Source organism: Cryptomeria japonica, chromosome 5, assembly GCF_030272615.1.
Source record: "Cryptomeria japonica chromosome 5, Sugi_1.0, whole genome shotgun sequence".
NCBI classification, from domain to species: domain Eukaryota; kingdom Viridiplantae; phylum Streptophyta; class Pinopsida; order Cupressales; family Cupressaceae; genus Cryptomeria; species Cryptomeria japonica.
In genome coordinates this window covers 126,449,169-126,593,347 of record NC_081409.1, presented here as the reverse complement: position 1 = coordinate 126,593,347, position 144,179 = coordinate 126,449,169, and the positions used below count along the sequence as shown (strand labels likewise).

At 36.3% G+C, this 144,179-nt stretch overlaps 1 protein-coding gene across 1 annotated transcript; it reads right to left on the bottom strand.

Annotated features, from left to right (window-relative positions):
* Positions 1–76,096: 76,096 nt before the first annotated feature.
* On the bottom strand, positions 76,097–135,728 carry LOC131076626 (wall-associated receptor kinase 2-like). Its single transcript, XM_059220391.1, has 4 exons — positions 135,661–135,728; positions 135,347–135,547; positions 77,626–78,512; positions 76,097–77,520 (listed from the first exon to the last, which is right to left on the bottom strand). Exons 1-4 carry the CDS (start codon positions 135,726–135,728, stop codon positions 76,097–76,099), a joined length of 2,580 nt encoding a protein of 859 aa, XP_059076374.1.
* Positions 135,729–144,179: the final 8,451 nt, after the last annotated feature.

The window sequence follows — 144,179 nt, the reverse complement described above, 5'->3', positions numbered from 1 at the left end:
ATCAGAAGAAAGAGGAGTAACATTTTCATCATGAATAACATTTTCATCTATATCATCATCAAGATTTATAAAAATAGGATCTTTAACTCGCACAAGATCAAAACCATCATGCATCTTATGCTTAGGAGATTTTGGCTCAATTTTCGGCTGAGGAGAAAATTTAATAATACTAGCTGAAGGTGTTTTGGGGGATTGCAAAGTTTGAGAAGCAGCTGCACAAGCTCTAGGACGACGCTTTCATCAGCGTTCACGTGCAAAACGATTTCGTCTAGTCTTAGTAGAAAGTGGAGAATATTGAGGAGGAGGAATGTTCTCATCCTTATCACTTGGGTGTTTAGGTTGTGGTCTCTTAGGTTGGATAATAGGAGAAGAGGAAGGTCTCTTCTCTTTATAAGAGGAAGGAGGAGGAATTGCTCCATATAAAGGAGGAATATTTGGTTTAGGAAGGAGACCAAGTCCATCATGACAAGGAGGTATAGGACTACTTTTAGAAATTTTATTAGACATAGACATAGTCACATCCATAGAAATGGGTTGGAAATATTCTTGAGGAAAGACATTAGTTTTATCTTTCAAAGGTAGAACTTCCTTCTCAAGAATGATAGGAATATCAAGTTTGGGTGTTTGAGGTTCACTTAAAGATAGGATCATATCTTTTTTCCACTTTTGATAAGATTTGAAAAGATGATCACTTCGTGGTGGAAGAGATTGGAATTGTTTAGGCCAAAGATAATCAATAGGAATGCTAGAAGTTCTTTCAGCTGGTTTAAAGAGACTATGATTGACAGTAACAACTTCACCATTATGGGGAAATTTCAAACACTTGTGAATAGGAGAAGCAATAGCTTTCATGGAAGATAGCCAAGGATAGCCTAGCTTCACACGAAATTGTTCGGATGATGGAATAATAGCAAAGCTCACATCAAGGGATTTGTTATGGACCTCAATAGGTAATGTAATAGAACCAATTGCAGGAGAAGAAAATGCATCAAATAATTTCACAACCACATTTGTTTTGTCATAGATCACTTGATTCAATTGCAAAGTAAAAAGAAATTCTTCAGTAATGACATTAACCATGCAAGAAGGATCAATAAGCACTCCACGACAAGGTGTATTCTTGACTTTTGCAACTATATATAAAGGACCATCAGGTGCCCTGATAGTTTCACTCGAATCAAATGTGATGGAAGGTTCTTTAGGAATTTTCTGCTGCTCTACAAAGTTAATCACATTCGGAGTCATAGACACAAGACCATCAGGTGAGAAAGAGGAATCATTAGTCTCAATCACTAGACCAACTTTGACTTTAATTTTGAAAGTGTTGGAATTGATGAAATCAGCCAAGATTCTGGATTTTAGCAGAAAAATATAGTAAGATCTAGCTCCCGAAATTTCGAAAAAAATGTCGGGGACAATGGCGCTCGAGGTGCACATAGTCCTTGCAACTTTTTTCAAAACTTTCAGGGATGAGAGATATTATGATTTTGTTGCGGAATCCAAAGTTACAGCCGATTTGGAGGTGTTCTAATCAATGAAATCATTGGTCAAAGGTTGAATCAAGGGGGTTTTAAAAAATTAGGGTTTTGACACTTAACCACTTAATTTTTAGAATTAAAGCACAAATATGAATTGATAATTTGCAATAAAAGGCTAGATCTGAAACAAGCATTAACAATTAAACATTTCACAAGCTCAATTACTAAAAAGAAAATTTTAGGGTTTTTATGCAATTAACCTCTAAAATTTGCAAAAGATCAAACATGGAAATGTAATTAAGGAAGCAAAAAAAAAAAAATTTCAGATCTAACCATGAATAATCAGAATTAGGATGTTCATGTCGGGTTCACCAAAATGTAAAGCCGAAAATCGAACCCTAGGTGTTCCCCCACTCCAAAGAGAGAGAAAGGAGGTCACTAGGATTGACGGTTTTCACTTAGGAGAGACACTGCATTCAAAAGAGGGGTTGAAACTCACAAGATCCAATCCCACACAATGCAAGATTGAATTCTAAATGAGTTTCAAGGGTTGAGACAACAAGGATACCCTCTTTTGTAAAGAATGTAGATAGAAGGATTGAACTAGGAGTGTATGTAAAAGTAGGAAAGATTCGCTTGTAGACAGAGATAGAGACACGGGATGAAGCTGCGGACCTAAAATTAGCAGTAAAATGTCAAGACGATGTTGTCCTGCAAGTTTGAGCAAAATTTGTCAAGACGATGGCGCCCGGAGTGCACACGGTCCTCCGAAAAATCCGCGAAACGAAGGGGGATCTATTCGTCTCTGCACAAGGATTCCAGATCTTCAATTACAACTGCGTACCTACAACCCACACACAGAAAAGAGAGGACGATTGGGGGGTTAGGGATTAGGGGTTTGCCTTCAGGTCAAACCCTGGTTTTTGAATTAACCAAGAAATGAGAATGCTGTAAATGTAAATGTTTGTAATGTAATCAAGTACTAATACCTTGTTGTAAGAATGTTTGTATTCTTACATGCGAAGGTGTAATGATGTTGTATGTTGTAGGTTGTATGTTGTAAGTGATCTCCTCTTCAATGGTTGAATCCTTGTCTTGAATGCAACACCTAGCTTTGAATAGAGACCTAGAATGCTCAATTGCTTGAAGGAATGCTTGAATGCTTGAATGTTTGAATGTTTGAATGTTTGCCTATCGCTTCCGCCTCTTGCACACACATGTTTTTTTCCCCTCTTCCAAATGGGAGAGGAAATTTAGTTTATATACTTGTTAGTTAGGGTTAAGAGACTGATTTTTTTGACCTTAGGCCGACCTAGGAACATTATTTTCCAAATTGCAAACTTGAAGACCCAATGCCCAACAAGAGACCGGGCCCAAAATAGGGCCAGGGACCAAGGCGCTGGGTGCCATGGTCCTGAGGGACCAGGGCGCTAGGCGCCATGGTCCTGAAGGACCAGGGCACTGGGCGCCATGGTCCCACCTCCCGGGACAGCAGGGTGCAAAGAGGATCAAGCCAAGGTGCAGAAAGATGCAGTTTTTGATGTCGTAAACAGGTTTCGGGGTCTCCATTCAGGTTCAACATTGCGCCGCCATCGTGAAGACCCAAATGCAGTCAAAATTGCAAGTGTCACAATTTTACGATGCTACAATAATATTATTTTGTATTCTTACCTCGATTTTTGGAAGGGGATTGGTATAGAATATAGTTTGTAGTCACACAAATCTGTCCAGCTTAATTAAATAAATATTCGCTATTTATTTGATTAAAAATCATTTTACATTTGGAGCACAATACTACAATCTCAATCCTCCATAAGCATCCATAGTGCAAAAAGATGTTGAGAGCTACACTATTTTGGAACTTGGAGAGGAGAGGAACAAGGGAGAAGGAGCTAAGAACATGCTAAGAGGCATTTGGAGATGCCTCATTATCTTTGTTTCATTAGTTAGATATATTAGCATGATTTTAGTGTCTCTTTTGATATGCCTATTTAGATTAGTTTTTGATTGACTAACACTAACGATTTTCTTGTGTCTCGTGTGTTGTTTGTCTTTGACTAACCTTGTCCATTTTGCAGGGCATCATAGTTTATTAGAATATTTTGATTGGCTAGGATTATTTTTAATGAGATTTTATTTATTGGCTTTTTGAACATTTGTCATAGTTAGATTTTGGATTGATTTTTTTGTGACTTTGGAGAATTTTGAATGTTGCTAGAGATTTTGGTTTTGATTTGGAGCTTGGTTGGATTGTTGAAGCTTGTTGCATTTTTGGGAATTGGATTGTTCATCGTCAACTCTCTTTTGACATAACTTCTATTGTCCAAGTCAGTTAATTTTGTCTCTCTGTGCATTTGATTTTATGGAAAAGATATATCTTCTCTGAGCTTGAATTATTTATGCGAGAATGTGAGAAATAATGTAGAAAATGGAATTTTTTATAATTATGCTATATATATTGAGGATTAAATTGTATATGTTTCATTTTTTTATATTTATTTATTTATCTACCTGGTAATTTATTGTGAATCGCTTTGCGATAATTCTATGAATTCTTTGGTTTGTTGTGAATTCTCACCTCGGTCTAGGAAGAGTGAATTTATTTGCCATTATTTTGTGTGTGTTTGGAATGAATTTTTTCTCTATTCATAGCCTTTATTTAGTAACCTAGTTGTTGGTTCTCTGACTTATGTTGTGATTTCTTGCACAGCATTTGGGAATAAATCTTATGTCCTTACTTTGGTTGATCATTAAGATTTTTACTTGTTTCTTTCGATATATTTGTTATTGTGTCTCTCTTGGATTGGTTTTGATTCATAATTTATACCTTAGAGAATCTTCTGAGTCAATTATGAGCCTTTATTTTCATTTTAATGAGTTCTTAGTCCATGTGGTATATGCCCTACAAAATTGGTTGTATGCACTAAAATGCATATTGTGTGTGTTGTTTAATCTAGTATACGTGCCACTCTAAAAGGAAGATGCACTATTATGTTATTTCAATACACCATTATGATCAATAGATGTATTGTTGTGTTATTTGAATGCGCTACTATATTCTGCAAATGCGCTACTATATTCTGCAAATGCGCTATTCTAATTGGTGGATGCACTCAACTGCTTTGTATATGTGTCTTTGATCATTTTGTCAGTCTATGATGTATTTTTGAATTTTGGCTTTTGGGTCAGTGCAAGAAGATGAGTCCACTTTTTGGCCAAAAAGTGGAAGTGTTTTCCCTGATTTTCAGATTTTGTCTCATTTGAACTTAAATTTTGAAACACTTAGAGATTGACTCTTTGAAAAAGTCAGTAATATAAAAGATAGCCCTCTGAGTGTAATTTCCATATATGTAATTTATTTTAATACCCACATAATAAAAAATAACTTTTTGAATGGAGTTCTAAAAACTATGTTTTAAAAATGCCTGTTTCAAGACCATACCATGCATGTGTACGACCCACACTTTTTGACACAATTAAAATTATTTTCTCAAACCGTTTTGGGAAATGGTTTGTAACACACTGAAGATTGATGAGCATATTTTTCTGTATTATTTTTTCTAATATTTTTTTTTTAATTAATTTTTTAATGGCCGCAATTATCTTTTTAAAAATTTGACGTGTACGACCCACATAATTTGATGTAAACTTAACATTTTTTTATTTTTTATTTTTTTTAAATACAAAAGAATTTTGTGTAGATTGATGACATATAATTTTTTTTCCAAAATTCTTTAAAATAAAAAAGTTATTAAATTAACAAAATTAGTTAATATTTCAAATTTATGGACCCGATTTAGTATAAATTAAATGAAAAATAGTTAAAATAATCAATTTTTAAATAAATTTACATATTTAGAATCTAGATAGTATAATCTGAAATGGGTTTTAATTTCATATAAAAATTCTCTGATTAGAGGTGTGTAAACCATTTCTGAAGTTCATATTTGTGCTTTCATTCATGGAGATTTGAATTTGCAGGTCCATGTCTCAGGTGTGGCCATCCCAGGCCTATCCCGGGCCTAATCCCAAGCCAAGTGGCGGGTTGTGGAATCAACTTCCACAAAACGGGCCCCCGTTTTCAAACAAGGGCGGCTTGTGGAAAAAAAAAAGGAAAAATGTGATTTAGAAACGAGGGCCCGTTTTTTAGAAATGGGCCCCCGTTTTTAAAAACGAGCCCCCGTTTCTAAAAAACGGGCCCCTGTTTTGTTTAAAAGCAAGGGCCCGCTTTTAAACAAAATGGGGGCCCATTTTTTTTTTCTTCGGACCCTTGTTACCTTTCAGCTCGGGAGCCCGAAGCATAAATGAGCCCCCATTTTTTGAAAACGGGCCCCCGTTTATAAGAGCGCATTTTCCAACGCATGGACTTCCACGAATTTGTGACTCATTACCTTGCACTTGCCCTTTTACCAAAAGCATTTTGTGATTGTCTTGAGTTTTCTTTGAGATGTTTATGGTTCAATATCATTCATTTTAGTTCTCCAGTAAGATGGTTTGTGCCTTGTCATTGAGGTTTGTGCATATATGTTGATTAGTTCCAGCAAGAAGGAGAATGCCTTGGTGTTGAGGTTGATTTTATATGAGCTCTAGTGTGATGGATGTGCCTCACTATTAAGGATTGTATTTGCATATTGTTGAGTAAGATGGTGCATGTCTTACTCTTGCTTATTGTTATACTTTTCATGGTGCAGGCTCTTGTTTTGGCATGTTGGCATTATAGTTCATTATTATGCTTCAGATTTGCATCTATGATGATGTGATTATGGATTTATTTCATTGGAGCCTTCATGATGTTATTGTGATTTATATTTCAACCGAAGGTCTTGGTCCATGGTTAGGGAGAGTTGGCTCTTGTATTTGTATTACTAGGGTCATGAGAAATAGGCTTCTAAGAGGTTCCTTGTAAGGATGCTTAGGGTCTAGACCTATTATGGGACCACACAGAGGTTTTATGTTTAATTTACAAGTGATAACCAGAACAATTTGATTAGTGGGTTTGGTAATTAGTATTCACATAATCAAGCTAGTGAATAGTTTTTCTTTATGGCCCCACCTCATTTCCCTTGAAGAGAGACTCGGGATGAGCTTGGGAAGACTGTTGTAATGGTAAGCCAAACTCCCTTGATTTCCCATAGGTTGAGATGGCTCCACATGTCTATCAGGGTGTGGCTTGGCTCCCTCTTCATGAGGATAGCATGTGATGACACTCTTTCCCTACATGTGTCCATGATCCTTATACCATGATTGCTTAGTATGCCTCTAGGAGTTTAATATTACATATCAATTTAGCCTTATGTTATGTTTTGGTGTAATCTTATGTGGTTTCTTTTCTATAATTGTGAGTTCTTATCCTTTCGATGTGAGATGTCAGCCTAGGTCTAGAGTGCTAGTTGGAACCTTGTGTCATCTCCTAGCACGGAGGTGGTTCCTTATTGGTTCCACATGACTGGGTGGTTTAACACCTTCTTCCATTGGGATGTTCTTCATTGGAAGCTAGTGTGTGTGGATATGGATTCTTATCTTCTCTTTATGTGGTTGGATTCTTGGAGGTTCTTCTATGTAATTGAGATTGTAATTATGTATCTTATGTCATGAGGAAATATGTAATTGTAAAGAGACTATGTATCATGTTTACATATCTTGTAATCATATGTGATAGGAATTGTAGTAAGTTGTGATCATAATGAAATGTAGTAGATTATAATTGTTGTAATCATTGTAACATTAATGTTGTAATTGGATATTCATTATGTATGTAATTTGGGATTGGAAGGAAACAATTGAATGAATGAGTAATGTTATTAGATTATATTATGTGCATCTATGGATGTAAAGAGAATGTTAAATGAACATGTTAGTGTTATGGTAGATATTCTTAATAGAAATTATGTTATTCCTTATTATTGGTTTCCTCTTGAGTATATGCATGACCGGTTTGTAGGCACATATGGTTAACTTAAAGGAAAAGAATTAGGTTAACTTTATATGATGTTTGCATAGAAAAGATGATATCATGTTAGATGGTTTTGAAAAAAGAAATAGGAATATTTGGTTTGGTGTTTTAAAATGAATTCAAGAGTTAATGGTAATATGTAGGATTTGCATTCATAGTTCATAATACTCATGTTACGAAGAAAGTAATAAATCGAGAAGTGAATGTAATGGATGTTAATGGTATCATGATTATGGATGTGCTTATGTGTTATTGTTAGTTAAGTAATGGCGTTGAGGTACCCTAGGGATGGATAGTTGTTGTATTGTTATTTCCACTTGCATATTATGTTGTTAAGAATATGATTATGTTTAAGATGTTTATGCATTCATGTAATGTTATGACTATAGACACCTAAAATTGTCCTATCTAATTAAATAAATATTTCTTATTCTTCTATTAATTAAATAAATCTTTATTTTTTTAATTAATTTATTAATCCTCTTCTAAGTCTTTTTCTCATTTAAATAAATACTTTTATTTATTTAAATTTTTCTTTTTCCTAAATTAAATAAATATTTTATTTTGATCCCAATTCCTCTATTAATTAAATAAATCTTTATTTATTTACTTAATTCATTAAAGCTTTTTCTACCTATGACACATGTTAATCATCTCTTAATTCTTCTCTTACCTACCCTCTTTATCATTTAATTATTTCCTCTAACTACCCTTTAATCCTAGTAGACTATTTATCTTTACACCTCTTAATCTTATCTCTCCATTTCCTAAAGTGTCTTGTATATAAGAGGATAATCTTCTTCATTATATACCCTAATAAGAATTTTTAATTCATCGATACAATCAAGCATTCTTACAACTAAGCTATCAACCACCTTTTCGTTCTTTGTTGAGCTCTTGTGCACACATAAAATCTGCGAGCAAATATATCAAACAAGATCAATGGAGATAGGAAGAGATGGAGATTGAAACCCTACTAGACATGTGAATGATATATTTGATTTTTTTTTATTGATTTACATGGTCTTAGGTATCTTCATTAGTGTATGGTGGATTTCTTTCATTGTTAGGCTAGGGTTTTGTGGTTGATCCTTATTAGTCTTTCAATATTGTTGTTTTCCATTATCCAATTTTCACCATATACATTTTGGCAGGCCCAATGGTACTCTTGTCCCTTTATTTTGATATTTAGTTTGTAGATTTTATATTTCTCAAAGTTGTAGGTTCGGCGTTGCGACAATTCTACATTTCTCTGCGTCTATGATAGATTCAACCACATTTGCATTTTGTTTCCATGTCTGCAACTGTTATTTTTGTGTTTCTGATTTTATGTTATTTTTTCATATCTGTCACCCTGAAGTTGCATCTGTGTATCTTCTTATCACATCTATATTTTCTTATCACATTTGTGTTGCATAAAGTTGCATTTTTGTATTTGTGGGTTTTTTTCTCAATTTTGTAGTTGCGGGTTTCTGAAATTGCATCTGTGATTTGTCTTGTCATGCCTATGCTCATATCTCACGTCTATGCAGGTTTCTGTCACATTTGTGTTCTGCTATTTGTTTTGCAGGTTTCAGATCTAGGAAATTGTGTATATGTCTTATCATTATGCTTATGTGATCTATTTCTACATCTGGTATAGATGCGTTTATGTTTTTATTTTTCCATTTTTGCTTTTGATTAGGGATTTCATATTTGACTAATCTCTTTTTTATCTGACTAAAAAAGTGGTGCAGTTGTTTAAAAGGGAGAAAACGTCTTGTCAAAGGCCCCTATTTCACAAAGTCTTTTGGATCTAAAATTTACCTAACTTGTGTGCTTGCAAGAGGGGTATTCTTTCAAACTGCTAATAAGTTTGGTGTAGGAACTTTAGCAAATAATCATTTTAAAACTACTTTCTTTGTCTTCTTTAGTTTAGAAAACATTTCCATTGGTGCTCTAAAATTAACAAGTGTCTTTTGTGTTTTGAGTGATAGGCTCTTTTAATGTTTCCTTTTAGAGGGTTTGCCTCTCGAGAAGCCCATAAGGCCAAGTGAGAGGGAATGACCCAAATGGTAACAAGATAAAGTCAATCTCTTCCAAACCACTATAAATAAATGTGTTTGTGATGAAAGTTGCAAGCAACGGGTGTTGATTAGTTCATACTGATGACATGTCTCCCCATAAACCCTATAGAGTGCAACCTATATAGGTTGGGAGCCTTCCCTAATGGAATGTACACCACCGCATGAATGGCCACTCGAACAGATGCCCTTACTATACACCTTTTATGTTAGAAGCCAAAAACCTTCTAGTTGTTGGTGCAGGAGGTCAGACCTCTGAAGCGGCTCACATTCTTATGGTTCTTAGTAGAGATACAAATTTTTCCACAAGGATTTTTTCATGGGGGACTGGTGTTTGGTTTCCTTAGAGGAGTGTCGAGAGTTGAGCCAGTGGGGTCAAGCCTCTAAGTATCCACTCTGAATTATGTAGCTCGGGTAAACCCCCACGTAAGATTTAATAACTATTGTCTTGACCAACCCTAGGATTTGTTCTTGCATGATCAAAACACTCAAACATTTTCAAACAAAATAAAGAAACATTGTGTCTGACATGTTTTCAAGTGTATGCAAAAACATTTCACATCACACTTAACATTTGGGAACATTTTTGGATTCCTTGAACAAGAAACTTTCAAACATTGAGTCTTCATTGTTATTGTGTCCTCTTGCCACAAAAAGAGTCAAAATAATAAGATTTGGTCACATTAAACATCCTCAAAATTGGACGGAATTGAGAAAAGAACCAAAAATTGTGTATGTGACTAATAAAACCATATCTGCATTAGAAAAATATGTTTGTGCAGTTCAGTATCACATCTATGTCCAACAACAGAATCATCAGCAATAACTTGTCACATTTATCAGAAATTTCATCTGTGTCAATTGAAATCATGCTAGTGTTGAGAAACCATGTCTATGCAGAGCAGAACTATGTTCTTGATTTTCAAGATAATATTTTCATTATCACGAGGGAACCACATTTGTTTCCACTGAAATTGCATTTGGGATTAGAAGTCACATCTAGGTTTGTTAAAATTGTGTGTGTTCACAATTGAAAGATTACAAGAAATCTCATGAGAACAATAAGGACTTAATTTTTATATTCAAAGAGCTTCTAAGACTGCTTCCTATAGAGCTTCATTTTTTAGTCAACCTATCTTGGTCACACATTCTCAATCATTTTCCATCACTTCCATTGCTCTCATACATATCTTCAAAATTTGAGTCAAAACTTTACTTTTCTTGTCCTCATAAAACTTTGCAAACCTATTACAACATAACACTAGGCGAGTCCCGCATCAATATATATCATCATAGGGTCTCATTTGGTCTTCGTGAGTCAAGGTCAACTTACCTCATCAAGAGATCCATCACCTCTTTGGAAGCCACACCTTACTCTCAAACATATATGCCTGGAGTCAAGGTCAACTTACCTCATCAAGATATCCATCATCTCTTTGGAAGCCACACCTTACTCTCACACATGCATACTTTGGTCTTACACTCTTGTAAATTGCAATTTTACCCTAGATTCATGTACATTTCATACACCTCTTGGTCTTCTATAGTCTTTTCTTTTTCAACCTACCTTTCATTTTTTGGGTCAAGACTTTAGTCCATGGTTGAAACTCATTCACAAAGGTCTAGAAGGGAAGTCGGAGAAGCTTTAAGGTATTTAAACATGATTACCTATGATTTTGATGGAGACAAATTCCACAATCCATTTGAACACCATAGTAATATACCAGAAAATGACAATAATAATAGTAATGATAGAAATGATAATGGCAATGACAATGCATCTATGGATTCTGTAGAAGTTGAGGAAACTATCATGGATCCCCATTTTAATAGATTAGCTCAAGAAATCATGAAAAGGGATAAACAATATTTCCTACAAGTCATGGCACAAAATGGGACAAGACTACCTCATAATTTTGATATGTCATAAATTTTGGAGGATTATCCAGATCAAACAAATTAAGTTAAAAAAACAAGACAAAGGAGGCCCAATAGTGGTGGTAAGAAAGACCATCTCATGCTTGAGTCACTGTCATCCCTATTTCAAAAACCTGAGATTCCAATCACATACACTCATTCACCTACCTGTTATGATAGAAGCTCTCGTGAACAACCACATAGTCATCCTTTCCCATGGAGAAGAGCTACCACAATACATGACCATGATGATACCCAAGATAAGACTAATGCATACTGTATACAGTGAAAATGGATAACAACAATGTTGAAAGACCAAATGAATTCAACCACAAAACCCTAGCCTAACAACAACAAAGATCCACCATAACATATGAAGATTACCTAAGACAATGTAAATCAAATGAAATCACAAAGATTATACCACCACATGTCCAATAGGGTTTGGATCTCCATTCTTCCTATCTCCGTTGATCTTGCTTGATATATTTGCTCTTAGATTTTATATGTGCACAAGAGCTCAACAAAGAACGGAAATGTGGTTGCAAGTAGGATCGCATGTAAAAGTGCAAAGTGTAGTATAGTCGAGTGCATAATTGAGCTAGGATGCATAGATTGATTAGGGTTGATAATGAAGGAAGTATCCTCTTATATAGAAGACACTATAAGAAATGGAGGGATAAGATTAAGAGGTGTAAAAGATAAATGGTCGGCTATGATTAGAGGGTAGGTAAAGAAAATAAGAAAATAATGAGAGGGTAGGTAGTGTAGGAATTAAGAGATGATTGACATGTGTCATGGGTACACAAGGCTAATGAATTAATTAAATAAATAAAGATTTAATTAATTAATAGAGGAAGTGGGATCAATTAAATAAATAAGATATTTATTTCATTTAAGAAAAGGATAATTTAAATAAATAAATGAATTTATTTAAATGAGAAATAAATATAGAAGAGGATAAATGAATTAATTAAATAAATAAAGATTTATTTAATTAATAGAAGAATTAGGCTAAAATAATTAAACAAATAAAATATTTATTTAATTAGACTAGACAATTTTAGGTGTCTACATTTTGCCCCTCTTTGAGACAATGCAGCTTGTTGCATTGTTTCAAAGAAGATAATATGAACTGATACGAAGTTGCCCCAAGATGGGAATGATATGCCCCCTTGAGAGATTGGATGAAAATGTCTGAAAAGATCGCAAACAATCTCTCGATAAGAAAGAAAGGCTAGAATGGACTGACCGAATAGAGTGAGAGAGTCATGGGATAATGAAGACTGACTCAAAAAATGAGGGCTAAGGTAGTCTATAAAATAAACTACAAGAGGAAAACATCCTCATTGTCATCCACACATCCAAGAGATTAGAGTGCAGAGAGAGAATAGAGCAGCAAAAGTTAGCAGTGATGGCATTGATGCATAGATTTGATCGTGTTCGCTGATTTTAGAGGCCAGCAAATGCAGGGGAGCCAGTAAGTACTGCAAAACCTCCTTGTACTTTGTCACAATAAATTTTGTCATTAATGCATGCTAGGTAGAGCAATAAATATACATTTAGATATGTCAAACAAGGTCAAAAAATGTCGAGGCATGTCTAGGTTAGCTAGGCGCATCTGGGTTGGCTAGGTGCGTTTGCATTGGTGCCAAGTGCGTCTGTGCATAACAGAGGCACGTCTATGTATTTCAGGCACGTTTGTGCAGAGCAGGCACATTTGTGCAGTCTGTAAGTGCGTTTATGTCATGAAGGCACGTTTATGTCTTCAAGGTCAAATCGGTAGTTCTGTGATGAACATACGCTGTCGATTGGATAAGTTGCTAAGAGGATACACTCAAGCAGGTCCTCTAGGGAAGAATAAAATAGCAAATAGGGTCAGGATTGACAATTATGTGATAGAACATACATTGCCAATTAGGAAACTACTTAAGAGGATACACTCAAGAAGAGGCCCTAGGATAAGATAGATCAAGGCACTTTGTGATGAACAGGGAGTACCAAGACAAGTACTTTGTGATGAACAGGGAGTACCAAGACAAGTACTTTGTGATGAACAGGGAGTACTAAAAAAAAGAGCAGCACTTTATGATGAACAGTGAGTGCAAATGTAAGCAGCACTTTGTGATGAATAGGGAGTGCAAATATGAGCAGCACTTTGTGATGAATAGGGAGTACTAATATGAACAACACTTTGTGATGAATAGGGAGTGCAAATATGAGGAGCACTTTGTGATGAACAGGGAGTACTAATATGAACAACACTTTGTGATGAACAAAGAGTGCAAATATGAGCAACACTTTGTGATGAACAGGAGTGCTAAAACGTAGTACTTTGTGATGAACAGGGAGTACCACTAGGATAAATAGCAACACTTTGTGATGAACAGTGAGTATCACTAGGATAGATAGCAACACTTTGTGATGAACAGTGAGTGTCACTTTTACTGACATGATTGATTTGCTTGACTGCATGAGTACTTGCCTATGCTGGAGTCACGAGAGAGATTCTCATCAACTCAGATGTTACGACTGGAGCTGACATTTGAGGATCAAGCTGCCATTGAGGTTATGGGTTTGAGATTTTTTGTGTATGTGTCTGAGTTTCAAGTGAACATGGGGTTTCTAACTGTGCTAGCTGAGAGATGGTACTCAGAGACTTGCACGTTTCATTTGCCAATGGGTGAGATGATAGTTACCTTGGAGGATGTAGACACCATCATGGCTAGTCGGCTTCGAGGGAGGGAGTTCATCATAGCCTTAAAGGGCTCCCTATGTATCATTTTTGTACCATTTTGTTTGATGATGTAGACACCTTCAAGTGATTGTAGCCATATGATTTTGACATCATTGTATCATGACACTTATGATTTTTGATATATATATATGAGATTCATCCTTGCGGTAGCTATATGCATGTGTACCTATGTGATGAGATGTTTCATGATGTATGTTTCTATGTCATGAATATGATATGGATGTAAATATGTATATGATGAAATGAAATATTTTTTATTTTTTATGTTTTAGATGTGTTATGCCAATGCAAATGTGAATGTATGAAATGCAAATAAATATGATAATGAAAATGTAAAATGTGCTAATATGTGTTGTGTGTAGGATGTGATGTGATTGTGATATCTATATGTATGTTGATTAATATGTGGTAATGCAGGTGCAACTACATGAAATGTAAATGTTTTTGGTGTGTCATTATACTCAGTCATGTGATAGCAAGCTACACGGACTCAAGAAGGACTATGGAGGTCAATCAAGAAAGGGGGATGGAAGATAGAAGATGTGAAAGTGAAAGAGCTTCTTGTGTGTTATCATCATTGAGCTTTATTATGGAAAGTAGGTTATGACAATCGAGGCATATGTTCGACCCAGAAATTCATTGTACCTATTTGCATGGAGATAAGACAGTTGCAAACAAGGAATGCCCCAGTTCACACTAGACTCTCAGTGTCCTCATATCCTTGGACAAGTCATAGCATTACTAAGAGACAATCCACAAACAGCAAAAGAAAATAGGTGACGATACCCCATCCTCGCCTTTCTAGTCAAAGACATCATGGAGATAGAATCCCTAGTCAGAGACATCCCGAAAAAGCTAAAAGACATGTCACCAAAAAGATAAAATCAAAAGAAAACCAAGACTCGACACCAACATCCACTATAGTCCTCAAGTTTAGTATCTCTTATCACTTGTATAAGTCGTATTTGATTGTGGTCACAATGTTTACTTTCACAAAAAGGATAGATAGCACTGAACCATATGTTGTTTGAGTCTGTTGAAAGATTTGATTTGTTAAAGCCCATTGTTGCTATTGTGTCTCATCTAAAACTGATTGAATCCATGCAACTAATACTTTATTGCGAAGAAGATGAAACTTTATTGTAGATTGGCAATGCAGATGTTGCTTTATTGTGGATTGTGTGCGGATAGACTAAAGAGAAGTGGAAGAAATTGTGCTCCTCAAAACATGTGATGCTCTTAGTTCCACACCCATTACTAGACGTAGGATTTTCCTTAGCCACAGATAGGAGCTGATTTATTATGGATTGAAACGAGCGAAAAGGAATGTTTATTATGAATGGCTAACCAATCTTGGGTAGATCAATAACAAGCCACAATGGGAATGTGTAAGTTTATTATGAATTGAGAGGTTGTGAGTGTGTGCAAAGTGAAAGGATGAGATGAAATCCTGAAGGAGGGAGGAGCAATGTCTCTACACATGGCGCCGGTGACCCAGTTTTCACCATGGTACTTGCCCAGGGTGCCACCGAAGTGGTTTTAACCGTTGAACGAAATGTTTTTCTGTTACTTTTTTTGATTTTTTTTTTTTTTTGATTTTTTTGATTTTTTTGTGTCACAAGGTGCCTGTTTGCCAGGTTTTCACCAAGTAACAATTTTTTTATTTTATGATTTTTTTTGTATTTTGAATTTTTTGAATTTTTTTTGTATTTTTAAATTAGGATATTCTAAAGAGCTATGTGTAAAACCTGCGAAGGTGCATGTTGTTGATAGGATCCTCCAAAGTTTTGCCATCTGGATTTGAAAGCTGATATGCATCGGATCCATAGACAGTCGTGATGATGTAAGGACCAAGCCAATTTGGTTCGAACTTGCCCTTCTTCTCTCTGTCTTGTTGATTTTTAGGATGTTCTTTGAGAACTAAGTCACCCACCTCGAATGTGCGAGGCTTTACCTTATGATTATAGTTGCAATGTTCCTTGACTGAATTATGTGTATCTCGAGTGACTGTCTTCCTTCATAAAGGAACTGAGATAGAATTACTAGTGTGTGAACTATGTAGGCCCATATGCGTGTCACCTAAAGAAGTTTGGGCATCCCTGATTACAAAGTCCTTCAAGGAAGCTCCATTAAAGGTCCATGATGTATCACCAAAAGGGAAAAGATGTGTGGAACAAGTGGATGAGTGATGAAGGCTTATGATTTTGAAAAGAAGTGAAAATAGGATGACATGATAGAAACTTAGGATCAACAAGTATGCTTTTTGAATTGAAATTGTAGAACTTTTGCCCCCAGTTATTTTGATATTAGGGGAGATCAACTCTTGCTCCATTTTCTTCGTAGAACTTTTATCCTTGACCTTGATTTTTGAAGAGTCCAATAGCTTTTGATTTTGATTTGGACTAAAGGACTTCTCTTTAGTTTTGACTTTTAGTTTTTTCTTTTCAAGGCTTAATTTTTCATCCCCAATTAGTAAGGGATTTTGTAATTCTTGTTGATCCAAGTTTGGGAGAGGAATGGAAATGGAATGAGTGGATGAAATGGTAAAGCTATGTGAGTTCTCAAGAGGGTTGGCGATACACTCAATAGATTCTTCATTGGAACCACTCTTAGGACTATTGATATCAAGAGATGCTTGCACCAGTAGAGGAGATTTGCATTCAGACTTAGTAGCCACAACACTGGGTGGTTCACACCCAATTCCTTGGTCTTGCATACTGCTTATAGACTATTCCTATTGACTGAATACCTTAGGAGATAGTGGGAGTTGATCAACATGAAATATATACTCACCACATCCCAGATCTTTAATCTTGAATTTTTCTTTGAGCTCTGCTTGCTTTGATGTAGAAGGTTTCAAGGATTCTTGATCCACATATGTTGATGAAGGAATAGCTTCTCGATTGACTGGGATTGTTATTTCTGATCGAGGTTGCAGATTGTTGCAATATATGAATGGATTTGGATCAGCTTTGATGGTCACTTCAACTCCATTGTGTGCGAACTTGATACATCGATGATATGTAGATGGTACTGCGCTCATCTCATGAATCCATGGACGTCCTAACAATATGTTGTATGTGAGATCAAGGTCTAGGACTTGATAAACCACATCCTTTGTAACTGGCCCAACTTTGAGAGGTAAGGTGACTGTGCCTTTGGATGAACGCTCTTCATCATCATATGCCCTGATGGTAATTTTGTTTGTAGAATTCATAGCTTTATCATAATATCCCAATTGTTTAATAGTGCTCAATGTACAAATGTTCAGACCTGCTACTCCATCTATCAGGACTCGTTTTATTTGGTGTTTTTGTAGGAAGGCCTCAATGTGTAAAGGTGCATTATGTGGTTGGCTCACAGAGGCATCATCAGCTTCTATAAATATGAGGGAGTGTGGAATGGAAAGGTATCCCACCATGGCTTGAAACTAGTCCATGTTCAGATCAGTGGGGACAGCAGTGTCTCTCAAGATTTTATCAAGAATAGCTTTATGTGCGGGGGATATGCGTAAGAGCTCAAGGATTGAGATAAGCGCAGGTGTCTTCCCTAACTGTTCTTCAAGGTCATACTCAGGTTTGATTGATGAAGAAGCAGTGTTTTTAGCTGGAGCACCCTGCAAAGTAAATTTACCTCGATGAGTTGCAACATGACATTTAGAGGTAGGTTTGAAAAAAGATCCAATTCCTTTCAAGATAATCTTGGGTCTTTAGGTAGAATTTTCAGATGTTTTTTCCTTGATGATAATGGTAGAGACATAATTATCCATTGAAATGTGATTGATAGTTGAATCATAGTTATAGGATGCTCTGGTATAGTTGGTTTGGTCATCTGTGGCTTTAGCTTTTCCCTTGTCATGTTTTGGGAATGGTTTCTTAAACATCTCATGTTCTTGATTGGATGAGTGTCCTTCAATCTCAATGTCACCTCTATCAATGAGATCTTGTATGATGTTCTTCAATCGATGATAATTTCCTGTCTTATGACCCTTGCTCTTATGGAATTCTCAATACTCATCATCATTCCACCAATTTGGTTTGACCTTTGGCTCATATGGAGGAAAATTTGGAATACTGATTACTTTGTTTGCCACTAGCTTCTTGAAAACTGACTCAAGTGGTTCTCCCAATGGAGTGTACTTCCTTCATGACTTTGAAGTTGTTTGAGTATTCACTTGATTGTTTGTAGAGCTTGATCCCAAAAAAATGATTTTGGGTCGCACTGTATTGGCATCAACAACACCATCATTGATTGTGTTCTTGTTTTTATTCCAAAATCTTGGCTTATCTTTTCCTTTAAAGTCATCTTTGTTCTCCTTGAATATCTTAATGACTCCTTATTCAATTAGGACCTTCTCTATTGCTAAGCCTTTTTCAATGACGTCCTTGAAGGTGGATAAACAAGATTTCCTTAGATCATAGCCAATGTCTTTGTTAACATTTTGGGTGAACATTTCTACCATTTGTTTTTGTGGAATTTCACAAGAGCATCTGCTGGCTAGATTCCTCCATCTTTGTAAAAATGATGAAAAAGACTCTCCATATTTTTGCTTGGTGTTGTACAAAGTAGTGACTGATATGTCTGTCTCTATATTGTAGGAGAAATGTTGGATAAATGCCTCTGCTAAGTCACCCCGTGACATAATTCCAGGTGGGAGTTGAGAGAACCATTCCATAGCTTGATCACCTAAGCTTTGTGGGAATAATCTCATCAAATATGTCTCTTCTGCTGCTACCTCAATGCAAGCTATGAAAAATTGTCTTATGTGTGCCTTACGATCCCCTTTTCCTCTATACTTATCAAACTTAGGTGTCACAAAGTGTGTAGGAAAAGGAGGCATTGGAATGCTCTTGTCAAATGGATAAGGACATATGTCTCTCATTGTGTATGTTGGCTTTGGTGTATTTATGTCCTCCATTTTCTTTTGTAAGTCCCTGATTTGTTGCTCCAAATTGTTCTTCTATGGAGACCGACTTCTTCGACCATACCCCATGCCTGAACCACTGAGTGGAGGAGGAGCATGTTGCATATATGGATGATATTGATCATACACATGTTCATATGGAGGAGGTCTATAATGATGTTGCGCATATGTACCACTTGGTATAGAATCATGATGAGGAATGGAATATCTACTTTGTCCATGTATACCATACTCTATAGGAATTTCATGAGTTTTTTCTATTGTGTTGTCCCCAAATTTGATGCGGGGTTTCCTTGCGTCCAAATTTTGAACATGCCTTTGGATATCCAATTGCCTTCGTGGTTGGTCCTTAGCATTGTTATGTGATTGAGTATATTTTTTAGCATAAGACTTCCATAATGGTTTGCGAAGGTGAGTATCATATGCTTGACCATGTGTGTATGGGACCTCTGGTTTTTGAAACAAAGATGATGGTGATTCGGTCACAAGATGTGGTTCTCTATTGCCTCCACTATTATGCCTCCTTTGATCCATGTTGGAGTGAGTTTGTTGCAAAGGTCGATTTTCCATTATTTGAGACATGTCAAAATCATGAGGTATCTTGGCTCCACTTTGTGCCATCATTTGTAAGAAATATTGTCTATCCCTCCTTAGTATTTCCTCAACCAATCGATTGAAATGGGGATCCATAATGGAGTCTTCCACTTCTGCTGAATGTATTGAAATGTTGTCCATATTGTCATTGTGTGTATCATTGTTGTTTATAGTGTCCATGTGCTCAACATTTGGAATGTTTCTAGAGGCATCCATGTCAGGTAATGTAGTATGATCAGAATTGAAAAAGACATCATTGTCATACTCATAGGCACTCATGTTTATGGACTCTTGAGCCTCTTTAGCTTCTCTCCTAGATTTTTGGAAACGGATTTCAACCATGAACTAGGTATTGACCGAGATGTTTGAGACTAGATGAAAATGGAAAGAGTATGGAAGACCAAGAGTTCGATGGAATGTAAATGAATCTGAAGTGTACTTGCAATGTCCAAAGTGTAAGACCAAGTATGTATGTAGTAGACTAGGTGTGGCTTCCAAAGAGATGATAGTTTCTCTTGATGAGGTAAGTTGACCTTGACTCTAAGTAAGACCAAATGAGACCCAAAGGTGATAGACCTTGATGAGGGACCACTTAGCAAAATGTTGTTGTATGTAGTGTGTTGACAAAGTAAGATGAGGACAAGCAAGTGACCTTTTGACTCAAGTTTAGACAAATGTAAATGTAATGTAAGGTGTAAAGCAATGATGGACTTTGTGAGACCCAAAGATAGGTTGAATGTTAGATGAAAACATGAAGATATAGCTTAGGAAGCTCAAGAATTCTGAAACTGATTGCTCTTGTTTGCTGGACTGTAAATTTTTCTAATTTGTGAAGTTGTTGTTGTGACCAAATCTGAATTTTTTGACTGTTTTTCGTGACAAGAGGACACAATGATTATGAAGACTCAATGTTTGCAAGTGTTTAGACTCAAAAATGACTCAAAAAAAAGTGTGTTGTTTGATGTAAAATTTGTTTTGCATACACTTGAAGACACAAAAGACACAATGTTTTAATGTTTGGTCTTGAATGTTTGATAGTTCAAAATAAGACAAGCACAATTCTTATGGTTGGCCAGGACAATAGTTGTTGATCCCACATGGAGTTTCCCTCAAGGCTACGCTATTCAGAGCATATACTTAGATGCTTGAGCCCATTGGCTTCACCCTCAACACTCACTTATTGAGGTAGCCAAGCATCAGTCCCCATGAAAACTCCTCATGGCAAACTTTGTATCTCTACTAAGAACCATATGTGTGTGGGCCACTCCAGAGGTCCGACCTCCGACCCCAACAACTAGAAGGATTTTGGCTTCTAAAACAAAGAGGTGCTAGTAAGGGCATCCACTCATGTGGCCATACATGTGGCACTTTCAGCTCTATAAATACAGAAGGGGGTTATGCCCTACAACTGATCAAATAAATTTGATCAAATGGGTTTATGGGGAGACATAGTGTCGGTATGAACTAATCATCACACGTTATCCATAGTTTTCACCATGAATATAGTTGTTTATAGTGGTTCACAAGAGGTGGGTTTTCCTCACTACCACTTGGGTCATTCTCTCCTCACTAGTAGTCCTAATGACCACACGGGGAGACAGGCCCTCTAAAGATGAAACAAAAAGAGCCTATTGATCAAGACACAAAAGACACTGGTTTAATTTTAGTGCACCAATTGAAGTGTTTGATAATCTATGAAAATAAGGCACACAATAAAGATCAAAAACCCTTGCCAAGGTCCTCCAACAAAGATCTATTAGTAGTTTGGATTGTTTCAAATGATCACCCCTTCCTGTAAGCACACAAGTTAGGTAAATTTTAGATCCAAAAGACTTTGTGAAATAGGGGCCTTCAACAATGCATTTTGTTGACCAATTCAAATATCTGATTCATCAAAAAAAAAAGAACAGTTGTAAAATTTCAAGAGATTTCCAAAAATGTAAGAAAATCCAAAAAATTTGCTAATCTGCTCCAAAAATTAATTGTTTATGAAAAATCATAAAAAATTCATATAAAATGCAAAATCAATCCAAAAATTTTGAAATTTTTACTGGACAGTCCTGATTGTCTTCCAAACCTGCATAAAACAATTTCTGCAACAAATCCAAGCAGTTTGTGAGATATGAGTAAAATCATGCAAAACCCTAATTTTCAAAGATCCAATTTTTGAGGAATTAATTTGCATCAAATTTAAAATAAAAATAAAAATATCCTATGTATAATTCTGAGAGATTTCCAAAAATGTAAGAAAATCCGAAAAAATCGCTAATTTGCTCTCAAAATTAATTTGTTATGAAAACTCATAAAAAATTTATATAAAATGAAACTTTGATCCAAAAAATCTAAAATTTTTACTAAGCACCTCTAATAATTTTCCTGATCCATAAAAACAATTTTATGCCAAAATTCAAAGCCATTTGTGAGATCTGATCAAAACAATGAAAAACCCTAATTTTAAAAGATCCGATTTTTAGGGAAATATTTTGCATCAAAATTAAAATCAAAAAGAACAGATCATGTGTATAAATCAAAGATCTTTTCAAAAATATAAGAAAATCTGAAAAAATTGCTAATTTGCTCTCAAAATTAATTTTTTATAAAAATTCATAAAAAATTCATAGAAAAATAAAGTATGCTCCAATAGATCTGAATTTTTCTTTTAGAGCTCCTAATATTGTCTTCAATCTGCAAAAATAATTTGTTGCAAAGTTTCCATGTCGTTTGTGAGATATGATCAAATCTCTCCAAGATCTTGATTTTGTGTTCAAAACCCTAGCTACACAAGGTTATTCTCCAAATTGTTTTACAAAACAGCAATATAGGGTTAGAAAAATTTGCAAAAAAAAACACAGATCTAACAAAAATCCATGTTCCATGGGGCGTGCCAAAATGTATATGGTGAAAATGGATAACAACAATGTTGAAAGACCAAATGAATTCAACCACAAAACCCTAGCCTAACAACAACAAAGATCCACCATAACATATGAAGATTACCTAAGACAATGTAAATCAAATGAAATCACAAAGATTATACCATCACATGTCCAATAGGGTTTGGATCTCCATTCTTCCTATCTCCATTGATCTTGCTTGATATATTTGCTCTCAGATTTTATATGTGCACAAGAGCTCAACAAAGAACGGAAATGTGGTTGCAAGTAGGATCGCATGTAAAATTGCAAAGCGTAGTGTAGTCGAGTGCGTAATTGAGTTAGGATGCATAGATTGATTAGGGTTGATAATGAAGGAAGTATCCTCTTATATAGAAGACACTATAAGAAATGGAGGGATAAGATTAAGAGGTGTAAAAGATAAATGGTCGGCTATGATTAGAGGGTAGGTAAAGAAAAAAAAAAAGAGGGTAGGTAGTGTAGGAATTAAGAGATGATTGACATGTGTCATGGGTGCACAAGGCTAATGAATTAATTAAATAAATAAAGATTTAATTAATTAATAGAGGAAGTGGGATCAATTAAATAAATAAGATATTTATTTAATTTAAGAAAAGGATAATTTAAATAAATAAATGAATTTATTTAAATGAGAAATAAAGCTACAAGAGGATAAATGAATTAATTAAATAAATAAAGATTTATTTAATTAATAGAAGAATTAGGCTAAAATAATTAAATAAATAAAATATTTATTTAATTATACTGGACAATTTTAGGTGTCTACACATACAATTACACTCAATCTAATATTAAAAATCTTGACATGAGGAGACCTCGTGTTAGATTTGGAGGCAATATCCAATATCATTCTTATGACACTTCCTATCCCCATGGTCATGACAAGTATCTAACCCAAACCTAGTGCTCCTCATTATAACACTATACCAAGTGGTCCATATGCAAGCTATGAATATTTCCCTCCTCCATATGAGCACATATATGATCAATACCATCCATATATGCATTATATCCCTCCTTCTCCACCTGGTGGCTCAGGCATGGGACTAGCTCAAAGAGAAAAGACGTCATCCAATAATGACTCGCAATAACAAATCAAGGATTTACAAAAGCAAATGGTAGACATGACTACACCAAAGCAACAGTATACAATAAAATATATATGTCCTTACCCATTTGATAGAAGCATTCCAATGCCTCCATTTCCTCCACTTTTGTGACACCAAAATTTGATAAGTACAAAGGCAAAGGGGATCCTAAAGCACACATAAGGTAGTTTTTCACATCTTGGATTGAGGTAGAGGGAGAAGAAACATGATGAGATTGTTTCCACAAAGCTTAGGCGAATAAGCAATGGAATGGTCCTCCCAACTTCCACCTGGAATCAAGTCATGGGGCGATTTAACAGAGGCTTTCATACAACATTGAAATATATGTGTCAGTGGCCACCTTATGCAATACTAAGAAGAAACATGGGGAGTCTTTCACTTCATTTTTACAGTGATGGAGAGGTCTTGCTAGTTGATACTCTTGTGATATACCACAAAAGCAAATGGTAAAAATGTTCACACAAAATGTTAACAAGGATATCGGATATGAGCTAAGAAAATCATGTTTGACTACCTTCAAAGAGGTCATTGAGAAAGGAATGGCAATAGAAAAAGCCCTTATTGAACAAGGTATCATCAAGATATTCAAAGAGAATAAAGAAGAATCAAATGGGAAAGATGCTCACTTTTAGAATAAAAATAAGAACACAGTCAATGACGGGGTAGTAGATACAGATGTTGTGAAACCTAAGATAACTTTCCCCAGTGCAAGTTCTTCTAACTCAAACAATCAAGTGAACAATCAAAGGGAATCAAAACTTTGAAGAAAATACACCCCATTGGGAGAGCCAATTGAAACCACATTCATGAAGTTAGTGGAAAACAAGCTCGTAACACTACCAGATAATCCACCATATGAGCAAAAAGTAAAACCAAATTGGTGAAATGGTGATGAATATTATGAATATCACAAGAGTAAAAGGCATTTAACTAGAAATTTTCACAAGTTGAAGAATATCATACAGAATCTCATTGACAAAGGTGACATCAAAGTTGATGGTCACACCTCAAATGAAGAGTATGTGATGTTTAAGGATCCATTTCCTAAACATGACAAGGGAAAAGTGAAAACTATAGACAATCAAGCTAATTACACCAAAACACCCTATGACTGTGATTCTACTATTAATCATATTTCAATGGACAATCATGTTTCTACTATCATTATAAAGGAAAAAACTCCTGAAGGTCCTACCTAGAGGAGTAAAGTTTTTTTGAAAGGAATTGGACCATCTTCCTCATCTTCTAAAGATGAAACCTCTGAATGTAATGTCACAACCCATCGAGGTAAAATCACCTTACAAGGCATTCCATCCAAGCCCATAGCCTGTTCATCCGCAAAGAATAAGTATGACCTTGTAGATCAGTTAGGGAAGACACTCATCCTCATTCTATCCTTGAGCTTTTATGCATATCTCATGCACATAATTCTATCCTTGACAAGACTTTGAGAGAGACCTTTGTACCCATTGATCTTCACATGGACCAGTTTCAAGCCATGGTGGGATACCTTTTTGTTCTACATATCCTTATATTCACAAAAGTTGATGCATTTGTAACCCTACCTCAAAATGCACCTCTACATATTGAAGCCTTTCTCCATAAAAATTGAATAAAATGAGTCTTGATAGATGGAGGAGTGGGTATCAACATTTGTACATTGAACATTATTAAACAATTGGGATATTCTGAAAAGGTAGTAAAATCTACATATGCAATCACCATTAAAGTATATGATGATGAAGAGTTCTCATCCAAGGGCACAATCACCTTACCTCTTAGAGTTGGGCTAGTTACGAAGGATGTGGTGTGTCAAGTCCTTGATTTAGAGCTCACATATAATATAGTCTTGGGATGCCCATGGATTCATTAAATGAGAGTTATTCCATCAATATATCATTAGTGTATCAAGTTTCCACACAATGGAGTTGAAGAGACCATTAATGGTGATTTGAATCCATTCATATATTGCAACAACCTATGGTCAAAGTTAGAAATGATAATACCAATCAACGGAGAGATAATTCCATCATCTACATATGTTGATCTTGAGTCACTAAAACCTTCAACATAAAAACAAGGAGAACTTAAAGGTAAATATCAGGATAAAGGTATGGGTGAGTATACTCTAAATAAAACTATGTACCTAAGACAAGTAATGGATTCTCCAAAAGAATATGGGACAATACATCCTTCTAAAAAGGTATCTATCATTACACTAAAGTGGGATCCTACTATATTTTAAAAGTGGGGTGAGATGGAAGAAGAGGACTTATACAAAATGCTTTACAAATAACTTGAAGAAGACACACAAGATCACATCAAGATACCATGTGAAAAGTATGGCAAAGGATTCAAAATCTTGGGAAAATTTGGGTATGATGGTAAAATCCCTCTTGGCCTAAGAAAAGAAGGTATCACTAACCTTTGCAACTAGAATTAGCATTCAAGAATCAACACTCAATTTGGCTTGGTTTCATACCTTTCAGGTTAATCACTCACAAATCTGAAAAAGTATTGTAAATCATAGACTCTAATAATCAACAAGAAAAACACTATTCCAATGACTCCAATGAGTGGGAATGGGGTTCAAACAAATCATCTAGTGATTATGAGCTCATTGAAACATTCAAAGATCTAGGTGAACTCACAGAGGAAGAGGAATTCTATAGAAAAATCAAGGTTGGTCAAACTACTTCAGAATCTACAGCTCAAAAGGAGGATAATAAAGGGAAAACTCCTAAGGATCCCAAACAGTCTTCGTCTCTAGGTTCTAGGTTTAAATCATGAAGAGTGAGGACTCCCATTGCTGAATGTGCTTCTAGTGATGCCAATTTGGATTAGTTTACAATTGAGATAAATGAGAGAGTGCTACCAATGACCACGACAATTACCTTGATATACCTAAAGATAATTGTGTCTTTACCCTTACTCCCACTAACTTTGAAAATATTGATGGCCTTCCCCTCACTCACCCACAACTTATTGATTGGGACCAGGAAGGACCTTTATAACTAGACACATTTCAAAACGATAAGGCTTTCATATAATACCTAGGCATACGAGATGATCTTCCACATGGGGACCATAAAGTGGGGTACATTATAGAACTCAACAATGTGGCATATTTTGGTGAGGGTGTTGGGCCTTCTCATCATAAAAATATAAAAATAAAAACAAATCATGGGTCTTATGGTGAAAACCTCACTGTGGCACTATCTGACTCTAAAAATGTAAAAAAGAAAGGACATATATGAGGGTGAAAACCTCTCAAAGGCACTCGAATATGGAAGACTTGACATCCTCCCAACATCATATTAGGAGAAATCGTCCATGTTGGTAGAAGAGACTATCAAAACAAATATTAGCACAAAAGATATTTTGTATAACATATTCTTGGCACAACCCCTAACAGAAAAAGAAAGACCTCTTGAAGTTCATAAGTTTCTTCATGAGACAACAAATCAATTTTGCATGGTCATATGTGGACATACCTAGACTGGACCTTGATCTAGTGATACACCATTTAATAGTTACACTAGGAGAAAAGACAATAAAACAAAAATTAAGGAAGATGCATCCACAAGTGGCATTATTATTAAAGGTAGAACTTGAGAAACTATTGGATGTCGGATTCATAAGACCGATTGATTACCTCGAGTGGATCTCTAACTTAGTACCAATCAGCAAGCCATATCACAGCACCAAAATATGTACAGATTTCAGAGACATCAACAAATCTTATCCTAAAGATGACTTTCCATTGTCAAATATAGACTTGATAGTGGATCTTATAGCTAGTCATCCAATGTTATCTTTGATGGATGGATTTTCTAGCTATAACCAAACAAAAATTGCACCCTATGAACCTTTTCTTTTGTGTTTCCATCGGGTATCGGTATAGACTGTCAAACCACATCCCGATTATGTAGGTTACCCTGATGGCTTGTAAATGTTTGCCGATGGTGTTTTATTATGAACATATCGGTGTATGTCTTCCCGATAGACCCATTGGTTATCGGGATAGCTTATTTCCTTCTACTCTGATAACTCATGTCTTCCCAATGGCCTTTCTAATAAGCCTTCTTCAAGGTAAGTTACACCGATGGACAAATAATCCTTTTGCTATAAACATACTTATCTTAATGAAATATCATTTCTTACAGTGTTATATATAGGCAAAAACCTCATAAAAGCTTAACATCTGAAATATCACATAGATATTTCTCTTCCTAATAAAATTTGTCGAGATGAAAACTTAATCATACAATGAGGAAATCATTTTGAAGACATAACAGACAGATTAATATCCATAATTTATTAGGTATATATATATATATATAACATGTATTTAAGAGTAATATACATGAGGCACATGGATGCATTTAAATCATGAAGTATGCACATAAAACATAAAGAATGTATATAGAGCATACACATGAATATACGTGGGGCAAGAAGCATTCATGCAAAACATAGAGTGTACACATAAGGCACAAATACATGTAAAGCATGAAGTGTACGCATGAATTCACTTAAGGCATATAGAATACACATAGCATAAAGTATACATAAATACCATAAGATGTGAAGTGTACACATAAGGCATAAGATAATGGATACATGCAAGCAAAGAATCAATATACATGAATATATGCAAGGAATGAAGTAATGCTCATAAGGAATGAAGGAGATATGTAAAGAACAGACTATACATATAAATACATGCAAGGTATGAATCATACATGCAAACCATGAAGTAATACATAAATTCACATAAGGTACAAGAATATATGAGAAAGGTTCTCATGAAGTGGACATGCTGAAGATACATTGATCATGAAGCATACAAGAGAGAGGTATTCATGGAATATACTACTGAAAACATCTCATTCATGAAGTAACACAAATACACATATTATATAAACCACATATGCCAGACACATGATGGACATAGTGCAAGCACAAGGTATACATGAGGGAAGTGTACATATAAAACACCCATGGAGTAGGAATGCTCAAAACATATTAGACACTTAGCAGTTAAAGGCATACTCATAAGAATGCAATGCTGGCCAAATCAATTCATTTTTTTATTTATTTAAGAAGAGGCCTGAAACATTAGTTCTAACTGAGTAGTTGTTAAAGCAGGTTCATCTAATGGGCTAGCAAAATCATACTCTGAATATTGTCAATTACATTTGACAATATAATTTTCATGCTCTGCATCACAATGCTCCAATGATGACCTTACCTAATTCTTTGTTGCTCCTTGAAGCTTACACAAATGCTACTGAGGATGTCATGGGAGCCATCTTGTTATAAGATGGTAAAATAGTATGTTACTATTCAAAGGTTTGTTTTTCAACAATGAGGGACTATCTAGCTTATGATAGAACTTTATGCATTAGTCTAGGTGATGAGAAAGCATATAAAAAAATAGTATGAGAAAGACTCAAATTATGGGGAATACAAATAGTAAGAAAATACATGATCATCGAGGGAAAATCTAAGATTGGTTGACAAATATAAGATAGCAACCATGCAGATCATACAACAGTGATAAGGAGAATGTCTAAATAATAGTCCATATGAATCACCAAGTAATAGCAGCATATAGTCATAATAATCCTCACACAGAGCAACCATGGAGTCAAGTAATAAAAACTAGAACAATAAATTCCATATAAAAGTGGTTAGACTTAAAATGATAAGGAAAATTTAAAAATGCTAAAGAAAATGTCAAGTAATAAAAAAACTTAAAAGGATGAGGCATATTCATAACTTTTGCAATCCGGCAATGGATATTAACACTAGAAGCAACTCATACTGTTAGTGTACATACAAGACAATATGGGAGTTCATTATACCCAACAACTTGTGGTGTTGTTGTTCATGTTAGCTCTGTTGGACCTTGCAATTAAGATTCAATATACATTATTCAATAAGATTAACTGTGCAACATAATGAAATATTGAAAAGTGTGTTATCTTATTGAGCTTCACTTGGTTTCGAGAATAGTTTAATATTCTCTACTTAACAGGGCCAACCAAATGAAGGTGGAAGCTCATTTGGCCCCTCCCCCCCCTAACATCACTCTAAATTCCCCGTTGACATCTAACATTCATTCATTCATTTATTCATTCATTCATTCTTTCTTTCTTTCTTTCTTTCTTTCTTTCTTTCTTTCTACCATTAATAAAATATAACATTCATTCATTAATATCACATAACGTTCATTAACACATAACATTGATGAACATTAATTAACATGCAACATTCATCAATATCAATTAACATTTCATTCATAACCATTCATTAGCACATAATTACATTCATTAACACATAAGAATCAGTCATTATCAAATAAGGTAGATTACAATCATTTGTTTTTTTGTTTTTTATTTGAAGCTATGAAAATACTAAGTGGAACATCATTTTCTTCATCATTTCCCCCTCTTCAGTTTTTTTGCCCACTGCTCGCGATCTTGATGTATGCCTAGTCCTATATTGAGAACGAGGAAACTGAAGCCAAGGGGGGTCCTCTTCAATAACAAAAAAATGGGTTAAATTCAAAACATTTTTATTATTGTTACAAATATTTCATTAATTTAGAGAACATAATTGTTGCGCTTTTTACTTGATGGGGCCACATCATTTTGTCTAGTCTCAACCTCAACATGTTGAACACTCTTTAGATCCTCTGGAGTTGAAATACTAAAGGTTACATTAATGTTGAACATCAATTGCAATTAAATTTGTTTAAAGGAATAACAATGGTCCTCTATACCTGATTGGGGAACATCACGTTCCTAATGTTGTGTACTTGGATCATGCTCCACTTGGTCACCACCGACTACATGCTCTAAAATATTAATAAAAAATATTACATTAATTACTACTCTAATTAAAAATTAAGATGTTTAATTGTATTAATAATTACATAAATAAATTTGAATAGCCAATGAATACCTCCACTACTAGGATGAACATCCGGACCTTCATGTGCAGGTGGTGTTTCACGATTAGCAGGCTGAATTCCAATGTCATGCACATTGTTATCATTGCTTTCTTATTTAAAACAAATATAGTCACTTTGTGTTGGAACTCAAAATCAATTATATTATTGTAGGTAAAGTATTCAATTTGAAACAATTTTCAATTAGCTTATTTACCTCTGTGACGGATGCACCAAAATCTTGTGTTTGCCCACTCAATTCTCGTAGGCGATCAGCCACGACTGTATAGCCTTGATGGTAGGCAATTCTCTTGTCATATTATGTGGGCGCTCTATTGAATTCATAGCCCTGCATTTTTGCTTGGTATCATGAATTTTGCTTTCATTGTTTGATCAAAAAAAAATCATTTGCAATTTATAAATATTTTGATTTGATATTTCATTTACAGATACAATTCATTCTGCAAGTTTCATATAACCACCAGAGCTGAGTTTGTGTTGCCTGTGCTTTTCTTGTCTTGCCTTGGTTGCCTTTGATGTGTCACTCAGTCTATGAAAAGTTTGAAATATGTTAGAATATATAAATATAAATAATAATTAATTAATACATAATTACATTCTTAATATTATCCCATACCTTCTTTTGGCGCCTGCTGGTGTATTTCCTTTTTTCCTTTCAATTCTCTCCTTGGCATCCAAAATCAAGTCCTTATATTCCCTCTTTGGAATCATGGGGGGATGCTCGTACTTTGCATTCTTCTCTAAATGGGTCATGTATTGGTCCCTCACATACTTTAGATATGTGACAGCTTTTTCAAGGAGCTTGGTTTTGTCAAAGATGTCATTTCCAAACTACTCAACCATACGGTTTGTCAATTAATCTTTTGACCTTTTTTCTTGGTCATTCCACCTTTTAAAGCAAAAAAAAACCTGTTATATTCAGAAATGAACTAAACCTACATTTATTATAGTTCAAGAAATGGATCAAAGGAAAACTATTCTAGCAATGATATGAAATCAAAATAGTGGATTAGGGTTAGTTCACATATGATGTTCCACCTTTTACGTATGGTAGGCCCAAATATCTACAATGCAATGTCATTAATATTTTTAATAAAAAATCTCATTTCCTGCAAAACATTCATGGTATCATTAGTCCAAAATGAGTGATTAGAAAGTAAATTACAATTAGAATATATATAATAATAATTTTAAAGTACCTGGAACCTTTTGTATCTTTAAGAGAATCATTTCTTCATCGCTCACCACCAATGTGGCCTGCAAAATTCTCGTACTAGCGATATGAGAAGATCCAAGAAATGATGGTATGTTATTAGTAGTAGTTGCCTCTGGCGCATCCTCATTTGCATCTGTTGCTGTAGAAAATGAATCCACTATGAAATGCCCCCAAGAAAGATTGCTTGAAGGGAAATAAACACATAATAGAAGATAGAGAAAAAGAGGGATCTACCAACAGTGTGCAGGCCAATATGACGTGCAGTACAGGATGTTTGCATGTTGCGTGTTTCTGACATTATAGTCGGTAATACATGTGGGGCTAACCTCTGATGAGGTGTTGGCAGCATTTGCATAGGAACATTGACAATGCCTAAAAAATAATACATTAAATATATGAAAAATGCAATAATTGTAAACAAGGTTGAACCTTTATTATGAACATTGACAGTATCAAGTATGATGTATTTTGGGTACTCAAAGTGATAAGCCAAGAAAATTGTCATCACCTGAACTACCTGAAACACCCTGATCATGGCCACCAGTTTCATGAGGACGTATAAATTGCTATAAAACCAACACGTACATATTTTAGTTAATGGCATAAAAGAGTATAAAATATAAACCATTATTGAACTTTTGTTATAATTAAAGCTTTCATTACTACTTACTTGCAAGTTTTCTATTGTCCGAATCAATTTTTGCACCCTCTCTCGTATCTCATCAAACTAAGGCTCCATGGATGTCAAAGCAACAATCTCTACTAATTTTTCTAATAAACCTTTTTATCAATTCCATAGGGTTTGTGGAATTTCCAGGGTCATCATCACTTAATCCTATTGAGTCCACATCCCTAGAGAGGTGCTCAGGTTGCAGTTCCCTTTCCCTTTCCCTGAACATTCATCTGTGACAAGAATATCATGAATAATTATAAAATTAGTCTCAAATACTCGAAAAAAGAATATAATAATGTAACAGTTTGCTTCTATCTAATTTTGTACAATTACAATGAGGTTTACCTACTCGTTAGAAGTTTCATGACCTACATCCCTGTCTACGCTATGTGATGGATCCATGTTTCTTTGTGACAAAGAAAAAATATAAAAAATGTTAGCGAAATTAAACCAATAGACTTGGCAAAAAAAACTTCATAATAAAATGGTATATTAGAGATTAATTGGAGGTTGGTTAATTTAAATGCTATATATAGTATGTACCACCCCCATGATAGTAACTTTGTTTGTATCTATATGATTCAAATTGTAATCGATTAGGAGCTCTTCCCCTTCACTTATTGATTTTATCACACATACGAATACATGATTTCCCTCCTGCACCTCAAATATGCGATTGGGTTGTTTATTAGTTGACCCAAGTCATGTACTATTTATAAAACCTGCACTATTCCCTATTGCTTTTGGCCTTCCATCAATGTATACAGTCACTCGTTTACTTTGATCATTATCTTTCTGTTGTACATAATTTGCTGACAGTGCATACCTACGCATACTTTTTTTATATCAAACAATTTGCATCCAATTATTGTAATTGAAACAAGGCCTGACAAACTCCATCAATTCAGCAACTTTGCTATAACAGACATTTATGTCGTCCATGGAAAATAGGCCCAAACCATGTAACGACGACGGTGCTATGCAATATATCCTATCATTAACAAAAAAATTGGTGTTTATTGGAGGAAGTTCCTTGGGTACCCATTGTTTATGTAGATGTTTGTACCTCAAGGGCACCTCAATGTTTCCTTTGGTCTCATCATCATAAGAACATGACCGCCCTTGAGCAAGGAAAACTTTCATGCATTTATTGAATTTTCTTCTAATCTTTTGACCGCTAGATATCCCTATTGTAGACCTACTACATGTCTCACTTTCATTTTCTATTCCTACATTTCCCTCACTCAAGGAAGACACATTTGACAAATACCTATTTGGTGGTACTTGCACTCCATAAAATAAGAGATTTGGTTGGTAATGAGAGAGATATTTTGCAAATGAGGGTAATGTTGATGAAGAAGTTGGCCCTAAAGTTGATGTTGAGATTAAAATTTGAATAAGTCCAACTAGGGCCTCAAGTGTTGATAACAGTATTAGATTTTCTGCTAATGTCGAGGTTTGAAAAACTAAGGAAGTTTTGTTTCCAAGTAATTTTTAAAAAATAAACTTTTTCTATAGGGTGTATTGACTTATACGTATGGATCCATGAGACTATACAGGATCCTCATCAAAGGGGTTCAAGTTCCTGCACATGTAATTTAATTATCTTATGTTAGCTAAAAATTACATAGTACACAACATGAACTTTGTAGACAAAAAGAGTATTAAATAAAATGGAGATGTTGTCATCATAATCATTGTAAATTTTTTAATTCCTTACCTTTACTTTATGTAGACTATGCAGGATCCTCAACTAAAGGGTTGACGATGTCTATAGTCAATGACTTGTTCCCACCAAGGGTGACAGCATCACATAAAATATATACATGAAATCAGCACCATCAATTGAGCATCAAAAGCATTACATTTGTAAGTTGATAAACAATAAATATATATGTATCATAAGCATCATAAGAATCACATGATGTATCATCATATATGTAATTGAGCATCATAATTAGCATCACATATGTGTCATCATAAACATGTAATCCATCACATATGTATTTTAAATCAACATCCATCACATAGCTAGTAAATAATCTAAATTCCATAAATAAACATAGAGTTTAAAAAATTTCACATAAATAGTCACTCTCCCTATCTCCATCTCCTCAGGGTGGCATAGTTCTACTATAAGTAGAGGTCATGGAACATGAATTAAAAATATTAAAAGGTGCATCGTGAATTAATTATGTAACCATATAAGTCAAATAAATTTCTATCAAGAAATCAATATTAAATAGATAATATACTAATCACATACCTCATATATTTCATTCATCATCATGACCATCATCATCATCATCACCATCATCATCATCATCATCATCATCATCACCACCACCACCACCACCACCATCATCATCTTCGTCATCGTCATCACTTATATTAATCTGGTCTCCATGGCTATTTGATTGAATGACATTTTTCATTGCATGATTGGATTCCTGAATGTCACTACAAATTTTGATAATTTTTTCTTTGTTGCGCCTTCCATCCAATATTTTCCATAATGTCTCTATTATATTCTTTCCAATATGCATAGTATCAAACAAATGCACAATTTGTAACTACTCATAGTAGGGCAACCTACTAAATTATCGGGGATAACTTTTTAGTCCCTTAGGAAGGTGGTAGTTTATGCCTTGACAACCTTCACGATCATCAATCACATCATCAGTAAACAAAACACAATAGAAAAGATGTTTTATGACATAAATCATTAGATGGAATGGCATTACCTTGACGATTAATTCTATTATATTCCAACTTCCATAGGTGAGGTGTCATTCTTCGTGGCTTTGATGTATTCTCTTCTTTCCCATTGAAAAGATGTTTTTCAGTATTTCAATACTTATGATTTTTGTGGAGAAAGTTCCTATACTCTTCAAACACCTATTTTTTTTTACTTTTTGAATGAGAAGATTTCATCTTTGGACCACAAACTGGACATGCAAATTTTCTATTTTTTTGAAAACCTACAAGATAATGTATAATTGGATTAAATATGTTAATTTTTTTAATTATAATTATCATGCGCAACTTGAACACTATAACATACCACAAAAATGTGTTAGCCCTGGGGCATCATGTATTGTCAATACAAGAATCGCATGGAATTGAAATTGTCTATATCCTATTGGTCTAGAGACATCATACATAGAGACACCATTCCATAACTCCAGCAACTCGTTGATAAGAGGCTCAATATATACATTCATATCTTTAACTTGGTACTTACCTAATCGAATGAACAAAAACATTGCATAATTATTATGACCATTTTACTGCAATATTTATAATTAAATGTAGATGACTATTAAATGATAAAATACCTAGAACAATCATTGCCACACTAAGTAAACGGATCTCAACTCTCCAAATGGATTGACACCGTCCACTGCCAATGCAAGCCTGGGATTATAAGGTTCTTCTTTAAAGTTTGGCCACTTTTCCTCTATGCCCATAAATGTTGAACCATCCATAGGCATTCGAATAATGTCATCTTGACTTCTATTGTATGCATGGTAATCCATAAATTATGCCAAGCTAGTGCACTTGAATAATCATTGCATACGTGGAATAATGGGAATATAACAAAGAACCTTGCGAGGAACCCTTTTTGTTATTTGATCTGTTTGATATCTACTGATATGACATTGAGGACATTCAGTTCAAAATTCATGTTATTTGTGATATATAATATGATCATTGGGACAAGCATCTGTTGCTTGATACTCCATTCCAATATCTGTCATAATGGCAGATAATTCTCAGTATGAGCGAGGTAGAATATTTGATGGTGGTAACAAAAACTCACCTATCAATCTAAAACAAAAATATATAATTTGTTAATATAAATAATATTAATAATACATGATTCACCATTTATTAACTATAATGACATATATGACATACCTTAACATACGTGAGATTGTTATGTTGGATAAACCATTCATAACCTTCAAGTTCACCAACAACAATACAGTGGATAGAAGAGTTGTATGGGAGCCTTTGTAAAGGGCCTCAGATGCCTTCTCAAGTAGAGGGACATCATGAACAACATCAAGGTCATCTTCATCATTATGATCAGCTACGCCAGTACAAAATGTGTTATGGATCAATGTATTTATACCATCATATTCAATTCTGTTTTGTGGCTCATGATCATCATCTTCCATGGGATCATTATCTTCTGCTTTGATATTCACACCTCCATGTTCCTCCACTTCAAAAACCATATTCTCTGGGTTGTGTTGATCCATATCATGTGCTTCGGGGTGCTCGACCTATATAAAATTGATAAACATAAATAAACCATGATCATGATCTCAACATCAAGTGATTTCTTATCTATATAAATTGTTAAAATGATATAATGAAAAACTTACCAATGGATGATAATGATGTCCACCTTCAATGTGACCATGCAGCTTGCAATATTTCTTAATTGTTTTGATTAGAAGTCTTCTAGTCTTTAACACCTTACAAATTTTGCAAGGACAATAACATTTTCCATCACCTTTTCTTTTCAAGTTAGACCACAATCTATCGATTGTCTCCTTATTTTGTTGTTCGTTGATATTGTCTAACATGATCTTTCTTCACAGGCAAAAAAATTGGGCTATAGAACTAGTTATATAGAAGTTGGAATGTTAGTTATGAAATCACGTTTTAGTATAGTATACTAAATTAATTTACTTGAACATATAAATTATGCAAAATGAACTGAAACCATTTAACTCTTATTTTTCATCTCAAAACATATCTAATGGCTTTGTGGTGATTTAGAGCACGTGATATGCTAATGGCTTTGTGGTATGCAATCCTTGTATCATATCTTAAGTTGACTAATATCTAATTGGGGTAATCCATGAGTGTCTAATTTGAATTCATTACCAATGTTGTGAAGTCATCGACAGTATGGTGATAGTCGTCAAGTGTCTAGTGGATATCTTTGTCCCAACTCACCTACTCAAATAGGTGATTACTCTTCGTAGAGATACAGGAGCCTCACAAGGTTACTAGGTGCTCACATGGCTTGAACACCCCAAAAGAAAACTCATGCTTCTCAACCCACATCCAACCAGTAGAATACATTAGTCTAGGCTTATTCAATTTTCCCAAGGCTAACTTAAGCCCTTCCAACCCCTATATCACACCAAAACTCTCAAACCTTACTCACACAAGTCCAACTCCAATTAGGACTTCTAATGGCTCTTAGACACAACTCCCAATGCCAAATGGGTGCATAAAACTCCAAGGTACTGCATGACAACTTCAAGGGAACTCTTTTTCATAGCCAAACACCCTTCTTTACCCTCCCAGCCACCCTAAAGGTCACAAAGTATCCTACTACTGCAACATTGTCCTATTAAGACAGTCATGTATGCTTGGGACAGTCACACTTTCAAGGGACAAACCACCTTCCCAATACTCCAAATTCTTATCACAAAGATTGTGAACCCCTTCTAATCTATTTCTTGACACCAAACACACACAAACCCCTTGTTTACACCCCTTTCCACTTGGATTATTTCAACCCACTGCTACATTGTTGTAGTCTAAAGCACTATCATTAGGCCAGACATCATCTTCCTTCTTTGGCTTGGGTATTTGGTATTGCCAACCCTTGGGACATATTTGTGATGTCTTCACACACCCTTCTATCCTTCCACTAACTCTTCCAAAGCTCTATTCTTGCATTCACACCACCCAAAACTCATCATTCCATTGTCTTATCAGACTAAGACACAAAAACCAATCTCTTCAACACACTTTGCATTTGTAGATTGCATCATGGAACCATACAAAGCATAAGGTATAAAAACACATATGTACACAAGATTTTCCACCCATTGGTGGGGTTATTTAACTTGGTAATAAAATAAAAATCATTATTGTATAGACACTGGTTACCCCAATTGTAAGTTTGATAAAGATTCCTCAATGGTATATTGTCTTTATACCAGCACATTCCTAGGAATGCTTGGTATGCGAATAATGGGGCCTCTAGGAATATGCCATTAACTACTATATTTACTTTACTTTTTGAAATGAATTTTTTTATAAACTATCAAAAAAAAACCATAATAAATAATTTTATGTCTTTCGTGTCAATAGCTTCATTAAATTTGAAATTAAGGTTTCAACTTTATTCAATAATTATAGATTTCAAGTAATTCACATGCTCATTATCATGTTTAAAAAATAATAGAATAATAAATATTGTGAACTCTATGAAACTGTATACTTTTAAACATCTTTCAAAGATCTTTTTATAACTGCTTTAGTTCATTCCAAAAGGATAGACAAACTAAAAAAATTAAAACATTGCTACATAAGAACTTACTAATGAGTTTAGATGCCAAATAAAATCAAAGACAACATTATTGAAATTTACCTTTTCAGTTCTACCAACTTCTTGAAAAGAGCCCAAAATATTATACAAGAATTTAGCAATAGTATATGCAATATAATCTTTGGTCGGTTTTGTTTTCTACCAATTTGGCTAAGTAGTCAACACGGGTAATAATGAATCTTTCTTTGGATAGCTTTGTTGGAGGGTCAATAAGGCCAAGGAAATCAATCACCCACTTTTCAAAGGGGATCTATTATGTTAGATGGATATTTCATTCTTGATAAATAGCATAGCACATAGAATTGGGTCATACTAATTTCATTGTAGCTAGTGTCTTCTTTGATTTGTCCTTGGGGTATTCATTTTGGATACGCCCTTACTTATTACAGTATGTATACCAAATTTTCTTAGGCTCTTTAGGTTCACCAACCTTGTTTACTTGTGGTACTACTAATTTATGTACTTTTAGTTGTAAATCTTCAAGGATTTTAGCATGCCTATCTTTCTTCAATCTTCTCCATGTTTGAGCTTCAATCTAGTATGCGATGGAAATCGAATAAACATATTTGTTAGGTACTTCCATCCAATCTTGCTCAAATATATCTATGTAATACGTGTATGAACTATTCTATTTTCTATTTTTCACTTAAAGGTTCCTCCAGTTTTCTATATATTTCCTTAAATTTCTTGCTATAGCTTTTAACTGATTAATTGTCTCCTTGTGTTAAGTTTTGCATCCTACTAACACTTTCAGTTGGAATTTATAGGGTTCCAAAGTTTTCTAAAAATTCTCTTGTTTTAGTACATCCCAAGTGACTGAGTGTTGAGAATAGTTCTTCATGTACCACTCCAATTCTTGTCTTCTCAATTACCCGATGAAGTCCAATAGACTATCATTATTTACATATTTGTCCAATCTCTCTCATATATACTCCAAAAGAAATACATGCTCTAAAGATTCAGTAGTATCAAGTCAAGATATGAAAAAGAAGAAATCATTCATGAGGTACAGAGTGTAGAGCTCTTAAGGATAGTAAGAAGTGATAAGGATCGTGCAAATTAGAACATCAAAGCAGGAATAGGTTTTAAAAATGTGAAATTTCACCTCAGTTTGTACTAAGGATCTTGGTAAACCAGTCTTGATAAGAGAGAAGGATGAGTATGAGCAATACAACAAATGAAGGTACATAGTTGGCACTGCAAAAAGATTATGCACATATTGTGGGAAGATATCGAGGAAAATATTCAATCGAGAGGAATCAGACTGGTCTAATCGATTCCAGAATTGTGGCCCAATAATTTCATGATTGATCATTATAAAAAGTCCATTGTGTTTGTAGAGAGGAGGCATGTGATATTCAACTAAGTGTCGCATAAATGGTTCATCATTTCGGTCCGAGTTGCAAGTGTAGAGAGGAAAGTTTTCAAATGCAAAGTAGGAGGTTGTTTCATACCGTTGATAGGGCAAGAGATGCGGTATGGAGACTGGTGACCTCCATCTTGGGTAGTGGTAGACATTGGTGTGATGATTTCATCTACCAAGTCATGCTTTGCCCAATGATCAATTTTTGGATTCAAAGGAGGCATGTATCCAAAAGATATATGGGTTTATTCTCTCTGTGGATGGGCAGGTCGTTGCTAATGAAGTCTTAAACCTAGATTTAAGCAGCTGGGTAAGTTTGTTGGGTCTGTATTTCAACTCGAGTAATTACATCTCATCAGATTCGGAAGAGGACCTGGACGATGAGGAAGAGGAGCACGTCCAAGAAAAGGTGGAGAAGGAAAGAAAGAAAACCTTGATAGAAGATGCATGGGAGGTGTACCAAATTGGGGTCATCAACAGAAATTTAGCCCCCTTCCAAAGGATGCTGGATGCGGAAGATGGTTGGCTCTCGGTGGCTTTTGCGGTGAAAGTAGTAGAAATTAGCAATTATCTGGCTATCATTCTTCAATCCCTTGCAAATTATGGCTATGTTTCAGAGGAATTATGCTAGTATGTGATCTATTAGGTCTAGTATACTGATGATGGGAATGTAAGGAAAGAGGTCCTTTTTAGGATTATTCCTGATATGATGTATGGGAGCTTCAACAAGACTTAAGGGTTTTCTTCAACATTTTATTGTTAAGGTTCAACCTCCATATTTTGTTAGCATGGTCAAAGTTAATCTACCTATCAATAATCATGATCTTCATAGATAATCTAGCTATCGATAGTGTGGCATAAAGTTCCTTTGCAGTTGGTCCAAAATTCATATGCAAAATGAAATCGATAATGTGCAACCTCAAAATGAAAATTCATATGCAAAATTCATATGAAGTAGAGTGCCCTAACCTTTTAGTTGTTAAATTGGGCGAAATGTTGTCAAAGTTGGAATGTGCCGCCGCAGTGAAGCTCAAATGTTGGGTTGGGTGGGAGTGATAGAGCTCTTCTTTTCATAGGCGGGTAGTTTGATTTAGGATATGGTGGAGGAGATCGTATACAAGGAGTGATAGAGCTCTACTTGCATGTGAGGGATTGCAGCTTTGGGTAAAAATGAATTGCAGTGTTTCTTTTTTTTTTAAGTAATACCCATCATCGTCAAAATTTTGACATTATCGGGCATTTTTTTTAAAAAGTAAACCCACACTTTGGTAACTTAATGATGAGAAAATAGTACCAAACCGGTACTGAGAGGGGGGGGTGAATCAGTACAGACAAAAATGCAATCCAAAACTAGTTTGACAACAGATACTTCAAATGACTGGCAAACAATGACACCTGTTTGAAATAAAGTGCAACTGGTAAAGCTAAGAATGTCTAAGACAAGCATTAACTGGTTACTCACTTAGCTTTTCACTCAACTCAAGACTACACTACCATTTCACCCTTATGCATAAACAAGTAATCTATCATCAAATCATAATAACAGCTAGTTCAACATGTTTTATTAACAAGCATAAAACATAGAACCATCATATGCTTGACAGACAATAGCAAAGCATCACAAGATAAAAGCATCACACATGACACACATATTTTTCATGTGGAAACCCAACTAGGAAAAACCACAGTGGGGATAAATACCCACAAGCTATTTTTGAACTCTTTAGAAGTCCGCTCTGTTAGGAGCCTTGTCCGGTTAAAGACATTACAAAAGGTTCTACTAGGAACCAATCCTGTTAGAGATCACTCGGTTAAGGGATGGCTACAATACCCGGTTAAGGGTTAAACCCTATTAAAGGTTACCTTGTTAGAGGATTTCAAGAACTCAATAGCTAAAGGATTCTGAACTCAGTAGCTTTGAGTTACCCTGTTAAAGGATTTTCAGCAAGCTAGTTAAGGCTACCCTATTAAGGGATTTTCCAACTATTGAGGTGGTTAGAGATCAACAGGTATTACAATGATCCGGTAACAGCACTCAATGCCAATGCAGATCCACTTAAGCTCCTCTTCACCTTCTGCACTTACACTCTGTAGGTATCACTTCTCTCCTTTTGGTCTGGCAAGAATCACGTATCCCTTCTCTTCGATACACACACACAACTTTTGCCAACAACCTCAGAAAGAGACACAACATTGACCTTATAGGAAAACAGATAGGTCGGTAGCATAAACCCTAAACCCTAAACCTGTTAGGTTAAGGAATTCAAATGATTCAATCCTAACCGTTGAGCACACTACATTAAATGCAACAAATCTTGATCCAAACTCAAGACATTCTCCATTGTCCATTTCCACCAATTTTATGGCAGTTGATAACCCATCACATGTTATCACCATTTTATAGACTTCACACATTCCCGAGGTAAATAGGAGCAATCTCCCTCATGCAAAATCCTTCATGCACACAGGCTTGCATAGCAACATGATCTGTTCTTCTTTACAATGCTAACTCGTCACACAATATCATCGGTTGAGCCACACAGGCTTGAAGCACATCAACCAAAAACCCTAAAGTTGAGACTACCAACTGCTAGTCATACAATACTTCCATATGTCGGTTCCCATAACTATATGTCGGTTCATCATGAACAAGCACACTGCTTCACTTTGGCACAAATGTCGGTTCACAGTGTTATACCAGTTCTCACATATGCCAGTTCAGACCTCTTCATCATATTGACATCAATGACAACATACAATGTCATTATGTCCTCATACCAATTCACATAATGCCAACAATCTACCCCTTTGGCATTGATGGCAATATACAAAGATATCTCTCCGCTTCACATCTTCTCCCCCAATTGCTGCAGATATCTTCTCCGCTTCACATCTTCTCCCCCAATTGCTGTAGATATCTTCTCCGCTTCACATCTTCTCCACCTTTGACAACAATGCCAAAGTGGAGGCACAAGCTACCCTATTCCATTATGTTGCTCCCCCTGAGGAGTAGCATCCTTCAACACATCAATCCAAAATAAATTTGACTATGCAATACCTGATTGATGTGGAGCATATTCTTTTAGTTCACCTCCTAAAGGGGCAGTACCCCTAATTCACCTCTTAAGTATATGAAAGTAGTCTTTGGGAAGGCTTGGTGAATATGTCTGCTAACTGCTCCTTACTGGAAACATGCTCCAGTGCAATCTCTTTGTTCTGAACATTTTCCCTCAAGAAATGATACTTGAGCTCAAAGTGCTTGGTTCTAGAATGTAAAACCGGATTCTTGAAGATATTAATTGCATTATTGTTGTCACAAAATATACTTACTAGTTCAGATACAGGAACTTTGAAGCCATTCAATACATGCTTCATCCAAATTGTCAGAGTGTTGTTCATGAAAGCTACAACATACTCCGCTTCCATTGTAGACTGAGAGATACAACTCTACTTTTTACTCATCCATGAGACTAGTCTACCACCAAGGAAGAATGCACCACCGGTTGTGCTCTTTGGTCATCTACATTACCAACCCAATCAGCATCTATGAACACTTTCAGGTTAAAATCATTATTGTATGGATACCATAACCCATAGTCAATAGTTCCTTTCAGATACCTGAGAATCCGCTTGACTGCAACCAAGTGGGATTCTCTTGGATTTTTCTGAAATCTTGCAGTAATGCCAACTCCATGTGCAATATCCGGTATTCTATGCACTACATAATGCAACTTACCAATCATTGATCAGTATTCCTTCTCATCAACCAATGCAGAGTCATCCTCTTTGGATAGTTTACAACCGGTCACCATCAGTGTACCAACCGGTTTGCTATCTTCCATGCCAAAGGTCTTCAACACCTCTTTGACATACTTGGACTGAGTGATAAAGATTCCAACCTTCATCTGCTGGATCTACAGTCCAATGAAGAACTTAATCTCCCCTATGAGTGACATCTCAAACTCTTTCTTCATCTCATCTACAAATTCATGACTCATCTTGTCATCTCCACCAAAGATAATGTCATCAACAAATACCTCACAAATCAGGATCTAATCTCCTTAAGACTTCAAGTAGATATTGCTATCTTCACTTGTTCTCTCAAATCCAATCATCATAAAATGGGAATGCAGGCATTCATAACATGCTCTAGGTGCCTGCTTTAGCCCATATAAGGCTTTGTGTAGCCTACATACCATGTCACTATCTTCAGATAGGTCAAACCCATTTGGTTTCTCTATATACACCTCCTCTACAAGTACACCATTTAGGAATGCAGATTTAACATCCATTTGATATACTTTGAAGCCTTTAAAAGCTGCATATGCATGAAGCATACGAACTCCTTCCAATCTGGCTACAGGAGCGAAGGTTTCTCCATAGTGTTCTCCTTCTTCTTGAGCATATCCTTTCCATACCAATCTAGCTTTGTTTCTAATCATTGTGCCATCCTCATTCAGCTTATTTCTAAAGACCCATTTGGTACCAATGACATTTTTATGCTCTCGTCTGGGTACCAAAGACCATGTACCATTTTTCTCTATCTAGTCAAGTTCCTCTTCCATTGCCTTGATCCAGTCTTCATCTTTATGTGCCTCTTTAAATGATTTAGGCTCAAATTCAAAGATCATACAAGAGTTTTCTCTGACCTTTCTTCTTGTAAAGATTCATGCATCCTTATCTCCTATGATCTGATTAGGATCATAATTCAGCTTGACATACCGAGGAATAGTCTTGATGGATTCCTCTTGTTTTTCTTCTTCATCCTCATCTCCATCAGTGTCAGTATCTACATTTGCCAGTGTAGGAACACTGTTACTAGTACTCGGTTGATTGACAACTGGTTCCCAGAAGGTTGTAACTGGTTCATTTACTGCTTTCTCACTGTCAGTTTCCTCAGTTTTCTTAGAGGTTTCATCAACTCTTACATTGATGCTTTCCATAATTCTTTGAGTCCTATTGTTGAAACATTTGAGAGCTTTGCTCTTGGTGGAATAACCAAGGAATATTCTCTCATCACATTTTGCATCAAATTTGCTCTGGTGTTCACTCCTCTTGATGTAACATTTTCTACCAAACACTCTAAAGTAGCTAACCATAGGTGTCTTATCGGTCCAATACTCATAAGGAGTTTTATCCTTACCTTTCTTGATCAATACCTGGTTCATTGTGTAGACTGCAGTGCTCACCGCTTCTCTCCAAATGGTGTGAGCTACCTTTCCTTGAATCAACATGGTTCTAGTTGCTTCAACCACAGTCTGGTTATTCCTTTCTGCTAAGCCATTCTGTTGTGGAGTCCGGGGGGTAGACAATTGCCTCTTGATGCAATGTTCTTCACAGTACTTGTTGAATTCACTAGAAGTGAATTTCCCTCCTTGATTAGTTCTCAGGCACTTGATCCTTTTACCACTTTCCTTCTCCACTAAAGCTCTAAAAGCTTTGAACTTTACAAAGGCTTCAGACTTATCTTTTAAGAATGTTAGTGAACAAATTTTTCCTTCAAAGATAACTATACAAATAAACTCAAAATGCCCAGAATGAAGGACAAAAAGTACTAATAGTTGGATTGATTATCATTGAAGTGATAATCTTCCTCTAAATTGAGAGGTACAGCTCCCTCTTAGAAGATTTACAAGAAATTAAATTGCTGATATGCTTTTAACCAGAAAGCAATAAAGGAAAATAGCATTCATCCATAGCCATGAAAATGAATGCCAAAGACTTACAAAACAGATATAAATGAAGACCATTAAATCAAAGTTTAATTTTCTACACTTATGGATAGCATTTGGACTAAAAACTAATAGAGAAAGTCGTTGCTCCAACATGGCTTACTTTCAAGCACATGGACTTGTAATAAATCCACATACATAATTGATTATAATAGAAAAGACATTAATAAACAAATGCAAAGGCTCAAAGTCCAGCTACAGCCATGAGAAGAATATCAGCAACACAAAGATTGAAGATATCATCTGCATTCTATTCATGTCTAGAAATCAACTCAAAGATTGATATTTTATGTACAAAGCATTGCTTAGAAAATCTTGAACTCCTCCCTTACAAATAAAAATCTAATCTCCCTCCCCCATAGGCTACTGGAAGAAAAGAAAAAGAAGACCAACCCCTCCTCTTTCAATCCTTTCACAATAAATAGTTACATGAAATCTTTATTCAGTTTTTATAATCGAATCTTGAAAAACTTTTTAACTTCTACTTTTCACTTTCCCCATTACTCTTATTTATAGCATCAAATATTTATAAACAGTAGCAATATAATTCTCTAAAGTTTATAAAATATTTGGATAGGTGGCACTTGAATATTTTAAACCAAAATGAAAATATTCATTATGCTGGGCGGCCTGAAAATATTTGTGACAGTCAAAGTCTATCTCGGTATGGGGGTCATAACTTTTGTTTCCACTATTGGATCTTTCTCAATTTTGGATATGTTTTCTGAAACATAGTTTTCTACATTCTTACTGGAGAGATTTCAAAAATAATATATGAGAAAAAAGATATGAGCTACTGTGTGTGGGTCTATATGACTGTCATAAAATCAGACCTGCAAAGCTTGAACCTTGAACTTCATCGAACAGTTTGAACATCACTGAACTGTTTGAAGTAGGTTCAAACAGTTCATAGTTTGGAAAAGAATATATGAAATATCACTTGCGACTGTGAAATAGAGTTGCTGCAAAACACTTAAGTGAATGTTAGCCCAAAAATGTCTTAGACACAACTTAGAACCTGTGGTACCTAAATGAACACTAAGAACTCTGTTCAAGATGGTTCAAGGGGTTCATGAGGTTCATGAGGTTCAACAAACCATTGAAACTTAATGCTAAGGATTTAGAAATGATTTACAGGCAGATTAGGGATTGAACCAACAAATTTTTAATAAGACAAGGACTCAACTAAAAATTTTGCAAGGTGACTCACTCTTGTTATAAGGTACGAATGACAAGGTAACAAAGAATGTGACCCACATCATTCTTGAGTAGTCATCAGTGAGAATCATAAAGTACCTATCACCCTGCACACTTCTAGTTTTCATAGGACCACACAAATCAGTATCCACAAGATCAAGCAAGTTATCAGCAGTGAAAGATTTACCTTTAAAGGTTGAGGAAGACATTTTCCCCAATTGACACTCTCTACACAAGGTATTATCTAGTTTTCTTAACACCGGCAACCCTCTAACTGCCTTGATCTTACTAGCTTTCACAATGTTATCAAAATTTACATGGCAGAGTCTCCTATGCCATATCCAGCTATCATCAAATTTTGCCATAAGACATGTACTTATATTTGCATTCAGATGAAATAGGTTACCTTTGATTTGCATGCTGGTGGCCACCAATTCACCATTCTTTCCTTTGATTCTGCAAATTCCATTCTTGAATTTCAGAGTGAGGCCACTATCATTCAGCTAGGTAACACTCAAAAGGTTGTGTCTGAGACCATCAACCCAATACACATTGTCAGCACTACTCTTTCCATTCAGAGAGATGGACCCTCTGCCTTTGACCATGCATGGTTCATCATTGCCAAAGCGAACCACACCACCATCATACTCCTCTAAGGATAGAAACTTGCTTCGGTCACCAGTCATATGGTGAGAACAGCCACTGTCAATGATCCACTCATTGGAATTATCAAACTGGGAGACAAGAGCCTTCTTGTCTAACACATCTTCCTTGATAGCAACAAACACAATATCTTCATTTTCTTCATCGTCTGATTCTTCATCTATGACACCTTCATCAACTACCACAAAACAGTTTCTCTAGTTTCCTCCTTTGAATTTCTTAAACCTTTCCAGTTTGTCCTTGTTGTCGCCATTAGGACAGTTTACAACAATATGTCCTATCTGGTTGCAAGAAAAGCATTTTAAAGGTAGCTTACCTTTGTATTTGTTGGTTCCTTTAGGAAGTTTTCTGGCAAGGAGAGCTTCAAATGCCATAAAAATCTCCTCATCATCCATTTCTCTGCTCTGTCTTGGTTCACCACTAGTGCTAGCTTCTTTTCCTTTTCTGGATGGTATAGCAGAAGCTTTAAAAGCTGATTCAGTCTTTTGAACACTGCCATCAAAAATATTTAGCTCATAGGCTGTCAACTTTTCTATGATGGAGTCTAAGGATACCCTAGTCTTGTCTATTGATCTCATCTCCTGAATAGCAAAAACCCTTATTGCATAGACCGGCAATAGGGATCTCAGGACTTTGCTTACTATAGTGGCATCTTCTATTTTACCACCTGCAGTCTTGATATCTCCAACAATGGTTTTGATCCTTATTCTATATTGTTGAATGGTCTCACCTTCAACCATTCGCATATCTTTAAACTTCCCTCTAAGGCTTTCTTCCTTAGCCTGTTTTACATGCTCATCACCGCCATAGATATTTTCAAGAGTATCCCATACCTCTTTGGAATTTACCTTATCCTGAACATCAATAAACTCAGTGTTAGATAAACTACTGATTAGGGCTTCCATGACCTGCCCACTCTCCTGCATCTCTCTCTTTTGGTCATCAGTAAGGGTACTGGTAGGAGCAACATAGATAGTCTCAACATAGCTCCAGTGTTGAGCACCCATGCTTCTGATGAATATCTTCATTTTGTCTTTCCATATACTGAAATTTTCTCTATTAAACTTTGGACCTTCCCTCTTCATCATTAGACTGGGATCTTTACCTCAAGCAGTTAAGCTTATAGCACAGAGGACCTGGAGAAGGCTCTGATACCAATTAGTAACCTAATGATGAGTGAATAGTACCAAACCGGTACTGAGAGGGGGGGTGAATCAGTACAGACAAAAATATAGTCCAAAACTGGTTTGACAACAGATACTTCAAATGACTGGCAGACAATGACACCGGTTTGAAACAGAGTGCAACTGATAAAGCTAAGAATGTCTGAGACAAGCATTAACTGATTACTCACTTATCTTTTCACTCAACTCGAGACTACACTAGCATTTCACCCTTATGCGTAAATAGGTAATCTATCATCAGATCATAATAACAGCTAGTTAAACATATTTTATTGATAGGCATAAAACACAAAACCATCATATGCTTGACAGACAATAGCAAAGCATCACAAGATAAAAGCATCATACATGACACGCATATTTTTCACGTGGAAACCCAACTGGGAAAAACCATGGTGGGGATGAATACCCACAAGCTTTTTTTGAACTCTTTAGAAGTCTGCTCTGTTAGGAGCCTTGTCTGGTTAGAGACATTACAAAAGTTTCTGCTAGGAACCGATCCTATTAGAGATCACCCGGTTAAGGGATGGCTACAATACCCGGTTAAGGGTTAAACCCTGTTAAAGCTTACCTTGTTAGAGGATTTCAAGAACTCAATAGCTAAAGGATTCCAAACTCAGCAGCTTTGAGTTACCCTATTAAAGGATTTTTAGCAAGTCAATTAAGGCTACCCTGTTAAGGGATTTTCCAACTATTGAGGTGGTTAGAGATCAATAGGTATTACAATGATCTGGTAACAGCACTCAATGCTAATGCAAATCCACTTAAGCTCCTCTTCACCTTCTACACTTACACTCTGCAGGTATCACTTCTCTCCTATTGGTCTGGCAAGAGTCACATATCCCTTCTCTTGGATACACACACACAACTTTTGCCAACAACCTCAAAAAGAGACACAACATTGACCTTATAGGAAAATAGATAGGTCGGTAGCATAAACCCTTAACCCTAAACCTGTTAGGTTAAGGAATTCAAACGGTTCAATCCTGACCGTTGAGCACACTGCATTAAATGCAGTAGATCTTGATCCAAACTAAAGACATTCTCCATCATCCATTTCCACCGATCTTATGGCAGCTGATAACCCATCACATTATCACCATTTTACAAACTTCACACATTCTCGAGGTAGATAGGAACAATCTCCCTCATGAAAAATCCTTCACGCACACAGGCTTGTGTGGCAACACGATCTGTTCTTCTTTACAATGCTAACTCATCACACAATATCATCAGTTGAGCCACACGGGCTTAAAGCACATCAACTGGAAACCCTAAAGTTGAGACTACCAACCAGTAGCCATACAATACTTCCATATGCCGGTTCCCATAACTATATGTCAATTCATCATGAACAATCACACCGCTTCACTTTGGCACAAATGCTAGTTCACAGTGTTATACTGGTTCTCACATATGCTGGTTCACACCTCTTCATCATATTGACATCAATGACAACATACAATGTCATTATGTCCTCATACTGGTTCACATAATGCCAACACACTTTTCTTTTTTTAAAATAATTCCTTTGGTCGTCAGCATTGTCATCGGTATTTCGACGTAATCGGGCATTTTTTTTTTAAATCACATTTGATCGCAAAAATTCTTGTTCGTCAGAAACCTCCATCAAAACTTGAGCCCAAATGTATTAGTGATTGGTTAGATATATGTCCAAACATCAAACAAGCATAGCAACTCTTGTTTTGAAAAATTATTTATCACTGTTCTACATGTATTTGAATTATGACCAAAGTTGTTGCATATGAAACATTAATCGGTAAAGGTAAGACCATTATTTATATTATTCATCATCTCATTATTCATCCTACTTCTTCATTGATTTTCCATATGACCAAATTTACCATAGACAAAATATTGACCATTGAATTTATAGGCATTAGGTTGCCTTACCAGAGGTTTAGCTTTTTCTACTGCTAATGATTGCTTTGACCAGAACCGGGGGATTCTCCTTTCTTAGATCCTAGTCCTCGCGTGTCTTTTCTATTTCTCTAACTTTACAACATTTCATCTAACCAAACTGAACTAGCTTTGAGTTTTTCTTTCTACTCATTAGCAATAGTCATCTCATCTCTTATATTTATGATCTTCCTTTAAAGTTCTTGCCTATCATTCTTTGTTTGCACCAATTCAAGATTCAATTGATCATTCACATATTTCAATATGCAGCATTCATCAAATATGTCCTTTAATGATTGAGTTAGGATTTCTTCATTCTTCTTCCAGTCTTCAATCTCCTTAGAAAGTTTCATGACAATAGATTGCATCTCATTCTTCAAATTTACATTCTCCTTGGCCAACTTCTTACATTCATCTATCTTATCTTGTAGGGTTTGATTGTCAACACTTTGTTCTTCTTTCTCCTTCATCTTATCCATCAACTCCATTCTCTTTTCTCTATAATTTTTCAATTGATCTTTCAATTTCTCAATGAAGTCTTCAGCTGCATTCAGATTTCTTTTCAAGATACACTTTTCCTTCATCTTTGCATCAAGCTCTTCAAGTGCCACACTAAGTTGTCTCTGCAAACTAGAGTCCATTGATTCAAACTTTTGAATATTCCTCAAGTTCTTAGGCTTCTTTTGATGCACAAGGCTCTGATACCAGTTGTTAGTGTGTAGGGGGAAAAATGAGACTAGGTTAACATGCCCTAATCCTACCTTTTGACACACATTATGGAATACGAAAGAGCCTAGAGGTATCACACAATTGGCTACTTCTTTTTGTGAAAGAGAGAGCCACGGGCTACCTATTAGGATTTCTATTCCTTTGTTGTAATTGAAAGATAAAATGATGCAAGTTCAATTCCTAACCCCAAAGTGCAAGTATGAACTAACAACAAGATTGCAGAATTGAGATTAAACAATGAAAAGCTGAAAACACAAGGACAAGACAAGAATGCAGATACGTACCCGAAGTCAAAATCGGAATGAAAATGTTCGGGATGGGGGCATGGGCACCACTGTCCTGATACTATTCTGGAAACTGCTCCTGAAACTGCTGTTTTGCACTCCAGAAAGCTGTTGAAAATGTTGAAAATTGTTGTCTGTCAGAAGGACCAGGGCGCCCAGCGCCTCTGTCCCAGGGACTAGGGTGCCCAACGCCCCTGTCCTGGTAGGACCAGGGTGCCCCACGCCCTTGTCCTGGTCTTTTGCTTTGCAACTTGGTGTGAAGGTCTGTCTCGGTCTGCTTCCGTCGGATCTGCAACTTGCGGCATCGTCCGAATCCCGAAATCTGCACTTATATCTGAAAAGGTGTGGTGGGCGGCTATATAGGGTTTTGCCTTAGTCAAACCCCCACTTCGGTGATTTCCACCTCCATGAATAGCCAAGTTGTATTGTAATAGTATTGTGTGTGCAGACCTTGTGTGTGTGCAAGATCCTAAAATGCAAGTAAGCAAACTAGAGAAACCTAGAAAGTAAACCCTAATTGCTTGTAAATGATAATGTAAATGCTCCAAATCAAGGTGCAAAGTGATCTAAAGCATGAATAAATGATATATTGAAGCTTATGCAAAGACATGAAAACAACATGAAATCATACCCAACCCCAAGGGAGGGGTACAAGCCAATCTTCAGTCGATGATCCCTTATTGCTCTTCAATGCCTTCAAAGCCCTAAATGGATGAATGAAATTGATGAATGCTTGATGGATGGCTGTTGAGTGTTGTTGAAGTCTTCAAAGATCTGCTCTTTCGCTGCATATGAGGTCCTGAAATCAAAAATCCGGATCCCTTCAAATGAAGAAAGAGAGCTCTTATATATAAAACCCTAGGTCGTAATTTTGACTTTTGGCTGACCTAGAGATTGAATCTCCCACCAATTTCTTGGGGTTAAGCTTTATTTTATGATTGGATTGTGCTCCCAAAATTTTGAGAAAAATGTCCGCGACCGTGTGCACTCCGGGCGCCACGGTCCCGACAACCTTTCACCAAATTTTCAGGGCCGTCGAATATGATGATTTTAGAGAGAATCCCACAGTTATAGGTGACTTCAAGATGTTTTGACCCTTGAAATCAAGCCCCCAAGTTCAAGATAGGACATAATTAGGGTTTTTGATTGAATGATGTATTGGAGGAATAAAATGAAAAGGGCATGCTTTAATGAAAGGGCCCAACTTTATGATGTGGAAAATGATGAAATAGAATCTTAGACCTAATTAGTTTCATTAATTAAGTGCTAAAGGGGAAATGCAATGCAAAATGCAAAATGCGCCAAGGTGGGTGTTAAACTAGGTGTGAAATTGTACCACCCTAGCAAGTGCGTACAATTTACGATGCTACATTTAGCCCCCACTTTAGCAGTCATATGAGTACTACGTGCATATGCAAGCTAAAGTACAGAAAAGTAAACATTATTTGAAAAAGGATATATCCATAAGTTGTCGGACGAAGCCCCCAGCGGTATCTGCAGTACACAGTTAGGAACCGCACCCTACAAAACACACGTTAGATCACAAAATCACCTAATTCTTACTAAGGAAAGTGATGAAATTTGCGAGTAGCTATATGCCCCCCCTATTTTGGCTTGCTTATTAGGGAGGTGAAATAGGATAGCATGTTTACTTACAACAAATTGTGTGAGAGATTTATTGATGAGAGATGTTCACTGAAGAGGCTTCATCAAAGCACATTTTGGAACATCCTGGGAGTAGGGGAATGAAAATATGATTCCTACACAACAAACGGTTCGGAAATCGCATCTCCCAAACTCAAGTTATGATGAAATGAGTAATAGAGGAAAATTAGGGTTTTGAAAATACAGGAATGAAAATATATACCTTGAAAGTGACAATTGCATTTGTCACTTTGTTGATTTCTGAGTACTGTTCATTGCAGCAGAGCCCACATAGCTATCATCATGCCTTCATAATGACCGAAGCATCCCACGAGGATTGGGATCATGCGACAGGCCGTGATCGACGACGAGCCACTGGATGAGGTGAGTTGACTGAACTTTGACTTTGACTTTCTGCATTTCTGTTGACTTTGAGTTTCTGTGATCATTTGCGGGCCCTAGAATCTGACCCTGGGTCCCACCCAGGGCACTATGGTCCCTGTGGGGCGCCATGGTCCTTTCAGGGCACCATGGTCCTTGTGGGGCGCCATGGTCCCTGTGGGGCACCATGGTCCCCTTTAGGGTGCCATAGTCCCTGAAAGGGCGCCATGGTCCTCTCAGGGCACCATGGTCCCTGAAAGGGTGCCATGGTCCTCTCAAGGCACCATGGTCCCAACCAGGACTTGGCAAGGGATCTCAGGGTTAGCATACGATGTTTGACAGTTTGCATGAATGATTTTGATGATTGAGTACTGATCACACTTATGTTTTGCATTGCAGGGTCTCCCATACATGAGAGAGCACACTGCAGGGCAGATTCTTCGCAGTCTACGAGATCAGATTCCTCGACTGACTCAGGCAGAGAGGGATACATTATCGATCATGAGTTTATGGTATGCAATCCTCATGCCGGCCATTCTATTCCATCCTGCGATGCTGATGGCACTTATGGAGCGATGGGATCCTGACACATGTACATTCCATCTCCCAGTAGAAGAGATGACGGTTACACTTGAGAATGTGTACCACATACTTCGCCTACCTATCAGAGGAGCCACTGTGACATAGGTGACCGATCGGTCATCGGAGGACCATCAGAGGGAGCAGGTATACTACATAGGGAGAGTCATGCCAAGTGAGACGAGAGGTCGCATCATGGTCAGCTAGCTCTTACATCCTACAGGAGAGGTGCCCCTTGTGAGACGTCTTATGATTGCCATCATTGTACTAGTCGTCTGCCCTAATGGGCGAGGTACGCACATGCATGGGGGTCTCACATGGTGCATCAGAGCTATGGAGAGACATAGGAGAGTATATGCTTGGGGTCGGAGTATGCTTGCACATCTCTATCACGACCTCGAGGAGTATGTTTTTGGACAGGGTTGCAGCTTGATGACATGCACACTTCTGCAGGTGTGGATATTTGAGCACTTCACATGCACCAGGCCTATCGGCTATCCGATGAGTACGACTAGCGAGGGACCTAGGGTGTTTTCTTATCCACTTACCAGCGAGTGGAGGTTTGGGGATCTGCTATATTGGAGAGTGATATTTGATAGATTGACAGCCGAGGTGACAGTATGGAGACCATATCTGCGGATGCACAGATGGGATGGGATGGAGAGGTAGCTAGCATGCTTACAGAGGAACCGCCTACTGCGAGGAAAATACTCACATATCATAGTCCCATTCTACTTTGACCGAGTACGGAGGCAGTTTGGGCTAGAGCAGTGTGTTCCAGCCGATGTACCCATCTATACTCGACACTCACGAGTCCTTCCCAGACCCAGAGCAGTAGTGAGACCTACGATAGATGACATTGAGACTACAGATATAGAGGGATCCAATCAGGATGTGGTCACTGATTACTTCGCAGAGCCTAGAGCACAGCGCAAGTATCTCTCATGGTTTGTGAGGTCATACCCAGGGCCTATCTTTCCACCAGATTACCCGACAGGCCATCTAGGCCCATGGAGACATGGAGACCGAGATAAGGATCAGGGATCTAGATCGGAGGAGCCAGAGGAGGGAGAGGGTCATGAGGAGGCAGGAGATCCTGATCCACCCATAGGAGATCAGCCTAGTGTCGAGGAGGAGGGGGAGGGAGAGGAGGATGACACAGATAGAGATGAGGAGAACGAGGATGCAGGTGAGGATGCAGACGAGGATGAGGATGAGGATGAGGATGATGAGGAGGATAGAGATGATGAGGAGGAATCAGATGCAGCTCCCCACCATTCAGGAGATGATACCATAGCCTTGGATCCTCCTCTTATTCCCCAAAAGGGGGAACATGAGGCAATACGGAGACCTATTTCTAGTACAAGCCTGCCTACACCCATCGTGCATAGATTATTTGAGCATGGGGAGCCTAGTAGTTCCCAGTCACAGATGCTACCATATCATGATCCCTACTAGCGCAAGGGAGATCCAGGTATAGTAAGTTTATATTGATTGATTAATGTTTTGACGATATAGAATGATACTAATACAAAAATCTATTCTATAGCTAATGTGCAGGAGTGGCGTTCCTTGATTCAACAAGTAGTGACAGATATTTCCATGATGGCACAGATCCCTAGTTCCTCACAGATTGCTTATAGGCCTCAGGGGAACGCGGGTCAGCATGAGGACTTGTTTTCCCCATTTCGAGTACAGGTGGACATATGGAGAGAGAGAGAGAGAGTTCTGTCAGAGAACCTTCAGCAGGCACAGCGTGATCTAGCAACAGCTCAGGCCGAGGCTACTTCATATCGCGTGATCCTTATGGATAGGGATCGTAGGAGTTCCTCTTGGAGTCATTCACGGTCTATATCACGCTATACACCTATGGGTCCACCTTCATGGCCAGATCAGGAGGGAGCATCTAGTCATCACTCTCCAGCCACTAGCCCTAGGGATAGGAGATGATCTCATGATGTAGGATAGGTCACATTTTGGATGTATAGTGACCTACTTTTGTATATGAAAACCTGATCCACATATATATATATACATGCTTCTTTTTGTCTCAAATGTGTTATCTTTAATGCCTAAAACCATGTATATTTTGATTAAAGTTAATACATTTGGTAGATGTACATGTATGTTCTGAATTTAATTTCCATGTGATTGATTTCTCAATGCTCCATGATTAAATTGATACATGTGTGACTTAATTAAAATATTTAATCAAGTACTACATTGATTAATAGAGAAGAAATATATGTTAAGTCTAAGAATCATATAACTAATGTGATTTAATTTTAAACTTAAACACAAAATGATACGATTCTCCTTAACACATAAAGACATTGTATAATATGCTAGCATAATGGAAATGTAAATCTTTTGCAATTTACATAAATGAATTCAAGACAAACTATAAAGTGAAGAAACACGCTTGTCAAGAATGAAGCAATATAGATTAAACACAATATCATTTAATTCTATTTGCTCTAATCAGGATATACTAACATATTACCCAATTTTGAAGAACTAAAAAGAAGATAGATGAAAGATAAAGAATGATGAATTAAGCATAGTATCTACACAAGTGCATAGCATTTATAGGTTCTTTAAGAGGTGTACCATCTACATCTGCTATTTTGTAAGCAACTGATCCAGAATCTTCAATAACGATATATGGTCCAAGCCAATTAGGACTAAATTTTCCCTTTTCTTCAGGTAAGGCATTCACATTTCGTTGATTCTCATAGAGAACTAAGTCACCTACTGAGAAGGAACGTTGAATAACCTTATCATTATAGCTTCGTTGTAGAGTTTTGTGATATGCTTGAATATGCTCAAGAGCATTTATACGCTGTTCATCAAGCATCTCAAGCTATTGAAGTCTTTGTTCTCTATAAGAGTCATCATCTACTATACCTTTGAGAGAAACTCTAAGAGATGGAATCTCTAACTCTAAAGGCATAATAGCATCAGCACCATAAACAAGGTTATAAGGGGTAGTTCCTGTAGCAATTTGTACACTCGTTCGGTAGGCCCAAAGAGCATAGATTAGCTGAGTACTCCAATCCTTACCATGCTTATTCACAGTTTTACGAAGAATTTGTTCAATTATCTTATTGGATGATTCGGCTTGACCATTTGATTGAGGTAGTATGGTGTAGAAAATCGATGTTTGATATGATATTTCTCAAGGAATTTCTTCACGTCCTTGTTCTTAAATGATGTCCCATTATCTGAGATTATAGTGGAAGGTATCTCGAATCGAGAAATAATGTTTTCTAGAAGAAATTGACAAATCACTTCAGCAGTAGTAGAACGAAGGGGAACAGCTTCTACCCACTTTGTAAAGTAATCTGTTGCGGTTATAATGAAGGTGTGTCCTTGAGATGAAGGAGGAGAGATTTTACCGATGAGATCCAACCCCCATGCGGAGAAAGGCCAAGAAGCTACTTGAGAACGAAGTTCTTGGGCAGGAGCATGAATCAGATTATTGTGTTGTTGACATTGATGACATTTCTTAATAAATGAAAAAGAATCCTTCTGCATAGTTTGCCAATAGTATCCCATACGAAGCAATCTTTGACCCAAGGATTTGCCTCCAAAATACCCCCCACAGGCACCTGAATGTGCCTCTTCAAGAGCAACAGGGATTTCTGATTTGTTAAGACAACGAAGGAGAAGACCGTTATAACCCCTTCGGTAAAGAACATTAGAAAGAATGATATATCTAGCAGACAGCTTGTGGATTCTAGCCCTAGTGTTCCTATTGGTGGAATCAGGAAAGGTACCATCGGTCAAATATCTTACGATATGCGAATACCATTCATCTAAGTCTATAAAGTCACAACATGTTACCAAGCTAGAATCATCTACAATAGCTGGAGAAATAAGGTTGTGAATAACAAATTTAAGATCAACCACAGGGTCCTCTAAAGATACAAGAGAAGACACACATGCCATTGCATCCGCATGTCGATTATCTTTTCGAGGAACAGGTTCCATGGTATAAGAATCAAATTTTTGTAACAAAGAGATAGCAAGGTCTTTGTATTGTGATAATTTGTCTTGTTTTGCTTGATACAGTCCTGTTACTTATCTTATAATCAATTGCAAATCTCCATAAATATGTATGTGCTTTATATTCAGAGCTAAGGCTGCTTTTATTCCCGCTATAAGAGCCTCATACTCAGCAATGTTATTAGTACATAGGAAATTTAGACGATAAGATAAGGGAATGGATTTCTTTGTAGGAGAAATTAGAACAACACTTGCCCCCGATCCCATACGACACTTAGAGCCATCAAAATATAACTCCCAAATTTCATCTTTCTCTGTACAAAGAATGAAGTCATCAGGGAAAGACTCGGGGTTAGGGAAGGAAAAAGGCGAAGGGGCCTCAACTAAGTGATCGGTCAATGCTTGCCCTTTAATTGCTTTTTGTGAAACAAATTTAAGGTCAAATTCAGTTAACATCATAACCCACTTAGCTAGGCGTCCTAATAAATCAGTTTTAGAGAAAAGATGCTTCAAAGGATCAAACTTTACCATGATGTGGACTTCTGAATTTAAAAGATAATGTCTTAATTTCTGAGTCGCAAACACCAAGGCCAAGCATTGTCTTTCTATCGCAGAATATCAGGTCTCATAATCAAGTAAGGTATGACTTATATAATAAACCAGACATTCCTTACCATCTTTATCATGTTGTGCCAATAATGCTACGAGAGCATGAGAGGAAGCAGCTGTATAAAGAAGAAAGGGTTTAGAAGGTTCGACAGGCTGAAGGACAGGAGGATTAGTCAAATATACTTTTAAATCCTCAAAGGCTTGCTGACAATCTTCATTCCATTGAAAAGTGATATCCTTTTTGAGAAGTTGAGTAAAAGGAAAGGTACAATCCGCAAGTTGAGATACGAACCTACAAATAGCTTGAATCTTTCCTTGTAAGCTTTTGAGTTGAGACACATTTCTAGGAGGTGGCATGTTGACAATAGCATCTATTTTCTTAGTATCCACCTCAATCCCATGATGCGAAACTATGAATCCTAATAGTTTTCCACTATCTACACCGAAAACACATTTTCGGGGATTCAAGCGCATGTGATATTTATGAATTCTTTCAAAGATTTGATGAAGGATCTTAATATGATCTATACGAAGAGTGGATCTGGCCAAAATATCATCAACATAATCTTCTAAAATCTTATGCATATAATCATGAAAGATAAGGGTCATTGCTCGTTGATAAGTTGCGCTGGCGTTTTTAAGTCCAAAAGGCATCATTACCCAACAAAACGTACCCCAAGGAGTGCTGAAAGCAGTTTTGAATTGATCTTGAGGATTAATGAAAATTTGATTGTATCCTGAAAAACCATCCATGAAGGATAACAAAGCATGTCCTGTTGTAGAATCATCTATCATCTCAATGTTTGGGAGAGGGAAATCATCTTTTAAAGAAGCCTTATTTAAATCTTGAAAGTCGGTACACATTCTTATTTTATTATCCGGTTTAGCCACAGCGACAATATTTGAAATCCACGGGGAATAATCAATAGGGCGGATAAATCCAGCCTCCAATAATTTTTCAATCTCAGCCTTAACAAGCAGAGCTACCTTAGGATTCATTTTTGGAATCTTTTGTTTCAAGGGCTTAGCATCGGGAACTAAGACAATATTATGAGTAACAATCTTAGGATCTATACCGGGCATGTCAGAGTATGTCCAAGCAAAGATCTCAGGGAATTCATGCAATAAATCTACATATCATTTTTGTTCCTCTTCATCCAAACACTTTCCAATTTTAATAACTTTTTCTTCATTGCAATGATTCATCTTAACATCAATGGTGTCACTTATAAGAAGATTACTTTGTTGAGGAGTATCCTTTAACTGAGGGAATTCTTCCACAATCTTATCATTATCAATCTCTTTTCCAAAATAAGCTTCAGTGTTCAAACAATAAGGAAATCCCCTATTGTGATGATAACGAGGAAGAGTGTCATATGCTCCCAAGAACTTAGCTAAAGCATCATCGATAGGGAAGACATCCAAAGCATAGGCACATGAAGGATCCCCATCAATATACTCAGGGTGTCTCATTGGTAGAGATGTAGAAATGGCATTCACACTAATACAGGGCCTCTTAGAAGCTTTAGTGCACTTGTAAGGATTAAAACCAAGTCCAAAGGTCTCGTCACAAAGATTATTCCCTAGAGGAACCTTTATCCCTTGTTCGTGAGTGCCACAACCATTTCCATTATACCCATACTTAGCTAAAATATGAAAACCACGACCATAACAATCAGCCATTTCAGAAAGAGGAGGCGGTTTTTCATAAGACAAAGAATCAAATTCTTCAGAATTAGATGTGTGAGCAGAAGAAGTTTGAGAAGCAGCCACAAAATTGTTATTCATAGGTTCAGGCAAGGTTGATTGATCTTTAATTTCTTCCTTCTTTTTAACTTTAAACTCTCTAGGAGGAACCCTATACTCACCTACAAAGGTGGGATTAAAGTCAAGAGATCCCCAATCATCTTCTGCAAGAATCTTCTCAGGATCAAAAGCCTTTTCATGTGTAGATTCAAGTTGAGAAGAATCTTCTTCAGACTCATCCAAAGAATTTTGATCATCTGAGGGTGATGACTCATCCACAGGTAGAGATTCATCACTAGAAGAGGAAGGTTTAGAAGAATTCCCTTTAGAAGTAGATGTTTGCAAACAAGCTTGAAAATTAGTATCGCCTATCTAGGTATATGTCTTATTGTTATAGATAAATTTAACTTGTCTAAGCAATGTAGAGGGGACAGCTTGCATGTTGTGAATCCAAGGTCTCCCTAATAACAAGTTGTATGTTAGATTTCCCGACATAACATGGATAGGAGTAGGCAAAGTAATAGGTCCCACTGTGATGGGTAAGGTGATAGTACCTAATGAAGACTTAGCCACATTATCAAAGCCTCGAATGGGACGACAATCAGGCTCAATAAGGGATGTATCCACATTCATCTTATGCAATAGATTAATGCTACACACATTAAGGCCAGAGCCATTATCTACTAGTGTTCATCTTATAGCAGTGTCATTTATGATAACCACAATCATCAAGGGATCATATTGATGTTGAATTTCACTAGTAGGCAATTCATCTTGAGTAAACACAATTTGAGCTTTAGGATTCATCACAGAGTTAACCAAAGACACTATATTACTAGCTGTATTAGGTGGAGGAACATTCAAATCTTTCAAGGCATCTTGTAACATTTCGTGATGAGCGGAAGAAGTTTGGATCAAATCCCAAAGGGATATCTTAGCAGGGGTAACTTTAAGTTGTTCTATGAGATCATATTCCTTACCCATAACTTGTGAAATACGTGGAGCTTGCAGAAGAATTGGTTGAGGATTAGGAAGAGAAACCGGAATAACAGGAGGAGGATTGGGCTGCCTATCATTCCTAGCATGATAAGTATGGGCAACCGCATGATAACTCTCTCTAGTTAATTGCTTGGCATAACTATAAGGACTTATAGGTTTTCTTCCTTGCACAGTGATGATAGGTTTATTCAGAGTAAGAAAGGAATCATGACCATACCCTCCTTGGACAGTAAGGAGAGGTGATTTAGGAACTTAAAAGGTGGGAGAAGGATAAGCACCTTGGACTTCAAAGAGAGGCTTATTATGCTCATTCAGGTTTATCATGTTAACTAATTTAGAAGTCTTGTTCTTGTTTAAAGATTTCGATAAATCCACAAAGTCATCAAGAGCATCATCCAACAAAGCATGATCATAGCTATTAAAAGGTTTATCTTTTGATTCAAAAGGAGACATCTCTTCGTAGAGGGGATTATTGAAAACAACCATGTTACGAGATTTAGTGGAAGAGTTGATAGGAATGTACCTTTGAGAGGAATCATTCGACTTATCTTTCTCATCACACCTAAATGGCATAGTAACAAGGTTTATGAGTTTTTGGTAAAATGAAGGTTTGGTATCTCTAGGGTTCAAAAACTCATCCAAAGCTTCATCTAATTCATCTTGGCTATACTCATAATCAACATAATTCCATACATCATCATAAACATGAACATCTTGCAAATAAAAATCTGACATTTTGCATAAAACTTAAACACACAATGCAAAGAAAAACACTCTTTCTTTTCCCTTTTTTTTTTTTTTCGTTTTCTTGTTTTTTTCTCTTTTTTTTTGTTTTTTTCTTAATGAAAAATGAAACTTAAATGAAACACACTAAAGCTAGATCTAGATCTAACAAATGCAATTCAAGAGGAAGCAATGATAGGTTCACATCGGGTTCACCAAAATGTGTAGGGGAAAAAGCGAGACTAGGTTAACATGCCCTAAACCTACCTTTTGACACACATTACGGAATACGAAAGAGCCTAGAGGTATCACACAATTGGCTACTTCTTTTTGTGAAAGAGAGAGCCATGGGCTACCTATTAGGATTTCTATTTCTTTGTTGTAATTGAAAGATAAAATGATGCAAGTTCAATTCCTAAACCCAAAGTGCAAGTATGAACTAACAACAAGATTGCAGAATTGAGATTAAACAATGAAAAGCTGAAAACACAAGGACAAGACAAGAATGCAGATACGTACCCGGAGTCAAAATAGGAATGAAAATGTTCGGGACGGGGGCGCGGGCACCACTGTCCTGATACTATTCCAGAAACTACTCCTAAAACTGTTGTTTTGCACTTCGGAAAGCTGTCGAAAATGTTGAAAATTGCTGTCTGTCAGAAGGACCAGGGCACCCAGCACCTCTATCCTAGGGACCAGGGCACCCAGTACCCCTATCCTGGTAGGACCAGGGCACCCCACGCCCCTGTCCTAGTCTTTGGCTCTACAACTTGGTGTGAAGGTCTGTCTCGGTCTGCTTCCATCGGATCTGCAACTTGCGGCATCGTCCGAATCCTGAAATCTGCACTTATATCTGAAAAGGTGTGGTGGGTGGCTATATAGGGTTTTTCCTTAATCAAACCCCCGCTACGGTGATTTCCACCTCCATGAATAGCCAAGTTGTATTGTAATAGTATTGTGTGTGCAAACCTTGTGTGTGTGCAAGATCCTAAAATGCAAGTAAGCAAACTAGAGCAACCTAGAAAGTAAACCCTAATTGCTTGTAAATGATAATGTAAATGCTCCAAATCAAGGTGCAAAGTGATCTAAAGCATGAATAAATGATATATTGAAGCTTATGCAAAGACATGAAAACAACATGAAATCATACCCAACCCCAAGGGAGGGGTACAAGCCAATCTTCAATCGGTGATCCCTTATTGCTCTTCAATGCCTTCAAAGCCCTAAATGGATGAATGAAATTGATGAATGCTTGATGGATGGATGTTGAGTGTTGTTGAAGTCTTCAAAGATCTTCTCTTTCACTGCATATGAGGTCTTGAAATCAAAAATCCGGATCCCTTCAAATGAAGAAAGAGAGCTCTTATATATAAAACCCTAGGTCATAATTTTGACTTTTGGCCAACCTAGAGATTGAATCTCGTGCCAATTTCTTAGGGTTAAGCTTTATTTTATGATTGGATTGTGCTCCCAAAATTTCGGGAAAAATGTTCGTGACCGTGTGCACTCCAGGCGCCACGGTCCCAATAACTTTTCACCAAATTTTCAGGGCCGTCGGATATGATGATTTTAGAGAGAATCCCACAGTTACAGGTGACTTCAAGATGTTTTGACCCCCGAAATCAAGCCCCCAAGTTCAAGATAGGACTTAATTAGGGTTTTTGATTGAATGACGTATTGGAGGAATAAAATGAAAAGGGCACGCTTTAATGAAAGGGCCCAACTTTATGATGTGAAAAATGATGAAATAGAATCTTATACCTAATTAGTTTCATTAATTAAGTGCTAAAGGGGAAATGCAATGCAAAATGCAAAATGCGCCAAGGCGGGTGCTAAACTAGGTGTGAAATTGTACCACCCTAGCAAGTGCGTACAATTTACGACGCTATAGTTAGAATCAATGAACACTAAGAGAGGGGGTGAATCATTATTTTGGAACTTACAAAAAACTGATTCTTTAACCATCAGATGCAAAAAATAGAAACTATAATGTCGCAACACAAAACAAATAACCTCACAAGCATAACACCAAAATTTCTATGTGGAAACCCGAAAAGGGAAAAACCACAGTTTAATTGAGTACCCATAATATTATTATCTTATGGCCAGTAGTAAAACAATATTACAAAAGTGGAGTGCACTTGCATTGAGGCACAGTCCCTAGAGCTCACTACTCAATTATAAACTAGGACTGCAGCCCCTGAGGACTCATTGTCCTATAAATAAGATATAGAAGCAAACAGAATGTCTAAACCAGAGTATAGCATCTAAAAATGCCAGGAATCAATTCCAGTTAGGATCAAGAATGATCCATTATCACTGCTCTAAAAAACTGCTATGTTCTTCTTTGCTACCATGTACCGGATCATGAAAACTTAAGATGTGCACATGAAATTGTACTCAATCACTTTCAACACACTCTTTCATACTCACACATACCTTCAAAATCATCATTCAAGTCGATCTTATTATCCACAGCACCAAAATAGATCTCCAACTAGTTGACTTCTCAAAACAGTAAAATGTAAAAAGTGTAGGCTCATGTCAGCTCAATCCTTCTATAAATCCTTTCTAGACCTAAAACATATGATCATAAGCTTCCCATAGGTCATCCCAATCACCTTGAACTCATCAACATCTATCGGAATTACCTCAACAAATCCAGACCACACACTACACCATCAAATAAGAGAATAAACCTATTCTTCCTGCAATACCAGATACGGGACCAAGAAACTTGCACTAGAATCGGCATTGGAGGCTATAATTGCATGATACATTTCCTCACACATCTAATCAACTATTCTAGTCACCATAACCAAAACTGCATCACCAAAAATGAACAATTCTTACCGGATCTATACATTGTGTTCCACCGACCAAACTTATGCTTCATGAAAAACCAAACTTACTTAAGACTTTTAGTAATCCCAATCTCCATATATTATATAGGATTACTAGACTGAGTTGCAATCAATGACAACCCCTAACTAGTCTCTATGCATCTAACATCGTCAATCCCCACTGAAGCATCACCAGAATAGTGTCTTTTATCAACAAGACATAAAAGTGTTCCTGTAGCATCGTAAATTGTACGCACTTGCTAGGGTGGTACAATTTCACACCTAGTTTAGCACCCGCCTTGGCGCATTTTGTATTTTGCATTGCATTTCCCCTTTAGCACTTAATTAATTAAATTAATTAGGTCTAAGGTCCTATTTTATCATCTCCTATATCATAAAGTTGGGCCCTTTCATTAAAGTGTGCCCCTTTCAATTTATTCCTCCAATACATCATTTAATCAAAAACCCTAATTAGGTCCTATTTTGAACTTGGGGGCTTGGTTTCGGGGGTCAAAACATCTTGAAATCACCTGTAACTTCGAGATTCTCTCTAAAATCATCATATCCGACGGCCCTGAAAATTTGGTGAAAAGTTGTCAGGACCGTGGCGCTCGGAGTGCACATGGTCCTGGACATTTTTCCCGAAATTTTAGGAGCACAATCCAATCATAAAATAAAGCTTAACCCCAAGAAATTGGTGGGAGATTCAATCTCTAGGTCGGCCAAAAGATGAAATTACGACCTAGGGTTTCATATATAAGAGCTCTCTTTCTTCATTTGAAAGGAGGGGAACTTTGGCTTTCGAGGACCTTCTATGCAGCGAAAGAGCAGATCTTTGAAGACTTCAATGACATTCAACATCCATCAATCAAGCATTCATCAATTTCATTCATTTAGGGCTTGGGAGACATTGAAGAACAATAGGAGATTACCGACTGAAGATTGGCTTGTACTCCTCCCTTGAGGGTTGGGTATGATTTCATGTTGTTTTCATGTCTTTTCATAAGCTTCAATATATCCTTTATTCATGCTTTAGATCACTTTGCATCTTGATTTAGAGCATTTACATTATCATTTACAAGCAATTAGGGTTTACTTTCTAGGTTGCTCTAGTTTGCTTCCTTGCATTTAAGGACCTTGCACACACACTAGGTCTGCACACACAATACATTTTACAATATAAATTGGCTATTCGTGGAGGTGGAAATCACCGAAGCGGGGGTTTGACTAAGGCAAAACCCTATATAGCCGCCCACCACACCTTTTCAGATATAAGTGCAGGTTTCAGAATTCGGACGATGCCGCAAGTTACAGATCCGGAAGAAGCAGACGCAGACCAAACAACACACTAAGTTTCAGAGCAAAAGGCCAGGACAGGGGTGCTGAGCGCCTTGGTCCCTGGGACAGGGGCGCTGGGCACCCTGGTCCTCCTGACAGACAGCATTTTCAGCATTTTTGACAGCTTTTCCAGAGTGCAAAAACAGTAGTTTCAGGGGCAGAATCAGGACAGTGGCGCCCGCGCCCCCGTCCCGAACATTTTCATTCATATTTTAACACTGGGTACGCATTTACATTCTTATCTTGTCCTTGTGTTTACAGTTTTCCATTGTTTAATTTCAATTCTGCAATCTTGTTATTAGTTCATACTTGCATTTTGGGGTTAGGGATTGAACTTGCATCATTTTATCTTTCAATTACAACAAAGGAATAGAAATCCTAATAGGTAGCCCGTGGCTCTCTCTTCCACAAAAAGAAGTAGCCAATTGTGTGATACCTCTAGGCTCTTTCGTATTCCACAAGTGTGTGGTTGAAAGTGAGATTAGGGCATGTTTGCTTAGTGTCACTTTTTCTCCCACACATTTTGGTGAACCCGACGTGAATCTTATTATTGCTTTACATTTGTTAGATCTAAATCTAGATTTAGCGTGTTTCATTTAAGTTTCATTTTTATTTTTATTTTTTAAAAAGAAAAAAAAAAGAAGGAAAAGAAAGAGTGTGTTTTGTTTCTTTGCATTGTGTGCAATTTTTATTTCAAAATGTCAGATTTTTATTTGCAAGATGTTCATATTTGTGATGATGATGAATTAGATGAAGCTTTAGATGAGTTTTTGAACCCTAAAGATACCAAACTTTCATTTTACCAAAAACTCATAAACCTTGTTACTATGCCATTTAGATGTGATGAGAAAGATAAGTCGAATGGTTCCTCTCAAGGGTACATTCCTATCAACTCTTCCACTGAATCTAGTAACATGGTTGTTTTCAATAATCCCCTCTATGAGGAGATGTCTCCTTTTGAATCAAAAGATAAACCTTTTAATGGATATGATCAGGCTTTGTTGGATGATGCCCTTGATGACTTTGTGGCTCCTAAAAAATGCTCCCTTCATGAGGATCCTCTTGTGCAAGAAGATGACATTATCCCTACATTTCCTAGTGATGGCATTTCCTTTTCCAACAAAATTCCCACTAGAGATGATGAATTAATGATAAATGCTTACCCTTCTCCTAAAGTTTGTCTTACCCATAAGCATCCCTTAGAGAAGGAAGATGAAATAATAAGCAATTTCCTTAATTCTCTCTCCCATAAAGATCATATTGAAAATATTTTGAGGAAAGAGGATGAGTTTAACACATCTATTGATGCTCTCCCTCCTAAGGATGAGGAATTAATAAACAATGTTATCTCCTCTCCCGAAATTGACAATACTTCAAACATTCCTTTCAACAACCTCACTATTTGGGATGAACCATTAGAAGAAGGTATAGATTATTCTTTACCCCTAGCCAAAGGGGATGAAATCAAGATTGAAAACTCCCTTGATAGTTTCTCACCTTCCTTGAATCTCAATTATTCTCCCTCTAAAAATAAAGCGTCTCCCTCTCCTCAACTTGGTTCTACTCATAAGGAAACCCTAGTTCAAAGCAAGATGGTGAACATCTCTTTCAAAGATCTCCCTCTCAAAAGTGAGACTTTAGAGAGTAATGTTGATCCTTCTCCTAGAGAGTTTATTCCCCATGTAGATCCTTTGATGATAAAGGATGATATGACCTTTCCTAGTATTACTCTTCCTACTAGAACATTAGTGCCTACCCCTTGTCTCTCTCCTAAAATTGATTTAATCTGTGATAAGATTTTAGTGCAAGAGAAGACTATCAAAAATTCTTCCAACACTTTTGTTCATTCCTCTAAACCATCCTTAATCAATTTGATACATGTGAATGAAACACCTAACAAACCTCTCTTCACTATCCAAGGTGCTTGTCCTTCTCAAAATTCTCAACCTTTAAATAAGCCTATCTTAGTGGTTCAAGGTGGTTATGCTAATGATTCTTTTTGCACTCCTAAGAAACCTATTATTACTATGCAAGGAGGTTATTCTTCTAAGAGCCCTTATGAGTATGCTAAGCAACTAACTAGAGAGAGTTATCATGCGGTTTCCCATACTTATAACACAAGAAACAATAGGCAACCTAATCCTCCTCCAGTTAGCCCAACTTCACTTCCTCCTTCCCAACCAATTCTTCCGCAAGCTCCACGTATTTCACAAGTTCTCATTAAGGAATATGATCTCATAGAACAACTTAAAGCTACCCCTGCTAAGATATCCCTTTGGGATTTGATCCAAACTTCTTCCGTTCATCATGGAATGTTACAAGATGCCTTGAAAGATTTGAATGTTCCTCCACCTAATACATCTAGTAATATAGTGTCTTTGGTTAACTCTATGATGAATCCTAAAGCTCAAATTGTGTTTACTCAAGATGAGTTGCCTACTAGTGAAATTCAACATCAATATGATCCCTTGATGATTGTGGTTATCATAAATGACACTGCTATAAGACGAACACTGGTAGATAATGGCTCTGGCCTTAATGTGTGTAGCATTAATCTATTGCATAAGATGAATGTGGATACATCCCTTATTGAGCCTGACTCTCGTCCCATTCGAGGCTTTGACAATGTGGCTAAGTCTTCATTAGGTATTATCACCTTACCCATCACTATGGGACCTGTTACTTTGCCTACTCCTATCCATGTTATGTCGGGAAATATAACATACAACTTGTTATTAGGGAGACCTTGGATTCACGGTATGCAAGCTGTCCCCTCTACATTGCATAGACAAGTTAAATTCATTTATAACAATAAGACATATACCTTGATAGGTGACACTAATTTTCAAGCTTGTTTGCAAACATCTACTTCCAAAGGGAGTTCTTCTAAATCTTCCTCTTCTAGTGATGACTCTTTACCTATGGACAAATCATCATCCTCTGATAATCAAAATTCTTTGGATGAAGATTCTTCTCAACTTGAATCTACACATGAAGAGGCTTTTGATCCTGAGAAGGTTCTCACAGAAGACGATTGGGGATCTCTTGATTTCACTCCCACCTTCGTAGGTGAGTATAGTGTTCCTCCTAGAGACCTTAAAGTTAAAAAGAAGGAAGAAACTAGAGATCAATCAGTCTTACCTGAACCTATGAGTAATAATTTTGTGGCCGCTTCTCAAACTTCTTCTCCTCACACTTCTAATTCTGAAGAGTTTGATTCTTTCTCTTATGAAAAACCGCCTTCTCTTTCTGAAATGGTTGATCGTTATGGTCGTGGTTTTCGCATTTTTGCTAAGCATGGGTATCATGGAAATGGTTGTGGCGCTCACGAACAAGGGATAAAGGTTCCTCTAGAGAATAATCTTCACAATTATGCCTTTGGACTTGGCTATAATCCCTGCGAGCCCACCAAAGCATCTAAAAGACCATCTTTCAGTGTGAATGCTATATTTAGTAGTGATGATGATCTCACTTCAACTAAATCATCTTCTACTTCTATCAACTCTCATTCCCCTCATAAGGAAATCTTGGCGATGAACAAATCTCTTTATGAATCCCCTCAAATTTCTAAATCCACTTATGAATCTTTATCTCCTATTCATCATAAAGTCCTTTCCTCTAGGGATAAGGCTCTAATAAATTACACTCATCCCTCTTCTAAGATTTCTTGTGACTTTTCTTCTTCAATTTTTATCACTTTATACATGTTTTTGATCTCACTTATAGTTGAGCATTTAGCATGTCATATTCAAATACCTCATTTAGTCTATCATGTCTTTAAATAACATTAATGGCTATTATGTTGCTCATCATTATGTGACATTGGTAGCTCATTTACTGGGGGCTCATTGTCATTCATGATGGTACAATTTCAAGTGCAGTCATATTTTTGAAGCAACATAATAGCCTAATTTTTCTATGTTATCTCTTGTTCCTATGGGGTAATAATGTGGAAATATTGATCATCTTTTCTTTAGAATCCTCTTTTCCTAGATATGGGAGAAGATGTGTATTCTCTTTCTTATCCTACCCACTTCTTGTGAGGAGCATTTTTACATACACTAATGTCTTGCTTGCATGAACTCATGTGAGTATGTAGTACATTTTGCTTATGTCTAAATCTCTCCCTAGAAGATTGTGTAAGTCCTTCATCCTTGGGAGGCAATGATCTTTCCTTATTTTTATCTAAGGATCCACTTTTTCCTATTTTGTGGATGGTGTGGACTTTATTACTTGATGTTATGCCTTGTACGCATTTGTTGTTGTTTGTTCAAGGATTCTCTCTTACAAGAGGTGTAAGTCCTTGACTACAACCTCTTTTGCACTTGGTAAAATACATCCATAATGAATTCACTCTCCCAATTGGGTTAAAAAGAGCGTCATCCTTCATTAAGAATCACTTTCACCTCGCAAAAGAAGGAAGTATTGCATTCTTATTCTCTTCTTTGTCTTATTCTAGAAGATGTTATATTTGTCTAAGACAATTTCTCTTAGGGATAGGTGTCTTTTGTACAAAGATCTCTTCTCCTCTAAGGATCTCCTTTACACATACTACAAGATATCCCTTCTCAACTATCTTATCCTTGCTTAAAGAGTGCAAAACTCTCTTGCTTGGATCTATGACATTGTTGCATTTTTGGGGTATCTTCTTTTGCGATGAAGGTAGGTATCCTTGTTCTAATTTTCTTATGACATAAACATTACACTTTTTGAGCAATGGGTCATTCTCGGAACTAGAGCACAGACTCTTAGAGCGAGATGTCACGTTGTTTTACTATACATATACAGGTTGTAGCATACTCGGGCATAGACTCCTATGAGGTTCTTCTAACCTCCCTTACACACACATGCACGAGGTTGAGTGGAACTAGCGGCATAAGGCTAGACTTTCTCACTCTCCTCCCTTACATGGATCACCTAGACAGACTCTAGGAGCTAGTTTTCCATGTCCTTTTCCCATGGATCACCTAGACAAGATCTAGGGGCGAGAATTCCATGTTTTCTCTCTCACTATTCTTCTCATGGATCACCAATGTGTGTATTCATGCCTTTTTCCTTTCTTTTCTTCTCTTTGCATTTTGTTTCCATTTACATCCTTCATCTTGTGTTAGAGAACTCTCAAATCCTCACACTCTTTGTTGTGTTGGAATTGAGATTTAGTCCTCTTTCTTACCAAATGATTCTCCATTAGTTTTTGATCTCATATCAAATCTTCTTGTGAGCATTTGTCATCAATTTTCTTTAACAATTCGAAGTGGTAAAACATGATACCCTGTTTCAACTCACTAAAATTAGCAAGCCGAAACAGGGGGGGGCATATAGCTACCCTCAAATTTTCATCACCTTCCTTAGTAAGCATTAGGTGATTTTGTGATCTAACGTGTGTTTTGTAGGGTGCGGTTCCTAACTGTGTACTGCAGATACCGCTGGGGGCTTCGTTCGACAGACTTATGGATATATCCTTTTTCAAATAATGTTTACTTTTCTGTACTTTAGCTTGCATATGCACGTAGTGTTCATATGACCGCTAAAGTGGGGGCTAAATGTAGCATCGTAAATTGTACGCACTTGCTAGGGTGGTACAATTTCACACCTAGTTTAGCACCCGCCTTGGCGCATTTTGTATTTTGCATTGCATTTCCCCTTTAGCACTTAATTAATTAAATTAATTAGGTCTAAGGTCCTATTTTATCATCTCCTATATCATAAAGTTGGGCCCTTTCATTAAAGTGTGCCCCTTTCAATTTATTCCTCCAATACATCATTTAATCAAAAACCCTCATTAGGTCCTATTTTGAACTTGGGGGCTTGGTTTCGGGGGTCAAAACATCTCGAAATCACCTGTAACTTCGAGATTCTCTCTAAAATCATCATATCCGACGGCCCTGAAAATTTGGTGAAAAGTTGTCGGGACCGTGGCGCTCGGAGTGCACATGGTCCCGGACATTTTTCCCAAAATTTTAGGAGCACAATCCAATCATAAAATAAAGCTTAACCCCAAGAAATGGGCGGGAGATTCAATCTCTAGGTTGGCCAAAAGACGAAATTACGACCTAGGGTTTCATATATAAGAGCTCTCTTTCTTCATTTGAAAGGAGGGGAACTTTGGCTTTCGAGGACCTTCTATGCAGCGAAAGAGCAGATCTTTGAAGACTTCAATGACATTCAACATCCATCAATCAAGCATTCATCAATTTCATTCATTTAGGGCTTGGGAGACATTGAAGAACAATAGGAGATTACCGACTGAAGATTGGCTTGTACTCCTCCCTTGAGGGTTGGGTATGATTTCATGTTGTTTTCATGTCTTTGCATAAGCTTCAATATATCCTTTATTCATGCTTTAGATCACTTTGCATCTTGATTTAGAGCATTTACATTATCATTTACAAGCAATTAGGGTTTACTTTCTAGGTTGCTCTAGTTTGCTTCCTTGCATTTAAGGACCTTGCACACACACTAGGTCTACACACACAATACATTTTACAATACAACTTGGCTATTCGTGGAGGTGGAAATCACCGAAGCGGGGGTTTGACTAAGGCAAAACCCTATATAGCCGCCCACCACACCTTTTCAGATATAAGTGCAGGTTTCGGAATTCAGACGATGCCGCAAGTTACAGATCCGGAAGAAGCAGACGGAGACCAAACAACACACTAAGTTTCAGAGCAAAAGGACAGGACAGGGGCGCTGGGCGCCCTGGTCCCTGGGACAGGGGCGTTGGGCACCGTGGTCCTCCTGACAGACAGCATTTTCAGCACTTTTGACAGCTTTTCCAAAGTGCAAAAACAGCAGTTTCTGGAGTAGTTTCAGGGGCAGAATCAGGACAGTGGCACCCGCGCCCCCGTCCCGAATATTTTCATTCATATTTTAACACTGGGTACGCATTTACATTTTTATCTTGTCCTTGTGTTTACAGCTTTCCATTGTTTAAGTTCAATTCTGCAATCTTGTTATTAGTTCATACTTGCATTTTGGGGTTAGGGATTGAACTTGCATCATTTTATCTTTCAATTACAACAAAGGAATAGAAATCCTAATAGGTAGCCCGTGGCTCTCTCTTCCACAAAAAGAAGTAGCCAATTGTGTGATACCTCTAGGCTCTTTCGTATTCCACAAGTGTGTGGTTGAAAGTGAGATTAGGGCATGTTTGCTTAGTGTCACTTTTTCTCCCACACAGTTCCCAACCTCCGTGCACAATGAGAGGCATTTGCCCCAAAATTCAAAAGATTCTCAAAGTGTGTCTAATGTGTCCTCAAATGTTGTAGAAACAATCTCACCACTGCACTACAAATCACCAACCAAACATGAATATACCAATGTCCACCCACAATAAAATCTACCCCACCCTTCCTCACTTCTTGAAGGGGCAAACATCATGCTAAGCCCCCTCTTTTCTTGAGGGATATAAATAGGATGTTTCTCATGTAATGATTCACCCCTAAGCAAGAAGCTATCTTGGGATGATAGATATCCCCCTACCTCTATTTCCTATAGTCTTTGATTTTTCATCTTATATACTCTCTAAAGACCAAATATTTCATCATCATGAGATGATTTGTCATCGTGAGATGAGTCATTTGTATTCACTGCAAACCCATAGAAGTGTGCTTCACCTTCAGTCCTAGTGAGAGCTTTATTTTTATTCAAATTCCAATCAATAAGATCTTTGGCCTAGTGAATGCAATTCATCTTCACATGTCCAATTTTCTAATGATAATAACATTTGAATTTTCTTCCCTTGTTGAAATTTTATTCTTCTTCTTAACAAGAAAAACACTTTCCTCAAAAATTAAATGACTATTGTTAACTCTACTTCCTTCATCAATCAAATAACAAATTATAGTTTCTAAACTAGGATTCATTTAGTTAAAAATGAAAATAATTTGATCAAAATTTGAAGGCATGCTACTTATTAAGATTGCCTTGGCATCATCATCATCAACCTTAGAGTTTACACCTACAAGTTAACTAAGGAGGCAATGAAATGTACTTATATGTTGAACAATATTATCTCTCTCTTTCATCTTCAACCCAAAGAGATCTTGTTTTTATGGACATTTTAGTATTTGAATCTTGTGAACCAAATAAAGCATTAAGCTCATCCCATATTTCCTCTGATGTCTTCATTAGATCAATGTGATGCAAATATGCATCAGATAATCAAAGACCAATCAATTGTGTAGCCCTGTGATATTTAGCCATCCATTTTGTTTTCATCTGCATTTTATGGTTTCTTGACAAATCCAATCACAACATTCCATAAATATTTTATTTTTTTTAAGTAACTATTTTTTTATTTGCCAAGTATGAAAATCACACCCTTCAAATTTAGCAACAGTAACTAATTTTTGAATTTTCTTATAACTGCTTATGCCTCCCTATAGATGTTTAAAAATTTTGTGGAAAATAAATTCAAATATACCTTTAGAAATGTGCCTTTCACTATCCTTTCATCTAGTGCCAAGAATCTCCACATATGCATGTACAAAGATTGTTGTTTCACTTTTCATGTTCTGGGCAATTGACTGAGGATGGACTAGAAAGGCTTCTTTGGCGATATTCTATTACAGCCAACAGTCAAATTCTTAACAAAATCTAATGGTGGCATAATCAAAAGAAAGAGAGACATCACTGCTTGTGAGTTCCTCCCGCTTGATCACCTATTTGGCTATTATGTAATAGTTTTTTGGGTCTCTCTTGATTTTATCTAATCAGAGCAAAGATATTTCATTTTTTATATTGTATTATGAATAATATATTTTTTTTATTTATTCAAAAGAAAATATAATGAACATTTATATCGATAAAAAAACTTAACATATTTTAATACAATTCTTATTAAATTTTATATTACAACAGTAAAAAATAATATATTATTTATTAATTGAAAAAATATAATGTAACTTAAAAAAGATAGATCTTTATGAAAGTATTTTCATACCATCAATTATATTAAAATAAACTAAATATTTTTTTTTAAATAAATAAATATTAAATATATTGAAAAAAATTCATAAAAACAAATAAGATTTTCTTAAAATGGAAATACAAATAAAAACACAAAACAAATAGGTAGTATTATTATAGAAAGTAATCAACCATTATTTCCAATCTGAAGATGAAACCTTATCATTTCCTCTCCTAAATCATTCAGTCAAGATCGACATCTGAAGCACTGCAGTACTCCAAACTGGAGATGAAAACGTTAACTCCTGAATTTGTATGGCATTGTCGGTAATGCTTCTCTGGAAATGCTTCTCTGGAAATGCTTCTCCGGAAATGCTTCTCTCCTCAAATATTGCTTTCTTGTGCCACCTCTTACCCAAACAAGTTCCTCCACCACTTCTTTCATTGGCGGTCTCTTCCTCCTTTCTAAATGAAGGCATTCTCTTGCTATCCTTGCCATATCTTCCATCTCTTGCTGGTTTTCTTCCTCCAATACTCTGTTATCTAATATTTCTGTCAGACGATTGTGGTTGAGTCTGGACAGAAAAAGACTAGATAAACTCATCTCCTCACTGTCCCTTGCTAGAGAGATAGGTTTCAGAGCTGTTAAAAGCTCAACTAAGACTACACCAAAACTGTACACATCACTTTTTTCGGTGAGTTGATATGTTTGGAAGTACTCAGGATCTAAATAACCCCATGTGCCCTTTATATTATATGTGGTGACATGTGTGTTATTGGAAGCTGAGATGAGACGAGAAATCCCAAAGTCTGCAACTTTGGGAGAGAGTTTCTCATTCAAAAGAATATTAGATGATTTTACATCCCGGTGGAAAATGGGTTGGGATGCTCCAGAATGTAGGTATGCCAAAGCCTCCCCTGTCTCAATTGCAATTTGCAGACGTGACGCCCAAGACAAAGACCCCTCTTTGGAGTGTAAATGTTGAAAGAGTGTTCCATTGGGAACAAATTCAGATACCAACAAAGGGAATTTATTTTGGATGCAGCACCCGAACAATTTCACTATATTTCTGTGATTTATTTGGGAGAGAATTGTAACTTCATTAAGCAACTCATGGTCATCCTCCAGATTTAAAGCTTGCTTGGACTTTTTAATGGCCACAAGAGTACCATCTGATAGAATGCCTTTGAACACAGTTCCAAAGCCACCACTTCCCAATGTCATTTCATTTGAATAATTATTAGAAGCTCTTGCCAATTCCTTGGCAGAAAAAATTCTCAGGCTTTCTCTCCCCACTGTAGAATCTATGTGTCGCTGCAACAGCTGATAGTACTTGGCCTCCACAAGTTTCAAGTGGCGTTTCTTTAGACTCCAAACCAAAAGAGACGCTGCTAGAGAGACAACCACAAACGACGAGACGGCTCCTGTGTATTTTACCAGATCGGAAGTTGAAACAAAAATATGGTTATTTTTTAATATCTTCAAGGCAAACAATTCAACTAACACAAACACGCGCAATATATTAAATACTTCGTTACCTATGATTGCAGGAAAGACTAGGCTATTTGAAGTTGTGGACTTGCATCCTGTCCCATTTGTAAAGCCATCTCCCACATATCCATTTGCACATGAACAGTTGTAGGAACCTGCCCAATTAAAGCATAGTCCCCCTTGCTCTACTCCAACGCACATACTCTGGTTTGTATTACATTCGTTTACATCTGAAGATTCATCATCATTGTCATTAGGATGTTTGAGATTTGAAGGAACAATAATTGAAAAACATTAAACATGGCTATCTAAGTAAGAAAGTTGTGAGTTCTTACCTGTGCAATCAGTGCCATTGGAGTAACCATTTCCTTCATATCCAGGGAGACATTTGCATACGTGGCCTTTTCCTGAAGGCGAGTCAAGGCATCCTGCATTGGATGCACAAGAATAATCCGTCGTTTCTTTAGCCATGGCACAATCCTTTTCCCCGACACCCCAGTTAAGACGGATACCATAATAAGGCTTTTTGCCTCTTCTCCAAAATAGGTTGGTTTCATTGTCGACGATGGTGAAAGTGGAAGGGTCCATTATGGTGGAGAAGCCACAGAACCTCTCACCATCGTAGTTGGGCAATCGAAACAGACCTCCGCCTGTGAAATTGACAAACGGCAAATTATCTGGAAGGTTAATTTCGCAGCAGCCATAGCGGCAGTATGGTTGATCACTTTGAAGATTCATTGTTACACATCTCGCCTCTCCCAAATCCCCAAAACTGTAGGTACCGAATGTTTCGTTGCCCACAACAACTAACCGATTAGAGTTGGAAAGAGTGAAAGGCCCACCTGAAGGTAGTTCAAAGTAGTTTCTCGCACCGTTGTTTGGATCATCATTACAAGAAACGGCCTTGATCAAAGTAGAATTTATGATGAGGTGACCCTCATAATCGATATCCATAAAAATCTTCGAAGAGATACGATCAAAAACCAAATCTGTAAAATTACCTAAAAGACCAGTAGAATTAGCTCGAAAGGCAGTAAAGTATGGAGAGAGCATACCAGTATACTTGTCCTCTGTGCATGTGATCTGAAAACGTGGGTGTCCACAATGAGGCTTGTGAATCCAGAAAGGGTAACTCACATTCATGGAACCACACTTTTCAGGAACACATTTTGCAGTAGTAAAGCCCACCAAACAAACACAAATTAGAAAGCGAGCTACAACTCTGCAATGCATCACAGCAAAAAAACGAATGAAAAGCCGCTTGAAAGTAAATAGCAGCGTGTTGGATTGAAGAATTAGCCAAATACAATGTGAAGTTTCCAAGTAGCTTCCTATAATTCAAATGATAAATTTTCAGCTCTGGTTATACACTAGAACCCTCTTTAATTTAATATTAATTATTTGTCGAGCAAGAAAGGAATACGTGGGACAGTTTTACATGGATCCACGTGAATAATAAAAATATAATCAGCAAAGAAAGTTTTCATTGTTGGAGCGGATTTACGATACGGCTGACACACTGTTTCGCCTCGACACGTGGCTGGAGAATGCTGCTAATTATATGGAAACTAGGCTACATTATAGATTCCAATGTGGACAAAACAAATTTAGTTCAGAAATATAACATTTTGCTAATTAGTTTTATGTACTAATATGTTTGTATATTAATTATGTTTGTATATATGTTTGTGTATTAATTATGTATGAATGCATTGTTTGTTTTTTAGTTTTTCTTAATTAATTATGTAGTAGTTTGTTTGCTTATATGTATTAATTATGTAGTTTTTTTGGTATGTATGTTTATTTATTTTTATTTTTGTATGTTTGTTAGTTTGATTATATGTTTTTTTTAATTTTCTAAATTTGTATTTTTGTATGTATGCTTTTGTTTTTGTGAGTGTTTGTTTATGTTTTGTGTTGTGCTTGCATTGTCATTTTTTTTTTATGCATTTAGCTTTTTTTTAGTATTTGGTTTGGTTAGTTTTTTATTTTGTGTTTGTGTTTTTGTCCTTGTTTGTTTTTGAATTGTCACTGTTTGGATTGTTTGGATTTGCATATATGTATGTATATTCAATAATTGTGTTTGTTCACTTCTTTTGTTTTTGATGTTGCACTTGTAGGTTTGCACATAGACATTCTTTTTACATTGTTTCTGGTTTTTTAGTTTGTGGTCATTGTGTTTTTGTTTATCCTATTTTTTGTAGTTTTCTTCTTCATTCTTTACTTAGTCTAATTATTTTTATTTATTTATATACTTCTTCTTTCTTTTAGTATTTTTAATTCTTTTTATTATTTTTTTTGTTTTTATTTTTCCTCTTTCTTGTTGCACACCCTTTGATCCCTCAAATTTTATGCCCCTTCTCTCCCCCGCCTAATTTTAGTTAGCTTGGTCTACTATCATTTTTACTATTCTCTTTCTAGTTCTCATCCTATGATGGATCATGGAGCTTGATTCAAAACATTTTTTTTATGAAGAAATTCTCACACAGCCAAATCTAGAAATCATCAATGCAAATCTATAATGGATTGTGGAAGCTTCATGCATTTAACATTTTGCTCCTAGACAAATGCCAATAATAATAAATTATTTTTTATGTTTCACTTTCTATAGAATCTAACAAGAATATTTGTATGTTATATAATATAAATTTATGTGTCTCTTTTAAACACTATATAAAATGACAAAATTGTAATAAATAGAGTTAAACTTTTTATGTTCTTCAAATATAAATTTGGCAATTCAGCTTGCACGGAAAGGAATCCTCAACGTTACTAGAATGTGAAAAAAAAAAAGAAAATCTAATTCTAAGTTTAAACTATATTAAACATGTATTAAAATAATTGGATTTTTAATTTATTAACTCAAATTTGAAGGATAGGGTTTTAGTGTTTGTAATGGTGAAATTATCATACCTTTGCCATTTTCTATTTTTTTTTGCATCTTAATATTTTAAGACATGTATAAATTTTGGTCACTATCTTAAGAGTAAATGCCAACAAAGAGAGACAAATTGAAAACTATAAATAAATAAATGCATTTATATTTGTAATAATATTTGTAGGTAAGTAACCCATGACTATTTAGTATATAAATATTAAATGGCTATTGGGTAAAATTATAGAATTATGTGACACTTTTAGCCAATTTATTTGCACAAGTGAATTTGAATATTTGCAACTAAAAATCAAATTCTTTCAAACACATTATTTAGCTAAATTAGATATGGACTTGAACCTTTCCAAGTAAAATTGTCCACTAAATTCATAATTTGCACCACTTTGGCACCAATTTATCAAAACAAATATAACAAAAATGATGTTTCAACAACTTCTAATATTATAAAAAACAATTTATATAAGAGTATTGGTTTATATATCTATAAGTGTAGTTTCCAAAAGTATAATTTTTAAATAGTTTAATTATATTTTATTTTTTACTAAAAGTAGGTCAAAACCATTAAAAGTAACGTTGATTATTATTGAAATTGAGGAAAAATCAATTCTACAACTCCCAAAGATCACCTACATGCAAACCTATCATAGAAAGAGAGAAGAAAAATAGCTATGGAGGCTAGAATTCAAAGATCCAGAAAAGAGGAGTCAAGTTGATTGTGAAACAAGAATGCAATTCAATAATTACAGTTGTTCTGAAAATACAAAGAGAGAATCCTTATAAAAGGATACTCAAAACCCTGAAGATGAAAACCCTAAAGAATTATAAGATTCCTAAGTTTAGATTAAGCGTAGAGTATAATAGACTAATAATTAAATAAATAATTATTAGCTAATAAAAGATAACTCTAACATCCCCCCTTAAGATGAACTTAGGGAGTATCTAAAAAACAACTAAGGACTAAAAAAGCATGTAAAAATGTAGGAAAGCAACAATGAGTCTTGGCAACTAGGCCTAATGAGGTACCCAAGTACAATAAAATCTCTGTAAAGTGGAGAAAAAGGAGAAAACCCTGTGGGAACAAAAATCCTCTCCAAGAAGAGATGAAAGATCAAGTGAAGGACTAAGAAGCCTCCAAATAATAGTGTTCTAGAAGATAGGAACAAAAAAAGATAATGAAGAACACCATTGAAGCATGAAATAGCTGCAAACACTGTCGAAGAGTAACAACTGATTTGAAGAACCTCCACTGAAATAGAACATGACTAGGTGGAGAATACTATAATCTACATGAGTGCCCTCAAATGACACTACTCGAATCAGATGGCAAACAAACACAAACAACTGAACTCGAAGATACAGATGGCATGAAACACTAAAGTCTGAAGAGTTGATCAATCGAACTAAGGAAGCATTAGAACCAACAAGATAAACCTCCCCATAATGTTGAAAAGGGAGAAGGATAGGTACACTGATAAGAATGACCAACAAAAATTGCATGGCGAAGAACCAGGAACATCGAAGGTGCAGATAAAGTACATAGTGTCATGGAAGGAACGCTCACTTGACACACATCATGAGGCTAATGTCGTGGAAGGAACACTCACTTATCAAAGGTAGATGGAAAACAAAAGGCAAACATCAACCCCCCATGGCACTTTATAAGTAGTGCATGTACAATAAGGCACAAGATGTGCAAGATCCCAAGTATACAATACATGGTGGCACTTTATCTCAGTGTGTTTGCATAAATAAAATGCTACAATGATAAGAAGAGACAGAAGAGTAGAAATAGAAATCCAAAGATTAGACATCCTACTCAAAGAAAGAGATCCCAAGACCTGAAACATCCAAGATATTCACTAGAGTGCTGAAAAGAAAAAAGAAAAAAGTGAATAAAATATACCTGGAGTAGAATCTGGAAAGAACACTCATATGACTAGAAATTACACAGAACAAGCTTTCCAACAATATAAAGTTTTCAAAAAATGGAGTTCGGATGCTCAAGTTATGTCTCCTAGAGTGCAAAAAGGAACCGCTGGCTTTGACAACCAAAAACATCATCAAAAAAGAAAAATCAAAAGATCAAACCTCTAGATCTGGATAGAGCTCGGAAAGATCTCAACGATATTAGGTTTTTGAAAAAGCGTCTCTGTATGACCAAGTTACGGCCAAAAGAAAAAAAACCCTCTTGTAGGGCATAAAGAGGGTAAAAAAATAATTTTATTTTATTTTTATTTTTTTGATGAAAATTTTCTGAAGCATTTGCAGGTACAGCCATACGGATTTTTGTGTCTCGTAAAGTGTGCCAATGAAAAATTCATGGCCCAGATGCCCTTGTCACCAAAATAGGTCAAATTATATATCAAAATTTGTGGAATCGGCCTCATGAATCCAACTGTGAGGTCCTTTTGACACCAAAATGTACCCAAAAAAAAGCTACCCCCAAAAATGGAAAAAAACAACTCCACAAACCCCTGAATACTCAGGTCTAAAGAACAAGGCCCAAAAACTCTCATGAAGAGAACAGGGGCATGCAAATCTAGAGCTCTGATACCATATTGGAGTTGAGGAAAAATCAACTCTACAACTCCCAAAGATCACCTGCATGCAAACCTGTCACAGAAAGAAAGAAGCAAAATAGCTATGGAGGTCAGAATTCAGAGATCTGAAAAAGAGGAGTCATATTGATTGTGCAACAAGAATGCAATTCAATAATTACATTTGTTACGAAAATACAAAGAGAGAATCCTTATAAAAGGATACTCAAAACCCTAAGGTGAAAACCCTAAAAAATTATAAGATTCCTAAGTTTAGCTTAAGTGTAGAGTATAATAGACTAATAATTAAATAAATAATTATTAGCTAATAAAAATACACTCTAAAAATTATCTTGTCGATCAAAAATATTAAAATTTATTTAAATATTTTTTTAAAATATGGTGCATTAAAAAACATTATATTTTAATATGATATAATTTTTTTCTATTTTGGATAAATAATTAAAAAAAGGTGATGCTCCATGGAAATGGTTATGTTTTCAATGCACACAAATTTTAGGATTCATATAAGATATGTATTAATCAAAATGAAGAAAATAAATAAATACATACACTAAAGTTTCAAGTTATAAATATTCATTAAAAAAATTGAAAGAAAAAAAATTAAATTTATTATATAAAGAGTGTTGTCCTATGTAACTCTATTTTTTAGTATTTAATTAGCAAAAAAATTATAGTATCTATATTTTAAAAATCTATATTCAAATAATATTCAAAATACTTTTGGCTCGGCAAAGAATCCAAATTTGCACAAATTATGTCATTTCTCAATTTGTCAAGGTAGCAAGGTACTTTTCCCAATTTATACACAAAAGTAAATGGTAAATTGCATGAATAATATGGTAATTTCATCATAATAATTTTCCCTCACCTTGAGGTGCATTTGAATTCTAGAATGATCATGCACAAAAAATTATGTACTATTCAAAAATAAGTGTATATTTAAGTGAATATCTTAAAAATTTAAAGGAGAGCACCATATTATATATAAACATTAAAATCATTATTTTTTACAATAAGACCTAATAACCATAATATAAGAACTCCCAATAGTTAACATTTTCTAAGATGTTTTTTTCTTATTTACTTATGCCAGCATTTAGTTGTCTTCTTCTCTTCCCAGTTCAAGATGCTAATAAAGGTGAAAGTGACTCATTTATAGAACCAAAAACGGATTCTAAAATATGATGAACTACACTACATTATTTAATGGGAGTTACAACATCTTTCTTTGCTACATTTTGAATTCTATAACAAGACAAGGGTAAGTGCACCAAGATAGGGGACCAAAAGGGGGTCTTAAGTTTCTACTTTTTTCTAAACTCAACAAATTCTGAACGTCGATGAGAAATTAAAGATAGGTACACTCTAAATTTAAAGATGCAACAAGAACAAAATTTGAAACTGCTATTTTTTTTTTAAATGGCGGAGATTAATGGTTTCAAAAAGGGGCACCACAATTATTGGTCAAAAAAACATAACATAGCACCAAATGTGGTACCCCTAATATGTTAACCTTTTATAAAAAAATTTAAAACCGCTCTAGTAAGAAACTAGCTAACACCATGTAGTTTAAATGCTAATTTTTTTGTATAATTTTTTGATGAATATATGATTTTTTACAAATGTCTGAAGTGGACACATCCTAAAAAATAGAAATTTGAGCGTGCTCCTCCCAAAGCTTTTAGAAAATTAATTGAAAATCATTTCTTTTCAATCCATGTAAAATGGAGTCTAGCTTCTAAAAATGTAGTTTGTTTTAAAATCTGATGAATGAGTAAAAAATTATGCCCAAAATAGCACATGTTCATTTTTGACAATAAAAAAAGGCACACTAACAAAAGAAAATAGAGATGAAAACCTTAACATTTATAATTAAAATTTGAAAATAATTATATGGTTAGATATTTAAGACTGAGATTAAATTGATTGTAGTGTTTTTTTGTTTGCATTGAAGCAAGTGCAAACCTAATGGAGAGCATGAATGAAATTGTGAGAAATTTTTTATATATTTTTAGAAGAACATGTCTCAAGCCTGAAATGGTCATCCATGTCTTTGGGTTGGATGCCCAAGACAAATTCAAGCCAAAGGCTTGGTATTTTTTAAAGAAACACATTTGGCATGCACCAAACATGACGTGTGCCATATTTGGCGCACAACGAATTTACAAAATTCATATATTGCATTTAGCATGCACCATATTTTAATTTTTTAAATAATATTACACCTAGCACACCTATATTTTTAAAAATATATGTAAATATGCCAAGAGATGTCTACTTAAAACGCAACCCTAATCCTAGCTAAAATGATAACATCCAATATATTTGTGCCACAAACATGTATATAATATGTGCACCCAATTTGTAATCTAGTGTTATACTAATAACCGAGAGTATGATACTAACACCCATTATCAAATGGATAAAACAAACGTATCATAGAAAAGGGAAAGTATCCACCAAGTATCTCTTCAAAATTCAATATGCATACATAGTTCAATACACTCTCTTACTACTATTATATGGATGCAATATCAACAATTGCATGAATACAATATCAACAATCAAAGTAAGAATGACTCAATGTAAACTATCTAATGTTCAAGTGTGTCAAAATACACCTAACAATTAAAAATTTATTTAAATATATATTTTTACAATAGATACTATATTTTAGATGCTAATATAATGTTAAGAAATGAAGTTACATGAGACATCACTCTCTTTAAATACTAAATTTTACTTTTTCTTCTTTTCGAATATATTTATAACTTAAAAATTTAGTGCATGGATTTATTTATTTTTTATTTTTGATAAATATTTTAGTTCGCTTTGTAATTTGTCTCAGCCGTTTGGTGGGCTTTATTGCTGCAAAATGTGTTCCTGAAAACTGTGTTTTGATGAATGTGAATTACCCTTTACAATTCTGATTGTGGAGATCCTAATTTTCAGATCCTAATTTGGGAGAGGCGATCGAGATGTGTAACAATGAACCTTCAAAGTGATCAACCATACTGCCGCTATGGCTGCTGCGAAATTAATCTCCCACATAATTTGCCCTTTGTAAATTTCACGAGCGGAGGTAGCTTTCCATTGCCCAACTACGATAAGATGTTGTGTGGCTTCTCCACCATAATGGACCCCTCCACCTTCACCATGGTCGGCAATGAAACATACCTCTTTTGGGGATATGTAAGGTTGCCTTATTATGGTCTCCGTCTTAATTGGGGTATCGGCCTTGAGAATTGTTCCACGCCGAAAGCAACGGACAATTATTCTTGCTCCTCCAAAGCACAATGCCTTGACTCGCCTTCAGGATATGGGTAGGTATGCAAATGTCTCCTTGGATTTGAAAGAAATGGTTGATCGCAGGAATGGTTTAAATCACATATTAAGCTTATATTTCTAAGTTTAAAAATGTTAAACACTTAGAATTACAAACATTTTTTAGACTTAATATGTTGCTTAATGTATGTGATCATATTAAGAATACATTTCTAAGTTTAAAAGTGTTAAACACTCAGAATTGACTAACATCCTCTAGACTTAATATATTAGTAAATGTGTGTGGTTTAAGACTGACCAATACTGCACAAATAAAACCCTCATAATAGCTCTTACTTAGATAACCATGCTTTCTCTTTTGCAATCATTGTTGTTTAAAATCTCAGATATTCTAAGGACAATTATGATGAATATAAATGAATGTAATCATATAATCGGTCGGAGTATCTGCGCTGGAACAGAGGAAGGGGGGATGTGTCATAATTTGGCAGGTTTCTACAACTGTGCAAAAGATATGTGGGAGATGGCTTTACAAATGGGACGGGATGCAAGTCCACAAGTTCAAATCATCTTGTCTTTCCTGCAATCATAGGTAACGAAATATTAAATATATTGTGTTTGTGTTATTTGAATTATTTGCCTATATTCGAAAATAACTATATTTTTATTTCAATGTCTGATTTGGTAAAATACACAAGATCTGTCTCTTTGTTTGTTTGTCTCTTTAGCAGTGTCTCTTTTGTTTTGGTGGTTAAAGAAGCGTCACTTGAAACTTCTGGAGGTCAAGTATTATAAGCTGTTGCAGCAACATATAGCTTCTACAGTGGCGAGAGAAAGCCTCTAAAAATTTATGCCAAAGAATTAGCAAGAGCTTGTAATAATTATTCAAAAGAAATGGTGTTGGGATGTGGTGGCTTTGGAACTGTCTTCAAAGGCACTCTATCAGATGGCACACTTGTGACCATTAAAAATTCCAACCAAGCTTTCAATCTGGAGGATGACCATGAGTTTCTTAATGAAGTTACAATTCTCTCCCAAATAAATCACAAATATATAGTGAAATTGTTAGGGTGTTGTATCCGAACAAAATTCCCTTTGTTGGTATCTAAATTTGTTCACAATGGAACACTCTTTCAACATTTACACTCCAAAGAGGGATCTTTGCCTTGGGTGTCACGTCTGCAAATTGCAATTGAGACAAGGGAGGCTTTGGCATACCTACATTCTGGAGCATCCCAACTCAATGATTTGTACGTGGAAAACTCATAAAGAGAAAAACCACAATGGGAAGCCTACCCATAGTCAAATGATACTTCTGCAAAAAGTATGTGTTATAATGAGGGGCCTGCACATGCAGGAAGGCACACTACCTAGAGTGTACTGCTCATTACAAAAAGAATCTCACTGACTAGAGAGGCTACAAACTTCTCAAGATAAATGGACAACAATCCAATAGAGTGAACTATCAGAGATAGCATCTATCATGCCTGATTACAGTCCCAGTTAAGCTCAATGCCAGAGGACTAAATCCTCTTCCTTAATCCCAATTTGATCACCAAAGATCGACCAAATCCTCTACCTAAATGATATTACAATATTTGCACATTAGAATCCTTGATCGGGACCTTTCCAATAACCATGATACTTTACAAAGAGTTTCTACCTCTTATTTATACAAACCCTAAGGCCTAAACCAATTAGGTCAGCTACCTAAAAGATATTACAATAAGATCAATACATAAATCCATTTTCAATGATATGCCATGTCGGCTCACGACCAAAAAAAATAACCAATCCATAAAACATCCCAGTAACGTGTAGAGAACACGTTATCATGATACCGGTCCATAACCTAGATAGGTACCGGACCTATTCTGGGTCCACCATGCCAAAGCAATGTCTTCAAGCAGTTGAAGCATAATCAAAGAACTTCTTCAGCATCCTGAAATCCATCTAGAAGTTTTACCAACACCACTTATGCATCCTATCAAGATTCCTCAGTGAAAGCTCTATCGGTAAAGCCTTGAACCAATGCAGGTAAGGGTTTACCAAAGTGTATGATAGAATCTGATTACAAAGTCCATACCAACTGACCAAGACATGCTCCAGGAGAACATACCACATGAAATCAAACATACCGGAAGTGTCCAACAGATAGTCTCATCTATCAGTAACACTAGATCTTCTGTCGGTAGCCAAAACCTGTCTGTCGGTGCCAATAACCAACCATATTAACTAGTGTTGACATCAATGAAAAAACATTAATACAACACATAATAAATTCATCCATAATGCCAACAATCTCCCCCTTTGGCATTGATGGCAACACTAGATGTGAAAAACATCTAAGTACCAAGAAATGTCAAACAAGTCTCCCCATGTGGAAGACAACAATCAATCTTCTGAATAACTCTCCCCTAGTGAATGATATCTCTGTAAGGTTCTAAATACATTTCTCCCAATCATTATCTCTCTATTTTTCACATCACTATCTCTCCCCCTTTGACATCAATGCCAGAAATCTAACACAAATATCAAAGCAATAATATAAACCTTTGTATCTCAAAGCTGACTACTCCCCTAAAGTAGTAGCACCACTCATCAGTACCAGAATGAACAATCTCTGATAATACATGTCGAACTGATGACACACTGCATCAATCAAGTCTCTATCGGAGGGGCATAAACCCCTAACTTGTATCTTAAATACTCAAATGATTCCTTAGATAGAGGTTTAGTGAATATGTCTGCAATCTGTTCTTTAGTGTTCACATAAACCAATTTGACTTCCTCTACTTCTAGCTTGTCCTTCGAAAAGTTATACTTTATTGATATTGTTACTACTTATCAAATTGCCATTAGTTTTTATATTCAAAGTCATACTATATACTCTAGTTGGTTAACACTACCGAATCATGCAATCGGTATACACAGAGAAGTCAGTATGCATAGTCTAGTCGGTTACAAAGGAAAGCAGTCACAGAATGCAGTATACCGAGCTATTTACCGAGTATCTTTTTATGGCTACTGAGCAGCAAAGATGACACATCGAGTTGATATACACCGAGTGAAATGTCTTACCAGATACATTGAACCTGGACATGCATATGAAAACATGTTACAAGATCGAGGCACATCTAACCGTTATCACATTGGAAATTACACTAAGAGATTGTGTATGATTTTGAGATCAATCTAACCAATGAAATATTTTGTATAGTTATTCATTCAAGGAATCTTGTTTGTAAGATCGAAGCAATGAATTAGATCATCATCTTAAGAGATCTATTTATACAGCATGTGTTAAGGGTGTATGTATGAGAGTAAGAAGACTGTTACAGAGACACAAAGGTCACTGAGAAGGTTTTCAGAGAACAGTCGAAGAACAGAGTAAACAGAAGGGTTTACCGAGTTACTATATGGGTTATCGAGGTACGCTATAAGCAAGGTAATCTATTCTGAGCACATAGAATCTGCTATAACATTTCAGATGTAAAGTTGCAGATATTTGTAATGATTTTATTGTAATATTGTGAAGTTGTAAGAGAAACCTTTAATAGGGTAAAAGACTCTAATCAAGTCTATAAATTGTAAAGCCTCTAACCAGGTGCAGCATTCAAAATAAATGTTGTAAAATCCTTTAGCAAGGTAGATCTAACAGATCTTGTTACTCCTAACAGGGTAAGCTATCAGAAATAGCTAAAATGTAGCTCTAACCGAGCACTCTTTATTATTACAGTAGTGAAGTTGTGGGTGCCATCCCCACCGCACTTTTTCTCTCTAACCAAGAGTTTCTGCGTAACCAAAATATATGTGTTATGAAGTGAATCATGTATGATTGTTATCTACTTGTTTTAACTTTATTTTATGTTATTGTACTATTCTGTTTATACATAATAGTAAAGTTATTATTCAAGAAAAGTTTTGGAGTACTGATTCACCCCTCCCCTCTCAATACATTAGCTTTCCATATTGGGCCTAACAGATATATGCTTAGTCTTAGAGTGAAATACCAGATTCTTAGACATGCCAATAGCTATAGAGTTATCACAGTAGATAACTATCGGTTCACTACAATTTACCCTGATATCCTTCAACATTTTCTTCATCCACAAGACCTGAGTGCAATTAGTTGTTGTTGCAACATACTCAGCTTCTGCAATAGACAAAGAAATGCATGTGTTTTTTGTTGATCCATGAAACGAGTTTCTTTCCAAGAAAGAAATCTCCACAAGATGTGATCTTCATGTCATCAGTATCTCCTATCCAATTTGACTCAGTATATGCACATAAAGTGAAATCATCATTTTTAGAATACCATAAACTATACTCTGTTGCTCCTTGCAAATATAGGAATATCCTCTTTACTGCACATTCATGATTTTATTTAGGATTACTTTGATATCTTGAAACAATACTTAATACATTCATAATATCTGGTCTAGTCTGTGTCAAATATAATAGACCACCAATCATAGATTTATACCTTGTCGGATTTACCGGTGTAGAATTATCCTTCATAGATAATTTCTCACTTGTCACCATAGGAGTACTTACCAGTTTGGAATTATCCATACCAAACTTCTTCAACAATTCCTTTGGGTACTTAGTTTGACAGATAAAAATGCCTTTATCAATTTGAGTAATCTGCAAACCTACGAAAAATCTCATCTCACCAATCATGGACATTTCAAATTCATTCTTCATATTGTTAGCAAATTGGGTATGTGCAAGATCATGGGGGGCCAAAAAGTGGCAATGGAGAAAAAAATGAGTTTTAAACCTTTCCAAACACGCCAAAATCCGCTTTGACTTTTTGTTTGGGTCGACCAAAATTTGAATTTGGTTTGGTAATATCAAACCAAATTGGATATCTGTTAATATCGGATATCCATTTATATTGGATGTCACTATTGTGATGTCATACTTTTTCAAAATCAAATATCCATTTTCCCAACATAAAAAGTATAGTTTAGTAAAATAGGCATGACTTTTGCGTTTCTTATCGAAATTTTGATTTTTTACAAGAGTTGGAAAGGTAATTCAGAGACCTATCAAATGTATAAGGTATTTTTATTATATTATAGACCAAAAATTAATTATAATCATTTGAAGTTAGTCCTTCAATTTTAAAACTTTAAATACTCACAAATTTTGCATACAAAGTCTCATTTTTTTCCTATCACCTCCTTTATCTATCACTTGTCTATCTATACTTATATAAATATATTTTATCTATCTGTTTCTTCTCTACTTATGTCACTTATTTTTTCATCTCATCTAGATAAATAAATTCCCAAGTTACATCCATCTCTCCATATATCTCCATCTTTCTATTCCTATCTCTCCCTCTCCCACTCCATCATTGTCACTACTTATCTCTATATTTCTCTCTAATAATCTCTCTTCTCTCTATTTATCTCCCTCCTATACCTTATCCTACCTATACTTATATATTACTTATCTCTATCACCTCCTTTCTCTCCCTATCTTGTCCCCTCTATCTCTATATCCCTATATATCTATCTTCATGTATATTTATATCTCATTATCTCTAAATCTCACTTATTCACTCCATCTCTCCCTCCATTTATATTACTCTCTCTATCACTTTTTATCCATATCTATCTGTATCTCCATCTTCACATCTCCATCTCTTTCCCTATCAATCTCTCTTTCTATATGTTCCTATATCTTTATATATCTTCCTCTATACATGACTAATCTACTTCTTTGTCTCTTCCTCTATCACCCTCTTGAAGTATCTTTCCCTTTCTCTACCTTTATCTCTTTATTTACTCCATCTTTATATATATCTGGCTCTCTCCCCCAATCCTTCTCTATAGTGCCTTTATATATCTCTATATCTCCCTCTTTCTCTCTCTCCCTCTCTATCTATCCATATCTATAATCTCTATCTCTCTTTCTCACTCTCTTGCACTATCTATATGTCTCTATCTATCAATATTTCTCTTCCTTTATATCTCTCTATGTCTTCATTTTTATCTCACTCTCTTTACCCCTCTCTATCCATTTTTATCCACCTCTTTATATATTTATCTTTGTCTTTACCTCTCTCTTTCTATATATCTATTCATCTCCCACTACCTTTATCTTAATTTTTTATCTCTATCTTCCTCTCTCCTTTTCAATATCTAGATATATTTACCTCTTTCTATCCATCCTTGTCCTTTAGTTTTTCTCCCTCTCACTTCATACTCCTTAATATCTATATCTCTATTTATGTCCTTGTCCTTTAGTTCTTCTCCCTCTCTTTAGCTCTTCATCTCTCTTCACCCTTATATCTCTCCTTATTTGAAACTTAGTACATATGGTCTCCTAAGGGGTTATATGGTGTCCTAAGGGATCATAGAACACCATATGACCCCTTAGGACACAATATGACCCCTAACAACACCATATAGTCTCCTAAGGGGTCATATGGTGTCCTAAGGGGTCATAAAACACCATATGACCCCATAAGACATAATAAGACCCCTAATGACACCATATGGTGTCCTAAGGGGTCATAAGACACCAAATGACCCCTTAGGATACCATACGACCCCTAATGATACAATGTGGTGTCTTAAAGGGTCATATGGTGTCCTAAGGGGTCATAGAACACCATACGATCCATAGCACCATATACTGTCCTAAGGGGTCATATGGTGTCCTAAGGGGTCATAGAACACCATATGACCCATTAGGACACAATACGACCCTTGACGACACCTAAGGGGTCATATAGTGTCCTAACGGGTCATAGGACACCATATGACCCCTCAGGGCACCATACGACCCCTTACAACACCATATGGTGTCCTAAGGGGTCATATAACACCATATGACCCCTTAGAACACAAGAAGACCCATAATGACATGATATGTTGTCCTAAGGGGTCATATGGTGTCACGAGACACCATATGACCCCTAATGATACCTAAGGAGTCATATGATGTCCTGAGGGGTTATATGATGTCCTAGGAACCTTTAGGACACAATATGGCCCCTTAGCACACCATACAACCCCTAACAACACCATATGGTGTCCTAAGGGATCGTAGGACACCATATAACCCATTAGGACACAATATGACCCCTAACAACATCTAAGGGGTCATATTGTGTCCTAAGGGGTCATAGGACACCATATGACCCCTAATGACACTGTATGGTGTCCTAAGGGGTCATAGGACACCATATGACCTCTAACGATACAAAATGACACTTAACGATAACTAAGGGGTCATATGGTGTTCTAAGGGGTCATTGGACACCATATGACCCCTTATCACATCATATGACCCCTAATAACACCATATGGTGTCCTAAGGGGTCATATGGTGTTCTAAGGGGTCATAGAACACCATATGACCCCTTAGGACACCATACGATGCATAATGTAACTATATGGTGTCCTAGGGGGTCATATGGTATCCTAAGGGGTCATAGGATACCATATGACCCCTTAGGAAACCATACGACCCATAACTACATAATATGATGTCCTAGAGGGTCATAGAACACCATATGACCATTTAGAACACCATAAGACCCATAATGACACCATGTGGTGTCCTAAGGGGTCATAAGACACAATATGACCCCTTAGGACATAATATGACCCCTAACGACGTCATATAGTGTCCTAAGGGGTCATAGGATACCATATGACCCCTTAGGACACCATACAACCCTTTACAATACCATATGGTGTCGTAAGGGGTCATATGGTATCCTAAGGGGTCATATAACACCATATGACCCCTTAGAACACAAGAAAACCCATAACAACACGATATGGTATCCTAAGGGGTCATATAGTGTCACGAGCCACCATATGACCCCTTAGGACACAATATGACCCCTAATGATACCTAATGGGTCATATGGTATCCTAAAGGGTTGTATGATGTCCTAGGAACCTTTAGGACATAATATAACCCCTTAGCACACCATACAACACCTAACGATGCCATATGGTATCCTAATGGGTCATAGGACACCATATGACCCATTAGGAAACAATATAACTCCTAAAAACACTTAAGGGGTCATATTGTGTCCTAAGGGGTCATAGGACACCATATGACCCCTAACGATACTGTATGGTGTCCTAAGGGGTCATATTGTGTCCTAAGGGGTCATAGGACACCATATGACCCCTAAAGACACAAAATGATGCCTAGCGATACCTAAGGGGTCTTATGGTGTTCTAAGGGGTCATAGGACACCATATGACCCCTTAGCACATCATACAAGCCCTAATGGCACCATATGGTGCCCTAAGGGGCCATATGGTGTCCTAGGGGGTCATAGAACACCATATGACCCCTTAGGACACCATACAATACATAATGACACCATATGGTGTCCTAAAGGGTCATATGGTGTCCTAATGGGTCATAGGACACTATATGACCCCTTAGGAGACCATACAACCCATAACAACATAATATAGTGTCCTAAGGGGTCATAGAACACCATACGATCCATAATGACACCATGTAGGGTGCTAAGGGGTCATAAAACACAATATGACCTCTTAGGACATAATATGACCCCTAACGATGTCATATAGTTTCCTAAGGGGTCATAGGACACCATATGACCCCTTAGGACACAATACGACCCCTTAGGACACAAAATAAACCCTAATGACTCATTAGCACATTATATGACACCATATGGTGTCCTAAGGGGTCATATGGTATCCTATGGGGTCATAGAACACCATATGAGCCCTTAGGACACCATACGACATATAACAACACCAAATGGTGTCCTAAGGGGTCATAGGACACCATATGACCCCTTAGGACACCATACGACCCATAGCACCATATAGTGTCCCAAGGGGTCATATGGTGTCCTAAGGGTTCATAGGACACCATATGACCCCTTAAGACACAATATGACCCCTAACGATACCTAAAGGGTCATATGGTGTCCTAAGGGGTTATTTGATATCCTAGGAACCTTTAGGACACAATATGACCCATTAGCACACCATACAATCCCTAACGACACCATGTGGTCTCCTAAGGGGTTGTAGGACACCATATGACCTGTTAGGACATAATATGACCCCTAACAACACCTAAGGGGTCATAGGACACCGTATGACCCCTAACAACACAAAATGATGCCTAACGATACCTAAGGGGTCATATGGTGTTCTAAGAGGTCATAGGACACCATATGACCCCTTAGCACATCATACGACCCCTAATGGCACCATATGGTGTCCTAAGGGGTCATAGAATACCATATGACCCCTTAGAACACCATACGATTTATAATGACACCATATGGTGTCCTAAGGGGTCATAGGACACCATATCACCCCTTAGGAGACCATACTACCCATAAAAACATAATATGGTGTCTTAAGGGGTCATAGAATACCATATGACCCCTTCGGACACCATACGACCCATAACGACACCATGTAGTGTCCTAAGGGGTCATATGACACAATATGACCCCTTAGGACATAATATGACCCCTAACTTAGGGTCATAGGACACCATATGACCCCTTAGGACACAATACAACCCCTTAGGACAGAAAATAAACCCTAACAACACCTAAGGGGCAATATAGTTTCCTAAGGGTTCATAGGACACCATATGACTCCTTAGCACACTATACAACCCCTAACGACACCATATGGTGTCCTAAGGGGTCATATGGTATCCTAAGGGGTCATAGAACACCATATGACCCCTTAGGACACGATAGGACACATAACAACACCAAATGGTGTCCTAAGGGGTTATATGGTGTCCTAAAGGGTCGTAGGACACCATATGACCCCTTAGGACATAATACGACCCCTTAGGACACAAAATAAACCCTAACAACACCTAAAGGGTCATATAGTTTCCTAAGGGGTCATAGGACACCATATGACTCCTTAGCACACCATACGACCCCTAATGACACCATATGGTGTCCTAATGGGTCATATGGTGTCCTAAGGGGTCATAGAACACCATATGACCCCTTAGGATACCATACGACACATAACAAAACCAAATGGTGTCCTAAGAGGTTGTATGGTGTCCTAAGGGGTCATAGGACACCATATGACCCATAACGATACCATATGGTGTCCTAAGAGATCATAAGACACCATATGACCCCTTAGAACACAATATGACCCCTAACGACATCATATAGTGTCCTAAGGGGTCATAAGACACCATATGACCCCTTATGACATAATATGACCCCTAACAGTGTCATATAGTGTCCTAAGGGGTCATATGGTGTCATAAGGGGTTACAGAACACCATAGCGCCCCCTAGGACACCATAAGACCCATAACGACACCATATGATGTCCTACGGGGTCATATAGTGTCCTAAAGGGTCATGGGACATGATATGACCCCTTAGGACATAGTATGACCCCTAACAAAACTTAAATGGATCATTAGTGTCTAAGGGGTCATACGATGTCTTGTGACCCTTAGGACACAATATGACCCCTTAGCACACCATACAACCCCCAACGACACCATATGGTGTCCTAAGGGGTTATAGGATACCATATAACCCATTCGGACACAATATGACCCCTAACAATACCTAAGGGGTCATAGGATGCCATATGACCCCTTAACACACCATGTGACCCCTAACAACACCATATGGTGTCCTAAAGGCTCATAGAACACCATATGACCCCTTAGGACACCATAAGACCCATAACAACATCATATGGTGTCCTAAGGTGTCATATGGTGTCCCAAAGGTTTATGAGACACCATATGACCCTTTAGGACACAATATGACCCCTAACGACACCTGAGGGTTCATATGGTGTCCTAATAAGTCATATGATGTCCTATGGCCCTTTAAGATACAATATGACCCCTTATCACACCATATAACCCCTAACGATGCCATATGGTATCCTAACGGGTTATAAGATGTCAGATGGTATCCTAAGGTGTTATAAGATACCATATGACCCGTTAGGACACAATATGACCCCTAATGACACCATATGAATTCTTAGGACACAATATAACCCCTAATGACACCTACTGGGTCATATTGTGTCCTAAGTGGTCATATGACGTCCTATGACCCCTTAGGACACAATATGACCCCTTATCACACCATACAACCCCTGATGACACCATATGGTGTCTTAAGGGGTCATATGACATCATATGACCCGTTAGGACACAATATGATCCCAAATGACACCTAAGGGGTCATATGGTGTCATAAGGGGTCATTTAACACCATATGACCACTTAGGACTCCATGCAATCCATGATGACACCATATGGTGTCCTAAGGGGTCATAGGACACCATATGACCCCTTAGGACACAATATGACCCTAACAACACCTTAGGGGTCATATGATATCTTATGACCCCTTAGCACACCATACGAACCCTAACAACACCATATGGTGTTCTAAGGGGTCATAGGATACCATATGACCCCTTAGGAGACCATATGACCCATAACAACATATAGTGTTTTAAGGAGTCATATGGTGTCCTAAGAGGTCATAGGACACCCTATGACCCTTTAAAACACAATAAGACCCTTGAGCACCCCATATGACTCCTAAAAACATCATATGGTGTCCTAAGGGTTCATAGGACACAATATGACTCATTAGAACACAATATGACCCCTAATGACACCTAAGGGTTCATATGGTAAAGTTAGAGGTGAGGATAGGTATGATAGAGAGATGACATTTGGGGAAGAGAGAATTAGAGAGAGTTGGGGGTAATTAGGGGTTGGTAGGAGAGGGGGGATGGGAAAGTATCAACAAAGGGAGAGAGGGAGAGATGAGGAGAGAGATTCAAAGAGAGAGGTCTAGAGAGAAGGTAATTAGGGGAAGGGGAGGGGGAGAGAGAAGGAGGGATTATCAACAAAGGAAGAGGGGGGAGAGATGGAGAGAGAGCCTCCTGAGTACCCTCTCTCTAGTCCATCTTTTTTATAATACTTCCCTCTTCCCCTCTACTCCCCCTAATTATCCTCTCTCTATCACTCCCTTCACCTCTCCCCACATCTCTCCCTCTCTCCTTTTCTTGATACTTTCCTCTCTCTCCCTCTCCTCCTACCCCCTAATAATCTCAAACTCTCCCTCTCATTCTCTCTTCACCCCAATCACCCCCTCCCTCTCTCTCTTCTCCTTCCACCTAATTACCTCTAGCTCTCTCTCACACACTCTCTCTTCCCCCAATTAATCTCTCCTTCTCACCTCTCTCCCTGTCTCCTTATCTTGATACTTCCCTACGCCTCTCCTTGTCCCCTATGAATTTTGTTGCTAGAGATGAGAAGGAAATGCAAAGAGACTAGTCTAGATCTTAGGAAAGAGAGAGTGACATAGAGGAGGAAATTATGAAGAGGTAGAAATATAAGCACCTTGTAGGACTTGAGAGAATGAATGAGGTATTCAATGACAGTTACAGATATAGGTCTAGAGAGAGATGTATAAATATGGACAAAAGAGAGGGAGGAAGAAACAAACAAGTGGACTGATAGGTCTAGGAGAGAGAGGTGGAGAAAGGAACAAACATAGATAATATGGTTTATCAAAATTTATCGAACTCAATAAAATTCAAAAAAATTATATTATTAATTAATTACTTATTTAGTTTATTTTGAGATGATTGTTACAAAACTTCATGCAATAGGGAAATCATATGAAAAAGTCATGAGTTTTTTATGTTTTAAAAATGAAGGATGAATTTAAGTGAATTATAATTATTTTTTAAAACAAATAATTGAAAATATACCTATTCCATATCATAGAGCTCTTAATTACCTTTCCAACGCCTCTAGAAAATCAAAATTTCAATATAAAACGCAAAAGTTATGCCCAATTTACTAAAATATATTTTTTTATTTTTTCAAAAATAGATATCCGATTTTAAAACATAAATTTTTCCCTCCATCTTTTTGTTTGGGTTTGCTTTGGGATTTGTCTTAGAAGTGACAAGCCTGGAAAGTCAACTGAAAAAATGTGTTTTTCAGTATTCCTTGATCTTCCAGACTTTACACTAGTGCTTGATGACTTTTTTCATACCCAAAATTTATAAAACGAAAAGAGTTTTTTAAGGACATTCTCAGCTTTCTAACAATATAAGGCTTGTCTTTTTTTGACTTTAATAAATAATTATTATTTATTTTCTAATTGAATTTTGACAAAAGTCTCGATTGATAGACTGATTGAAAAACACTCATAACTTTCAAACCGCATAAAAAATTTTGAATCTGAAACATGCATCACATCCTATGCTTCATCTACTATAGGGAAAAATTAAAACAAAATGAATTTCATAAGTTTTTGACCAAGTTAAGGTGGTCAGACGAAAGAGTTTCTGAATTTCTGAAAAGTTGTAGTAAAAAAATTATAAATAATTATTTACTTTATAAAAAAATGTGTCACATCCGGACATGAGTCTAATACTTATATTATAAAACTTATAAAAAAATATTATGATTTGATTGTGATTAGGGTGGTCAGATATATACCTATGTCTTATCTTTGTCCTGAAATTTTTGTACCACTGCATTGAAAGTTGAAATTTTCATCAAATAGGATTTTTTTTTTTTTAAAAACAACTAGTAGCTTAGAAACTACATTCAATTTTCTATAGATTCTCTTTTTACATATTTTAAAAATAATGTTCATAACTTATTCAATTTTTCATGTCAAGTTGCATAACTCTGATTTTTTGAAATTTCATTGCCACTTAAGGGCCTGCTTTGGCAGACCATGATCCTACACATACCCAATTCCATGCACAATTTATCTTCTCCTCCAAAAATAATATCATCAACAAATAATTCAATAATCAGAATATCATTATCAATGATCTTATAATATAAATTACTATCAACACTTCCTTTAGTAAAACCAAGCTTAAAAAGATATTTATCCAACCTTGCACACCAAGCTCTAGGAGCCAGTTTCAAGCCATATAGAGCTTTCTTTAATCTGCAAACCATATCTTTATCATCAGTCAGTGAAAAACCATCAAGTTGCTCAATGTATACTTCTTCTTCAAGTTCACCATTTAAAAATGCACATTTAACATCCATTTGATAAACCTTATAGTTCTTATAAGCTGCATAGGCAAGAAATAGTCTAACAGCTTCAATTCTAGCTATAGGTGCAAATATTTCGTCATAATCAATTCCCTCCATTTGAGAATATCCTTTACAAACTAATCTAGCCTTGTTTCTTATAACTTGACCATCCACATTTAGTTTATTCCTAAAAACCCATTTAGTTTCAATAACATTCTTATTTTTAGGTCGGGGAACTAAAGTCCAAGTTTCATTCTTTTCTATTTGATCTAATTCATCTTCCATAGCCTTTAACCAATGTTTATCCTTACAAGCTTCAATAACAGTTGCTGGTTCAACTTGATAAATAAGACATACCTCATCATTTTTCAATCTTCTTCTTGTCATAACTCCCTTGTTCCTATCTCCAATAGATTCAATCTTACATACCTTGGTGTCTTTTGAATTTCAAATTGACTACTCTGATCATCAGTCACAGTTGAATTTTTTTGATAGTGTCGGTGTAACTGTCTCAGATTCCTGTACTGGTTGAGGCATTGTCAGTTCTGTTATGATCATTTCCATTGTCGGTTCCCTGTCATATTATATAGATTGATTTTTGTACTACTCGCCCACTTTCACATTAGCACTTTCCACAATTTTCTACAATCTTTTGTTATAACATCTATATGTTTTGCTTTGAATTGAATAACCAAGAAATATTCCTTCATCACATCTAGGATCAAACTTTCCAATAGAATCATCTCTTTTGATATAGCATTTACTTCCAAAAATTCTAAAATATTTAACAACAGGTGTATGTCCAAACCATAATTCATAAGGGGTCTTACCGGTTTCACCTTTGATGTGAACTCTGTTGAATGTATAGACTGTTGTACTCACTGCTTCCCTCCAGTAGATATGAGGTAATTTAGCTTCCATCATCATAGATATTGTTGCATCCAAAATGGTTTTATTCTTTCTTTCAACTACTCCATTTTGTTGAGGAGTTCTAGGTGCAGATAATTGTCTCCTTATGCCATTTGTCTCACAAAAACTGTTAAACTCATGAGAAGTGAACTCACTGCCATGATCTGATCTTAGACATTTGATTTTCAATCTAGTTTCTATTTCAACCTTTTCTTTAAAGATCTTGAATCTCTCAAAGGCTTCATACTTCTCACTAAGAAAAGTTACCCACATCATTCTAGAATAGTCATCAATAATCAACATGAAATACCTATCACCTTGAAAGTTTCTAGTCCTTGCAAGACCACATAAGTCAGTGTGAATCAAATCGAGTACATCATTATATTTATCATGTATGCTCTTAAAATAACTTCTAACTTGTTTTCTCAATTAACATTCCTTACATACCGGATTATGAGGCTTCACAATCCTAGGTATATCTCTAACTGCCTTAGTTGAACTAATCTTAAAAATACAATCAAAATTAACATGACACAACCTTTTATGCCATAACCAACTCTCATCAATATGAGAAATCAAACATGTCTTATTACCAGTGTTCAAGTGAAATATATTACCTCTAGTCTGAATACTGGTTGCAATCTCCAAACCAATCTTGTTAATGATTTTGCATTTTCTATCTTTAAATTGAAGTTAAAAACCCTTATCAACCAATTGACCAATACTCAAAAGATTATGCTTTAAACCTTCTACATAATGGACATTATCAGTGTTATTCTTACCATCCAAAGAAATAATACCTCTACCTCTGATCATACATGCTTTGTATCTCCAAATCTGACTTGACCACCATTGTATTCTTGTAGTGACAAAAATTTTCTTTTATCTCCAGTCATATGGTGTGAGCATCCACTATCAATTAGCCATTCATCCTTATCTTCAACTTTTGTTGTCAGGTCTTTTTCTTCATTTTTGATAGCCGATACCGGCTCATCTTCCTTTAAAGCATAGAACACCCATTCCTTTCCATTGTTAGATGCACTAGTAGAGTCTTATGTCGGTTCATCTCTAGAGTCATCACTCACTCCTTCCTCATCCGCTATGTAGCATTGTTTATATTTCTTGAACCTATATTTGTTTTGGTTAGGCCTAAATGATTTATTAACTCTTTCCTCAAATCTTGCATTCCTTTTAGGACATCTAGAAGCAAAATGACCAATCTTATTACATGCAAAACATTTAAAAGGTTTGTTTCCTTCATACTTACTTCCTATCAGACCTTTAGGTACTCTTCTAGAAAATAAGGCTTCAATTTGCTCAAATTCTTCATCTTCTTTCCTCATGTCTTCTAGTTCTTTTGCATATAGGACTTTCCAATCACTTTTTCCAATTGATGATGATGATGATGCATGAAAAGAAGGTTTAGACTTTACAGCTCCAGAAGATCCAAATTCTTCAAGCTCAAAAGAAGATAATTTCCCAATTAGAATGTCTTTGTTAACTGAAGAGTTTGCCATTGTTCTCAACTCATTAATTGTAGTTTCCTTCATCTTGTAAGCCGATGGAAGGGCTCTCAAGAATTTGGAAACTATTTCATCTTCACTCAAGGATCCTCCACAACATTGAATTCCCATAAGAATCTCATTTACTCTTTCCATAAATATAGCAATTCTTTTATTATCTTCCATCTTCAAGTTTTCATATCTTACCCAGTAACCACCAAGTTTAGCAATTTTCACACTAGGGTCACCTTCATTCAAAGTTTGCAATTTGTCCCACAAAACCTTTGTCAATGATTTGTTAGTTAATCCCATAATCTGTTGATCAGTAAGTGCACACAAGAGGGCTCTGCAATTATTTTCAATATTCTTATCCAAGTCTACAGGAGCAGGATTACCAGATGTCAGATCATAAGATGTATATCCTTTCTCAGTGATCTCCCAAATATCCTTGCCAAGACATCTAAGATGATTCTCCATCCTGATCTTCCATATTCCATAATTTGTTCCATTAAGCTTAGGGATTTCTCTTCTGAAAATAGTTGATGATGGATTAGAAGTGTTAGCTACCATAGGATCTACCTCAAGCGGTTAAGCTTCTGCAAAAGAGGACCAAATCTTTGATACTAATTGTTAGGATAACTGGTGAAAAACTGAGAGGGAGGTGGGGGGTGAATCAGTTGTTAACAAATTATAACATTTAATCCACTCAATAACCTTTAACCAAATTAAGTACTGGTAAAGCAGAAACAGATACCAGTAAACACTGCAACTTAACAAATAAACAAATAATCAATGCAAAGAAACCATACCACAAAACACCATGATTTGTACGTGGAAAACCCGAAAAGGAAAAAACCATAGTGGGAAGTCTACCCACAGTCAGATGATACTTCTACAGAAAGTATGTGTTACAATGAGGGGCCTGCACATGTAGGAAGGCACACTGCCTAGAGAGTACAGCTCATTAAAAAAAGAGTCTCATTGACTACAAAGAGGCTACAACCTTCTCAAGATAAATGGACAACAATCCAATAGAGTGAACTACTAGAGATACCATCTATCATGCCTGATTATAGTCCTAGTTAAGCTCAATACCAAAGGACTAAATCCTCTTCCTTAATCCTAATTCGATCACCAACGATCGACCAAATCCTCTACCTAAATGATATTACAATATTTGCACATTACAATCCTTAACCATGACCTTTCCAATTACCATGATACTTTACAAAGAGTTTCTACCTCTTATTTATACAAACCCTAAGGCCTAAACCAATTAGGTCAGCCACCTAAAAGATATTACAATAAGATCGATACATAAATCCATTTACAATGATATGCCATGTCGGCTCAAGACCAAAACAACAATAACCAATCCATAAAACATCTTGGTAACATGTAGAGAACATGTTATCATGATACCGATCCATAACCTAGATAGGTATTGGATCTATTCTAGGTCCACCATGCCAAAGCAATGTCTTCAAGTAGTTGAGGCATGATCAAATAACTTCTTCAGCTTCCTAAAATCCATCTAGAAGTTGTACCAATGCCACTTATGCATCTTGTCAAGACTCCTCGGTGAAATCTCTGTCGGTAAAGCCTTGAACCAATATCGGTAAGGGTTTACCAGAGCATATGATAGCATCTGATTACCAAGTCCATACCAACTAACCAAGACATGCTCCAGGAGCATGTACCACATGAAATCAAACATATCCCATAGATCCAAACATACTGGAAGTGTCCAACAAATAGTCTCATATGTGGGTAACACTAGATCTTCTATCGGTAGCCAAAACCTGTCTGTCGATGCCGATAACCAACCATATCAACTAGTGTTGACATCAATGACAAAACATCAACGCAACACATAATCAATTCATCCATAATGCCAACAACTGGTAGGTGAAATAAAATTCTTCATAGGTCTACAAATTCAACAGATGAAGGATGGTATTTTCATCACAGAGTCTAAGTATATGAAAGAGATATTGAAGACATTTGGATTGGGAGACTGTAAACCATTACAAGCTGTAAACTGTCTAAAGAGGATGACTCTGCATTAGTGAATGAAAAGGAGTACAGGTCAATGATAGGTAAACTACATTATGTTGTCCGCAGTAGACCGGACATTGCTCATGAAGTAGGATTAGTTGCCAGATTTTAGAAGAGCCCAAAGGAGACACACATGGTAGCAACTACAAGAATTTTCAGATATTTGAAAGGCACAATTGACTATGGATTATGCTATCCATATGCAAGTAAATTTGATTTGAAAGTCTATACAGATGTAGACTGGGCAGGAAATGTTGATGACAGGAAGAGTACAACTAGAGGAGCTTTCTTTCTTGGAGGAAGGCTAGTATCTTGGAGCGGCAAGAAATAAAGTTGCACATCACAGTCAACTGCAGAAGCTGAATATGTTGAATCGTATATGAATTTCACCCAAGCAATCTAGATGAAACACATTCTGGAAGGTTTCAAGTTGAAATTATCCAAACCGATAAGGATTTTATGTGATAACACTAGTGCAATAAATATTTCTAAGAACCCAGTGTTGCATGCTAGGACAAAGCATATTGAGTTGAAGTATCATTTCTTGAGAGAGAAAGTGCAAAGTAAAGATGTGTCATTGGAGCATGTATCTACTAAGGAGCAGCTAGTGGATATCTTTACTAAACCTTTTGAGTATCTTAGAGGTAAGTTAGGGGTTGTACCCCTACATGAGGTCAATTAAGCTGATGTGGAGGACATCAGTCTTGGAGCTTATTGAAAATATTGAAGTAGGATTGGTGTAGAGTGGAGCTACTCCATAAGGGGAGTAGCTAGTTGAAGATCGGTGAAACATGGACTGGTTTACAAGCTGATATTGGTATTCACTTTGGAATTGTTGTCAAAGCGGGAGAAGAACTATAAGGGGGAGAAGAACTATAAAGGGGAAGAACTGTATGATTGATGAGGAGAAGAACTGTACATGATGTTACTAGTTGAAGATATGGAGACACAGTTGAAGGAGAGTACATGTAAAAATGTAAACCAGGATTCATATACTTATGTAAGTGCATTATTCTCAATCATCACAATCAAAAGGGTATTGATATTTGTATTGCCATCAATGCCAAAGGGGGAGATTGTTGGCATTTGTATGAAGATTGCATTAATGAAGCTAAGTGTTGTCATTGATGTCAATAATAGCCAGTAAAAATCTGATAGTTCTGATACTTAATGTTAAGTACAGCTGCCAAGCTAATAAGATGAGAGGGGGGGTGAATCATACAACCTTAATCTTCCATAAAAACAACATATTCAACCTCGGTAACATATACTTCAATAATATAACCAAAATTGCTAAACATGCAAACTCAAAAGCATATAAACATCATAAAACTCATAACACCAGATTTAATGTGGAAACCCAAATAGGGAAAAACCACTGTGGGATTTCAGACCCACTAAGAAATATACTCTTCTAGAGTATGCTCAGTTAAAAGCAGATCCTGTTAAGGATTACAAACACATTGCTAGATGTGACCTAGTTAAGGGATTTCCCTTAGATCTATTAGGATCTTCACCTTGTTAGAAGTGACCTTGTTAAAGGATTTCAAACACTCAATCAGAATGTCACCTTGCTAGAGGGTTTTACAAATAAGACTTTTAAGTCCACTCGATTAAGAAATTTTTTGTCACTTCACAAAATAACAGTAATAAAAATCTATCTGCAACTTCACATCTAAAATGCTAAAGTAGATTCTTATTTGCTCAATACAATAGGACTTATCTTGTCCATCTGCTGGGCTCTATACTCTACTATTCAAAGAGGTCTTCAAGCTTCTATGCTTGGTGATCACTATGTAGCATCCTTATGCATGCACTTGCCCACATACATTGTTTACCAACAGTTCCTTATTTATAAACAATTTGACAACTACTTAATCTCCTTGATTACATTTCCCATGATCAATCATAGCCATCAAATCTTCAATCTTTGACTAGGTTCAATGTATCCTTCGATCTGAAAATATTTTACCCCGCCTTGGAACTTGCATACATTTCTTGGAACTTATGCTAGGGTATTGCGGTTCAATCTGAGCTATAGATCTTGTCAATTTTCCTTTACCATAGATTCTTTAACAAACTTCATTCATGGCATACCAATCATTTAATCAGTTCCAGCTCATCAACTTCCTTCATTAAATAATGCTTTTATTCATTCAATGCATTCTGTTACTACTCGGTTGCAACTCGGTAAATACTAAACTTCACTCAGTAGACATTTTGCCTTCATTAACCGATAGCGATAACCTTAGGGTTTACCGACTAGGTTCCTTAGGGTTTACTGACTAGGTTCTTTGCTCGGTAACATAGTATAGTATTAACCTTACAATTAACAAAATATGTAGGATATCAAAACAATCTAAACATCATAATCTCATCATTGTCTAACTCGGTAATAGTTTCCCATTGAATAACTTATTTGTCCCCTTATTCCTCACATTCTATCTGTGTCTTTTATTGACATCTTTATACTCATCAAATCATACTTCTTAAGATATGGCAACATCATACTGAATTAGAAAATCAATTTCTTGACATCAATGACAAAATAATAATATTAAGACAATAAAAATCCTTGATCAGTTATATCCATAATCATCAACAACCTTCTCAATATCCTTATTGAAATGCCAACAATCTCTCCTTGTCTGTTATAATGCCAACAAAATCCACCTTCATCGTGATTTTATGGATGCCCATACCCGCTTCTAGAGCTCTCATTTTATCATAGGTAGGGAGGATGCTAACAAATGTTGTTATGGGTCACAAGTTCATGAAGTATCGACCTTTCCTCCACTACTACTACAGCTTACAAACTACAAGAACTTGCATTCTTGCCTACTTCCTCAATCTAAGTTTGATTTCCCCACTGCATTGTGTTTTTTTTTCTATACTAATCTTTATGTTTGTCTAATGGGTTGCTTTGTTTTTTCTCTTAATCAACAATTATGTAAAGAGTGAAGAAGTTGATTTTCAAGATTAATTAATGGTTCTAGATTCTTTCTTTTCTACTTTCTTCTAGGCCTAGGAAGATAGTGGAGCAAGGATTAAATAGTTTCCATTATGTAGTTCTCAATGATATGAGGAGCTCAAAAGGCCTTGTCTTCCCTAATATGAGCAGCTAAATGGAAAGAATTAATACATTTTTAGAAATCAGAAATAACAGTAGATAGTATACTATCAATAACAAAAATATCTTGAAAGTTTCTCCATTTAATGTTAATACCATCCCTAACAACATGTTACCCTCTAAGAAGATCCCAAAGAAAATAGAAAGATATTCTTGGTCTCATTGTATCTGTAGTGCCCCTCTCTGACTCGTCTTTTTGAGAGGGTGTGATAAACACTTTTAGGTTTGTGTGTGTTTTGATAACTCTGTCTCATTCTTATACTAATAGTCTATTTGGCATTAGTGGATTCATTATGATTTATGTGGATGAAATTATGTCCTAGACTAATATGATGATCAAACTTATGTGTAGTTTTAATGTCCCCTACTTGATCTATTTAAATATACTAAAATTGATAGATTTTCTTCAATAAGTTATTAACAAGTGCTTGTCTATTTTCCTCATTAGCTAATTAATTTCATTAATCATAGTTCTTAATATAGATATCAAACCTTGCTACTACTTTAGTTTTAAGGGAGAAGGGTTTACATATGTTACCAAAGTGCTTAGAGACCAACTACAATAGGTTCCCTCAAAGTTTACAAATCCAAGCCCTTACCTATCTTGGGTCTATACCCTCAAGGCTTATGGGTCGTTGATCCCCACCCTATCTTGGGACTTAACCTATTGCTTGGATTTAGACTATCCCTCTTTGGAACATCTCAATCCCATCTTCTTAAATACGGAAAGTAATAACATGATTTAGACTATAAGTATATATATTTCTTATGTATTATGAATATATATATGAAATTAAGTATGATTGTCATACATACTGCAGTCCATATTAGCATTACTATTAATTCTACATAAGAACATTATTGGGCTTCATATATTAAGCATACTTATTAAGCACATCCCCATGCATACCACTAAGAACACAAATGTTACTACCTGTAACTTGATAACAATTCTGATCTAATCTAATCAATGGTGATCTTACTAGATGCTTTTGATTCCTTTCCTTTATATCTCTCAATGTGAAGGAGAGGTCACACCTCTTCATCATGTATACCCTTTGGCAAGAGATACACCCTTTCACCATTAGCACCCTTTGAAAGAGTGCAACTCTTCATTATTTCTGCCCTTTGAAAGGGACACAACCTCTCATAATCAGATCTGCAGTTATCATTTAAATCAGATCTGCACTTCTCATTTCCAAATTATTCCCCCTCTCAAATGAGGTTCTCTTCTCCCTTTTATATCTCATTGTTGAGGGAGTCACAACCTTTCCTTTCATTTCTTTTGACTTTTCATTAACTTAATTAATTTTTAATTAATCATATTTAATTATATTTAATTATTTTATTTTATATTTTAATTTAATTTTAAATATTTTAATTTTATTATTATCATTTATTATTGAATTTTATTACAGTAGTGATCTAAATGCATTCATTATTTATGTATCGATTATATTGCTTATGGGGATATGATCACATCTTATTATTGCTAACCCCACTTTATGATTGTAATGGATAAAATGATGCTTTGTTGATTGCGACTATCTTACTACTGTATTCGTGATAGAGACGATGTCATACCACTCATTATGAGTATGGTATGATGTTGCGATTCTCTCTCACTTGCCTGATCATTTATGATAATATTATGGTATATGTTTACTCGTGGTTATTGGTGGTTGCAAGATTTGCAGGTACTAAACATCAACTCCACTTGGCCTCATAGGTCTGAGCATGTCTTAATCCTAATGGCAAGCTAATTGGAGATGGCAAGAGTTCCTTATACACACTCTAGCATTAAGTTGATACCCTTGTCAATTAGTGTCTTGGCTTGAGTCATTAGTCTACGTCATGTGGTATGTTGTTCAACCCTTTGTTGGGTTGCCTTGTGAGTTTTTGATTATTTATTAAGTAATAATTAATTGGTTTATATAATTTAGTATTAAATTAAATTAATGGATAGCATTAATATTTGATATTAATGTGTGAATTATTATTATTGGAGATTTATTATTTATTGATGCTTATTTCATGAATTTGTATTTAATTGATGATTTTATATTATTATGTTAGGGTCTAATGTTTAATTGAATATTTATTATTTGAGCTTTTGAATTATTGGATTATTATTTATTTATTTATTGTTTAATTATCGGTGAGTATTTATGCTTGTCAGTACATTTACTTATTTATTAATTATCCATTTTGCTTATTTGTCTATTGTTTATTTATTTATTTATTATTGGGTTATTTATTGATTATCTAATTATTTATTATTTGATTATTTATTTATTTATTTGTCTTGTTCTTTTATTTATTGATTATTTATTTGTTATTATTTACGTACCTACCACTTGTTATGATTGGCCCTCTTGGGAGTTGTGATTGTGAGGATATTATTATTTAATTATTTATTTGTTTATTTGTATTATTTGTGGTTTTATATTTAAGTGGAGCATTTATTTATATTGTCTTTGATTTATTTTATTGGGCTTTGATTTATTATTATTATTGGTTACATTCTCTTGTTACTAATTGAGTAATTAAATATTATGTTTATACCTACCCTATTATTTTATTGATTGAAATTTGCGGGTAAGTAAATAATATTATTTTATATTTTTACCTCAATTTTTGGAAGGGGGTTGGTATAGAATATAGTTTATTGGAATATTTTTATTGGCTAGGATTCTTTTATAGTATTTTGAATGAGATTTTATTTATTGGCTTTTTGAGCATTTGTCGTAGTTAGCTTTTGGATTTATTTTTTTGCGACTTTGGAGAATTTTGAATGTTGCTGGAGATTTTGGTTTCGATTTGGAGCTTGGTTGGATTGTTGAATCTTGTTGGATTTTTGGGAATTGGATTGTTCATCGTCGGCTCTCTTTTGACATTACTTCTATTGTCTAGGTCAGTTGATTTTGTCTCTTTGTGCATTTGATTTTTTGGAAAAGATATATCTTCTTCGTGCTTGAATGCTTTATGCGAGAATGGGAGAAATAATGTAGAAAATGGAATGTTGTATAATTATTCTATATAAATTGAGGATTAAACTGTATATGTTTCATTTATTTTTAATTATTTATTTATCTACCTGGTAATTTCTTGTGAATGGCTTTGCGATTATTCTGTGAATGCTTTGGTTTGCTATGAATTCTCATCTCGGTCTAGGAAGAGTGAATTTATTTGTCATTCTTTCGTGTGTGTTTGGAATGAATGTTTTCTTTGTTCACAGCCTTTATTTAGTTACCTAGGTGTTCATTCTCTGAGTTATGATGTGAGTTCTTGTGGCATTTGGGAATAAATATTATGTCCTTACTTCAGTTGATTGTTGAGATTTTTACTTGTTCCTTGCGATATATTTGTTATTGCATCTCTCTTGGATTGGTTTTGAGTCATAATTTAATTCATAGATGCAATCAAGCCTTCTTACAACTAAGCTATCAACCATATTTTCGATCTTTGTTGAGCTCTTGTGCCCACATAAAATCTAAGAGCAAATATATCAAACAAAATCAATGGAGATAGGAAGAGATGGGGATTGAAACCCTACTAGACATGTGAATGATATATTTGATTTGTTTTTATTGATTTACATGGTCTTAGGTATCTTCATTAGTGTATGGTGGATTGCTTTCATTGTTAGGCTATGGTTTTGTGGTTGATCCTTGTTAGTCTTTCAATATTGTTATTTTTCATTAACCAATTTTCACCATATACATTTTGGCATGCCTAATGAGACTCTTGTCACCTTATTTTGATATTTTGTTTGTAGATTTTGTGTTTTTCAAAGTTGAAGGTTCAGCATTGTGACGATTTTGCATTTTTTTGCATCTGCGTTATGTTTTCACGTCTGCAACTATTATTTTTGCGTTTCTGATTTTCTATTGTTTTTATAGATCTATCACCCTGAAGTTGCATCTACGTAGCTTCTTATCACATCTGTGTTGCATAAAGTTGCATTTTTATATTTGCAGGGTTTTGCTCATTTTTGTAGTTGCAGGTTTCTGAAATTGCATTTGTGATCTATCTTTACATGTTTGTGCTCAGATCTCGTGTCTGTGTAGATTTTTATCATGTTTTTGTTCTACTATTTGTTTTGCAAGTTTTAGATCTGGGAAATTGCATCTGTCTTATCATTTTGTGTCTGTGATATATTTCTGTGTTTGCGTCTAGTATAGTTGCGTCTATGTTTTTAGTTTTCCATTTTTGCTCTTGATTAGGTTTTTCGAAGGCCCATATTTCATAGAGTCTTTTAGATCTAAAATTTACCTAACTTGTGTTCTTGCAGGAGGGGTATTATTTCAAACTACTAACAAGTTTGGTGTAGGACCTTTGGCAAAGATTTTATTTTAAAACAGCTTGCTTTGTCTTCTTTAGTTTAGAAAACACTTCCATTGGTGCTCTAAAATTAACAAGTTTATTTTGTGTTTTGAGCGATAGGCTCTTTTGGTGTTTCCTTTTAGAGGGCCTGCCTCCCGAGAAGCCCATAAGGCCAAGTGAGAGGGAACGACCCAAGTGGTAACAAGCTAAAGCCAAGCTCTTCCAAACCACTATAAATAAATGTGTTTGTGATGAAAGTTGCAAAAAACTGGTGCTGATTAGTTCATACCGATGGCATGTCTCCCCATAAACCCTATAGAGCTCAACCTCTATAGGTTGGGAGCCTTCCTTAATGGAGCATAAGCTGCCACAAGTATGGCCACTCGAACGGATTCCCTTACTAGACACCTTTTGTGTTAGAAGCCAAAAACCTTCTAATTGTTGGCACAGGAGGTCAGACCTCTGAAGCAGATCACATTCTTATGGTTCTTAGTAGAGATAAAAAGTTTTCCACGGGGATTTTTCATGGGGACTGGTGCTTGGTTGCCCTGAAGAAGTGATTACCGAGGGTGGAGCTAGTGGGGTCAAGCATCTAAGTATCTGCTCTGAATTGCGTAGCTTGAGGTAACCCCCCACGTCAGATTCAACAACTATTGTCCTGGACAACCCTAGGATTTGTGCTTGCATGATCAAAACACTCAAACATTTTCAAACAAAACAAAGAAACATTATGTCTATCATGTTTTCAAGTGTATGAAAAAACATTTCACATCACACTTCACATTTGGGAACATTTTTGGATTCCTTGAACAAGATACTTTCAAACATTGAGTCTTCACTGTTATTGTGTCCTCTTGCCACAAAAAAAGTCAAAAGACTAAGATTTGATCACATTAAACATCCTCAAAATTGGACAAAATTGAGAAAAGAACCAAAAACTATGTCTGTGACTGATAAAACCACGTCTGCATCAAAAAAACACGTATGTGCAGTTTAGTATCATGTCTATGTCCAACAGTAGAATTGTCGGCAAGAACTTGTCACATTTATCAGAAATTGTGTTTGTGTCAGTTGAAATCACACCTGTGTTGAGAAACCACGTCTGTGCAGAGAATTGTTGGCATATATGTAGAGCTTGATGACATGATGATATTGTATGTTGTCATTAATGTCAATATGTTGAAGTATGAACTAGTATATCGAAGTAAGAAAACTGGCAAGAGAACCAGTATGATGTTGTGAACTGGTATATGTGAAAAAGTGAAGCGGTATGTTGGTTCAAGTGAAGCAGTATGTTGGAATGAGAACCGGTATATGAAAATTTTTATATCGGGGTTTCGTTTGGTATGACTACCGATTGGTAGTCTCAGCTTCAGGGTTTCCGGTTGATGCATTTCAAGCCTATGTGGATCGACTGACGACATCATGTGATGGGTTAGCATTGAAATGGAGATCAGATCATGTTGCCATGTTAGCCTTACGCACGTGAAGGATTTCCTTGAGGATCTTGCATGAAGAAGATTGATCCTATCTACCTCGGGAATGTGTGAAGTCTCAGTAAACGATGGAGAATGTGTGATAGGTTATCAGCTTCCAAAAGCGGCAAAGAACGAATGATGGAGAACTCCTTGAGATCTGTTCAAGACTGTTTTATTCAATGCAATGTGATTGAACGGTCAGGATTGGACCGACTGTATTGATAACCTAAATGTTTAGGGTTTAGGCTTTATGCTACTAACCTATTTGTTTCCTATAAGGTCGACGATGATTTACATTGTGAAGTTGTTGGCAAATGTTATGTGTGTATCCAAGTGAAAAGATACTTGATTCTTGCTAGACCAAAGAAGTGTGTTGATACCTGCAGAGTGTGATTGCAGAAGAAAAGGAAATAAAGTGGATCTACCTTGGCATTGAGTGTTGTTATCATATCAGTGTATTACCTGTTGACTTCTAACCATTTCAGCAGTTGGAAAATCCCTTAACTGGGTAGCTTTAACAGGCTTTGTGTAAATCCTTTAATAGGGTAACTCAAATCAATGAGTTCTTCAAATCCTCTTGCGAGGTAACCTTTAACCGGGTATTTAGTCATCCTTTAACTGGGTGATCCCTAGCAAGATCGATTCCTAGCAGAACCTATTGTAAAATTCTTAACTAGATTAGGCTCCTAACAGAGCAAACTTCAAAAGAGTTCAAAGAACAACTTGTGGGTATTCATCCACACTGTGGTTTTTCCCAGTTGGGTTTCTACGTGAAAAATCAATATGTTATGTGTGATGCCTTTTCATGTGATGATTAGTATTTTCTATTAAGTGGTAATGCATGTTGATCCAGTGTTCTTTATATTTTTTATGTATTACTTGTTTATGCATATGGGTGAAGTGGTAAGGAGATATTAGGTGTGGTGAAGATCTGAATGTTACTGGTTTATGTGTTTCACAGTCTCACTGTGTTTTATCGGTAGTGCCATGTTTTAGATCAGTGATTTTGTTTACCGGTTAGTTCAGTCTTTGCAGTCAAAGTGGTTTAAGGAAGTTTTTGTCTTTATTGATCCACCCCCCCCCCTCTCAATATCTGTTGATTACTTACTATTCATCATTATTCATCAATTGGTATCAGAGCATCCTCCAGGTCCTCTGTGTTGTAAGCTTAACTGCTTGAGGAAAAGATCCTATTCTAATGATGAAGAGGGAAGGTCCTAATTTTAATAGAGACAACTTTAAGATATGGAAGGATGGAATGAAGATATACATTAAAAGCATGGGTTCTCAACACTGGAGCTATGTTGAGAATACTTATGTTGTCCCTATCGGTACTCTCACCGATGATCAAAGAAGAGAAATCCAGGAGAATGGGCAAGTAATGTAAGCTCTTATCAGCAGCCTATCTGATGTTGAGTTTATTGATGTTCAGGAAAAAATAAAATCCCAAAGATGTATGGGATACTCTGGAGTCTATCTATGGCGGTGATGAGCATGTGAAGCAAGCTAAGGAAGAAAGCCTTCGAGGAAAGTTTGAAGATATGCGGATGGTTGAAGGAGAGACCATTCAACAATATGGGATAAGGATTAAAACTATTGTTGGAGACATCAAGAGTGCAGGAGGTACAATGGATGATTCCACCATTGTTAGCAAAGTTTTGAGAACCTTATTACCGGTCTATGCAATAAGGGTTGCCGCTATTCAAGAGTTGAGATCTATTGACAAGACAAAGGTGTCACTTGATTCTATCATTGCTAAGTTGACCGCTTATGAGCTAAATAGTTATGATGGCAGTGTTCAGAAGACTGATTCAGCCTTTAAAGCATCTGTTGCATTATCTGCAAAGGGTAAAGAAGTTAGTACTAGTTGTGAACCTAGACAAAGCAGAGATATGGATGATGAGGACATCTTGATGGAATTTGAAGCTCTTATGGCCAAGAGACTTCCTAAGGGAACTAGGAAATACAGAGGTAAACTCCCTTTGAAATGCTTTTCTTGCAATAGGATTGGACACATTGTTGTTAACTGTTGATCCGGTGGATATTTTCAGTGAAAATTGAAGTGTCTCATTTCTCTCCAGAATCTGCACCATCAAAAAGATCTCGGCGTCCTGATTCCAATGCAACTTGAACGGACAAAAATGGAGTCCGAATGCAGAAGTTACGCTTGGTCAAAGTTCTGGTCAGCAGGCAGACCAAAGGGCTAGATAAGAGGTGAAATCAGATCATCTCAAAAGTGGTCAACAATGGATTTCAAATCAAAGATCTCGTTGAGAGCTTTCCAATGGTGTTCGTTTCATCAAAAACAGAGTCCGTATGTGAAAGTTATGGCCGTTTGAATTTTGGAGGCAAAATGTAATAGTGATGATGTCAACATGATGTCAGCATGCACAGTCAGTAGTAACGTGGCAAAAATGTTGACATGGCATCTTTTTAAGGTGACACGTGGCAAGTCAATGAAGACATGGCATTGAAGGTGGACCAATTGGTAGAAGACACGTGTCACAGTTGAGCAAACAATTTTGTGCCACATGGCACCTCCTCCTTCAAACGTCAGTTTGGGTTTGGAAAAATTATTGTTAGGGGTTTTGAAACCTTTAACCTCCCATTTCCTATTTTCCCTCCTTTCCATTGAGCCACGCGAGAATCATGGGATTTGAAGAGCACTATTTGGATCTAAACCGATTTTAAATCCCTATAAAGTGGACTTGAATGAGGTTTGAACTTCCTCCAACATCCATTCCAACGTGCCACCCACTAATTTCGGGATATGCATTAATAGTTCTGTTTTAAAACCGAGCCAACTATATAGGGATTTGAGCTCCTTAACAAAAGCCCATAATAATTTAAACAATCAAATCCACCTAAGTTTGTTTTAACCAAATTTTTATTAACCAAACAAATTTATTTTGTTAGGGGGGTTAGTTTTATTTGTAAGGCTTATAATTATAAAAGCCAAAATGGGTTATTTTGTTATTTAAAAATGGGGCTATGTAATTATTATGTTGGTTATATGGTTTTAAGCCATTTTTGGTCAAAATTATGTATAAAAGGAGTTGATTTTGTATTTGGAGGGGCAATCAAAAAGTTGGAGAATTATTGTAATTCTTGAAGGAGACTTGTAGAGAAATTGGTCTTGGTGAAGTTTTGAAAGAATAGAGAGGTCTTGTAAGGAGATTTTTGAGCCATTCTTGTACGTCGGAGTTTTGTTGCTGCCGAAGTGCTCGAAGGAATGGACTTGGTGCATTTGTAATTTGATTTTGGAGATTAATCGGATCGGTCGTACTCTATTGGAGCCGACCCGGAGACGTAGTCACGTTGTGGCGAACTCCGTAATAAAACTTTGTTTGCGCCTTCTATCTTCTCTCTCTCAATCTTGCTTATTTCACCTTAAGATTTTAAGTTTTGATGCATAATTTCATTTATGTATAAATGCATTAAGACTTCCGCTAAATTGATTTTATTTAAGCATTCCATACTGCAATTAGTCTAGATCCGTTTGCAGATCAACTGTCCTATTGGTAATAATAAGGACAAATCGGAGAGGTTCAAAAAGTTCAAAGGAGGAAATAGGAGAAATTGTCTTGTTGCAGTTGATGAAGGTGTCACTGATGATGAATCAGAAGATGAAGAAAGTGAAGACATAGTATTTGTAGCTGTCAAGGAAGAGGTGTCAGACAAGAAGGCTCTTGTCTCCCGCTTTGATAATTCTAATGAATGGATTATTGACAGTGGTTGTTCTCACCACATTAATGGTGACCGGAGAAATTTTCTATCTTTGGAAGAGTATGATGGAGGTGTAGTCTGATTTGGTAATGATGCACCTTGTATGGTAAAAGGAAGAGGGTCCATCTCTCTTAATGGAAAAAGTAGTGTCGACAATGTGTATTGGGTAGAAGGTCTCAGGCATAACCTTCTGAGTGTTGCTCAGCTGAATGATAATGGGCTCACTCTTGAATTCAAAGATGGAGTGTGCAAAATAAAAGGAAAGAGTGGTGAACTGATGGCCACCGATATGCAGACTAAAGGTAACCTATTTTAGTTAAATGCAAATATCAGTCAATGTCTGATGGCTAAGTTTGATTACAGTTGGATATGGCATAGGAGACTTTGCCATGTAAGTTTTGATAATATTATGAAGGCCAGTAAGATCAAGGTAGTTAGAGGATTACCTATGCTGAACAAACCAGAGAATCCTCTATGTAGAGAATGTCAACTAGGGAAAATGTCTTCCTCAACCTTCAAAGGTAAATCTTTCACAACAGAAAATTTACTTGATCTTGTGCATACTAGGAGTGTCCAAGGAGATAGGTACTTTATTATTCTTACTAATGATTGCTTAAGAATGATGTGGGTCACATTCTTGAAAGACAAGTCTGAAGCTTTTGGAAAGTTTAAAGCCTTCTAGGCACTGGTTGAAAAAGAAAGTGGTAAGAGAATCAAATGCCTTAGAACTGACCAAGGAGGTGAGTTTACTTCTAGTGAGTTTAATAAGTACTGTGAAGAAAATGGCATCAAGAGGCAACTGTCTGCCCCCCAGACTCCACAGCAGAATGGCCTAGTAGAAAGGAACAACCGGACTATAGTTGAAGCAGCCAGAACAATGTTAATTCAAGGAAAGGTTGCTCACACTTTTTGGAGAGAAGTGATGAGCATTGCAGTCTACACTGTGAACCGGGTACTCATCAAGAAAGGTAAGGATAAAACACCTTATGAGTATTGGACCGGTAAGACTCCTGTAGTAAGCTACTTTAGAGTGTTTGGTAGCAAGTGTTATATCAAGAGGAGTGAACACCAGAGCAAGTTTGATGCAAAATGTGATGAGGGAATATTCCTAGGATATTCCACCAAGAGCAAATCTCTCAAGTGTTTCAACAATAGGACTCAGAGAATTGTTGAAAGTATCAATGTTAGAGTTGATGAAACTTCTGAGAAACCTAAGGAAATCGACAGTGAGAAAGTGGTAGATGAACCAGTTGTAACCTTCTAGGAACTGGTTGCAAAACAACCAAGTACCAATAACAGTGCTCCTACATCAGTAGATGTTGATGCTGATGAAGATGAGGATGAAGAAGAAAAGCAAGAGGAATCTGTTAAGATCATTCCTAGGTATGTAAAGTTGAATCATGATCTAAAGCAGATCATAAGAGATAAGGATGCAAGAATTCTTACAAGAAGAAAGCTCAAAGAAAATTCTTGCATGATCTCTGAATTTGAGCCTAAAACATTTAAAGAGGCACATAAAGATGAAGACTGGATCAAGGCTATGGAAGAAGAACTTGACCAGATAGAAAAGAATGGTACATGCTCTTTGGTACCCAGACCTGAGCATAAAAATGTTATTGGCACCAAATGGGTTTTTAGAAACAAGCTGAATGAAGATGGAATAGTGGTAAGAAACAAAGCCAGACTAGTGTGTAAGGGATATGCTCAAGAAGAAGGATAAGACTATGGAGAAACCTTTGCTCCAGTAGCTAGATTGGAAGGATTTCGAATGCCTCTTGTATATGCAGCCTTCAAGGGATTCAAAGTGTATCAGATGGATGTAAAATCTGCATTCCTGAATGGAATACTTGAAGAGGAAGTGTATATAGAGCAACCAGATGGGTTTTCCCTATTAGAAGACAGTGATATGGTGTGTAGGCTACGTAAAGCCTTGTATGGATTAAAGCAAGCACCTAGAGCATGGTATGAATGTTTACACTCCCATCTTGTGAAGATTAGATTTGAAAGAACAAGTGAAGATAGCAATATCTATCTGAAGTCGGAAGGAGATCAAATTCTGATCTATGAAGTATTTATTGATGACATAATTTTTGGTGGAGATGACAAGATGAGCCATGCATTTGTAGATGAGATGAAGAAGGAATTTGAGATGTCACTAATCAGAGAGATTAAGTTCTTCATTGGACTACAGATATAACAAATGAAAGATGGTATCTTTATCACTCAGTCCAAGTATGTCAAAGAGGTGTTGAAGACCTTTGGCATGGAAGACAGCAAACCGGTTGGTACACCGATGATGACTGGTTGTAATTTGTCAAAAGAAGATGACTCAGTGTTGGTTAATGAGAAGGAATACCAATCAATGATTGGTAAGTTGCACTATGTAGTACACAGCAGACCAGACATTGCACATGCAGTACGCATTGCTGCACATTTCTAGAAAATTCTAAGAGAATCCCACTTGGTAGCAGTTAAGTGGATTCTTAGATATCTGAAGGGAACTGTAGACTATGGATTGTGGTATCCATACAGTAATGATTTCAACCTCAAAGTGTTTATAGATGCCGATTGGGCTGGTAATGTGGACGACCAGAAGAGCACAACTGGTGGTGCATTCTTTCTTGGTGGTAGACTAGTCTCATGGATGAGTAAGAAGTAGAGTTGTATCTCTCAGTCTACAAAAAAAGCAGAATGTAGTAGCATTTATGAACTACACTCAGACAATTTGGATGAAGCATGTAGTAAGTGGTTTCAAAGTCCCTGTATCTAAACCAGTATCTTTTTTGACAACACAAGTACAATTAATATTTCCAAGAATCCAGTTTTGCATGCTAGAACCAAGCACTTTGAGCTCAAGTATCATTTCTTGAGAGAGAAGGTTCAAAACAAAGAGGTGGTATTGGAACATGTTTCCAGTAAGGAGCAGTTAGTAGACATATTCACCAAGCCTCTACCGAAGGCCACATTTACCTATTTGAGAGGTGAATTAGGGGTGTTGCCCCTTCAAGAGGTGAACTAAAGGTATGTACTCCACATCAATTAGGTATTGCATTGTCAAAGATTTTTAGGATTGGTGTGTTGAAGGATGCTACTCCTTAGGGGGAGCAGCATAGTGGAACATGGATGTTTGTGCCTCCACTTTGGCATTGTTGTCAAAGGGGGAGAAGATGTGAAGTAGAGAAGATATATGTAGTATTCAAGAGAAGATGTGAAGCAGAGAGATATTTTTGTATATTGCCATCAATGCCAAAGGGGGAGATTGTTGGCATATATGTAGAGCTTGATGACATGATGATATTGTATGTTGTCATTGATGTCAATATGTTGAAGTATGAACTGGTATATTGAAGTAAGCAAACTGGCAAGAGAATCGGTATGATGTTGTGAACCGGTATATGTGAAAAAGTGAAGCGGTATGTTGGAATGAGAACTGATATATGGATAGTTTTATATTGGGGTTTCATTTCGTATGACTACCGGTTGGTAGTCTCATCTTCAGGGTTTCTGATTGATGCATTTCAAGCCTATGTGATTCGACCGATTGCATCCTGTGATGGGTTAGCATTGAAATGGAGATTAGATCATGTTGCCACATCAACCTTGCGCACGTGAAGGATTAACTTGAGGATCTTGCATGAAGAAGATTGATCCTATCTACCTTAGGAATGTGCGAAGTCTCAGTAAATGGTGGAGAACACGTGATAGTTTATCATCTTCCAGAAGCAGCAAAGAATGAACGATGGAGAACGCCTTGAGATTAGTTCAAGACTGTTTTATTCAATACAATGTGATTGAATGATTAGGATTGGACCAACTGTATTGATAACCTAAATGTTTAGGGTTTAGGGTTTATGCTACCGACCTATCCTTTTCCTATAAGGTCAACAATGATTTGCATTGTGAAGGTATTGGCAAATGTTATGTGTGTATCCAAGTTAAGAGATACTTGATTATTTCCAGACCGGAGAAGTGTGTTGATACTTGCAGAGTGTGATTGCAGAAGAAAAGGAACTAAAGTGGATCTACCTTGGCATTGAGTGTTGTTATTAGATCAGTGTATTACCTATTGACTTATAACCATTTCAGTAGTTGAAAATTCCCTTAACCAGGTAGCTTTAATAGGCTTTGTGTAAATCCTTTAACAGGGTAAATCAAATCAATGAGTTCTTCAAATCCTCTTGCGAGGTAACCTTTAACAGGGTTCTAACCTTTGACCGGGTATTTAGCCATTCCTTAACTGGGTGATCCCTAGCAGGATTGGTTCCTAGCAGAACCTATTGTAAAGTCCTTAACCGAATTAGGCTCCTAACAAAGCGAACTTCAGAAGAGTTCAAAGAACAACTTGTGGGTATTCATCCCCACCGTAGTTTTTCCCAGTTGGGTTTCCACATGAAAAATCAGTGTGTTATGTGTGATGCCTTTTCATGTGATGACTAGTATTTTCTGTTAAGTGGTAATGCATGTTGATCCAACAGTCTTTATATTTATGATGTATTACTTGTTTATGCATATGGGTGAAGTGGTAAGGAGATATTAGGTGTGGTGAAGATCTGAATGTTATCGGTTTATGTGTTTCACAGTCTCACTGTGTTTTATCGGTAGTGCCCTATTTTAGATCGATGATTCTATTTACCAGTTAGTTCAGTGTTTGCAGTCAAAGTGGTTTAAGGAAGTTTTTGTCTTTATTGATTCACCCCCCCCCCCCCTCTCAATATTTGTTGAGTACTTACTATTCATCATTATTCATCAAGCATAACTACGTTCTCAATTTTCAGGATAAGATTGTCATTATCATTAGGGAACCACATCTGTGTCCACTGAAATTGATTTGAGATCAGAAGTCACATCTGGGTTTGTTAAAACTGTGTTCGTGTTCACAATTGAAAGATTGCAAGAAAAATCTTGAGAAGAATAAGGACTTAAGTTTTTAGATTCAAAGAGATTCTAAGGTTGCTTCCTATAGAGCTTCTTTTTTTAGTCAACCTGTCTTCGTCACACATTCTCAATCATTTTCCTTCACTTCCATTTCTCTCATACATATCTTCCAAATTTGAGTCAAAAGGTTACTTTGCTTGTCCTCATCAAACTTTCCAAACCTATTACAACATAACACTAGGTGAGTCCCGCATCAAGATCTATCATCTTAGGGTCTCATTTGGTATTCTTGAGTCAAGGTCGGCTTACCTCATGAAGAGATCCATCATCTCTTTGGAAGCCACACCTTACTCTCAAACATACATACCTGGAGTCAAAGTCAACTTACCTCATCAAGAGATCCACCATCTCTTTGGATGCCACACCTTACTCTCACACATACATACTTTGGTCTTACACTCTTGGACACTACAAGTAACCCTAGATTCATCTACATTTCATACACCTCTTAGTCTTCTATAGTCTTCACATTTTCAGCCTACCTTTCATTTTTTGGGTCAAGACTTTAGTCCATGGTTGAAACCCATTCACAAAGGTCTAGAAGGGAAGCTGAAGAAGCTTTAAGGTATTTAAACATGAGTACCTATTGTAGACACCTAAAAATGTCTCATTAATCCTACACTAATTATTCATCTATTTAATTAAGTAAATCTTTAATTATTTGTTTGAATTAATTATTTCTTCTGATCAAAACATCCAACATTTCTAATCATCAAATTTCTATCATTTCATCATTTAATCAATTAACTCTATCTCAATTATTAATTATATATTATTTATTAAATTAATTGTGACTTTTTCTTTAGTTAAATAATATTTATTGTTTAATTAATTTAATTTCCTATGTTTAAATAATTTCATTTAAATTATTTTAATTAATTAATTAAATTCCTCCAATTCCTCAAATTATAATTTCATCTAATTTCATTTCATTTCTCCCAAATTCTAATTTGAATTAATTTCATTTCCTCCAAATTCACATTTCACCAAATCTGAATTTCAATTAATTTCATGTGCATTTCAGTATTCAAAAGTCCAAATTCAAATCCAAATTGAAAATGAGAATCAAATTCAATTTCAAAATCCTACAACAAATGCTAAAATCAGAACTAATTGATCAAACCAGTTATCTAATCAATTAACTCAAATAACTCATCAATCATCCTTTTTAACTCACAATCACCTTTTTTTTTACTAATCCATCTAATCAGTCATCTCCCTAATCAATCCAGTCAACTAGATAGTCAATTCAGTCTATTGATCTATCAATTGAGTTCACTAGCTAATCTATTTAGTTCACTCTCCAATCTATTGGGTTAACAAATCAATCAACTATGTTAACTGATCAATCTAAATCAGTTATCTATCAATCAACACTTGAGTTTTATTTCTCACCTCATTTGTGTTGAAAATCTATAAATTCAACCTCTTTTCTTAATTCAAGCTAGAATCACAGTCTTCAAAATATTTGTGTTAATCATATGCAAGAATTCCAATGCAATACCTAAGATCCACCTACCACACAAATTGGAGAAGAGCAATGGAAGTCATGTTGCATCAATTGAGGGAGCTTTTAATTAGTTTCATTTCATAATTCAATTGATGTTAGCTTTATTTCATCGTAATTTAGGAGAAATTTGATTAGATTAGAGTTAGTGATTCACTCTGATAATCTGATTATGTCATTTACACTTAATTTACCCCTAGATACACCTATGAGTTTGATGGAGACAAACTCTACAATCCTTTTGAATATCATAGTACTATAATCGACAATGACAACAATGTTAACAATGACAATAACAATGGAAATGATAATGACAATGACAATGCATTCGTGGATTCTATAGAAGTTGAGGAAACTATCATGGATCCCCATTTTAATAGATTGGGTCAAGAAATAATGAAAAGGGATAGACAATATTTGCTAGAAGTCATGGCAAAAAGTAGGGCAAGACTACCTCGTGATTTTGATATGTCACAAATTTTGGAGGATGGCCCAAATCAAACAAATCAAGTTAATACAAGACAAAGGAGGCCCAATAGTGGTGGTAAGAAAGAGTGTCTCGTGCTTGAGTCACCTTAATCCCTATTTCAAAAACCTGAGATTCCAAACACATACACTCATTCTCATGCCAGTTATGATAGAACCTCTCATGAACAACCACGTAGTCGTCCTTTCCCATGGAGAAAAACTACCATCATGCATGACTATGATGATACCCAAGATAATACTAATGTATACAATTACACTCAATCGAATATTCAAAATCATGACACGAGGAGACCCCATGTCAGATTTGGGGACAATATCCAAGATCATTCTTATGACACATCCTATCCTCATGGTCATGACATGTATCAAGCCAGACCTAGTGCTCCTCATTACAACACCATACCAAGTGGTCCATATGCAAGCTATAACTATGTCTCTCCTCCATATGAGAACATCTATGATCAATACCATCCATATATGCATTATATCCTTCCTCTCCGCCCGGTGGCCCAGGCATGAGACTAGCTCAAAGAAAAAAGATACCACCCAAGAATGACTTGCAACAATAGATCAAGGATTTACAAAAGAAAATGGTGGACATGACTACACCAAAGCAATAATACACAATTAAATATATATGTCGTTACCCATTTGATAGAAGAATTCCAATGCCCCCATTTTCTCCACATTTTGTGACACCAAAATTTGATAAGTACAAAGGCAAAGGGGATCCTAAGGCACACATAAGACAGTTTTTCATAGCTCACATTGAGGTAGTAAGAAAAGAACATACTTGATGAGATTGTTCCCACAAAGCTTAGGCGAACAAGCAATGGAATGGTTCTTCCAACTTCCACCTGGAATTAAGTCATGGGGTGATTTAGCAGAGTCTTTCATACAACACTTCTCATACAGCATTGAAACAGATGTGTCAGTAGCCACCTTATGCAATACTAAGCAGAAACATGGGGAATCTTTTGCTTCATTTTTACAGTGATAGAGAGGTCTTGCTAGTCGATGCTCTTGTGATATACCACAAATGAAAATGGTAGAAATATTCACACAAAATGTTAACAAGGATATCAGATATGAGATAATAAAATCACGTTTGTCTACCTACAAAGAGGTCATTGAGAAATGAATGGCGATAGAAAAAGTCCTTATTGAAAAAGGTATCATCAAGATATTCAAAGAGAATAAAGAAGAATCAAATGGGAAAGACACCCGCTTTTGGAACAAAAATAAGAACACTGTCAATGACGGGGTAGTAGAAACAAATGTTGTGAAACCTAAGATAACTTTCCCCAGTGCAAGTTCTTCTAACTCAAATAATCAAGTGAACAATCAAAGGCAATCAAAACCTTAAAGGAAATACACCCCATTGAGAGAGCCAATTGAAACCGCATTCAAGAAGTTAGTGGCAAATAAGCTCATAACACTACCAGATAATCCACCATATGAGCCAGAAGTAAAACCAAATTGGTGGAATGATGATGAATATTATGAATATCACAAGAGTAAAGGGCATTTAACTAGCAATTTTCATAGATTGAAGAATATCATACAGGATCTCATTGACAGAGGTGACATAGAATTTTATGGTCACACCTCCAATGAAGAGCATGCGATGTTTAAGGAGCCATTTCCTGAACATGACAAGGGGAAAGCGAAAACTATAGACAATCAAGCTAATTACACTATTAACCATATTTCAATGGTGCCCTATGACTATGATTCCACTATTAACCATATTTCAATGGACAGTCATGTTTCTACTATCATTATAAAGGAAAAAACTCCTGAAGGTCCTACCCAAAGGAGTAAAGTTGTTTTGAAAGGCATTGGACCATCTTCCTCATCTTCTAAAGATGAAACCTCTTAATGTAATATCACAACCCATCGAGGTAAAGTCACCTTACAAGGTGTTCCATCCAAGCCTGTAGCCTCTTCATCCACAAAGAATGAGTAGAACCTTGTAGATTAGTTAGGGAAGACACCCACCCTCATTCCATCCTTGAGCTTTTATGCATATCTCCTGCACATAATGACATCCTTGATAAGACTTTGAGAGAGACCTTCATACCCACTAATCTGAACGTGGACCAATTTCAAGCCATGGTGGGATACCTTTTTGTTCCGCATAGCCTTACATTCATAAAAGTCAATGATGCATTTGTAACCCTGCCTCATAATGCACGTCTACATATTGAAGCCTTTCTCCATAAAAAATGAATAAAATGAGTCTTGATATATGGAGGAGAAGGTATGAGCATTTGTACATTGAACACTATTAAATAATTGGGATATTCTGAAAAGAATGTAAATTCTACAAATACAATCACCATTAAAGCATATGATGACGAAGAGGACTCATCCAAGGGAACAATCACCTTACCTCTTAGAGTTGGGCCAGTTATGAAGGATGTGGTGTGTCAAGTCCTTGATTTAGATCTCACATATAATATACTCTTGGGACATCCATGGATTCATGAAATAAGAGTTGTTCCATCAACATATCATCAGTGTATCAAGTTTCCACAAATGGAGTTGAAGTGGTTGTTAATGGTGATCTGATCCATTCATATATTGCAACAACCTATGGTCAAAGTCAAAAATGATAATACCAATCAATGGAGAGGCAATTCCATCATCCCCGTATGTTGATCTTGAGTCACTAAAACCTTCAACATCAAAACAAGGAGAACTTAAAGGGAAATATCAAGATAAAGGTATGGGCGAGTATACTCTAAATCAAACTATGTACCTAAGACAAGTAATGGATTCTCTAAAAGAATATGGATGACCACTTCCTTCAAAAAAGGTATCTATCATTACATTAAAATGGGATCCTACTATATTCCAAAAATGGGGTGAGATGGAAGAAGGGGACTTATACAAAATGCTTTACAAAGAACTTGAAGAGGACACACAAGATCGCATCAAGATACTATGTGAAAAGTATGGAAAAGGATTCAAAATCCTACAAAAATTTGGGTACGATAGTAAAAGCCCTCTTGGCCTAAGAAAAGAAGGTATCACTCAACCTTTGCAACCAGAATTAACATTCAAGAATCAACACTCTAAAAGACTTGGTTTCATACCTTTCAAGTTAAGCACTCACAAATCTGAAAAAGCATTGTAAAGCATAAACTCTAATGATCAACAAGAAAAATGTGATTCCACCAACTCCAATAAGTGGGAATGGAGTTCAGATAAGTCATCTAGTGATTATGAGCTCACTGAACATTCAAAGAAACAGGTGAACCCACAGAGGAAGAGGAATTCTATAGAAAATTCAGGGTTGGTCAAATTACTTCAGAATCTACAGCTCAAAAGGAGGCTAATAAAGGAAAAACTCTCGAGGATCCCAAAAAGTCTTCATTTCTAGGTTTAGGTCAAAATCATGAAGAGTGAGGACTCCCATTGTTGAATGTGCTTCTAGTGATGCCAATTTGGATTCATTTACGATCGAAACAAATGAGGAGAGTGTTAGCGATGACCTCTATAATTACCTTGATATACCTGAAGATGATCATGTCTTTACCCTTACTCTCACTAACTTTGAAAATATTGATGACCTTCCCCTTGTTCACCCATAACTTATTGATCGAGACCACAAAGGACCTTTACAACTAGACACATTTCAAAATGATGAGGCTTTCATAGACTACCTAGGCATATGAGATGATCTTTCACATGAGGACCATAAAGCGAGGTATATTATAGAACTCAACAGTGTGGCATATTTTGGTGAGGGTGTTGGGCCTTCTAGTTGCAAAAATATAAAAATAAAAATAAATCATGGGTATTATGGTGAAAACCACACTGTGGCACTATCTGACTCTAAAAAGGTAAAAAGAAAGGATGTATCTGAGGGTGAAAACCTCTCTAAGGTGCCCTAAGATGGAAGGCTCAACATCCTCCCAACATCATATGAGGAGAAATCATCCATGTTGGTAGAAGAGACTATCAAAACAAACATTAGCATAGAAGATATTCTACATAACATATTCTTGGCACAATCCCTAATAGAAAAATAAAGACTGAAGTTCATAAGTTTCTTCATAGAATGACAAATCAATTTTGCATGGTCATATGGGGACATGCCTAGACTAGACCCTGATCTAGTGATGCATCATTTAACAGTTACACCAGGAGAAAAGCCAATAAAACATAAATTAAGGAAGATGCATCCACAAGTGGCATTATTAGTATAGGTAGAACTTGAGAAACTATTGGATGTTGGATTCATAACACTGATTGATTATCCCGAGTGGATCTCTAAACTAGTATCAGTCAACAAGCCAGATCGCAACATCAGAATATGTACAGATTTCAGAGACATAAACAAATCTTGTCCTAAAGATGACTTTCCATTGCCAAATATTGACTTGATAGTGGATTTTACAACTGGTCATGCAATGTTATCTTTGATGGATGGATTTTCTAGCTATAACCAAATAAAAATTGCACCTGAGGACCAACACAAAATAGCATTTACTTGTCCCTGGGGAACTTTCTGCTAGATGTCATGCCCTTCAAACTAAAGAACGTAGATGCCACATACCAAAGAACTATGAATACCATCTTTCATGATCTTATGCATGTAATTGTGGAGGATTATGTTGATGACCTCCTGGAAAAATCATTAGAAAGAGAAACACATTTGGACATTCTCTCAGTAGTTTTCAATCGGTTAGAGAAATACAAAGTAAGATTAAATCCTAAGAAGTGTGTCTTTGGAGTAAACTTCGGGAAGCTCTTTGGGTACATTATTTCAAAAAGAGGAATTGAATTCAGTCCAACTAAAGTTAGAGCTATATTAGAAATGCCACCACCAAAGAATATTAGTCAACTTCAGTCTCTATATGGAAGACTCTAGTCTATATGAAGATTCATAGCTCAACTCGCACATAAATGTCATCCTTTTCAACATTTACTACACAAAAACATCAAATTCAAATGGGATGATGTCAGCAGGCTTTTTAGACACTCAAAGATTATCTCCTAAATCTACCAATTTTAATGTCCCCAATTCCAGGAAAACCCCTATTACTTTACATATCAACTACACAAACAACACTAGGTGAACTCTTGGCACAACAGAACAATGAAGGCAAAGAAAGAGCAGTATATTACATCAGTTGCACTCTGGTTGGCTATGAGCTTAACTACATGTTGATTGAGTGTGCATGTCTTATTCTAGTTTTTGCCTCGCAAAAATTATGACATTACATGCTAACTCATAGAACTAAGCTTGTTGCAAGGATAGATCCACTAAAATATCTTCTTAATAAGGCAACACTCACTATAAGATTAGCTAAATGGGTTATAATCTTAAGAGAGTTTGACATCAAATATGTGGATAGAAAAGTAATCAAAGGACAAGCTATTGCAGATCAATTGGCAGATGCACCCTTCGTTTATGATACTCCTATAACTTTAGAGTTTCTAGATGAATCTATTCTAACGGTGACATACAAAAAGCCTTGGCAATTATACTTTGATGGTTCATACATGCAACATGGTGCGAGAGTCGACATGCTCTTTATCACACCTCAAAGGGATTCCATTCCTAAATCATATTGATTGTCATTTTCTTGCACTAATAACATAGCAGAATATGAGGCATTGACAATAGGATTACGAATTGTGGTTCATTGGAAGATCCAAGAACTTCATATTTTTGGGGACTCTCAACTTATATTTCATCAAGAAAATGATGACTACCAAAAAAAAGATGAAAAAATATTGCCTTATAAGAAAATGGTAGATGATTTCAAACAATACTTCACAGACATAATCTTTGAGCAGATCCCAAGAGAAAACAATCGAGTTGTAGATGCCATGGCTACTATTTCTTCATTGGTTGATCTACCACAAAATGAAACCCACTATGAGTTCTTGGTGGATAACCTTTTGGTCCCCTCATATGAGATCACTCATGCCAAGATGATATGTGTCATTGGTTATGATTCCCCTTGGTATGGTGTCATTTTTACATATCTTCACAATAGTACCCTTCCTCCTGACCTATCCAACAAACGATTCATACTTTCATCCACCAATCTTCTCTCTATGTCATTTTAGTCGATACCCTTTACCATCGAGATCTAGATGGCACTCTTCCTAGATGATTAGAAAGGGACGAAGCTCGAATTGTATTACGAGAGGTTCATGAAGGTATATGTGGTGCCCATTCTAGTGGTCCAACCTTAGCCAAGAAAATCATTAGAACTAGATACTACTGGCCCAGTATGGAAAAATATTCATATCAATTTGTCAAGAAATTTAAGCAATGTCAGCTTCATGGAGACCTTATTCATGCGTTGACCCAAGAACTCCAACCGATTGTGACTCCTTGACCTTTTTGTCAGTGGGGACTCGATCTCATAGGAAAGATTCACCCTCCTTCTTCCAATGGCCATAAATTCATCATCATTTCTACAGAATATTTCACAAAATGGATTGAAGTCGTTCCTCTCACCCAAGTCACTGGAAAATAGATTGCTACATTCATCCTTAACTACATCATTTGTCGCTATGATATCCCTTTCTATTATCATAGATAATGGATGTCCCTTCAAGAACCAGGATGTTCATGAACTTTGTGATCACTTCTATATTAACCACTGCTTCTCTACTCCACACTACACCTAAGGTAATGGACAAGTTGAGGCATCTAATAAAACTATTCTCAAAATCCTCAAAAAGACTGTCAATGACACTGGCCGAAATTGGCACATCCAACTTAATCCCACACTTTGGGCTTTTCGCACACCCACAAGAGATACACCTTATTCAATTGTCTATGGTATCAAAGCTATCCTACCTATTGAGGTTGATTTAAGATCTTTATGAGTCTCTTTGTGTGACATAATCAGTGATGAAGACTATAGGGTCTCCCACTTACAAGAACTAGAACTATTGGATGAACGACAACAAACTGTTTTTAATCATCTTAAGGCTTATCAACAAAGAATGATTCAAAGTTACAATCATAAGGTAAATCCTTGCACATTTGAGGTGGGTGACTTAGTATTGAGAGAGAATCCAAGAAATCAACAGGACCGAGAAAAGAAAGGAAAATTTAAGCCCAATTGGCTTGGTCCCTATGTCATCACAGCAGTCTATGGATCAGGTGCATATCAGCTCTCAACACCAGATGGAGAACCTTTGGAAGATCCTATCAATAGCATGCACCTTCGCATGTTTTACACATAGCCCTTCAGAATATCCTAATTCAAAAATACAAAAAAATTAAAAAAATTAAAAAAATATCAAAAATACAAAAACAATAAAAAATAAAAAAATCGTTACTTGGTGAAAACCTGGCAAACATGCACCTTGTGACACAAAAAAATTGAAAAATCAAAAAAAGTAAAGAGAAATAAATTCGTCCAGGGTGAGTTCACAATAATGGTTCCCACTTTCACCCATGAAGGAAAAACGAGATGGTAGGAAAAAAAATTCGAAGGGGGTTCGAGCGAAGTGGGGGTGTTCGAACGAACTACCCTTTAGGGTTCAAGTGAACCCCCCACTTTGCTCGAACCCCCTCTTTCGAGTGAACCACCTTTAATGCTTATTTTAGTCAATTTTTAATTATATTGGGGGGGTCGCTCAAATCCCACTTCATTCAAACCCCCCTAAAAAGGGGGGTTCGCTCAAACCCCCCTTCATTCGAACCCCTCTTTCTACACTTCTCTAAAACTTTCTACAATTTTTTACAGATTTTTGGCCTTCAAACCTCTAGTTGAAGGATCAAATGGAATTATCTTGACAACCCAAAATGTAGTATGGTAGTCCTCGAAGCAAGCTTTCCAATGACTATAATTTTATTACATATTGATTTTATTATAATTTGTTTTTTTATTTTACCAAACATGGGTTTTTCACTGAACATGAATTTCTCTGTTCAATCCACTGGGAAAAATAGTAAACTAATTCAAGAAAAATCTAAAAATTATCTATGCTCTAGGTATTGATGTCTTCTTTCTAACCAAAAAAAAATTGAATTTCGATATATATAGAACAAGTTACGTGTTCAAACATACACCTATGTCTAAAATATAATTAGTTGGACTTCAAAACTTAATAAAATGAAAAATATTCAATATATCACTATCAAACCAACTGCAAGCCCTGGATATTGATGTTACAAACGAAAATTCGAAAGAATTAGGTTTTTTACATTTATAGAAAAAAAGTTATGCGTTTCAGGAGGCACATCACTCTTAAAAAATGTAGTTTGTTGTAAAAAACTACTTTTCGAGGGAGATTGAAAAAAAAATTTAAAAATTGAAAAAAAATTGAAAAAAGTATTATAGAATCTACAGACAAAATGCTACAAATCACTAATTTACATCATCTTCAAATTCTTAATAGTTTAAGAGTTATAGTTGTTGGAAGTTGAAGATTAATTTAAAAATGTTCATCTCAGTGTCAAAAGTGGAAAAAAAGTGGGAACCATTATTGTGAGTTCATCCTCCAACGGTTAAAAACCACTTCAGTGGCGCCCTGGGCAAGTACCATGGTGAAAAATGGGTTATCAACACTATGTGTAGAGATATTGCTTCTCCCTCCTTTAGGATTCAATCTCATCCTTTCACTTTGCACACACACACACAACCTATCCATCCATAATAAACCTACTCATTCCCATCATGGCTTGTTATTGATCTACCTAAGGTTGGTTATACATTCATAATAAACCTCTCTCTTTCACCCTTTCCTTCCATAATAAATTAGGTCCAATATACAACTGGGGAAAAAACCTAAATCTAGTGATGGAAGTGGTAGCCTTAGCATCGCATGTTTTGAGGAGCATCATCTTTTCATTCCTCCTTTTCACACACAATCCACAATAAAAAGTCATTTGCATCACCAATCCACAATAAAGCTTCATTCTTCTTTGCAATAAAGTATCAGTTTCATGGATTCGGTTAGTTTCGGATGACACATAGTCAACAATGGGCTTTCAGCAAATCAAATCTTTCAGCAGACTTTGGCAACAACATGATTTTTTAGTATAATATGTCTTTTATCAAGATGACAATATTGTGACCAAATCAAACATGTTAACATATGTGGAAAGAAACACAAATAACTTGAAGATTTCATTGTGTGTTGGTGTCAAGTCTTGGTTTTCTTTTGATTTCATCTTTTTAGGTGACATGTCTTTTAGCTTTTCTAAGATGTCTCTAACTAGAGATTCTATCTCTAGGATATCTTTGACTAGAAAGGTGAGGATGGGATATGTTCACCTATTGTTTCTCTTTTTGTGGATTATCTCTTAGTAATGCTATGACTTGTCCAAGGATATGAGGACACTGTGATTCTAGTGTGAACTGGGACATTCCTTGTTCGCTACTTTCTAATCTCCATGCAAATGAGTATAATGACTTTCTTGGTTGAACCTATACCTCGATTGTCATAACCTATTTTCCATAATAAATCTCAATGATGATAAAGCACAAGAGGCTCTTTCACTTCCATATCTTCTACCTTCCATCCCCCTTTCTTGATTGACCTCCATTGTCCTTCCTTGAGTCTGTGTAGACTTCTATCACATGACTGAGTATAATAACAGGCCAAAAATATCTGCATTTCATGTAGTTTTCACCTGCATCATCACATGTTAGCATATACATACATATAGATATCACACTAGCATCACATCTTGCATATATCATTGATTAGTATTTACATTCTCATATATAAAACATAAAAGACAAAAATATATACACCATGCATCTCATCCTATAAATAATCATATCATATCATTATCACACATCCATTTTCATTTAGTATATTCACATTTGCATTATCGTTATAAAAATAGAAAAGAACAAAATCATAGTGCATATCATCATATACATATGCAGATCCATATCATATAGCATCATAAAATCATCATAAATCATATACAACATCACATAGGAACACATGCATATAGTTGTCGCAATGAAAGAGTCATCTCATATATATATCAAAAAAATAATAAAGTGCCATGATGATACAATGATGGCAATCTCATATGGCTATAAAATAACCCAAAGGTGTCTACATCATAATACAAAAACTGATACAAAATAGGTTCTAAGTGAACTATGATGAAGATCCTCCCTCGGAGCCAGCTACCTCGAAGGAGTCTAAGCTCTCAAAGGTCCTGCTCCAGGATCATCCCCTTTGTCTCTCCCCCCTAGTGGTACGGGTAGACCCATAACTCCTCCACTGGATGCCTATTGTCTATCCCCCCCCTGTAGTAGTCTGGGATGGTCTCCTAAAACTTCTAGACCTCAGCTCTGGAGGAACAGCTACATAGTATAAGTCTCTCCAGTAGGCTATCTCCTCCCCTTCCTTTAGGACATATGCATAGCTGGCCCCTGTGTCCTTTGCTTCTCTCTTGCCTCCTTAGCCTTAGTGTATCACTGGATGGCATGGTCCCTCTCCCTCTACATATCTGCTAGTCATCACCTCAATCAAGTCACATCTCTCTCAATATCCTCGATTTCATCAACCTGTCCTATTACAATCTCTCACGGCACTATCAGCTCATCCTCCTCCTCATCTCTTCCCTGAGCACCCTCATGTCCATCCTATCCCTATACCTATCCCAATGTATCTCTCCCTAGTACCTTTCCCTATCCCTATCCACCAACCTGTAGTACTTGTCCTCCTCTACCCCTCAGTGGTCTCAGTGGTCTCCCTACCTATGGCTCATGTCTCTCCTCAACCCTCTCCTTGGCATCTCTCTCCCCAAAATCCCTCTTTCCACCTTTTCCCCTCACCACCCTCCTCACTACCCCTCTCCTTTGCCTCCTCCTTCTCCCTCCACCCCTGTCATCATCATCATCATCATCATCATCATCATCATCATCATCCTCTGCCACCACAGGCTCATCTGGATTTGTCAACCTAGGTATTGGATGTGCTGCAAAATATGTGTCATACTCTGTGTTTGTACCTCCATCAACAACATCCCTCAATATATCCCATGGCATCGGAACCATCTGCTCAAACTGTGTAACTATGGCAGCATAAGACAAAATCAGCCCCCAATGAGCCTTCTCTCGCACTATCCGGGTAAACTCTCCTGAACACTAAGCCATCCTCTGTTGTCATCCAATCTGTTTGCCTATCCAAGGTATAGGGAGTTCGCTTGACCAAGTACCTGCTCCTGAACACATAGGGAAGCTTTGTCGCATCCTCCTCCCAATCCTCGTAATCTACATAAGGTCTCCATATGAAACTATCTATATCACTCATCTTCAATAGTCCACCTTCCCAATCTGTGGCTGGGAAGTGATCATACTGTACAAATGAGCATAACATTGTCCATGTCCTCTCCATCTGAAGTACACTGGCCTCGTCACTGCAATGTTCTCATAGGACCACATCTGTAATAGAGTCACTTTGCATCCTAACCCACAGCCACCAAGATACACAAACTGGTGGAGCTCATGATACAAATGTGTAAGTACACACAAGCCCCATGCATATCTAGTATGTTGTGTAACCAATGTCTCCAGAGTCCATCCCCAGCCAATAGCCATACCCCATGTCGCCCTATCTCGACATAAGTACCCACTAATCACCCCTTTGAATATTGCTAGTAGTCTACATCCAGTACCTAGCATGACATCCCAGTTGACATGATCTCATCTCATCTCCAGCTTGGGGTCTCTAAAGACTCATCTTAGTGCATCCATGTCTCCCTCTCTATCATATCACACTAGCTCGCCATGGATCGGTATCCTCGTAATCCTGTAAACATCCTCTAATGTGACTGACATCTCGCCACTCAGAAAATGAAACGAACAAGTCTCTAAGTGCCATCTCTTTGCTAGAGAAATCAGTAGTCCCCTATTCGCCTAAATCTCAAGTAGATACATGATGTGTCTCAAACCCATGCCCTCGATAGATGCCCGCTCCTCAAAGGTCAACTCTGGTCGCAACCTCTGTATCATATGGAATCTCTCCCATGACTCTATCTAGGGCAAGTACTCTTGCATCCAATCAAATCAATCATGTCAATCCTAGTGGTACCTATGTCCATCACATGGTGTTTCTCATCAGGCTCTATCCTAATGCTCATGTTTATCACATAGTGCTACTCCTATCCTAGTGATTATGTCTATCACATGGCACTTGATCCTATTCAAAGGCCCTTCTTGAGTGAATCCTCTCAGTAGCTTATTCAATTGGCAACATATGTTCATCACAAAATTGTCAATTCTAGCCTATCTCTCATTTTTATCTTCCCTAGGGCACCTACCTGAGTGTATCCTCTCAACAGCTTATCCAATCGACAGAGTATGCTCATCACATAACTGTCAACTTGTGCTCCCTAAGACACAAACATGTTTTTACAACACAAACATGGTTTCTCTTAACCTAAACATGCTTTTCTGCCCTAGATGCACCTGACCAACACAGATGCGCCACTGCCCTACCTATACGTGTCTTTGTGACATAGACGTGCTTTATGCACACAAACGTGTCTTTACTCAACATAGACATGATCATATTCACAAACGCGACCGGACATGACCTAGACACACTTTTCCATCACAGACGTGCTTGGCACCAACCTAGACGTGTATTTACTATACACTACCGATTTTGTATTTTTATTTATCTACTCTAAAATGGATTAATGGCAGCAATAAATGCAGAAAAGTACAAAGTGGCTTTGAGGTACTTATTGGCTCACCCATGTCATCTGATCTCTAATATCGCCAGACTCAATCAAACCTGTGAACTCTATCCATCTGCTCTGACTGCTCTAAGGTCTCTCTCTCTCTGCACTCTAATTTCTTAGGTGTGTGGATGCAAATGAGGATGTTTTCCTTGTGGCCCTACCTTATATGTTTCCTAGCCCTAGTCTTGTATTTTTCTTCCTTGACTCAGTCCTTTTTCCTGCGTGACCATGTCAGTCCTTTCTAGCCTTTCTTTCTTATCGAGAGATTGTCTACAACCCCTTTCAATTTTTCCATCCAATCTCTCAAGGGGGCATATCATTCTCATCTTGGGGAAACTTTGTATCAGTTTATCTTATCTTCTTTGAGCCAACGCGACAAGCTGTATTGTCTCAAGTTTTATCCTAAGTCTTCTATTAATTAAATAAATCTTTATTTATTTAATTAATTCATTAATCATCTTCTAAGCCTTTCCTTATTAAATAAATACTTTTATTTATTTAAATTATTCTTTTTCCTAAATGAAATAAATATTTTATTTATTTAAATGATCCCACTTCCTCTATTAATTAAATAAATCTTTATTTATTTGATTAATTCATTAGCCTTTTCTACCCATGACACATGTCACTCATCTCTTAATTCTTCTCTTACTTTCCCCCTTTATCATTTAATTATTTCCTCTACCTACCCTTCAATCCTAGTTGACCATTTATCTTTACACCTCTTAATCTTATCTTTCCATTTCCTAAAGTGTCTTCTATATAAGAGGATACTCTTCTTCATTATCAAACCTAATGAGCATTTTTAATTCATCGATGCAATCAAGCCTTCTTACAACTAAGCTATCAACCATATTTTCGTTCTTTGTTGAGCTCTTGTGCACACATAAAATCTGAGAGCAAATATATCAAACAAGATCAATGGAGATGGAAACCCTACTAGACATGTGAATGATACATTTGATTTTTTTTGTTGATTTACATGGTCTTGGGTATCTTCATTAGTATATGGTGGATTGCTTTTATTGTTAGGCTAGGGTTTTGTGGTTGATCCTTGTTAGTATTTCAATATTGTTGTTTTCCATTATCCACTTTTCACCATATACAATAACTAATGCATATGAGTACTTGTAGTATTATGTGTGGCAATAACTACAAATGTTTAAAAAAAAACTCTCTATTTTTTAGTTAGATTAGTTATTTTTTGTAGGGTATTTTGGCAGGTATTACTGTATCCAACCAAAACACAAGGGTGGTTTGGGAATTATTGACCCTAAAACTCGAGGGTTGTGTCTTGTTGCAAAATGGATCATCAAAGCTGCAAAATGGAATGAGCCTTGGAAAATAATGGCAGTGCATACTCAGCTTTCTCAAGCTACAACTAATAACAAATGGCAAGCTATTAACTAGACAAATAAAATTATAAGTACTTCTCAATGAGTTAATGAGCAACTTGAAGAAGATAAAGTAGGATAAAAAACATGTCTTCAAGTTTAGATCCCTAATTATCTCTTTAGCACTTTATTTCATGAATGAGATCCTCAGAATTGGAAAAGTCCAATGGGCTTATGATACACCTGTGGCTACGCAAATCAAGGAAGGATTGTTGGGTTTGGATGTAATGAAAAAATCATATTTATGGGTCTATTTTAAAACTTTCCAAGACACTATGAAAAGAAGAGAGAGAATTCCTAAAGACAGTGGAAAATTATGAGAAAACTATTTATTTCATGGTTGATAAGGATCGGTGTCATATGGAGGCAGTTGAGACAAGAACTGTTTGGATCATGCCCATGAGGTATGAGGTGGATGCAGTCACACTTCATGCATATACTCCACACTTGCTGAGTCAACCGATGGACAACAAAGAGGAGAGATTTGGCACTTTCAAGGACAAGGATCTAGACCTGCACAAGAAATTTACTGGGCCCGAAAGAAAAAGGAAAGTAAGAAAGGAAGTTGAAGAACTTGTTGAACAAATGGGTATAACTCAAGAAGCAATGCAGCGAGCTAGAGAGAAAAACATACTGAAGGAGGAAGATATGGTGAAGCCACAATCTTAACTAGTATCTTCTCCTTCCAAGAAAGCTAAGGCTAAGAAAAGTAAGTCTGCACCTACTTCTAGTATGCAGAAGTCGGTCCCAACACCTAAGCCTTAATCAACATTAACCAATTGAGTAGAAAAGAGGAAGAAAGAAAAGTCTGCAAGGAAATATGTAGCAGTAGAGGAGGAATTGAATCGGAAGAAGAGATCAGAGAAGTGAATAAAACTACTACATTTGATAGAGTAGATAGAAAACCTCTGTCCAATGATGCTCCAACTACAAAGAAAGCTAAAACACAAGGAGAGTGATCCGGTAAAACAAGGATAGGCAAGAAGAAATCAGAGATAGATGAAGCCCTCAAATCTGGTAAGCTTGAAGTCAGTTACACTATTTTTCCTCCATTACAAAAGATTATAGACACAATAGTAAATTAAGGTAATTTGAGAAATCTTTATGTATATTATGATCATTCTACTGAGAAAGTTCAAAGAGCTATTGAAAAAGAAGTCGTACATTACATGAATTATTTTAGTAAATCATTGATTGAACTATCATCCATAATCCAAAAGAGTTATATGACATTTTGGATGCTCGAAGACACACAACTAGTCTTGAAGTTGAGAGGTTAAAAGAATTTACCTTAGTTAAGTTGTGTCCAAATATAACAAAAGATGAAATACCAAGAATTTTGGGACTTGCTAACGAAAATTTTTGAAGCAAGCACAAAGTAAATAAAATAATGTTCAGAAGAATAGATGAAGTAGTAAAAGATACAATGGCTATTTTAAGGAAAATTTTGAAACAAAATAACTATCAGGTTAATCTAGAGAAGGATGACTCCCAACTAGAAGGATAATCAAGCAAAGATACCTCTCCGATAGTTCATGTTAAAACAGAAGTCTCTCAAGATCAACCATCTATATAGATTGATCCAGTTGAACAGAAAATTACAGATGACACCACTGATAATCAAGAAGTTGAAAACTTCGATGAAGCTATGCAGGATCCTCCAGAGATAGAAATCATTGTTGAGATCATAACTGAGGAGATAGGTGAAGCAGGAAAGGGTGAAGGTGATGGTGAGAAAGGAAAAGAGGATGTAAATTTAGAAGAATTTGTGAAGGAGAAGGGTGAAGAGTAGACTAATAAGGCTTCGTGACCGTGGAAAAAGCCACTATTCCTAACAAAGGAAAGAATATTGTAGATGATTTTACTCATGGTCTAGTAGATTTGAGTACCCTATCCCCTCTTCAAGCACTGAAATTAGCCACCCTCGTGCAAATCAAGGCAAGTTAGGACTTACTTAAGTCTGCATCTGAAGAGAAAGAGGTTATATCTTTGGCGACTAGAGTTTTGGAGAAAAATTTCCCTAACCTTAAGTAGATTTCTAGTGACACAAACTCTAGTAAGCTTAAGGGTATGTACAACAAAGTTGAATCAGATTTTGTATAATTAGAGAGAGCAACAAATATAAAAGTTTTGAACAAATTTAATGAGATGAGACTTAAAACCTATTTGAAAACAATTGAGGCTGATAGGGAAGTTTTGAAATATGTGGTAAAGAGTGTTGTGGATGCTTTGGATGAAAGTGGTAAAATATTTAAGTCATGTCTCATTTTACCCAAGTTTACAGTAGACATTGATAAGAATATTAGAGATCTTGAAGGGAAATTGGCCGGTATAGCACAATTATTTGTCCCACTGTAGCGTCGTAAAATTGCAACACTTGCAATTTCGACTGCATTTGGGTCTTCACGATGGCGGTGCAACGTTGAACCTGAATGGAGACCCTGAAACCTGTTTACAACATCAAAAACTGCATCTTTCTGCACCTTGTCCTGATCCTCCTTGCACCCTGTTGTCCCAGGAGGTGGGACCATGGTGCCCAGCGCCCTGGTCCCTAGCCCTATTTTGGGCCCGGTCTCTTGTTGGGCATCGGGTCTTCAAGTTTGCAATTTGGAAAATAATACTCCTAGGTCGGCCTAAGTTGGGAAAAATGAGTCTCCTAACCCTAATTGACAAGTATATAAACTACATTTCCCCTCCCAGAAAAGGAGGAGAAAAAAAAGAGGAAAAAAATATGTGTGCAAGAGGCGGAAGCGCTAGGCAAACATTAAGACATTCAAACATTCAAGCATTCCTTCAAGCAATTGAGCATTCTAGGTCTCCATTCAAGGCTAGGTGTTGCATTCAAGACAAGGATTCAACCATTGAAGAGGAGATCACCTACAAACATACAACATACAACATCATTACACCTTCGCATGTAAGAATACAAACATTCTTACAACAAGGTATCAGTACTTGATTACATTACAAACATTTACATTTACAGCATTCTCATTTCTTGGTTAATTCCAAAACTGGGGTTTGACCTGAAGGTAAACCCCTAATCCCTAACCCCCCAATCATCCTCTCTTTTCTATGTGTAGGTTGCAGGTACGCGGCTATAATTGAAGATCTGGAATCCTTGTGCAGAGAGGAACAAATCCCCCTTCATTTCATAGATTTTTCGGAGGACCGTGTGCACTCTGGGCGCCATTGTCCCGCCAACTTTTGCTCAAACTTGCAGGACAGCATCGTCTCAACATTTTACTGTTAATTTCAGGTACGTAGCTTCATCCCATGTCCCTATCTCCGTCTACAAGCGAATCTTTCTTACTTTCACATACACTCCTAGTTCAATCCTTCTATCTACATTCTTTACAAAAGAGGGTATCCTTGCTGTCTCAACCCTTGAAACTCATTTAGAATTCAATCTTGCATTGTGTGGGATTGGATCTTGTGAGTTTCAACCCCTCTTTTGAATGTAAAGTCTCTCCTAAGTGAAAACCGTCAATCCTAGTGACCTCCTTTCTCTCTCCTTGGAGTGGGCGGAACACCTAGGGTTCGATTTTCCGCTTTACACCCACATTCAGTCTTTTCAAGTCCTCTTGAAGCCCAGATAATGGATCTCATTGATAAAATAAAGGGCCTAAATAAGGAAAAGGAAAAAATGATAAGAAGAGTGGGAGAATTGAGAAGTTTAATCACTCCTCATATGGATACTTTACTTGGTGCTCAGCAGGATGCAGTGATTGCTTTGGGTAAAGGTGTTCTGATAGATCTTAAGGGTGTAGAAGTACATGCGTACATGTTCAGCGCCCTAATTAATATTTTGGATTGTTTCCTGAGAGGATGGAATGAGTATCTAAAGTCTTTGAAGGTAACTTATGTATATATTTTCAAGTTTTTGTAGATCCCTGAACACATTTCTTTGTATATAAGTTTTGGTGGATCCCTACATTTGCCATTGATGTGAAAGGGGGAGAGAGAGTAGTGAAAAGTGGTGCACATTCTTAGGGGATCTAGTTGAGTGTACATATTTTTTGGATTGATTGTAGTTTTGGATTCTTGGAACACTTATTATTTTTCAGAGTGTTGCCATCAATTCCAAAGGGGGAGATTGTTGGCAAAATACACTGTTATGGTGATTCTCTGGTGGAGATTGATGATGGTAGATGCATACAAATTACTTAGGGGTTTCAATTAATGGTAACTTAATCTAGTAATTATATCTGGTATATGGAGATTAGGATTACCGAAAGTCTTAAGAAAGTTTGGTTTTTCATGAAGCATAAGTATGGTCGGTGGAACATATTGTATAGTGTGTATGGTGAAAATGGATAACAACAATAACAATATTGAAAGGCTAAATGAATTCAACCACCAAACCCTAGCCTAACAACAACAAAGATCCACCATAACATATGAAGATTACCTAAGACAATGCAAATCAAATGAAATCACAAAGATTATACCATCACATGTCCAATAGGGTTTTGATCTCCATTCTTCCTATCTCCATTGATCTTGCTTGATATATTTGCTCAAAAAAATTTATGTGCACAAGAGCTCAACAAAGAACAGAATGTGGTTGCAAGTAGGATCGTAGTATAGTCAAATGATCAAGTTGTTAGGTTAGGTCATTAGGATGATTAGGGTTTGATAATGAAGAAGGCATCTCCTTAAATAGAAGACACCATAAGAAATGGAGGGATAAGATTGAGAGGTGTAAAAAGGAGGTCGGCTAGGATTAGAGGGTAGGTAGAAGAAATAATAAAATAATGAAAGGGGTAGGTAGTGTAGGAATTAAGAGATGAATGACATGTGTCATGTGTAGAAAAGGATAATGAAATAATTAAATAAATAAAGATTTATTTAATTAATAGAAGAAGTAGGATAATTAAATAAATAAGATATTTATTTAATTTAGGAAAATGATAATTTAAATAAATAAATGTATTTATTTAAATGAGAAATAAGGCTAGAAGAGGATAAATGAATTAATTAAATAAATAAAGATTTATTTAATTAATAGAAGAATTAGGCTTAGATAATTAAATAAATAAAATATTTATTTAATTAGACATGACAATTTTGGGTGTCGACATTTTGCCCCTCTTTGAGACAATGTGGCTTGTCGTGTTGTTTCAAAGAAGATAATATGAACTGATACAGAGTTGCCTCAAGATGGGAATGATATGCCCCCTCGAGAGATTGGATGAAAATGTCTGAAAAGATTGCAGACAATCTCTCGATAAGAAAAGCGGGATAGAATGAACTGACCGAATAAAGTGACAAAGTCACGGGATAATGAAGACTGACTCGGAAAACGAGGGCTAGGGCAGTCTATAAGATAGACCACAAGGGAAATACATCATCATTGTCATCTACACCTTCATGAAATCAAAGTGCAGAGCAAGAAAAGAGCAAAAGCAGTCAGCAGTGATGGCTTTCATGCATAGATTCGATCGTGTTCGCCGATTTCAGAGGCCAGCAGAGGCAGGAGAGCCGGTAAGTACCACCAAACCTCCTTGTACTTTGACGCATTCAATTTTGTCATTAATGCATGTCGAATAGAGTAATAAATGCACTTCGAAGTAGAGTTAAAAAATGTCAAAAACTGTTGAAACGCGTCTGTGTCAGTGCCAGGCACGTCTGTGTCCGCCAGGCGCGTTTGTGTAGGTGCCAGGAGCGTCTATGTCTGGAACTGCGTTTGCGTCTGATGCGGGCGCGTTTATGTCATTCAGGGGCGTCTGCATCACCAAGTCACGTTTATACATGGTATAAGCACGTTTGTGTTATACAGGCGTGTTTGTGTTGTACAGGCGTGTCTGTGTTGTACAGGCATGTCTGTGCAGTCTGTAGGCGCGTTTGTGTCAGTCAAGCGCGTTTGCATTAAAAAATGCAAGTTTTGGTCTTCTAGGTCAAATCGG

What these genes read in the sequence shown, in the direction of transcription:
- LOC131076626 (XM_059220391.1), bottom strand. Translation starts at nt 135,728, where the DNA reads ATGGCTATTGGCTGGGGATGGACTCTGGAGACATTGGTTACACAACAT. An exon ending in CCCTATGTGTTCAGGAGCAG is followed by an intron (nt 78,513 to 135,346) that starts GTACTTGGTCAA and finishes GATGCATTGCAG; the next exon opens with AGTTGTAGCTCGCTTTCTAA. An exon ending in CAATGGCACTGATTGCACAG is followed by an intron (nt 77,521 to 77,625) that starts GTAAGAACTCAC and finishes ATGAATCTTCAG; the next exon opens with ATGTAAACGAATGTAATACA.